Source organism: Odontesthes bonariensis, chromosome 8 (genome assembly GCF_027942865.1).
Source record: "Odontesthes bonariensis isolate fOdoBon6 chromosome 8, fOdoBon6.hap1, whole genome shotgun sequence".
NCBI lineage: Eukaryota > Metazoa > Chordata > Actinopteri > Atheriniformes > Atherinopsidae > Odontesthes > Odontesthes bonariensis.
In genome coordinates, this window is record NC_134513.1 from 23,096,825 (window position 1) to 23,230,061 (window position 133,237).

The 133,237-nt window shown below is 43.9% G+C and overlaps 1 protein-coding gene and 21 non-coding genes across 22 annotated transcripts; 17 read left to right on the top strand and 5 right to left on the bottom strand.

Moving 5' to 3' along the window:
• Positions 1-8,930: 8,930 nt before the first annotated feature.
• On the top strand, positions 8,931-31,778 carry LOC142385686 (protein NLRC3-like). The gene is made up of 13 exons (XM_075472411.1): positions 8,931-9,035; positions 11,265-11,384; positions 13,633-13,752; positions 15,954-16,073; positions 17,218-17,337; positions 18,605-18,810; positions 19,537-21,361; positions 23,038-23,211; positions 23,933-24,106; positions 26,795-26,968; positions 28,590-28,763; positions 31,435-31,608; positions 31,751-31,778. The coding sequence occupies exons 1-13, from the start codon at positions 8,968-8,970 to the stop codon at positions 31,776-31,778; spliced, it is 3,477 nt and encodes a 1,158-aa protein (XP_075328526.1). The 5' UTR covers positions 8,931-8,967.
• A 15,251-nt stretch (positions 31,779-47,029) lies between these two features.
• trnan-guu (transfer RNA asparagine (anticodon GUU)) lies at positions 47,030-47,103 on the top strand. The gene has a single exon. It is a non-coding gene; the product is annotated as a tRNA-Asn (tRNA).
• Positions 47,104-48,429: 1,326 nt separating this feature from the next.
• trnan-guu (transfer RNA asparagine (anticodon GUU)) lies at positions 48,430-48,503 on the top strand. Its single transcript has one exon. It is a non-coding gene; the product is annotated as a tRNA-Asn (tRNA).
• Positions 48,504-51,383: 2,880 nt separating this feature from the next.
• On the top strand, positions 51,384-51,456 carry trnak-cuu (transfer RNA lysine (anticodon CUU)). Its single transcript has one exon. It is a non-coding gene; the product is annotated as a tRNA-Lys (tRNA).
• Positions 51,457-55,040: 3,584 nt separating this feature from the next.
• Positions 55,041-55,113, bottom strand: trnam-cau (transfer RNA methionine (anticodon CAU)). The gene has a single exon. It is a non-coding gene; the product is annotated as a tRNA-Met (tRNA).
• A 551-nt stretch (positions 55,114-55,664) lies between these two features.
• Positions 55,665-55,737, bottom strand: trnam-cau (transfer RNA methionine (anticodon CAU)). The gene has a single exon. It is a non-coding gene; the product is annotated as a tRNA-Met (tRNA).
• A 571-nt stretch (positions 55,738-56,308) lies between these two features.
• Positions 56,309-56,381, bottom strand: trnam-cau (transfer RNA methionine (anticodon CAU)). Its single transcript has one exon. It is a non-coding gene; the product is annotated as a tRNA-Met (tRNA).
• Positions 56,382-70,017: 13,636 nt separating this feature from the next.
• On the top strand, positions 70,018-70,090 carry trnar-ccu (transfer RNA arginine (anticodon CCU)). Its single transcript has one exon. It is a non-coding gene; the product is annotated as a tRNA-Arg (tRNA).
• Positions 70,091-79,450: 9,360 nt separating this feature from the next.
• On the top strand, positions 79,451-79,523 carry trnar-ucg (transfer RNA arginine (anticodon UCG)). Its single transcript has one exon. It is a non-coding gene; the product is annotated as a tRNA-Arg (tRNA).
• Positions 79,524-80,029: 506 nt separating this feature from the next.
• trnai-aau (transfer RNA isoleucine (anticodon AAU)) lies at positions 80,030-80,103 on the top strand. Its single transcript has one exon. It is a non-coding gene; the product is annotated as a tRNA-Ile (tRNA).
• Positions 80,104-80,840: 737 nt separating this feature from the next.
• Positions 80,841-80,913, top strand: trnar-ucg (transfer RNA arginine (anticodon UCG)). The gene has a single exon. It is a non-coding gene; the product is annotated as a tRNA-Arg (tRNA).
• Positions 80,914-81,758: 845 nt separating this feature from the next.
• trnar-acg (transfer RNA arginine (anticodon ACG)) lies at positions 81,759-81,831 on the top strand. Its single transcript has one exon. It is a non-coding gene; the product is annotated as a tRNA-Arg (tRNA).
• A 1,062-nt stretch (positions 81,832-82,893) lies between these two features.
• On the top strand, positions 82,894-82,982 carry trnay-gua (transfer RNA tyrosine (anticodon GUA)). Its single transcript is given in 2 exon segments — positions 82,894-82,930; positions 82,947-82,982. It is a non-coding gene; the product is annotated as a tRNA-Tyr (tRNA).
• Positions 82,983-84,271: 1,289 nt separating this feature from the next.
• trnay-gua (transfer RNA tyrosine (anticodon GUA)) lies at positions 84,272-84,360 on the top strand. The gene is given in 2 exon segments: positions 84,272-84,308; positions 84,325-84,360. It is a non-coding gene; the product is annotated as a tRNA-Tyr (tRNA).
• A 1,289-nt stretch (positions 84,361-85,649) lies between these two features.
• On the top strand, positions 85,650-85,738 carry trnay-gua (transfer RNA tyrosine (anticodon GUA)). The gene is given in 2 exon segments: positions 85,650-85,686; positions 85,703-85,738. It is a non-coding gene; the product is annotated as a tRNA-Tyr (tRNA).
• An 11,568-nt stretch (positions 85,739-97,306) lies between these two features.
• trnan-guu (transfer RNA asparagine (anticodon GUU)) lies at positions 97,307-97,380 on the top strand. Its single transcript has one exon. It is a non-coding gene; the product is annotated as a tRNA-Asn (tRNA).
• Positions 97,381-98,219: 839 nt separating this feature from the next.
• On the top strand, positions 98,220-98,293 carry trnan-guu (transfer RNA asparagine (anticodon GUU)). Its single transcript has one exon. It is a non-coding gene; the product is annotated as a tRNA-Asn (tRNA).
• Positions 98,294-100,398: 2,105 nt separating this feature from the next.
• On the top strand, positions 100,399-100,509 carry trnal-caa (transfer RNA leucine (anticodon CAA)). The gene is made up of 2 exons: positions 100,399-100,436; positions 100,464-100,509. It is a non-coding gene; the product is annotated as a tRNA-Leu (tRNA).
• Positions 100,510-101,225: 716 nt separating this feature from the next.
• trnak-cuu (transfer RNA lysine (anticodon CUU)) lies at positions 101,226-101,298 on the top strand. Its single transcript has one exon. It is a non-coding gene; the product is annotated as a tRNA-Lys (tRNA).
• A 7,416-nt stretch (positions 101,299-108,714) lies between these two features.
• On the bottom strand, positions 108,715-108,787 carry trnam-cau (transfer RNA methionine (anticodon CAU)). Its single transcript has one exon. It is a non-coding gene; the product is annotated as a tRNA-Met (tRNA).
• A 1,607-nt stretch (positions 108,788-110,394) lies between these two features.
• On the top strand, positions 110,395-110,466 carry trnas-gcu (transfer RNA serine (anticodon GCU)). Its single transcript has one exon. It is a non-coding gene; the product is annotated as a tRNA-Ser (tRNA).
• A 10,089-nt stretch (positions 110,467-120,555) lies between these two features.
• Positions 120,556-120,629, bottom strand: trnan-auu (transfer RNA asparagine (anticodon AUU)). Its single transcript has one exon. It is a non-coding gene; the product is annotated as a tRNA-Asn (tRNA).
• Between the last annotated feature and the right edge of the window lie 12,608 nt (positions 120,630-133,237).

The window sequence follows — 133,237 nt, forward strand, 5'->3', positions numbered from 1 at the left end:
AGCCCCTTTCACACTGCCGAATAACCCGTGTTTAATCCGCGAATTTAGCGTGTCCGCTGTTGCGTTCACACTGCCGACCCGGGCTGCCGCGTCAACTCGACTCGCCTTTCGACCCGCGTCGGACCCTAGTCTTTTTGCCGAGCCGAGTTTGGTGTGAACGCAATCGACGCGGGTCAGAAGCGGGCGTGGCGTGACGTGAGGAGTTTAAAAGACAGAATGGACAGCTGATTCAGAACAACAGCGACAGGTGAGGACAAGTTTTACTCTGTTTTAGCCTACATCAAGTTGGAGACATTTTTTAAAATGGCCAACTGGGGAGACAAGGAGGTCCGCGAGCTCCTCAGCCTCCGAGCAGAGGACGTTATTTACCGCCACATGTCGGGGACTATAGTGCTCTTGTATTCTCCGCATATGTTCTTCGGCGGCATCCCCAGTGTAACCATCCACACCCCGTAAAATAACATCTCCATGAACTGCATATACAATTGCAAAAACGAGTCCTCAAGACGTATTTAACCCTACCTCTGACGCATGGCTTGTGCCTACGTCATTGTACACGCCCAGCATTTTATGTGTTTCGTGTGACGCTCTGCCACTAGGCAACGCCCCCTGAACTCGGCTTCAGGCGACACGGGTCACCAACACGCCAAGCGTTCACATTGCTCGACGCGGGTCGAAGGTGCAATTTGGACCCGCTAAGGTAGCGGATCGCAATGTGAAAGGGGCTTAAGACAGCTACATTTGAGTTATTTTAAATCTTTGAGAACGGTAGAAACTGAAAAAAGGACAAATTAATTCAGGGTTAATATCATAAATATATGAATAAAGGATTAAATCAATGAAACAAATGGAAAATTAAATGTCAGGGTAAATAAACAGGTTTTAACACAGTTAAATGAAGGCAGAAATGTCCATTTATTTCACAGTCGGTACATTAATAACAGAGTAAAAAGATCTGTACCTTTATTTCGTATCATTTATTGGTATATTCATGTTCTATGTTATCATATATATATATATTTATGTTATTTTGAAATGAGGCAGCTTCAGTTCTCCATATTAGAGATTATCAGGAGCAGAAACAGTGAAAAGCTGAGTGTATTACAGGAGTTGTAAATGTTGCCTGAAGGGAAATGATGTCACTGCGGCATCAATCATTAGCCAAGATCAGCTGTTCTTATAGATAACATAATAAAACATAAATAATCTGACAAACATGTAGCAAGTTGAAGTGGAGCAGAGAGGAAGGTGTGGTAGAAACCTTCAGAGGTCTCCATCAGTGAGTTGGGGTGTTGCTTCTGTAGCTTAGCAACAACTTAGCGGATGATGTCACACACAGCGTCAGCAGCTAACTCAGGTGAACTCTCTCAGTAGACAACATGGACAGAAACTCACAGCCAGCAGTTCAACATCTGGGGTGCAGAGACGCTGCTTCTCAGTGACATGTCCAGGATTACAGCATCTGTTGTTAACCAGCTCTGTGATCCTCCTCCTTTCCTGTTAGCGCTCTGTCTGCAGTCTCTGTCTGATATGAGTCACAACATGTTTATTTGAGCAGAGAACACCCTGACCTCAGCCTCAGCAGACAGTATGTGGTGTGGATATGATATGGATTAACTCTCACAGATGAAGAATATCTCCTGATATCTTTTTGAGTTCCTGGTCACTGCAGAGAAACTCAGAGGGTCAGAACCCTCCAGATGTTCCTGCTCTCTGTGGAAGGTTTCTGCAGAGGAAACGTGGCCTCTGGTGTCAGTCAGATAGAAAAGCTGTAATGTGATCTCAGAGGACTGTTCCACAGAGGAAAGCTTCTGATTCTCTGCAGCAGTTTGTGTGTTCACAGCTTCTTAAATGGTTTTAATGAGAGAATTTCTCAGAGATCGATGTGATATGAATAACAACATGTTTGTGTTTGCAGAGGTCAGCACCACAGACAGAGAGCAGAGTCTCCAGGATCTGACTGTCTGTCTATGAAGAGTGACTGCTCCAAGGATTTTCTACTACTCTTTAGAAATGAACCTGGACCCTCAGACAGAAAGTAAGAGAAGAGAAACAGAGATTTCAGCATCTCCCAGGATCTTCTTGTTGCATTTGGATTTTTATAAACTCAGCTTTAATGTTGAAAAGAGCAAAAATATCCAGTTAAGAAGGTTAGCACGCTGACCTTCCAGCTGCCCCATCAACAAAGGACAGAAAGTCATGTGATCTGATGTGATCAGCCACCAACTCACACCAGCCTGTCAATAGGACAGCTGTTCTGAAGTCTTTGGGAAGTGAGGTTCCAGTCACTTCTAGCTGCCTCCAGACATCCAGTAAAGTATAGCCCCTTTCACACTGCCGAATAACCCGTGTTTAATCCGCGAATTTAGCGTGTCCGCTGTTGCGTTCACACTGCCGACCCGGGCTGCCGCGTCAACTCGACTCGCCTTTCGACCCGCGTCGGACCCTAGTCTTTTTGCCGAGCCGAGTTTGGTGTGAACGCAATCGACGCGGGTCAGAAGCGGGCGTGGCGTGACGTGAGGAGTTTAAAAGACAGAATGGACAGCTGATTCAGAACAACAGCGACAGGTGAGGACAAGTTTTACTCTGTTTTAGCCTACATCAAGTTGGAGACATTTTTTAAAATGGCCAACTGGGGAGACAAGGAGGTCCGCGAGCTCCTCAGCCTCCGAGCAGAGGACGTTATTTACCGCCACATGTCGGGGACTATAGTGCTCTTGTATTCTCCGCATATGTTCTTCGGCGGCATCCCCAGTGTAACCATCCACACCCCGTAAAATAACATCTCCATGAACTGCATATACAATTGCAAAAACGAGTCCTCAAGACGTATTTAACCCTACCTCTGACGCATGGCTTTTGCCTACGTCATTGTACACGCCCAGCATTTTATGTGTTTCGTGTGACGCTCTGCCACTAGGCAACGCCCCCTGAACTCGGCTTCAGGCGACACGGGTCACCAACACGCCAAGCGTTCACATTGCTCGACGCGGGTCGAAGGTGCAATTTGGACCCGCTAAGGTAGCGGATCGCAATGTGAAAGGGGCTTAAGACAGCTACATTTGAGTTATTTTAAATCTTTGAGAACGGTAGAAACTGAAAAAAGGACAAATTAATTCAGGGTTAATATCATAAATATATGAATAAAGGATTAAATCAATGAAACAAATGGAAAATTAAATGTCAGGGTAAATAAACAGGTTTTAACACAGTTAAATGAAGGCAGAAATGTCCATTTATTTCACAGTCGGTACATTAATAACAGAGTAAAAAGATCTGTACCTTTATTTCGTATCATTTATTGGTATATTCATGTTCTATGTTATCATATATATATATATTTATGTTATTTTGAAATGAGGCAGCTTCAGTTCTCCATATTAGAGATTATCAGGAGCAGAAACAGTGAAAAGCTGAGTGTATTACAGGAGTTGTAAATGTTGCCTGAAGGGAAATGATGTCACTGCGGCATCAATCATTAGCCAAGATCAGCTGTTCTTATAGATAACATAATAAAACATAAATAATCTGACAAACATGTAGCAAGTTGAAGTGGAGCAGAGAGGAAGGTGTGGTAGAAACCTTCAGAGGTCTCCATCAGTGAGTTGGGGTGTTGCTTCTGTAGCTTAGCAACAACTTAGCGGATGATGTCACACACAGCGTCAGCAGCTAACTCAGGTGAACTCTCTCAGTAGACAACATGGACAGAAACTCACAGCCAGCAGTTCAACATCTGGGGTGCAGAGACGCTGCTTCTCAGTGACATGTCCAGGATTACAGCATCTGTTGTTAACCAGCTCTGTGATCCTCCTCCTTTCCTGTTAGCGCTCTGTCTGCAGTCTCTGTCTGATATGAGTCACAACATGTTTATTTGAGCAGAGAACACCCTGACCTCAGCCTCAGCAGACAGTATGTGGTGTGGATATGATATGGATTAACTCTCACAGATGAAGAATATCTCCTGATATCTTTTTGAGTTCCTGGTCACTGCAGAGAAACTCAGAGGGTCAGAACCCTCCAGATGTTCCTGCTCTCTGTGGAAGGTTTCTGCAGAGGAAACGTGGCCTCTGGTGTCAGTCAGATAGAAAAGCTGTAATGTGATCTCAGAGGACTGTTCCACAGAGGAAAGCTTCTGATTCTCTGCAGCAGTTTGTGTGTTCACAGCTTCTTAAATGGTTTTAATGAGAGAATTTCTCAGAGATCGATGTGATATGAATAACAACATGTTTGTGTTTGCAGAGGTCAGCACCACAGACAGAGAGCAGAGTCTCCAGGATCTGACTGTCTGTCTATGAAGAGTGACTGCTCCAAGGATTTTCTACTACTCTTTAGAAATGAACCTGGACCCTCAGACAGAAAGTAAGAGAAGAGAAACAGAGATTTCAGCATCTCCCAGGATCTTCTTGTTGCATTTGGATTTTTATAAACTCAGCTTTCATGTTGAAAAGAGCAAAAATATCCAGTTAAGAAGGTTAGCACGCTGACCTTCCAGCTGCCCCATCAACAAAGGACAGAAAGTCATGTGATCTGATGTGATCAGCCACCAACTCACACCAGCCTGTCAATAGGACAGCTGTTCTGAAGTCTTTGGGAAGTGAGGTTCCAGTCACTTCTAGCTGCCTCCAGACATCCAGTAAAGTATAGCCCCTTTCACACTGCCGAATAACCCGTGTTTAATCCGCGAATTTAGCGTGTCCGCTGTTGCGTTCACACTGCCGACCCGGGCTGCCGCGTCAACTCGACTCGCCTTTCGACCCGCGTCGGACCCTAGTCTTTTTGCCGAGCCGAGTTTGGTGTGAACGCAATCGACGCGGGTCAGAAGCGGGCGTGGCGTGACGTGAGGAGTTTAAAAGACAGAATGGACAGCTGATTCAGAACAACAGCGACAGGTGAGGACAAGTTTTACTCTGTTTTAGCCTACATCAAGTTGGAGACATTTTTTAAAATGGCCAACTGGGGAGACAAGGAGGTCCGCGAGCTCCTCAGCCTCCGAGCAGAGGACGTTATTTACCGCCACATGTCGGGGACTATAGTGCTCTTGTATTCTCCGCATATGTTCTTCGGCGGCATCCCCAGTGTAACCATCCACACCCCGTAAAATAACATCTCCATGAACTGCATATACAATTGCAAAAACGAGTCCTCAAGACGTATTTAACCCTACCTCTGACGCATGGCTTGTGCCTACGTCATTGTACACGCCCAGCATTTTATGTGTTTCGTGTGACGCTCTGCCACTATGCAACGCCCCCTGAACTCGGCTTCAGGTGACACGGGTCACCAACACGCCAAGCGTTCACATTGCTCGACGCGGGTCGAAGGTGCAATTTGGACCCGCTAAGGTAGCGGATCGCAATGTGAAAGGGGCTTAAGACAGCTACATTTGAGTTATTTTAAATCTTTGAGAACGGTAGAAACTGAAAAAAGGACAAATTAATTCAGGGTTAATATCATAAATATATGAATAAAGGATTAAATCAATGAAACAAATAGAAAATTAAATGTCAGGGTAAATAAACAGGTTTTAACACACAGTTAAATGAAGGCAGAAATGTCCATTTATTTCACAGTCGGTACATTAATAACAGAGTAAAAAGATCTGTACCTTTATTTCGTATCATTTATTGGTATATTCATGTTCTATGTTATCATATATATATATATTTATGTTATTTTGAAATGAGGCAGCTTCAGTTCTCCATATTAGAGATTATCAGGAGCAGAAACAGTGAAAAGCTGAGTGTATTACAGGAGTTGTAAATGTTGCCTGAAGGGAAATGATGTCACTGCGGCATCAATCATTAGCCAAGATCAGCTGTTCTTATAGATAACATAATAAAACATAAATAATCTGACAAACATGTAGCAAGTTGAAGTGGAGCAGAGAGGAAGGTGTGGTAGAAACCTTCAGAGGTCTCCATCAGTGAGTTGGGGTGTTGCTTCTGTAGCTTAGCAACAACTTAGCGGATGATGTCACACACAGCGTCAGCAGCTAACTCAGGTGAACTCTCTCAGTAGACAACATGGACAGAAACTCACAGCCAGCAGTTCAACATCTGGGGTGCAGAGACGCTGCTTCTCAGTGACATGTCCAGGATTACAGCATCTGTTGTTAACCAGCTCTGTGATCCTCCTCCTTTCCTGTTAGCGCTCTGTCTGCAGTCTCTGTCTGATATGAGTCACAACATGTTTATTTGAGCAGAGAACACCCTGACCTCAGCCTCAGCAGACAGTATGTGGTGTGGATATGATATGGATTAACTCTCATAGATGAAGAATATCTCCTGATATCTTTATGAGTTCCTGGTCACTGCAGAGAAACTCAGAGGGTCAGAACCCTCCAGAGGTTCCTGGTCTCTGTGGAAGGTTTCTGCAGAGGAAACGTGGCCTCTGGTGTCAGTCAGATAGAAAAGCTGTAATGTGATCCAAGAGGACTGTTCCACGGAGGAAAGCTTCTGATTCTCTGCAGCAGTTTGTGTGTTCACAGCTTCTTAAATGGTTTTAATGAGAGAATTTCTCAGAGATCGATGTGATATGAATAACAACATGTTTGTGTTTGCAGAGGTCAGCACCACAGACAGAGAGCAGAGTCTCCAGGATCTGACTGTCTGTCTATGAAGAGTGACTGGTCCAAGGATTTTCTACTAGACTTTAGAAATGAACCTGGACCCTCAGACAGAAAGTAAGACAACAGAAACAGAGATTTCAGCATCTCCCAGGATCTTCTTGTTGCATTTGGATTTTTATAAACTCAGCTTTAATGTTGAAAAGAGCAAAAATATCCAGTTAAGAAGGTTAGCACGCTGACCTTCCAGCTGCCCCATCAACAAAGGACAGAAAGTCATGTAATCTGATCTGATCAGCAACAACTCAGACCAGCCTGTCAATAGGACAGCTGTTCTGAAGTCTTTGGGAAGTGAGGTTCCAGTCACTTATAGCTGCCTCCAGACATCCAGTAAAGTATAGCCCCTTTCACACTGCCGAATAACCCGTGTTTAATCCGCGAATTTAGCGTGCCCGCTGTTGCGTTCACACTGCCGACCTGGGCTGCCGCGTCAACTCAACTCGCCTTTCGACCCGCGTCGGACCCTAGTCTTTTTGTCGAGCCGAGTTTGGTGTGAACGCAATCGACGCGGGTCGGACGTGGGCGTGGCGTGACGTGAGGAGTTTAAAAGACAGAATGGACAGCTGATTCAGAACAACAGCGACAGGTGAGGAAAAGTTTTACTCTGTTTTAGCCTACATCAAGTTGGAGACATTTTTTAAAATGGCCAACTGGGGAGACAAGGAGGTCCGCGAGCTCCTCAGCCTCCGAGCAGAGGACGTTATTTACCGCCACATGTCGGGGACTATAGTGCTCTTGTATTCTCCGCATATGTTCTTCGGCGGCATCCCCAGTATAACCATCCACACCCCGTAAAATAACATCTCCATGAACTGCATATACAATTGCAAAAACGAGTCCTCAAGACATATTTAACCCTACCTCTGACGCATGGCTTGTGCCTACGTCATTGTACACGCCCAGCATTTTATGTGTTTCGTGTGACGCTCTGCCACTAGGCAACGCCCCCTGAACTCGGCTTCAGGCGACACGGGTCACCAACACGCCAAGCGTTCACATTGCTCGACGCGGGTCGAAGGTGCAATTTAGACCCGCTAAGGTAGCGGATCGCAGTGTGAAAGGGGCTTAAGACAGCTACTTTTGAGTTATTTTAAATCTTTGAGAACAGTAGAAACTGAAAAAAGGACAAATTAATTCAGGGTTAATGTCATAAATATATGAATAAAGGATTAAATCAATGAAACAAATAGAAAATTAAATGTCAGGGTAAATAAACAGGTTTTAACACACAGTTAAATGAAGGCAGAAATATCAATTTATTTCACAGACGGTACATTAATAACAGAGTAAAAAGATCTGTACCTTTATTTCGTAGCATTTATTGGTATATTCATGTTCTATGTTATCATATATATATATATATATATATATATATATATATATATATATATATATATATATTTATGTTATTTTGAAATGAGGCAGCTTCAGTTCTCCATATTAGAGATTATCAGGAGCAGAAACAGTGAAACAGCTGAGTGTATTACAGGAGTGGTAAATGTTGCCTGAAGGGAAATGATGTCACTGCGGCATCAATCATTAGCCAAGATCAGCTGTTCTTATAGATAACATAAATAATCTGACAAACATGTAGAAAGTTGAAGTGGAGCAGAGAGGAAGGTGTGGTAGAAACCTTCAGAGGTCTCCATCAGTGGGTTGGGGTGTTGCTTCTGTAGCTTAGCAACAACTTAGCTGATGATGTCACACACAGCGTCAGCAGCTAACTCAGGTGAACTCTCTCAGTAGACAACATGGACAGAAACTCACAGCCAGCAGTTCAACATCTGGGGTGCAGAGACGCTGCTTCTCAGTGACATGTCCAGGATTACAGCATCTGTTGTTAACCAGCTCTGTGATCCTCCTCCTTTCCTGTTAGCGCTCTGTCTGCAGTCTCTGTCTGATATGAGTCACAACATGTTTATTTGAGCAGAGAACACCCTGACCTCAGCCTCAGCAGACAGTATGTGGTGTGGATATGAAATGGATTAACTCTCATAGATGAAGAATATCTCCTGATATCTTTATGAGTTCCTGGTCACTGCAGAGAAACTCAGAGGGTCAGAACCCTCCAGAGGTTCCTGGTCTCTGTGGAAGGTTTCTGCAGAGGAAACGTGGCCTCTGATGTCAGTCAGATAGAAAAGCTGTAATGTGATCCAAGAGGACTGTTCCACGGAGGAAAGCTTCTGATTCTCTGCAGCAGTTTGTGTGTTCACAGCTTCTTAAATGGTTTTAATGAAAGAATTTCTCAGAGATCGATGTGATATGAATAACAACATGTTTGTGTTTGCAGAGGTCAACATCACAGACAGAGAGCAGAGTCTCCAGGATCTGACTGTCTGTCTATGAAGAGTGACTGGTCCAAGGATTTTCTACTAGACTTTAGAAATGAACCTGGACCCTCAGACAGAAAGTAAGACAACAGAAACAGAGATTTCAGCATCTCCCAGGATCTTCTTGTTGCATTTGGATTTTTATAAACTCAGCTTTAATGTTGAAAAGAGCAAAAATATCCAGTTAAGAAGGTTAGCACGCTGACCTTCCAGCTGCCCCATCAACAAAGGACAGAAAGTCATGTAATCTGATCTGATCAGCAACAACTCAGACCAGCCTGTCAATAGGACAGCTGTTCTGAAGTCTTTGGGAAGTGAGGTTCCAGTCACTTCTAGCTGCCTCCAGACATCCAGTAAAGTATAGCCCCTTTCACACTGCCGAATAACCCGTGTTTAATCCGCGAATTTAGCGTGCCCGCTGTTGCGTTCACACTGCCGACCTGGGCTGCCGCGTCAACTCAACTCGCCTTTCGACCCGCGTCGGACCCTAGTCTTTTTGTCGAGCCGAGTTTGGTGTGAACGCAATCGACGCGGGTCGGACGTGGGCGTGGCGTGACGTGAGGAGTTTAAAAGACAGAATGGACAGCTGATTCAGAACAACAGCGACAGGTGAGGAAAAGTTTTACTCTGTTTTAGCCTACATCAAGTTGGAGACATTTTTTAAAATGGCCAACTGGGGAGACAAGGAGGTCCGCGAGCTCCTCAGCCTCCGAGCAGAGGACGTTATTTACCGCCACATGTCGGGGACTATAGTGCTCTTGTATTCTCCGCATATGTTCTTCGGCGGCATCCCCAGTATAACCATCCACACCCCGTAAAATAACATCTCCATGAACTGCATATACAATTGCAAAAACGAGTCCTCAAGACATATTTAACCCTACCTCTGACGCATGGCTTGTGCCTACGTCATTGTACACGCCCAGCATTTTATGTGTTTCGTGTGACGCTCTGCCACTATGCAACGCCCCCTGAACTCGGCTTCAGGCGACACGGGTCACCAACACGCCAAGCATTCACATTGCTCGACGCGGGTCGAAGGTGCAATTTAGACCCGCTAAGGTAGCGGATCGCAGTGTGAAAGGGGCTTAAGACAGCTACATTTGAGTTATTTTAAATCTTTGAGAACAGTAGAAACTGAAAAAAGGACAAATTAATTCAGGGTTAATGTTATAAATATATGAATAAAGGATTAAATCAATGAAACAAATAGAAAATTAAATGTCAGGGTAAATAAACAGGTTTTAACACACAGTTAAATGAAGGCAGAAATATCAATTTATTTCACAGACGGTACATTAATAACAGAGTAAAAAGATCTGTACCTTTATTTCGTAGCATTTATTGGTATATTCATGTTCTATGTTATCATATATATATATATATATATATATATATATATATATATATTTATGTTATTTTGAAATGAGGCAGCTTCAGTTCTCCATATTAGAGATTATCAGGAGCAGAAACAGTGAAACAGCTGAGTGTATTACAGGAGTGGTAAATGTTGCCTGAAGGGAAATGATGTCACTGCGGCATCAATCATTAGCCAAGATCAGCTGTTCTTATTGATAACATAATAAAACATAAATAATCTGACAAACATGTAGCAAGTTGAAGTGGAGCAGAGAGGAAGGTGTGGTAGAAACCTTCAGAGGTCTCCATCAGTGGGTTGGGGTGTTGCTTCTGTAGCTTAGCAACAACTTAGCTGATGATGTCACACACAGCGTCAGCAGCTAACTCAGGTGAACTCTCTCAGTAGACAACATGGACAGAAACTCACAGCCAGCAGTTCAACATCTGGGGTGCAGAGACGCTGCTTCTCAGTGACATGTCCAGGATTACAGCATCTGTTGTTAACCAGCTCTGTGATCCTCCTCCTTTCCTGTTAGCGCTCTGTCTGCAGTCTCTGTCTGATATGAGTCACAACATGTTTATTTGAGCAGAGAACACCCTGACCTCAGCCTCAGCAGACAGTATGTGGTGTGGATATGATATGGATTAACTCTCATAGATGAAGAATATCTCCTGATATCTTTATGAGTTCCTGGTCACTGCAGAGAAACTCAGAGGGTCAGAACCCTCCAGAGGTTCCTGGTCTCTGTGGAAGGTTTCTGCAGAGGAAACGTGGCCTCTGATGTCAGTCAGATAGAAAAGCTGTAATGTGATCCAAGAGGACTGTTCCACGGAGGAAAGCTTCTGATTCTCTGCAGCAGTTTGTGTGTTCACAGCTTCTTAAATGGTTTTAATGAGAGAATTTCTCTGAGATCGATGTGATATGAATAACAACATGTTTGTGTTTGCAGAGGTCAGCACCACAGACAGAGAGCAGAGTCTCCAGGATCTGACTGTCTGTCTATGAAGAGTGACTGGTCCAAGGATTTTCTACTAGACTTTAGAAATGAACCTGGACCCTCAGACAGAAAGTAAGACAACAGAAACAGAGATTTCAGCAGCTCCCAGGATCTTCTTGTTGCATTTGGATTTTTATAAACTCAGCTTTAATGTTGAAAAGAGCAAAAATATCCAGTTAAGAAGGTTAGCACGCTGACCTTCCAGCTGCCCCATTAACAAAGGACAGAAAGTCATGTGATCTGATGTGATCAGCAACAACTCAGACCAGCCTGTCAATAGGACAGCTGTTCTGAAGTCTTTGGGAAGTGAGGTTCCAGTCACTTCTAGCTGCCTCCAGACATCCAGTAAAGTATAGCCCCTTTCACACTGCCGAATAACCCGTGTTTAATCCGCGAATTTAGCGTGCCCGCTGTTGCGTTCACACTGCCGACCTGGGCTGCCGCGTCAACTCAACTCGCCTTTCGACCCGCGTCGGACCCTAGTCTTTTTGCCGAGCCGAGTTTGGTGTGAACGCAATCGACGCGGGTCGGACGTGGGCGTGGCGTGACGTGAGGAGTTTAAAAGACAGAATGGACAGCTGATTCAGAACAACAGCGACAGGTGAGGAAAAGTTTTACTCTGTTTTAGCCTACATCAAGTTGGAGACATTTTTTAAAATGGCCAACTGGGGAGACAAGGAGGTCCGCGAGCTCCTCAGCCTCCGAGCAGAGGACGTTATTTACCGCCACATGTCGGGGACTATAGTGCTCTTGTATTCTCCGCATATGTTCTTCGGCGGCATCCCCAGTATAATCATCCACACCCCGTAAAATAACATCTCCATGAACTGCATATACAATTGCAAAAACGAGTCCTCAAGACATATTTAACCCTACCTCTGACGCATGGCTTGTGCCTACGTCATTGTACACGCCCAGCATTTTATGTGTTTCGTGTGACGCTCTGCCACTATGCAACGCCCCCTGAACTCGGCTTCAGGCGACACGGGTCACCAACACGCCAAGCGTTCACATTGCTCGACGCGGGTCGAAGGTGCAATTTAGACCCGCTAAGGTAGCGGATCGCAGTGTGAAAGGGGCTTAAGACAGCTACATTTGAGTTATTTTAAGTCTTTGAGAACAGTAGAAACTGAAAAAAGGACAAATTAATTCAGGGTTAATGTCATAAATATATGAATAAAGGATTAAATCAATGAAACAAATAGAAAATTAAATGTTAGGGTAAATAAACAGGTTTTAACACACAGTTAAATGAAGGCAGAAATATCAATTTATTTCACAGACGGTACATTAATAACAGAGTAAAAAGATCTGTACCTTTATTTCGTAGCATTTATTGGTATATTCATGTTCTATGTTATCATATATATATATATATATATATATATATATATATATATATATATATTTATATATATATATTTATGTTACTTTGAAATGAGGCAGCTTCAGTTCTCCATATTAGAGATTATCAGGAGAAGAAACAGTGAAAAGCTGAGTGTATTACAGGAGTTGTAAATGTTGCCTGAAGGGAAATGATGTCACTGCGGCATCAATCATTAGCCAAGATCAGCTGTTCTTATAGATAACATAATAAAACATAAATAATCTGACAAACATGTAGAAAGTTGAAGTGGAGCAGAGAGGAAGGTGTGGTAGAAACCTTCAGAGGTCTCCGTCAGTGAGTTGGGGTGTTGCTTCTGTAGCTTAGCAACAACTTAGCTGATGATGTCACACACAGCGTCAGCAGCTAACTCAGGTGAACTCTCTCAGTAGACAACATGGACAGAAACTCACAGCCAGCAGTTCAACATCTGGGGTGCAGAGACGCTGCTTCTCAGTGACATGTCCAGGATTACAGCATCTGTTGTTAACCAGCTCTGTGATCCTCCTCCTTTCCTGTTAGCGCTCTGTCTGCAGTCTCTGTCTGATATGAGTCACAACATGTTTATTTGAGCAGAGAACACCCTGACCTCAGCCTCAGCAGACAGTATGTGGTGTGGATATGATATGGATTAACTCTCATAGATGAAGAATATCTCCTGATATCTTTATGAGTTCCTGGTCACTGCAGAGAAACTCAGAGGGTCAGAACCCTCCAGAGGTTCCTGGTCTCTGTGGAAGGTTTCTGCAGAGGAAACGTGGCCTCTGGTGTCAGTCAGATAGAAAAGCTGTAATGTGATCCAAGAGGACTGTTCCACGGAGGAAAGCTTCTGATTCTCTGCAGCAGTTTGTGTGTTCACAGCTTCTTAAATGGTTTTAATGAGAGAATTTCTCAGAGATCGATGTGATATGAATAACAACATGTTTGTGTTTGCAGAGGTCAGCACCACAGACAGAGAGCAGAGTCTCCAGGATCTGACTGTCTGTCTATGAAGAGTGACTGGTCCAAGGATTTTCTACTAGACTTTAGAAATGAACCTGGACCCTCAGACAGAAAGTAAGACAACAGAAACAGAGATTTCAGCAGCTCCCAGGATCTTCTTGTTGCATTTGGATTTTTATAAACTCAGCTTTAATGTTGAAAAGAGCAAAAATATCCAGTTAAGAAGGTTAGCACGCTGACCTTCCAGCTGCCCCATCAACAAAGGACAAAAAGTCATGTGATCTGATGTGATCAGCAACAACTCAGACCAGCCTGTCAATAGGACAGCTGGTCTGAAGTCTTTGGGAAGTGAGGTTCCAGTCACTTATAGCTGCCTCCAGACATCCAGTAAAGTATAGCCCCTTTCACACTGCCGAATAACCCGTGTTTAATCCGCGAATTTAGCGTGTCCGCTGTTGCGTTCACACTGCCGACCCGGGCTGCCACGTGAACTCGACTCGCCTTTCGACCCGCGTCTGACCCTAGTCTTTTTGCCGAGCCGAGTTTGGTGTGAACGCAATCGACGCGGGTCAGAAGCGGGCGTGGCGTGACGTGAGGAGTTTAAAAGACAGAATGGACAGCTGATTCAGAACAACAGCGACAGGTGAGGAAAAGTTTTACTCTGTTTTAGCCTACATCAAGTTGGAGACATTTTTTAAAATGGCCAACTGGGGAGACAAGGAGGTCCGCGAGCTCCTCAGCCTCCGAGCAGAGGACGTTATTTACCGCCACATGTCGGGGACTATAGTGCTCTTGTATTCTCCGCATATGTTCTTCGGCGGCATCCCCAGTATAACCATCCACACCCCGTAAAATAACATCTCCATGAACTGCATATACAATTGCAAAAACGAGTCCTCAAGACGTATTTAACCCTACCTCCGACGCATGGCTTGTGCCTACGTCATTGTACACGCCCAGCATTTTATGTGTTTCGTGTGACGCTCTGCCACTAGGCAACGCCCCCTGAACTCGGCTTCAGGCGACACGGGTCACCAACACGCCAAGCGTTCACATTGCTCGACACGGGTCGAAGGTGCAATTTGGACCCGCTAAGGTAGCGGATCGCAGTGTGAAAGGGGCTTAAGACAGCTACATTTGAGTTATTTTAAATCTTTGAGAACAGTAGAAACTGAAAAAAGGACAAATTAATTCAGGGTTAATGCCATAAATATATGAATAAAGGATTAAATCAATGAAACAAATAGAAAATTAAATGTCAGGGTAAATAAACAGGTTTTAACACACAGTTAAATGAAGGCAGAAATATCCATTTATTTCACAGACGGTACATTAATAACAGAGTAAAAAGATCTGTACCTTTATTTCGTAGCATTTATTGGTATATTCATGTTCTATGTTATCATATATATATATTTATGTTATTTTGAAATGAGGCAGCTTCAGTTCTCCATATTAGAGATTATCAGGAGCAGAAACAGTGAAACAGCTGAGTGTATTACAGGAGTGGTAAATGTTGCCTGAAGGGAAATGATGTCACTGCGGCATCAATCATTAGCCAAGATCAGCTGTTCTTATTGATAACATAATAAAACATAAATAATCTGACAAACATGTAGCAAGTTGAAGTGGAGCAGAGAGGAAGGTGTGGTAGAAACCTTCAGAGGTCTCCATCAGTGGGTTGGGGTGTTGCTTCTGTAGCTTAGCAACAACTTAGCTGATGATGTCACACACAGCGTCAGCAGCTAACTCAGGTGAACTCTCTCAGTAGACAACATGGACAGAAACTCACAGCCAGCAGTTCAACATCTGGGGTGCAGAGACGCTGCTTCTCAGTGACATGTCCAGGATTACAGCATCTGTTGTTAACCAGCTCTGTGATCCTCCTCCTTTCCTGTTAGCGCTCTGTCTGCAGTCTCTGTCTGATATGAGTCACAACATGTTTATTTGAGCAGAGAACACCCTGACCTCAGCCTCAGCAGACAGTATGTGGTGTGGATATGATATGGATTAACTCTCACAGATAAAGAATATCTCCTGATATCTTTTTGAGTTCCTGGTCACTGCAGAGAAACTCAGAGGGTCAGAACCCTCCAGAGGTTCCTGGTCTCTGTGGAAGGTTCCTGCAGAGGAAACGTGGCCTCTGGTGTCAGTCAGATAGAAAAGCTGTAATGTGATCCAAGAGGACTGTTCCACGGAGGAAAGCTTCTGATTCTCTGCAGCAGTTTGTGTGTTCACAGCTTCTTAAATGGTTTTAATGAGAGAATTTCTCAGAGATCGATGTGATATGAATAACAACATGTTTGTGTTTGCAGAGGTCAGCACCACAGACAGAGAGCAGAGTCTCCAGGATCTGACTGTCTGTCTATGAAGAGTGACTGGTCCAAGGATTTTCTACTAGACTTTAGAAATGAACCTGGACCCTCAGACAGAAAGTAAGACAACAGAAACAGAGATTTCAGCAGCTCCCAGGATCTTCTTGTTGCATTTGGATTTTTATAAACTCAGCTTTAATGTTGAAAAGAGCAAAAATATCCAGTTAAGAAGGTTAGCACGCTGACCTTCCAGCTGCCCCATTAACAAAGGACAGAAAGTCATGTGATCTGATGTGATCAGCAACAACTCAGACCAGCCTGTCAATAGGACAGCTGTTCTGAAGTCTTTGGGAAGTGAGGTTCCAGTCACTTCTAGCTGCCTCCAGACATCCAGTAAAGTATAGCCCCTTTCACACTGCCGAATAACCCGTGTTTAATCCGCGAATTTAGCGTGTCCGCTGTTGCGTTCACACTGCCGACCCGGGCTGCCGCGTCATCTCGACTCGCCTTTCGACCCGCGTCGGACCCGAGTCTTTTTGCCGAGCCGAGTTTGGTGTGAACGCAATCGACGCGGGTCGGAAGCGGGCGTGGCTTGACGTGAGGAGTTTAAAGGGATAGTTCGGGATATTTGACATGAATCTGTATGGCATCACCATAACCAGTGTCTTGCATTCAAACTGACTTACCCCCGACAGTGTCCTTTGAGCCGAGTTTTTGTCCAGTGTTGGTCAAGGCGAAAGTAGTCCGGCTTGTTTGCTGGGGTCAAGAAATTAGCGCGTTTATCTTCCCAAAACAGTACGTGTGCTAAAGAGTGATTTATTTCATCACAAAAACCGAAGCCGGCAAAAGTCACTCCTCGTTATCACTTGGGCCCTATACTGTCTCTCATTGTGTATCAGTGCGCACGTCATTCTGACGTACGCACTGATACACAGTATGTGGTGTGGATATGATATGGATTAACTCTCACAGATGAAGAATATCTCCTGATATCTTTATGAGTTCCTGGTCACTGCAGAGAAACTCAGAGGGTCAGAACCCTCCAGAGGTTCCTGGTCTCTGTGGAAGGTTTCTGCAGAGGAAACGTGGCCTCTGATGTCAGTCAGATAGAAAAGCTGTAATGTGATCCAAGAGGACTGTTCCACGGAGGAAAGCTTCTGATTCTCTGCAGCAGTTTGTGTGTTCACAGCTTCTTAAATGGTTTTAATGAGAGAATTTCTCAGAGATCGATGTGATATGAATAACAACATGTTTGTGTTTGCAGAGGTCAGCACCACAGACAGAGAGCCGAGTCTCCAGGATCTGACTGTCTGTCTATGAAGAGTGACCGGTCCAAGGATATTCTACTAGACTTTAGAAATGAACCCGGACCCTCAGACAGAAAGTAAGAGAAGAGTCAATAACTGACTTATGATTCATCTTAAGTAAGGTCCCAGTGAGATTATATTATCTGTTAATGAAGGTTTATTTAGTGTCTCTCTTTCTGTAGTTCATGATGGGAAATGAATAAGAAAACTCATTCCACATTTAATCATGTTGCAACAAGGGAACATCTGCATCCAGAGGCTGTGATGCAGATGTTCAAAGATACTAAGTTCTAAACAAGCTTCTATAGGGTAAACAGACGTTCACATTTTGTTCATACGAGTCATGAGACATTCCCTTCTACCCCTCTGGGGGCAGACAGTGGGGTCGATTGTGCCGAGGCTGTGGAATATCCTCTTCTCGGAGCAGACGGTGCCGCTGATGCCACCAAGGCTGTGGGACATTCCCCTCTGAGAGCACTGAGAGCAGGCAGGGGGGACCTCCGAGTGCAGCTGTTATTCTCTTGCATAGGTACAAGAGTGGCAGCATGAGCAGTTACACGGAGGTAGAAATGATTATGTGAGCATAAAGGATAAAAAGTGATTCTATCAGTTCTTCTTTGGTCCTCCTTCATGGAGTTCTGCTTGGTTCAACATGCAGCGTCCGTTACAGCCTGAAACCACCTGTCCTGTTTGGTCCAGGTGAGTCTGCAGCTGTTTCATGACTCTGAACTTGTTGATAAGTTTACAGACTTCTGAAACAGAGATTTCTTTGAAGATTTTCATATTTTAGGATTTTTCAAACTCTGCATTTAAGTCCAAACATGCAAAATGTCCTGATAAAGAGGTTAACCTGATGTCAAACCAAGATGGCTGCGCACAATCTGACGTGGCCCAAGTTTTTTACAGGAGGGTAGATGCTGCCTGCTCAGGCGCACTGGCTCTCACAGAACTTTTTCTTTTAGATTCTGATCATTTCAAGTTTAGTTGAAATTATTCTAAACTCTACTTCCAGTTCAGGAGCAACATGGACCCTGAACACGTGTTTGTCAGTGATGTCAGTACACTTATTGGCTCGTTGTGATTACTAAAGAGTTTATTTATTTCTTAATTCTAAAAATAGCAAATGTAGAAAATGATTAGAATGAATTTAAAATCTAATGAAATGTTTTCTGTAAAGCAGCAGCAGTAATATTCACACAGTGAAGTCAGCACATAAACTGAATATTGATCCCAATGTAAAATGCTGCTGCAAGAAGGGTTGAGTTTGTATTCACATAAAAACAGAGTTCATGCCAAAGGGAGTTATTTCAAAATGATTTTAGTAATGAAGACATGTGTTTACAGAGGGAGGAAGAGGAGTGGTGTTTGTGAGGAGGAGCAGCTGTCCTGCTGTGCTCTGTGTCAGGACGTCCTGAAGGATCCGGTCTCTACCAGCTGTGGACACTGGTTCTGCAGACAGTGCATCACCTCATACTGGGACCAGTCTGCTTCCTCAGGAGGCTCCTCCTGTCCCCAGTGTGGAGAAAGATCCAGAACCAGAGCTGCACCAGGTCAGATATTTCTTTTAACCCGTTACTACCTGATGCATCACGTGTGTTTTTACCTCATGAAATCAAGTTTGATTTTACACAAAGCTTTGGGTCTGATGGTTAACCTGCTGTTTTAATGCAGACACATTGTGGTGTCAAACAGAACAACAACAGTTGTTAGGACCTGACTCACATGGACACAACAGAAGAGACACACCATGAATTAAAGTTAGAGAATCATTTAAATAACTATCATCAGACTGAATTTATACGCCAAATCCAACCTTCATATCACGAGGTGTGCAAATCAGTTAAATCAGAGGTGGATCATATGAGTAGAATTAAACTAAACGAACACAATGACCAAGATGGTAGCACATTGTGTAGAAGAGCAGAGTGATTAGACTGAAATCAGGACTAAAGGAGCCAAAGTAACACAGAAGGAGCCACAGGTGTCCTAAATCACAGAAATCACCTCCCAGCAGGACAGACAGACACTGGTTAATACCACAACCAACCACAAAAGGACCCACGGGGTCATCACAAAGGTCATCAGAAACATCATTTAACATCAGCTTTGTTCTCCTGTTTACTGATCATTTTACTGAGAGGTGGGAGGAAAAGAAAAGTTTTCTGTGTGCAGCCAAAAATATGTTCAACTGGGGTCAGAAAGATAAAGAAGAACAAGTCCTGATGAATTGAATCTACTGTGTTTCTGTTTGGTCTCATTTGTTCTTTGGTCAGCAGATGCTGGTCTGCAGGAGGTTTTAGGTGAACATAAGATCATTCTGAAGAGGAGATGTGAACATGTGACTGAAGGAAGTGATGGAACAGGAGGTGGAATCCTCCTCAACAGGATCTACACTGAGCTCTACATCACAGAGGGACAGAGTGAAGAGGTTAATACCCAACATGAGGTGAGGCAGCTGGAGACAGTTTCCAAGATCCTCCATGACACTCCAATCAGGTGCCACGACATCTTTAAAGCCTTACCTGAGCAGCAGGGAGCCATCAGAGTGGTTCTGACCAACGGCGTCGCTGGTGTTGGAAAAACCTTCTCAGTGCTGAAGTTCACTCTGGACTGGGCCGAGGGCCTGGAGAACCAGGATGTCAGTGTGGTGATTCTGCTTTCCTTCAGGGAGCTGAACCTGCTCAGAGAGGAGCAGCACAGTCTTCTCACGCTGCTCCATGTTTTCCATCCAACATTACAGAAGCTCCCAGCAGAGCAGCTGGCCGGCTGCACACTTCTGTTCATCTTTGACGGCCTGGATGAAAGCAGACTGTCTCTGGAGTTCAGCAACAGGGAGGTTGTGTCTGATGTCACACAGAAGTCATCAGTCAGCGTGCTGCTGACAAACCTCATCAGGGGGAACCTGCTTCCCTCGGCTCTCGTCTGGATAACTTCCCGACCTGCAGCAGCCAATCGGATCCCTCCTACGTGTGTCGGCAGGGTAACAGAAGTACGAGGCTTCACCGATGCCCAGAAGGAGGAGTACTTCAGGAGGAGATTCAGAGATGAGGAGCAGGCCAGCAGGATCAGCTCCCACATCCAGGCATCCAGGAGCCTCCACATCATGTGTGGAATCCCAGTCTTCTGCTGGATCACTGCTACAGTTCTGGAGCACATGTTGACCACAAAGCAGAGAGTAAAGCTGCCCAAGACCACCACTGACATGTACTCCCACTTCCTGCTGGTTCAGACACAGAGGAAGAAGAACAAGTACCACCAGGGACATGAGACGAGTCCACAGGAGCTGACCAAGGCTGACAGGGACGTTCTTCTGAAGCTGGGGAGGCTGGCGTTTGAACATCTGGAGAAAGGAAACATCATGTTCTACCAAGAAGACCTGGAGCAGTGTGGCCTGGATGTCACAGAGGCATCGCTGTATTCAGGAGTTTGTACAGAGATCTTCAAAAGAGAGTGTGTGATCTTCCAGAAACCAGTTTACTGCTTTGTTCATCTGAGTGTTCAGGAGTTTCTGGCTGCAGTCTATATGATGCACTGTTACACCAACAGCAAGAAAAAAGGGCTGAAGAGCTTCCTGGGATTCACCAACAGGAACACTGAGGTGCTGAAGAGCTTCCTGGGAGAAGACTACAGTGACTCATCTCTGGATGACTTCCTGAAGAGAGTGATGGAGAAATCCCTCAACAGTAAAAATGGCCACCTGGACCTGTTTGTTCGCTTCCTTCATGGCCTCTCTGTGGAGTCCAACCAGAGACTCTTAGCAGGCCTGCTGGGTCAGACACAGAACAGTCCAGAAACCATCCAGAGAGTCATCAACAACCTGAAGAAGATGAGCATGTCCAACATTTCTCCTGACAGAAGCATCAACATCTTCCACTGTCTGATGGAGATGAACCATCTCTCAGTTTATCAGGAGATCCAAAAGTTCCTGAAGTCAGAGAACAGATCAGAGAAGGAACTCTCTGAGATCCAGTGCTCAGCTCTGGCCTACATACTGCAGATGTCACAGGAGGTTCTGGAGGAGTTGGACCTGGAGGAGTACAACACAACAGATGAAGGACGAAGGAGACTGATTCCAGCTGTGAGGAACTGCAGAAAGGCTCGGTGAGTTGATGTGTTCATTGACTTCATGAGTCAGTGTAGATTAGTAGTTTAGTTCCCTAAAAGCCGTTTCTGCACATGAACACCAGAGATGTTCTGGAGATGTTCTGGAGATGTTTCCCACAGTTGATGGTCACATGTGCTTCACAGCAGCAGACTTACTGTTGGAGGCAGGAAGCCAACATTAACCTGCTGTTTCCATTGTTTCCCATGTGGGCAGGCTTTACGCCCACATGGCCGGTCCCCAACACATCCAGAAGCTAAGAAATCTGGCCAGTTTCTGAAATCACCACATAAAGAATGTTTCCATGCCAACCTGATTTACAGGAGAGAGAATATTTGACAGATTGGGCCCAGTTCCCAGCTCACTGGAAATGATGCAACAGAAATCTGTGGGAATATGTTGAAAAAAGTATTTTGGAGGTTTAAAGTTTTACTGAACTGGATCATTAAAATAAAGGTCAAACGTTTTTGGTGGTAAAATTCTGACCATTGGATCAGCAGAAGGTTTTATAGGTGAGCTGCCTCAGTCGGGTTATTTCATCGTTGGCTGTTGGAGGTATTGATTGTGAAAGCTTTGGCTCAACAGTCTCTGCCGTCATATCTTTTACTTCATAATGTGCCGCACATTTTCAATGGGAGACAGGTGTGGACTGCAGGCGGGCCAGTTTAGTTCCTGCACTCTGTTACTATGAAGCCACGCTGCTGGCACACCTGCAGAATGTGGCCTGGCATCGTCTTGCTGAAATAAGCAGGGACGTCCCTGAAAAAGACGTTGTTTGGATGGCAGCATATGTTGCTCCTGTTTGGAGCTTTCAGCATTAATGGCGCCTTCACAGATGTGCAGGTTACCCACGCCATGGGCACAGCCCCACACTATCACAGATGCTGGCTTTGGAACTTCGCTCTGATAACAGTCTGGAAGCTCCTTTTCCTCTTTAGCCCGGAGGACACGACGTCCATGATTTCCTTTTATATATACAGATTAGATATATGAAGACATCGATCTGCAGTGAAATGTAGACGCCATCATCTAAGAAGACGGCATGAACTGTGGCCTTTGCACAGAATGTAAATGTACGAGTTGGAAGTTCAAAGCGTACAGCATACAGTGTTGGAACTGATATCTATGGAGACATAATGATGTTGCTCTGTGGCAGCTTTCAGACACACGGAGAAGCTAACTGGTGCTTAGAAGCTTCTTAGAGTGGATTCTTCCTGTATATGGCTGTGAACAGTCCCACCTGACAGTGGTTAGCAAAGAGATCGTCTTTCAGCTGTAAATGTTCACGAAGCTGAACTTTTTATAAAGATTTTGGAGTCATATAAAATATGTAAAAATGGTTTTCTGAACAAGACGTCTTTATTTTGATTTTGGGATCAGATCAAACAGGTTTTCAGTCTAAATGTGATACCGCATTTCCTTCTTTATCTGCAGATTAGAGAAAATAATGAAGAACAGTCTGTTTAAAGGTGCTCAGGTCTGAGAAGAGATTAATGGTGTGGTGTCAAACACAGGAAGATGAGATGAGATCAATCACAGATGTGAAGAACAGATGTTCATGAGCGGACATTACATTCACATCACTGTGTTTAGTCAGAATATGAGTTCAGTTGGTGTTTATAGTGCAGATTGTCTGATTTTATTAGAACTGACTTTACATTTTCTCTCATCACAGACTTGCTGGTTGTGAACTCTCAGAGTCTGACTGTGAAGTTGTGGCCTCTGCTCTAAAGTCCAACCCCTCCCATCTGAAACAACTGGACCTGAGTAACAACGAGCTGTCGGATCCAGCTGTGGAACATCTGTCTGCTGGACTGGAAAGTCCAAACTGCGGACTGGAGGCTCTGAGGTCAGTTCACTGCAGCTCTTTTACTTCTTCTGTTTTAGTTTAAAAAATTTAGTGATGTGTGGAAATATCCTAATATTCAGTGTTTCCACATGTCTGAATCAATCTTCCCTTACATCTTTTTCACCTGCCAAAGCAATTCTTTCCTCACTTTCAGAGACTGAAGCAGAGCTGTTTCCACAGAGGCTGAATGAAGGAGACATTTGTACGCTCAGCAGTTTATCAGAGAGCAGAAACTCAGATTTAAGTTGAAGAAGAACAGATCTGTAGCTTCAGCTTTGTAGCTTCCTGCTGGAGATGGGGGAGGTCTCCCAACCATCAGCCTCAAACTCCACTGATTCTGATAGTTAGTCAAAGCGTCCATCAGCATCCATTAATCAGCCAAACTGATCAATCAGTCCACCTCTGGATGCTTCCAACACTTTTCTAAGGCTCTGTAATGTTTGCACTGACTGAGATATTCAAACACAACAAGTCACAGTAACAAGTTCTGCTGCTGTCGACTCTTTAAAGAAGTTTGATTCCATGATTCCATTAAACATCACTGCACCATGTTTTTGTGCTGTTGAACTGGCAGAGTTTAAGAGCTGAAGTCACTCCGTCTTTATTGAAGCAGCAGCATGTTGTCATTAATATTAATGAGAGCTCTTTTTCACTTGTTCTGTTGGACTGTTTTAACCTGCATCCTGTTGGCTTCAGCTCACATGTTTTATTCTGTATTCAGATTGAGGGGCTGCAGTTTGTCAGAGATCAGCTGTGCTTCTGTGGTCTCTGCTCTGAAGTCCAACCCCTCCCATCTGACAGAACTGGACCTGAGCTGGAACACCATCAGTGACTCTGCAGCGAAGGAGCTGTGCAGCTTTCTGCAGAGTCCTCACTGTGGACTGAAGACTCTGAGGTCAGACACCATGTTTTAGTTGTTTGTTCAGATTAATATGATGTGAAAGTTGTGCTGGTCTTCATGGTAAAGTCTGTTTTCTTCTTCAGTGGTTTAGTTGATGAAATGATGATTCATTAAATAATGAGAAAACACAGTGAATCTGTCAGACAGAAACAAATCTAGAATCACTGGCTGATGCTTCTAGAGCTCCAGAGTTGGTGAATATTTCTGTCTGAAACAACAACAACAGTTTGGAGGAGCAAAACTCCAAAAGCCCGTTAATCAGCTGATACTAACAAACTCCCCTCCAACACTGTTGGAAATGAACAATCTTTGACTTGGTTAGAAAGCAGCTTTCATCACAGCAGCAGTTATCTTCAATCAGATTCATTCATGATGACAAAATCCAGCCAAAAACCTTCTCCCACTGATAACTGAAAGGAAATCACTTTCAGTTGAGCTTTATTTCATGAATTCTATCAATAATTCCCTCTGTTACACAATGTCAAGTCCAACTGAAAGTGATGCTGACATTTAGTGACTGTGAGGAAAACACAAAGAAGAGTTCATCAGAAGAAGAATAACATGATTGGACGATGGATGGAAGAAAAGCTGTGAGCTAACTTGTTGCTAGGTAACAGCAGATGGAAGGAGGCTGTAAGTGTGTGTGAGCAGCTTTCCATCAGGTGAGAAATGTGTGAAAACATGCAGCAGAGTCAGTGTTTGATAGCTGTGCAGCCAAAGAGAAGCTGAACAGGTGAAGTGCTGCGACTCTGTGCAGGTGAGCCCAACACAGACACAAAGGATGATCACTGAGCTGCCATGAAGGAGGGAGGCAGGGACTGCTGCATCACTGCAGATACATGCTGTTCTGTTCCCCTGCTGGCTGTGTGGGAGCTGTTCCCAGCTGTTTTATTCAGTAAGAGCTCAGAGTTGCTGTGAGCAGCATGTGAGTGAATGCAGGCTGAGAAACAGCAGATAAGAAACATGAAGCTTCATCAGTTTCTCTGAGGAACAAAAAAACAGATTCAAAGTGAAAAAAGTGCAGCAGACGTTTATTTCAGTTTAATGTAAAGTTCATTCTTCTTTCATGGTGTTTTATTTCCACTTTAGTCTCATTTCTTCATATTTGAGATGTTTTCTGTTTTCAGATTCAAACTTTCTGTCAGATTCTGAACTTTTTTCCACCTTCTGATCCGTTTTTTCACTTTCAAACTTTTGCTGCTGACCTGCTTTGAGAGCCAGGACGTCAGCTGACAGGGGGGTTAAATCCTGACTGCCAGAATACCTGACTGATTCTGATAGTTAGTCAAAGCGTCCATCAGCATCCATTAATCAGCCAAACTGATCAATCAGTCCACCTCTGGATGCTTCCAACACTTTTCTAAGGCTCTGTAATGTTTGGACTGACTGAGATATTCAAACACAACAAGTCACAGTAACAAGTTCTGCTGCTGTCGACTCTTTAAAGAAGTTTGATTCCATGATTCCATTAAACATCACTGCACCATGTTTTTGTGCCTTTAACCTTCAATAAAACAGTGAACCTGATCTCCATTTCTATCAGTTTGTTCCCATTTGCTCCAAAGTTCCTCCTGACATGTTTGTTTTCTTTGAATCTTGAATCATTTGGCTGCACAACATGAGTTTGTATGGATGGAGCCACTGGTGGAGCTGGCAGAGTTTAAGAGCTGAAGTCACTCCGTCTTTATTGAAGCAGCAGCATGTTGTCATTAAAGTGATACTCCGGAGTAGATTCAACCTGGGGTCATTTGAACCGTGATATCCAGCCAAGTAGCCCACCCGCAGTTTTTCCGATATTGGCTGAACATCAGCTGAGTTACTGAGTTATCCCGAATAGCTTTGTACAAGGGTTAATGGATCCTGGCAGTATCTCCAACATTACCACACTAAAATCACATGCCATGACACCAAACTTCTACAGTAGTACAAATATGGTCTGTACTCACAAAGCGATGCATTTGGAAGTTTGAAAATAGTCCAGGAGTTTATTATTATCAACACAAGCCTGATAGCTTTTCTGCAGCTAAAGCTGCGTCGACGTCACTTCAGGGAGCTGGGAGCTTCAAAGTAAGATGAGGGTTGATCTACTACTGTAGACAACAAAGCAAGGCTGCTCAATTTTTCCATTGATAAAATAATTTCACAACTCTACAACATAAAAATTCATAAAAAAACATGTAGAATATAGCATATACTTTGTTGTCTACAGTAGTGGATCAACCCTCATCTTACTTTGAAGCTCCCAGCTCCCTGAAGTGACGTCGACGCAGCTTTAGCTGCAGAGAAGCTATCAGGCTTGTGTTGATAATAATAAACTCCTGGACTATTTTCAAACTTCCAAATGCATCGCTTTGTGAGTACAGACCATATTTGTACTACTGTAGAAGTTTGGTGTCATGGCATGTGATTTTAGTGTGGTAATTTTGGAGATACGGACCAGGATCCATTAACCCTTGTACGAAGCTATTAGGGATAACTCAGTAACTCAGCTGATGTTCGGCCAATATCGGAAAAACTGCGGGTGGGCTACTTGGCTGGATATCACGGTTCAATTGACCCCAGGTTGAATCTACTCCGGAGTATCACTTTAATATTAATGAGAGCTCTTTTTCACTTGTTCTGTTGGACTGTTTTAACCTGCATCCTGTTGGCTTCAGCTCACATGTTTTATTCTTTATTCAGATTGAGGGACTGCAGTTTGTCAGAGATCAGCTGTGCTTCTGTGGTCTCTGCTCTGAAGTCCAACCCCTCCCATCTGACAGAACTGGACCTGAGCAGGAACACCATCAGTGACTCTGCAGAGAAGGAGCTGCGCAGCTTTCTGCAGAGTCCTCACTGTGGACTGAAGACTCTGAGGTCAGACACCATGTTTTAGTTGTTTGTTCAGATTAATATGATGTGAAAGTTGTGCTGGTCTGCATGGTAAAGTCTGTTTTCTTCTTCAGTGGTTTAGTTGATGAAATGATGATTCATTAAATAATGAGAAAAGACAGTGAATCTGTCAGACAGAAACAAATCTAGAATCACTGGCTGATGCTTCTAGAGCTCCAGAGTTGGTGAATATTTCTGGCTGAAACAATAACAACAGTTTGGAGCAGCAAAACTCAGAAAGCCAGTTAATCAGCTGATACTAACAAACTCCCCTCCAACACTGTTGGAAATGAACAATCTTTGACTTGGTTAGAAAGCAGCTTTCATCACAGCAGCAGTTATCTTCAGTCAGATTCATTCATGATGACAAAATCCAGCCAAAAAGCTTCTCCCACTAATAACTGAAAGGAAATCATTTTCAGTTGAGCTTTATTTCATGAATTCTATCAATAATTCCCTCTGTTACACAATGTCAAGTCCAACTGAAAGTGATGCTGACATTTAGTGACTGTGTGGAAAACACAAAGAAGAGTTTATCAGAAGAAGACCCTGTGCAGGTGAGCCCAACACAGACACAAAGGATGATCACTGAGCTGCCATGAAGGAGGGAGGCAGGGACTGCTTCATCACTGCAGATACATGCTGTTCTGTTCCCCTGCTGGCTGTGTGGGAGCTGTTCCCACCTGTTTTATTCAGTAAGAGCTCAGAGTTGCTGTGAGCAGCATGTGAGTGAATGCAGGCTGAGAAACAGCAGATAAGAAACATGAAGCTTCATCAGTTTCTCTGAGGAACAAAAAACCAGATTCAAAGTGAAAAAAGTGCAGCAGACGTTTATTTCAGTTTAATGTAAAGTTCATTCTTCTTTCATAGTGTTTTATTTCCACTTTAGTCTCATTTCTTCATATTTGAGATGTTTTTTTTTTTCAAATTCACAAACTTTCTGTCAGATTCTGAACTTTTTTCCACCTTCTGATCCGTTTTTTCACTTTCAAACTTTTGCTGCTGACCTGCTTTGAGAGCCAGGACGTCAGCTGACAGGGGGGTTAAATCCTGACTGCCAGAATACCTGACTGATTCTGATAGTTAGTCAAAGCGTCCATCAGCATCCATTAATCAGCCAAACTGATCAATCAGTCCACCTCTGGATGGTTCCAACACTTTTCTAAGGCTCTGTAATGTTTGGACTGACTGAGATATTCAAACACAACAAGTCACAGTAACAAGTTCTGCTGCTGTCGACTCTTTAAAGAAGTTTGATTCCATGATTCCATTAAACATCACTGCACCATGTTTTTGTGCCTTTAACCTTCAATAAAACAGTGAACCTGATCTCCATTTCTATCAGTTTGTTCCCATTTGCTCCAAAGTTCCTCCTGACATGTTTGTTTTCTTTGAAACTTGAATCATTTGGCTGCACAACATGAGTTTGTATGGATGGAGCCACTGGTGGAGCTGGCAGAGTTTAAGAGCTGAAGTCACTCCGTCTTTATTGAAGCAGCAGCATGTTGTCATTAATATTAATGAGAGCTCTTTTTCACTTGTTCTGTTGGACTGTTTTAACCTGCATCCTGTTGGCTTCAGCTCACATGTTTTATTCTTTATTCAGATTGAGGGACTGCAGGTTGTCAGAGATCAGCTGTGGTTCTGTGGTCTCTGCTCTGAAGTCCAACCCCTCCCATCTGACAGAACTGGACCTGAGTCTGAACACCATCAGAGACTCTGCAGAGAAGGAGCTGTGCAGCTTTCTGCAGAGTCCTCACTGTGGACTGAAGACTCTGAGGTCAGACACCATGTTTTAGTTGTTTGTTCAGATTAATATGATGTGAAAGTTGTGCTGGTCTTCATGGTAAAGTCTGTTTTCTTCTTCAGTGGTTTTTGTTGATGACATGATGATTCATTAAAGGGGATAGAGAATCAAAATCGTCTTTTTCACTTTTTTAGTGTTAGTTCTGAGTCTCCCCGCTGTGGGGAGTACACACGAAGTGCCAGCAAGTGTCAGAACCTCTGTTTCAAGTTCTCCCCTTTTTTGAATATCCCCAAGAACATCCCCCAATCCGTTTTTGTGAAAAAGTAATGTCACTTCTTCAGCAATCGCCCCCCCCCCCCCCCCCCTCCCCCCCGCACCCAAGTCCACAGCCACCCCGATTCAGACTCGCCCCTTCGGCGAGAAACAGGAACAGGTGTGCCTTCCAAGGCTGTGAAAGCGGACTACGATCGTTACATATTCTTCCCCCGGAAAGCAATGTTCGCGATCAATGGCTTTGATTTATTTTTAACAGCATACAACCGCCGACTTTTCCTTTGCGCTGCGCATTTCACGGGGTACAGTTTCACAAACCTTGCACGATTCCGAGCAGCTCAGTAGATGGTCAGTGCCGACAGGAACAGACACAGACTGCAGCGAGCTGTGCGCTCCGCTGAGAAGGTGATCGGCTGCACGTCTCCAGGACTATGGGGCGAGCAGGTCGGATCACAGCTGACCCTTCTCTATTTGCACCACTCCCCTCGGGCAGGAGGCTTCGGTCCCTTCGGACCAGAACCTCCCGTCACAAAAACAGTTTTTCCCCCTTGCAGTTGGACTTATGAACACTTCATAATCACCTCATAACCTGCCCCAGTCACTTTACCATCATTAAAATTACACTAATGAAGCTGCACTGTTGTTGCTCTGTATATTGGATACTGTGTATTGTTGTACACACCTTGTACATTTTATATTCATATATTTTTATTCTTTATTTTTTATTATTATATCCTATGTTACATGTTTGCACCTTACGCCGCAGCAAATTCCTAGTTAGTGAACACTGTTCACTAACAATGGCAATAAAACGAATTCTGATTCTGATGAGCTTTCTTTCCAGTCAGTGTATTACTCTATAGCTCTGTTTTATAGTTCCGTTAATCAGCTGATACTAACAAACTCCCCTCCAACACTGTTGGAAATGAACAATCTTTGACTTGGTTAGAAAGCAGCTTTCATCACAGCAGCAGTTATCTTCAGTCAGATTCATTCATGATGACAAAATCCAGCCAAAAAGCTTCTCCCACTAATAACTGAAAGGAAATCACTTTCAGTTGAGCTTTATTTCATGAATTCTATCAATAATTCCCTCTATTACACAATGTCAAGTCCAACTGAAAGTGATGCTGACATTTAGTGACTGTGAGGAAAACACAAAGAAGAGTTTATCAGAAGAAGAATAACATGATTGGACGATGGATGGAAGAAAAGCTGTGAGCTAACTTGTTGCTAGGTAACAGCAGATGGAAGGAGGCTGTGAGTGTGTGTGAGCAGCTTTCCATCAGGTGAGAAATGTGTGAAAACATGCAGCAGAGTCAGTGTTTGATAGCTGTGCAGCCAAAGAGAAGCTGAACAGGTAAAGTGCTGCGACCCTGTGCAGGTGAGCCCAACACAGACACAAAGGATGATCACTGAGCTGCCATGAAGGAGGGAGGCAGGGACTGCTGCATTACTGCAGATACATGCTGTTCTGTTCCCCTGCTGGCTGTGTGGGAGCTGTTCCCACCTGTTTTATTCAGTAAGAGCTCAGAGTTGCTGTGAGCAGCATGTGAGTGAATGCAGGCTGAGAAACAGCAGATAAGAAACATGAAGCTTCATCAGTTTCTCTGAGGAACAAAAAAACAGATTCAAAGTGAAAAAAGTGCAGCAGACGTTTATTTCAGTTTGAATGTAAAGTTCATTCTTCTTTCATGGTGTTTTATTTCCACTTTAGTCTCATTTCTTCATATTTGAGATGTTTTCTGTTTTCAGATTCAAACTTTCTGTCAGATTCTGAACTTTTTTCCACCTTCTGATCCATTTTTTCACTTTCAAACTTTTGCTGCTGACCTGCTTTGAGAGCCAGGACGTCAGCTGACAGGGGGGTTAAATCCTGACTGCCAGAATACCTGACTGATTCTGATAGTTAGTCAAAGCGTCCATCAGCATCCATTAATCAGCCAAACTGATCAATCAGTCCACCTCTGGATGGTTCCAACACTTTTCTAAGGCTCTGTAACGTTTGGACTGACTGAGATATTCAAACACAACAAGTCACAGTAACAAGTTCTGCTGCTGTCGACTCTTTAAAGAAGTTTGATTCCATGATTACATTAAACATCACTGCACCATGTTTTTGTGCCTTTAACCTTCAATAAAACAGTGAACCTGATCTCCATTTCTATCAGTTTGTTCCCATTTGCTCCAAAGTTCCTCCTGACATGTTTGTTTTCTTTGAAACTTGAATCATTTGGCTGCACAACATGAGTTTGTATGGATGGAGCCACTGGTGGAGCTGGCAGAGTTAAGAGCTGAAGTCACTCCGTCTTTATTGAAGCAGCAGCATGTTGTCATTAATATTAATGAGAGCTCTTTTTCACTTGTTCTGTTGGACTGTTTTAACCTGCATCCTGTTGGCTTCAGCTCACATGTTTTATTCTTTATTCAGATTGGAGTTCTGCGGTTTGTCAGAGATCAGCTGTGCTTCTCTGGTCTCTGCTCTGAAGTCCAACCCCTCCCATCTGACAGAACTGGACCTGAGCTGGAACAGCCTGAAGGAATCAGATGTGAAGAAGCTGTCTGATCTTGTGAAGAGTCCACACAACAAACTGCAGACTCTGAGGTCAGTAGAGGGTTGGAGGACCATGCAGCTCTCAGCTGTATTTTATTAGACTTTATTTATTATTTATTAAAGCTGATGGCAACTGACAGCTGAGGATGCTCTGAACCCCTCCTTTATCTCCTCTCTTCTTTCTTCTCTACAGGTGGAAGTCATCTCTTCAGCAGTGGTGATGAACAGGACGATGTGAGCTGAGAGGATGAAGCAGCAGCAGCTTGTGTGCAGAGAGACTCTGACTGGATGATGATGTATATCATGTTGATGTGTTTATATTCTGTGTTTTTCTTCCTTTGGAATAATAAAGTTAAAGTTGTTAGAAATGATCAGTAATGAAATGATCCATAAACCCAGCTGCCATCACTACCTGCAGTTCTACCTGAATTTAAAGAAAAGCCAGCGTGTAAAATCTGTCAGCTGTTGTATTCTATTTGCTTCCAGCTTGACCTGGTTACATCTCACTTTGTTTGATTCTGATGGATTTGATAAACATCCATCAGTGGAAATGAGAAGCTGTCAGTGTGATTGCCTTCTTTTATGATTTTATTGCCTTCCTGTGATTTTATGTAGCTGTACAGCACTTTGAATTGCCTTGTGTACGAAGTGTGCTCTAGAAATAAAATTGCCTTGATTCAGTCAGAGACGAGCAGCTTTAGAGACAACTAAGCTGAATGAAATGTGGGGACCTGGAAGGAAGATCTTTCTCTCTTTTCACTTTGGATGTTTTCATCTGAAGGTTTTTGTACAGGCTGCAGGGATCATTTCTCCCTGTGGAGACCAGACTTCCAACACCTGCAGCAGTAGGTGGCTGAATGATGGAGTTTAACTTTCTGTATCTGCAACTCACAGCTGCTCTGTTTATTCACAGCTGAGAAATCATCTTCCTGGGGATGACCATAACCTTTATAAACATCACCGCTATCTTTATTAATATCAAGAATCAGTCTGAATGTTTCTGGTTCTTTCTTCTGGTACCAGAATACATCACCATTAATGACCAACTCTCCTGGTCAGTGTTAACTGGTCCTGAATCAGCTCTGCTGCCATGGCAACCAGCGCTGTAGAGACACAGACAGACAGATGAAGTGACAGTGTTTGCTCCAGGTGGAGTTTGTTGGCTCCTGATTGGCTGGAAACACTCACCTGAACACAGACAGCACAGAGCAGCGGCTGGGAGGAAAAGCATTTTGTGCTTCTCAGCTCCTCAGAGCTCCCATCAGCCCCTGCGGCCCACAGAGAAGTCCGCTGCTGCTGGGTGACAGCTCAGCTGAAGCTGCTGCGTGGTTTCATGGTCTTCATTTGAATCTGACGGCAGATGAAAAACAAATCGGGGTCACATGATGCAGAAAGCCTAAAAAACATTTGTGTTCCCACAAACACATTCAGCTTGGTGGTGAATTTAGTAACACACTCTGTTATCTGTTGTTTAACAGCTGGGATGAAAATGCACAACTACAAATCCACACAGCTCCTCAACTCTGATTGAACTCTACAACGTGTTCGACTTCATTCAATAATGGAGCTGAATTTCTATCGACTCGTTCTTTTCCCACTCTGTCTTTTGACATGATGGATTTAGTTTGTCATGATGTTCTTCATCGTGTTTCCATCATGCAAACAAAGTGCTGTCAGTGTTCAGCTCTCAGACAGTTCACCTTCAGTTCCACTGACACACTGATGCTGGGAATTCATTTTTATCAGTGCTGCAGTCTGTCCTTCACTCACATGGTGGGAACCTGAGACTTCCTCTGACTCCCAAACACAACTACATTGCTGTCACTGTGCTGCTCATTGGGCTGTGAATGTTGTCAGAGCAGCTTTTCAGCAGCAAGCTGCAGATGTGGCTGTTGTGCTGCTTCTGATTCACAGTCAGTGTGGACAATATGGAAAGTGGAGCTCAGGAGGAGCAGCTGAAGCTTCTGCTTCTTCCATCATTACTCAGAGAGATGACACTGGAATGACACTGAGATGCTTTGGTATTCAGAGCTTTTATTAATTCTTTAAGGGTGGCAGCTTCATGACACTTTCTCCAGTCTGACCCTCACTTGGAACACAATCAGACATACTGGGACATGTGGGAAAGGATCACAGTGTTCATACTGTACATATCTGAGAACATCCACAGGAAGCCACTTTATCATTTACATGTTGATTCTGTCTTTCAAAGTTAGATTTTTACAGGAATCCATGTTATACACTGTGTGCTGACACGTAGAAATAATCCCATTCTGCTTGTAAGCGGCTCTTAATAGAAACCAGCATGACTGCACTGTTATTACTGTATTATGTTGATGCATGAAAGCAGCTGAATGATTGTGCTGTAAACACTGAGAACAAGCTGCAGATGTGGCTGTTGTGTTACTTTTGCTTCACAGTCAGTGTAGACAACATACAAAACAGCTTCAAAGATACTTCCAGGTGAGGCGTGAAGAAAGCAGCTGTGAGCACCGTAACATACAATAAATACATTATTACTGACCTGGGGGGTATTCCACGAAAGTAGCTAAAGAAAGCCAGGCTATAGCTGGAAAGCGTCCCTTGAACTAGCGCCATCTCCCAATTAAGCCTCAAGTCGTTCCTCGAAGACATTTTAGCTGCAGCTCGGTGAGCTGAGTGAAGCTGACACCCCACCCACGTGAAAAATTCAAGCAAATAGATTGATCGGTTAGTGCTCCGTTTGTGCTGGTTTGTGCCGTTAAAATTTTCGTTTGTGCTGCTTTGGTTTCTGAGATATTAAAGATAATTTTTTAGGTCATCCAAAGGTCACCATCCCCCCCATCTTGCTCCAAAACAAACCAGAGTGGTCTACTTTTTTAGTGCTCCGTTTGTGCTGGTTTGTGCCGTTAAAACTGGCATTTGTGCTGCTTTCGTCTCTGAGATATTATGAATTATAATTTCGGCCGATGACGTCACCATCCCCCCATCTTGCTCCAAAACAAACCAGAGTGATCTACTTTTGTATCTGCTGTTGTAAAATGTGTGCCTTCTTATATTGTTTACACTTTATTCCTTAATAAAAATGATGAATTTTTGTTTTTCGTCTCATTTAAAGAATTTAAAGAATGTGCTTTAGATGGCAATGTCAAGTCACAAATACATTTAGCTTTTTCCACAGTAATTTAATATTATCCTCTCACAAATGGGGGAGAAAAAACACCAGCTGCAGCCCACATACACTTAGCCCTAAATCTGACATGGTCTGCGACTGCTATGATGTAATGTTTATAACTTGTGACCTTGTGTACCTGTCATTACTTGAAAATGTTAGTTTATAACTGTGCTTTTTTGAAGGTGGTCTTAATAATCCTATTCACATCGTTGACTTTTATTTTCGGCAGATTTTGCAACAAAAAAGGTTAAAAAACCTAAATTTACATCCTTAGAATTTTTCCAACCCAAAATTTGATTTTTGTATAAGGTAAGTAAACTAATAATGGTGAGGTTTTAGATAAAACACTGACTCACTGCTGCCACTACAATCCAGCCATCAATTAGCAGAGAGGGATGCATAGTTGTATGCCTTGCATATATATTTCTGTATATCCACAATTCAATTCAATTTGGAGAGAGGGCTAGCGCATTTTGTGGCCGTGGCCGCGGCCACGACCGGTCTTGACTCTCCAAGGCCGCGGCCACGACCAGCCATAACTTTCCGAGGCCGCGGTCATTACTGAGGGAGCAGCCATTAATGACGCTGAGACAGACGTTGCGAACAGGAGTCAGGAGATTACCTTTCACAGGTAGGATTCAACATTATTATTGGTTGTATTTTGTCAATAGAATATTATTGTACTGTATTTGTGTCTGCCGAAATCGTAGCCAGCAAACGTTAAACTAGGATATGTTTATAGCCGGTGTTATGCCGAGAAGTGCACCCCCTGCTGGTCGTACTTTGAGGAGAGTCTGTGATGGAATGATATGATATAACTACATCATAATTTGTTTGCCTGATTGAATTAACGGATGCGAATCTCAACAAGTCCAAATTTGTACATAAAATTAAAATAACCAAATTTCATAGTTTCAGGTTAATTTTTATATAATTTCATCTGGGCTATAATGAGTTGAGATTGTTAATAGAAAATGTATACCGTCTTTCGTGTTGACTACAAAAGTATTAGTCACGGCCCTTAGTTTTGAATATATGTCCAATGATATAACAATAGTTAGGAATAGGAATACTCTAAACTGTACAATTGTCGGATTATCATATTTGTACACGTATTATTAATTTACATGAAGAGATGTGAAAAAAAGATGCACGAATGAAACACCATTGTCAGCTCAATATTATTTTTTTGGATAAATGTAATAATCCACACATGAAACGGTTTACGCGCGCTCCCGTGAATGGGAATGCACTTCTCGGCATAACACCTCTGTTCACACGGCTATTAGGCCAACGGAAACTTCATAAATCATATATTCCATAACACAGGCTTAGATTACAACTAACACAAGAATGCTACTTTTGAAATAATGCAAATATTACTGTTATAACATTGACCATCATATTTCAGGTTTATTAATGACGTTTATTATGCCTGTATTATTCACATGTAATTCTTTGATCCTAACAAAAGTATTTACCTCATGTCTCATACCCACCCCACAGATTGTCCGACTGAGAGTTGGTGTTATTCCCTCCATCTTCGGCTTGCAGGTTCACCTACAAAGAGTAGGTGTATCATCATAAGGCTATTAGCATTCATAAATTGAAATATTGTCAATAACAGGGCAGGGTGAAATGCTTATCCCTGTGTATGTATGTGTGTGTGTGTATTTTTATATATTTTAATAATATGCTTCTTCATTTTAGCCAGAAAAGGGCAGGACAACATGTTCTTCCAGAAAAGATGAAGAGAGCCTGTCTGTGACCACTCAGGATGACAGCAAGTGCTAGTGTTTCTCAATCCCGGTCCTCAAGTACCACTGCCCTGCATGTTTTCGAGGTATTTTGGCATTTGCCGGTTACATCTCCAGGTGTTCACACAGCTGCCATTGAGTTGCCATGGCAACTGCTACTGTTTTACCTACAGTAAAGGTGTCAAAACCTTTATGTATTTGAATTAATTAATTAATTATTTTTCAGGTTGGAGGATGTTTGTGTTGTATGTGTATTTATTTGACGATTGCCTATGGTGCCCTACGAATGAATGAGTATGTATATATACACACTGCTTGAAGATCATTCAAGCTGTTGACCAAACAAATTTTCCAATCATGTACTACAAGCTTTGTATCATTGAAGAGGAATAAAGACACTATCCAGCTGTTAAGATTTTTATGTAACATCTTTATCAAATCTGTAATAAAGTATTTCACAAGGCCAAAACAATGTAAGAAAATATCTTTGATTTTTGCTTTTTTGGCTTCACAGCATAACTTTGTTATGACCATAGCATCAAGGTACAAGGTGCAATGTTTTTTAAATTGCCAATTGTGCATGAACCGCAGTCAAAACACATGCATTTCTTGTTCAGGGATCTCTCTGAGTTAACAGTCTAGAAAAATAGAAATACTATAATAAAATATAAAAAACACTGTACAAGAAGGTAGTTGTATATACACAAGTTTTAATATTTTGAATGGTATCAACCTAAAGCAAAACAAAATAAGCTAAAAGCCCTGAAAGAGGAGTGTTTTGCAGAGCTTCTGTCTCATGCTCCCTTTTATGCAGGTCAAGAGAGCTCAGTTTGCAAATGTGGTGGAGCCTTATTTTCAGAAACACAGACACAAACAATGACAACAAGTTGGAATAATGGTTGTTGATGCCAAACTTTGTCTCCTCAATGTGTTCCCCAAGCTGAAAAACATCCTCCGTTCTCCTCCCGGATGATGTACGTGACTGTCGCCGTCTTTCCAGCTTTGCTGAAGCTTGGCGAATCACCCACTCTGCAGCTCTCAGCACCTTCACTGTGCCACATGATGGAATCACTAGTACACCGTTGTTTTTCAGGGCTAGAAAGTGGTAGCTATCATGAAATGATGAAGGTACAGCATCTCTGACCAAGCTTGCATGGCACACACCACAGGACAGCTTTTGCAGAATCTGGAGGACTACAAACCCTGCGATGTAGTACAAAGCATTGTCCACAACATCCACCAGTATAAATATTGAGAAGTAGCTATTTAACATATTTAGAACGGTAATTTTTATGATGTTTAAAAAAGAAATACTCACATCATTAAGCTGAGTTAGTGAGTTTGAGGTTGAAGCTTCTGGGTCATCCTGAGTGGTCACAGACAGGCTCTCTTCAGCTTTTCTGGAAGAACATGTAGTCCTGCCCTTTTCTGGCTAAAAGGAAGAAGCATTATATTAAAATATATAAAAATATACACACACACAGGGATAAGTATTTCACCCTGCCCTGTTGTTGAGATTTGCATCCGTTAATTCAATCAGGCAAACAAATTATTATGTAGTTATATCATATCATTCCATCACAGACTCTCCTTAAAGTACGACCAGCAGGGGGTGCACTTCTCGGCATAACACCGGCTATAAACATATCCTAGTTTAACGTTTGCTGGCTACGATTTCGGCAGACACAAATATAGTACAATAAAATTCTATTGACAAAATACAACCAATAATAATGTTGAATCCTACCTGTGAAAGGTAATCTCCTGACTCCTGTTCGCAACGTCTGTCTCAGCGTCATTAATGGCTGCTCCCTTAGTAATGGCCAAAGTCATGGCTGGTCGTGGCCGCGGCCTCGGAAAGTCATGGCCGGTCGTGGCCGCGGCCAGAGAGTCATGGCTGGTCATGGCCGCAGCCTCGGAAAGTCATGGCTGGTCGTGGCCGCGGCCAGAGAGTCATGGCCGGTCGTGGCCGCGGCCTCGGAAAGTCATGGCTGGTCGTGGCCGCGGCCAGAGAGTCATGGCCGGTCGTGGCCGCGGCCTCGGAAAGTCGTGGCTGGTCGTGGCCGCGGTTGCGGCCACAAAATGCGCTCGGCCTTGCTGTCAATTTGAAGGCCAGACATTTTAAACATGTCGAAACAAAGATTCTGCAAGACTTCATCTTGCAGCCATGGATGTTTAAGCACATCAGTAGACCCCACAGATACTACATACGATAATTGCAATCCAGCATAATTGTCACACAAGCGAGAAGACTAATTTAAACTACTTTTGAGTTGTGATAGAATGCTGGAATATCAATGTTTTTTGGCTTGTGAGATTATGGCCCAATCCCAATTCACCCCTTGGCCCTACCCCTTACCCCTTCCCCTCCGTTTTGCGAGTTCACGTGAAGAGGTAGTGTTGTCCCAATACTCTTCCAAAGCCCTTCCCCTTAGCCCTACCCCTCCGTTGTAGCCCTTCAAACGGAGGGCTTCGGCCAGGCAGACTCCGTTTGAAGGGGTATGATATATTTCCCAGAGTACAACGCGACTACCGGGAGATCGCGAGTCTTTTTAATCGTTTTAGGTTGTGATAACTGGTGTATTGTGTGAGTTTAACATGGTGGCAATGTGTAGTTGTTTTCTGCTATAAACGCACATGGGAAAAGTCGCTATTTTACATGGAGTAATCGGTCAATGCATGTGAAGGTGCTGCGAAAGAGTTGTCGTTTTTTTATATCGTAACACGAGTATTTACAAGCAATGTAGTTGGTTAACCAAAGAGAAGTTCCTTTTGAGCGTCATTTCGCTACCTATTATCACAAGTATTCATATACGTGACTGATTCACAGGGACTCAAGCACAAACAGAGCCTGATCAGGTTTAGCGCCGAAAACGAAGATCTGTTTCTAAAGTCATCCCCATCCCCAAAAAGAAGTAGGAAGTCCAATCCCATAATGGATTACCTGATACAGGAGAGCCTGAAGGAGCAGAAGCGCCATGAGCAGAAAACGGAGCGCTTTTTAGCTCTGTTTGAGCGCATGATAGACAAACTTAACGGTGAGTTGATGCGCCATGTACCTATTGTACACACAGCCACCACTACTGCATTCTGAAACACCTTTTTAAATTTTTTACAATGGATGAAAGTGCATGCTGTAATGTCATGTCGTGTCTTGTTCCCCCAGAACATCACTGAGCCCATGCAGCACCTCTGATGCGCCCTCCGCTGTTCCTGCTCCGGTCATCTCGTTCTCGATGATTGCACTGTTGCTCGTTTATGTTCATATTGTTTATATTCATACTGTTTATTGTCCATATTTTCACCACACACTTTAAGCTGTTATTTCTGAAAATGAGCTGCCTTACCAGTCTGTAATGTGAGCCTAATAAAAGAAATTAAGGACAAAAGGTTTGCAAAGGTTTGAGCATGATTATCACATCAACATCATATGAACGACTGGAACGGATATTGGTATGAAGAGATTTATTATACAAGGGATAACAAAAAAATTGGGGTACACGTTGTGGTCCAATACTTTGTAGGATGGCCAGTCTGCTAGAAAGAAAAACATGGAAAGATCAGGCTTTCATCCTCCCAAACCAACACATTGATAGCACACACAATGCAGTGCATTTATTTATGTCATCAAATCTGAACCTGGTACAAAGAAAATCGCTTCAAAAACGCATGAGCTGCATGTTTATTCAAAACGAAACGAGGCGAGTAACAAAGGCTAAACGTTAGCTTATGCTTTCAGCTAGGTTAGCCAGGTTAGGATACTACTCCAATCAGCAAATCCAACTAGACAAGCAAATTGTTTCTATATTACACGATATCACAAATGTACAGTTAGAAGCACTTTCATATACACACACACACATCATATTCACACGCCGGCTCTGGAAGCTACCAGCTGCTCACTCACAAGCGTTATTTGCATGAATTTCTTATTCTACATACCGTAACAAGATCCAGCAATGCTCCCAGATGTCGAAGACGCCTTCGCCTGATGGCACTCCGTCGATTCGACGCAGATATTTCTAAAGATATCCGAATAGCCCAGGACAGCGCGAACACCACAGCACCGGTCATGCTTGTTTACTTCTGGCTAAAGCTGTCGCTTTTGGTTACGTAACAACTGACGGCGCAGACTTATCACGTTCGTGAGTGTGAAGTGCTGTCCCAATTCGAAGGGGTGACATTCCTACCCCTTCGCCTACCCCTCCGTTTGAAGGGGCGAGGGGTAGGGGCGAGGGGTAGGCGAAGGGGTAGAAAATAGAATTGGGATTGGGCCTAAAGCTGCTGTCGGCTGTGTCTAAAGTCGGAAAATTCGAACTGATACAACTTTCAGGTCCGAATCGCCCCCCAAACCCCTCCCCCTCTGCCTATTTAATATTCTACTTCCAGAATCCCATGACAGTTCAAGCTAATATGACTAAAAAAAAGTTGCCGACCGCAGCTTTAAGACAGTTCTTCAGGGTTGATATTTCTAGAGTTGATTGTGGAATCTCCCAGACACTCGTACAGTTTGGTGGTCCCAACCCAACTGCTCCAGTGACTACTGGCACGTCTGAGGCCTTGACTTTTACACAACTTCTCTATTTTCTCTTTGAGGCCTTTCTTTTTGGAATGTTGCAATTAAAAGTGTCCTGGTCTCACAATGCTTAAATGTCTCCTTAAACCATGAATAATTCAGAGTTGTATATTTTTGTAAACAGACCTCATAAACCATCAATGGCTCCGTAAACCACCATTCTGTTCTGAGCTCATAAACCTGTGAAATGTATGTATGTTCTGAATGTAAATTGGTATTTTTGAAGTGAGATTTGTCTTTTATAGGTAATATGAAAATTGTATAAAGGGAAAGGTGTGACCTCATAAACACCCCAAAAGTCAGATGATTTCATAAACAATAAATGACAGTGTGTGTGTGTGTGTGTGTGTTGAATTCAAGATATAGTTTGACGGTTGGAGTGGAGGAATGTTAACATGTCAACATGATCCGGCGTCAGACTTGCCCTTTTTTTGGTTACAATATGTCCAGCATCTGAAAAGAGACGTTCTGATGGAGTGGAGGTTGCAGGCACAGACAAGTAGGATTTGGCTAGAACTGCCAGGTTGGGGAACCTTCCTGCATTTTCCTTCCTCCATTGAAGTGGGCTAGTATCCCTTGGAATGCAATTCTCCCCAAAATACAAAAGAACCTCATTTCTCACAGATTCACCCTCACCACTGTCCTCCTGGCCAATATCCTCAGTGCTGCCCTCCCCCTCAGAGTCCGAGCCAAGCAGAATGTCCAGCAAAGAGGTGTTCTGTTGCTGGGGACTGGCCAAGTGCTCCTGCTCAATCGTTTCCAGTTGTTGCTTGGCTCTTTTGATATAAATTATCAGAGCCTGAATTTGTACTTGTACCTTCAAAGCATCCTCGGGTGACAGGAACTTCATCCTACGAAAGCGGGGGTCAAGGGCAGCAGCAATGATGGCCACATTTTGTCCATTCTCTTTGAAAGCAGACTCAGACTCCCACCTTGCCTTCATCTCTTGGTCTGCAGCAATCTGAAAAGAGTTCACAGAAGCAGACCCGTATGTGGTTTTCTTTGTAGACTTATGGAGACCCTTCAGCAGTGGAGGTAAAACAGATATTGTGACATAGGACTCTCCACTGAGAAAAACAGTGGCCTGTTCGAAAGGCTTGAGGACCTGCTCCAGTTCCTCTAGTAAGATCCACTGATCATTCCTCAAATCCATGTATTGCTTCCCACGCTGTGTAACGTCTGGGTCAGAAAGTGTTGCGACCACCGGCCACCGTTGTTCCAAAAGGCGACTCACCATGTAGCATGAGCTGTTCCATCTTACAGACACATCCTGGAGCAGGGTATGCTCAGCTGTACCCCGCTGTTTTTGTTTCTGTTTCAGCTTGCTGCTAGCCGGCTCACTTTTCTTGAAATGCTTAACAAGAGACCGTGCAGCCCCGAGTGTCCTGTCGATCATGGGGTTGTTCTTCAAGGCATGATTTACCACCAACTGAAGCGTATGGCCGGCACAACGATGTGGTGCTACCCCATGTTTCTCCTCTAGGATGCGAAGAGCTGCAACAACATTTGCTGCGTTATCATGTACAATCGCCAGTACATCATCTCGAAGGGAGAAATCAAATTTATCTGCCACCATCTCAACCCAAGAGGCAATATTTTCAGCAGTGTGGCGCTCCTCAAGCGGCATTGTAGTTAAGCTAAACGAGGTCAGCTCCTAATTTTCATTAATGAAATGACAGGTGACACCTAAATATGCCTCAGTAGGCAGACTGGTCCAAGCATCAGTTGTTAGGGATAGTTTGGAAATGCTTTTTTTTAGTTCACTTTTCACTTTGTCCATGGTAACCATATACTTCTTCTCCATTAAGTCAGTGAAGTGGCGCCTGGATGGAAGGGTGTATCCTGAGTGGAAAGTGTTTATCATTTCACGGAAGCCTTCACCTTCAACAATCGCAAGGGGCCTCATGTCCTTCACAATCATAGAGACGATCCTGTTTGTGTACACACTAGCCTCCTGAGGTGTGCAAGGTGCCTGGTTCTTTTTATGAAAAAAGTCCGCCACACTGCTTTGCTTGGTCCTGTAAAGGCAAAAAACATAAAGTACATGAATATTCACAGCAGCAAATAAATAGCATCGTCCACATCATTGCTGTTTTTATGATACATTTAGCTAACAGTAGGCTATACTACAGCCATCTCAGAGGCTCAACTTAAAAAATGATTTATGTAATTTAAATTGTCAACTTCTAATGCGTGTTTACTGCTTGGATCTGGTTGCTACTAGATCGTGGAATTTAGACAGTCAACAGGTAGACTAGAACTACATAATGGCAGAGTATAAAATCCACCGTCCGGTGTTAGCAAATAGATAACACAGAAGAAACATGTCGGGACTGGTAGCGCTAACAGCTTTAAACTAAGCAAACATGGGACCTGTTCTAGTCATAATTAAAAGACGTAAATTTTACGCCGGGAATATAACTAGACAACAACTCAACAGTCTAAAGTAGCATTTATTCAGAGAGGATCTTGAAATTAACAGAACTTACGGTGTTTTGCTGCCATCCTGACGAGCTCCAGGGTGCTTTTGTTTTAAGTATTCGTGCATCGCTGATGTACTGCTGTGGTACGCCAAATTAAATTTGCATAGACTGCAAACAACCACATTGTTAGCAGCATTAAGGGTGAAAAATTCCCAGACTTTGGAAGACCGTGTGCGTGATTTTTTAGCTATATGCTCTTCAGTGCTCCAACTACTGCTTGCCGCCGCCATCGTTATGAATTCTTCTTCTTCCGTTTTAAACTAAGGCGTCTACACCGATTGGCGACTCTGGTGCATATTTGCTGCCACCACTGGACTGGAGTGAGAGTTCATCTAGTAGGTCGTTTGGAACGGGGACTTCAACCAAAAAAAATAAAAATTAGCGACGCATAAAACGCAAATTATTCATGTCGACGAATTTATGACGTCGAATAAGTCGAATACGTCGACTATTTGACCCAGCTCTAGTGCCAAAGCATGCTGAGCTGTTTGATGAGAGATATTACAATTGTATTGTAACTGGTAATCTTTCTGTATAGAACCTCCTACTTTTCGGTTCAAGTTTGACATAGATTTAGTCAGCAGTCAAATGTTCACTCAAGTCTCATCACGCAAAAATACAGAACTCTTGCATCTACCGCCATGAGGGGGCAGTCAAGCTCGAAGCCACGCTCACTCCCAACAAAAGCCAGGCAGAGTGTCTGTGGCGCTAGTGTTTAGCGTGTGTGCCTGTTAACCGAAAGGTTGGTGGTTCAAGCCCACCCAGCAACAATTTTTTATACCAAAAAATCCACTGGCCAGCAACCAGTTGTATGTTTGGTAGCAAATCAAAAGATTCACGGGGTAACTTGTCCCATTGAACCCACAAGTTATCCTTTAAGTCATTTGGATGATATGCTTGCAAAATTCAAAAAGGCTGAGAGACCAAATGAGGGCAGTTGGGAAAAAATTTTACATTAAATCTCTTTCTTTAAAGCTGCAGTCGGCAGGTATTCAAAATTAAGAGTCTAAAGTCGGAAAATTCGAACTGATACAACTTTCAGGTTCCTCCCCGAACCTCTAACAAGCTCCGAATCGCCCCCCTCTGTGGACGTGGTTGTGCACGTAAGTTCACACCAGTGTGAGCGCACACAAGCTGTGTGCAGACTCACGCTCAGCAGCGTGTGCACAAGCTGTGATTGACAGGTAGGATTCCTCCACCCTAACTTGATTGGTTAAAAACAGTCGGGAGCGCTCGGTTTTTGCAAGCATGGTTACAGGCTTCAGAGGAAGGTACAGATTTCGTTATTTTTCCTAAACAGACTATTTAATATTCTACTTCCAGAATCCCATGACAGTTCAAGCTAATATGACTAAAAAAAAGTTGCAGACCGCAGCTTTAACAAGTCAGAGCAGGAAGTTATTGACTACTTGTTTTGTGCTACTTTACTTGTTACCTACACAGCAGATATCAACCTTATGACAAACATAAATAAATGGAACACATACTCTAATGAAGGGATGAGAGGTGGTAATGATCGAGGCCACGCCCACAGACAGCTACAGCAAGTCTCTGTGGCGCGATTGGGCAGTGCGTTCGGCTGTTAACCGAAAGGTTGGTGGTTCAAGCCGACCCAGGGACGAGTGTGTGTACCAACAAATCCACTGGTCAGCAACCAGTTGTAGGTTTGGTAGCAAATCGATACCTGTAATGGGTAACTTGTCCCACTGAATCCACAAGTTATCCTTTAAGTCATTTGGTTGACAAGAGTTAAGGTGCCAAGGTATTCTGAGCTGTTTGATGAGAGATATTACAATTGTATTGTAACTGGTAATCTTGCTGTATAGCACCTCCTACTTTTTGGTTCAAGTTTGACATAGATAAGCAGCAGTTCACTCGAGTCTCATCACGTAAAAATACAGAACGCTTGCATCTACCGCCATGAGGGAGCAGTCAAGCTCGAAGCCACACCCACTGCCAACAAAAGCCAGGCGGAGTCTCTGTGGCGCAATCGGTTAGTGCGTTTGGCTGTTAACAGAGAGGTTAGTGGTTCAAGCCCACCCAGGGACGTTCTGGCTTATGCGTATTAAGGGAGTTAAAGCAAACATTCTGCCACCAAAAAGCTCTCCTTACGCATTATACACGCTCCTTGGCAAAATATTTCTCAAAGGGTTAACTGTTAAGTGCAGTGTAATACATGACTCAACTAGCCTGGCTGACGCGTCCACATCTCGATGAGATGGTGGTCTGGGAAGTAGGTGTGCGTTTTCTCGTATTTGAGGCGTGGTTTACGAATGCCTAGAGCCGTTTATTGGGCGCTACGAATGTCTATCAAATGACGTCAGGTTCTTCACATGCTGCTTTGCGCGCGATTCATAGCCAATTGTATCACTTATACCAGATGACGACAGAAATTCGACGAGGAAGAAGAAAAAAAATGGAAAATAAAAGTAAACTTGCGCTCTAAGCTACTTAAATTTAACAAAGTAGGCCTATATGCTATATTCTACATGAATTTTTATGTTGTAGAGTTGTGAATTTATTTTAATAATGGAGAAATTGAGCAGCCTTGCTTTGTTGTCTACAGTAGTAGATCAACCCTCATCTTACTTTGAAGCTCCGGGCTCCCAGAAGTGACATCAACGCAGCTTTAGCAGCAGAAAAGCTATCAGGCTTGTGTTGATGATAATAATAAACTCCTGGACTATGTACAAACTTCCAAATGCATCGTTTTGTGAGTACAGACCATATTTGTACAACTGTAGAAGTTTGGTGTCATGACATGTGATTCTAGTGTGGTAATTTTGGAGATACTGCCAGGGTCAGTTAGCGCTTGTACTAAGCTTTTCGGCATAACTCAGTAACTCAGCTGATGTTCAGCCAATATCGGAAAAACTTCGGGTGGGCTACTTGGCTGGATGTCACGGTTCAAATGACCCCAGGGTGAATCTACTCCGAAACACTTTCTAAGGCTGCATCGAACGGTAACGTTGTGTCCGCTGTCATGTTGGATTAACACTCTACAAGCTTCGGTGTAGCGTATAGACGTCATCGTCTTGCTGCCCCCCCCCGTTCTGTGATTGGTTCCCAAACTCTAGCAAAAATAAGGGCGGTGGTTTCCAGGCTGACTTTGCAGTGAGAATGAAATCGAGCGCAAAGCAGCATGGGAATTCCCAGGCTATGACTCAACCTGGAGGCTCCTCTGTCTTTTGTCAAAATTGCACGAGCAAAGTTAAAAAGGAACCTTTTTGTCATATTGCTATGAAAGTCACACACAAACAAGAAAAAATTCAAAAAGGCTGAGAGACCAAATGAGGGCACTTGGGAAACAATTTGACATTAAATCACTTTCTTTAACAAGTCAGACCAGGAAGTTATTGACTACTTGTTGTGTGCTACTCTACTTGTTACCTACACAGCAGATATCAACCTTATGACAAACATTAATAAATCGAACACATACTCTAATGAAGGGATGAGAGGTCGTAATGATCGAGGCCACGCCCGCAGACAACTACAGCAAGTCTCTGTGGCGCAATCGGCCAGCGCCTTCGGCTGTTAACCGAAAGGTTGGTGGTTCGAGCCCACCCAGGGACGAGTTTGTGTACCAACAAATCTACCGGTCAGCAACCAGTTGTAGGTTTGGTAGAAAATCGATAGCTGTAATGGGTGACTTGTCCCACTGAACTCACAAGTTATCCTTTAAGTCATTTGGTTGACAAGAGTTAAGGTGCCAAAGCATGCTGAGCTGTTTGATGAGAGATATTACAATTGTATTGTAACTGGTAATCTTGATGTATAGCATCTCCTACTTTTCGGTTCAAGTTTGACATAGATCAGCAGCAGTTCACTCGAGTCTCATCACATAAAAATACAGAACGCTTGCATCTACCGCCATGAGGGGGCAGTCAAGCTCGAAGCCACGCCCACTGCCAACGAAAGCTAGGCAGAGTCTCTGTGGCGCAATAGGTTAGCGAGTTTGGCTGTTAACCGAAAGGTTGGCGGTTTGAGCCCACCCAAGGAGGAGTGTGTGTACCAACAAATCTACCAGTCAACAACCAGTTGTAGGTATGGTAGCAAATTGATAGCTGTAATGGTTATCTTGTCCCTCTGAACCCACAAGTTATCCTTTAAGTCATTTGGTTGACAAGAGTTAAGGTGCCAAAGCATTCTGAGCTTTTTGATGAGAGATATTACAATTGTATTGTAACTGGTAATCTTGCTCTATAGCACCTCCTACTTTTCGGTTCAAGTTTGACATAGATAAGCAGCAGTTCACTTGAGTCTCATCACGCAAAAATACAGAACGCTTGCATCTACCGCCATGAGGGGGCAGTCAAGCTCGAAGCCACGCCCACTGCCAACAAAAGCCAGGCAGAGTCTCTGTGGCGCAATTGCTTAGCGCGTTCGGTTGTTAACCGAAAGGTTGGTGGTTCAAGCCCACCCAGGGGTGTTCTGACACATGCGTATTACGTGAGTTAAAGTAAACATTCTGCTGCCAAAATGCTCTTCTTACGCATTATACACGCTCCTTGGCAAAATATTTCTCCAAGGGTGACCTGTTAAGTGCAGTGTAATTCATGACTCAACCTGGAGGCTCCTCTGTCTTTTGTCAAAATTGCACAAGCAAAGTGAAAAAACAACCTTTTTGTCATATTGCTATGAAAGTCACACACAAACAAGAAAAAAATCAAAAAGGCTGAGAGACCAAATGAGGGCACTTGGGAAACAATTTGACATTAAATCTCTTTCTTTAACAAGTCAGACCAGGAAGTTATTGACTACTTGTTGTATGCTACTTTACTTGTTACCTACACAGCAGATATCAACCTTATGACAAACATAAATAAATCGAACACATACTCTGATGAAGGGATGAGAGGTGGTAATGATCGAGGCCACGCCCACAGACAACTACAACAAGTCTCTGTGGCGCAATCGGCCAGCGCGTTCGGCTGTTAACCGAAAGGTTGGTGGTTCGAGCCCACCCAGGGATGAGTGTGTGTACCAACAAATTTACCGGTCAGCAACCAGGGGGGTATTCCTCAAAAGTAGCTAAAGAAAGCCAGGCTATAGCTAGAAATCATCGCTTGAACTAGCACCATCTCCCAATTAAGCCTCAAGTTGCTCCACAAAGACATTTCAGCTCTCCTGTTTGTGTTATAATGTGTTTACATAAAGCATGCTGAATTATCTCTGTATGAGATGTACAGCACAAATATACTAGCCCTGCTCACTTTATTAATAACCCAATAATCGACACGCATCATCATACTTTGTGACTATATTATCGTGAGTGTGTGACCCACAAATTATTTTTTCACTGTTACATCTCAACAGGAGCTATCTTAACAGCCAAAAGCGTACCTGGCAGCAGGTGAAGGTAAAGTACAGAAAAATATTTCAGAGTGGTAAGTAGCCTTTGAAGAAATGTGTTTGTCCAATAAAGAGAGCAGCAAACTAGATATGGAACACAAGAAACTGAAAATAAAAGAGTTCAAGAAACTGGAGAGGGATGTTAGTATAAATTCAGATAAAGGAGAATTTCGTGTTGTTAACTGTATTTAATTCTGTTTTCTCTCCACAGCTTGAGAAACATCCATCCATCCATCCATCCATTATCTATACCGCTGAATCCGTCGATCGGGTCGCGGGCGGGCTGGAGCCTATCCCAGCAGTCAATGGGCGAGAGGCGGGGTACACCCTGGACAGGCCGCCAGTCCATCGCAGGGCCACATAGAGACAAACGAGACAAACAACCATGCACGCTCACACTCACTCCTAAGGACAATTTAGAGATGCCAATCAACCTAACCTGGAACCTTCTTGCTGTGAGGCGACGGTGCTAACCACCACACCACCGTGCAGCCCCGCTTGAGAAACATGTAATAATAATTAAACAATTCAACACAACTTGAACTCAAACTTGTCATTATTGTACGATTCATGCGAAATGTTAGAAATGTGTTTTTTACATTTATATTCACAGTGGGGTGCAATGAGCTAAACGTGTGGAAGGTTATGAATCATCTCTGTCCATTTAGCCTTCTTACACCTGCTCTGACTTAAACTGCTACTGTGTCAATGCTAAATTATGAAAAGAAGTTCTAACTCAAAGGTCACAACAATAAGGATCAATGGAAATATGTGTCCCTGTACAGGTCCCTCACTGTGTCAGGAGAAACTGAGTCCTTTCAGGCACTAGAACCTGCAGGGACTCAGACTTCAGCCTGAAAAGTTGTCCACAAGACAAAATGTATAAAATATGAAGTATACTATTAATTTAAGATGGCTCTGTCAGAAGTCCGCCATGGTGCTTGAGAATTTTAAGCAATGAACCTGTATTTAATTTGGCCAAAGGTCATTTCTATCCGTGCCCTTGTTGTAGCATGTGCATGTGCATGTGAATGTGCATGTGCATGTGCATGTGCATGTGTATGTGCATGTGCATGTGCATGTGCATGTGCATGTGCATGTGCATGTGCATGTGCATGTGCCCTTGTTCCTGGATCAGGATATAGCGTGAGGAGGTACGGCCAACAGAAGTTGCATCCAGCACTTAAAGTCAAAGTTCAGCTCTGTTACCACCATCACAGCGTCCTCAGTGGTGCCTCTTTGAATGATCACAAACCTCCTGAAATGCACAATATGAGTAAAAAACATTCAAACTTGTGCAAGAGCATTACATTGACCTTTCTTTGGGCTCATGTCATTTCTGTATTCCCCGTTTGCTCAAGTATGATCATTCACTTTAAAACAAAAGAAGGAAAATCTGAATAACAACCCATGGCCTCTGGCCCTCTCTGGCTTTCATTACTCATCCAGTGACATCACTCCCTGGCCAATCAGTGGCCTGCAGTCTGTAGACGTCACATTTTCGGCTGGACTCAACTCAAATCCCTGCCGTGTAGGTGCTAAAAATGTAGCTGCTACCAGCTGTTACTACCTCATGAAAAACCCTAAAACCCGAGTCGAATTTAGTCAAGTGGAGTAGGGTTTTGCATTTTGGTTCACGTTTGTCATATTTTACAAAGTCAGGGATGTAATGGTGTCAAGATCGCCGAGCGGTCTAAGGCGCCAGACTCAAGGCTTCATTCCTTCCTTGGGACAGGGACTTCTGATCTCCAAAAGGAGGCGTGGGTCATATCCCACTCCTGACACTAATTTATTGCTTAAATCTTACTTTCTTATTAGAAGATCGTGAAGAAAGCCATGTCAGGCCATGGTGAAAAAGGGCATTTATCTCTGAAGATGGGCCTTCAATTCCTCCCATTAACATACACAATTCTGATGTGCGATGAGGCAGTTCTCCTGCTACATTAAGCTCTTTTCCACTCGTACTTCCTCACAACCACCTCAATGTGGGTGGGGTCGTTATAGCAAGGAGGTCCAAAAGTCCTGTGATGTCACTTTTAATGGACACAAACATGACACAACAATTTAGGACATCAAGGCGAACGTATACCTGCTACTTGGTTTGTGTCTTTGCGTCTAGCAATCCACCTCGTTGACGATCACAGAATACATCAAATCCAACTGTTGCTGTTGCCGGGTTCTTGTTAAGGAGTGGCTTTCATGACTCATCCAGTGACATCACTCCCTGGCCAATCAGTTGCCTGCAGTCTGTAAATGTCACATTTTCGGCTGGACTCAACTCGACCCCGACCGAGTAGGTGCTAAAAATGTTCCACCTTGTGCCAGGTGGTATTACCTCTTGGAAAACCCTAACAGCTGAGTGGGATCCAGTCGAGTGGAATAGGTAGAGGTTGAAAAGGGAAGAATGTGTTCCCATGTCATTCGAAATCTCTGAAAGTTGACTTTGGCTTGTTTAATCTCTTCTTTTTTTTTCGGAAGGCATGTTTTATAACATGTGGATAGCCCGGCTAGCTCAGTCGGTAGAGCATGAGACTCTTAATCTCAGGGTCGTGGCTTCGAGCCCCATGTTGGACGTAGCAGTTTTAATAATCAACATCTGTTTGATCCAGTACTTAAAGTCAAAGTTCAACTCTGTTACCACCATCACAGCGTTCTCAGTGGTGCCTCTTTGAATGATCACAAACCTCCTGAAATGCACAATATGAATAAAAAACATTCTTTTGCTGCCTTTGTGTACCTCAAGTACTCTGGAAAAGATTTCTCTTCAGAACTGCTTTGACTCTGTAGTAGCCAATTTCCTGACAATACCAGTTAGGTCACTGTCCATGAGCTTTACTGGCCACAACCCTGGATCATTTGAAAGTAGATCCTCACTTTCAGACTGGCAAATGTCCATTAACCCTGCCCCCTCCTGCTCTTGCTCCTTGCTCTGTGCTGCGCTGTCATCTGCACTGCTGGCACTGGCCCTGTTGTCGTCACCATGGCCTGATGAGGGGCTTGGTTCTGTATCATGGATTCAAATGGAGTTTAGTTAAAGCATGCAGGTTAGTGATGCATGGATGTTAATGCATAGAAAAGTTAAATGCATGCAAGTTACAGTTATGCATGCAATCAAATTGACTCCATACTTAGCTGTAAAAATGTAACCCTTAAAAGAAGGGAAACATCTTATTGTGAATCATTTTTAAAGTGACATGGTACTCTTTGCTACTTTCTCACCATCTTCACTGCTGGTCATCCTCCTGTCCTCCTGCACTTCAGCAGTGGTGGTGTCACTGGCCGCTGCAACATTGCCTGATGTGGAGCCTGGCTCTGTATCAGTGATGAATGCAAGATAAGTTAATACAGGAAAAGGTTAAAGCATGCAGGTTTCAGTTATACATCCAAGTTAGATGTATATTGATATGTTAGCCTACCATTCGCTAACATCTAGTGTTTGAAAGCTCAAAGTCAGTGAGTGAACTTACCTTTCTTTGAGAAAAACTGAGTGACCCGTTGCCTGCCTCTACTGGCCCTCTCGTCTTTCTCCCGTCTTTCCTTCCGCTTCTGATAACCCGACTTCATTCTAGATTATTTCAGTCAGCTCACCGTCCATCATGTGTTTCAGACAGCCGCTCCAGTCCGTACACCTGCCTGCATTTCGGATGCGTTCAACTACAATTCGATCAGAACTGGACCACACCATTTTGCAAGAGGGGGAGGGCCGAGTAAATGTCAATATGCCAAAGAACTAAAGAAAAGTTATTGAAATCGAAACTGTGTTTATTTAGTTTATTTTCCATTAAAAATGTTGTAATTCATTAGAAAATTCTAAGAATGGGCAACAATATTAATGTTATATTATCACTACCTCCGAGGGCCCCCCAGGCCGCTGGGCCCTTAGAAACGTTACCACCTTTCCCCGCCTGGCGGCGCCCCTGGTGATGCCCGCCTCCACCAGGCTGTGCACCTGCTCCACCTTCACTAAAAATAAAACCACCGCACTGTTCATGCGGGCAGCGGACTTTACCGAACCTTGCCCGATCACCTGCCCCAAGGCCAGCGCCACTTCCTCCACGCTGCACGGAGAGCCGGCACCGACTCTGATGCCGTGCTTCCGGGACAGCATGGAGAAGCCGCCAGACGCCATTGCGGCCGTGAAGCGCACCAAACAAATGCGAAAAAAACCTTGAAATTAACCTCACAAGACTACACAAAGTACACAGAACTAACACAACTAATGAAACATTTAACAGAGAAAACAAGGATAGCGAATAAAGGGTAGAAAAACCACCTTTACACTTAGCCTTTTCTCTCAGCTCTTCCACTCACACTCCTCTCACCAGCAGAAGAAGAAGAAGAAGAAAAGGAGGAGTGAGGATGCGCAGTGGTGGAATAGGGGGAAGAGGCCGAGGAGCACGAAGACACCGTGCTGTCCCAGATGAAATTCGGGCCATAATTATAGATCATGTCATCATTCATAGCCACATAATTTTGCTTGTTTTTTGTTTGTGTTTATATTACAGTATATGTGTGCTATGTATATTTTTCTTTTCCTTCTACAATACTATACTGTATGGAAGTTACGTACTTCACAGTATTTGTGTGAATAAAAATGGTTGGTATGAGTGTATTGTGTGTGCTTTGAGGCTACTCTTACTGTGAAACGTTTTTCCTTCAGTTTTATACACTATTGTATTCTGTTAGGTAGTCCTATGCCATAGTGACAAAACATCTAAACATTTTGACTTGTAGTGCTCACACAATGCCAAAAGGACAATGCATTTTGGGGGCACTGACTATTTGAATGAGAAAGAAACTTCATTTTGACACATGGCTGAACTGTTTAGAGGGAGGTATGAGCTTTTGCTGGTGAACCATGGTGTTTTGCTGAACCATTCAGTTTAGTTTTGCAAAAAGTACTAAAGATTGTTGAAAACGTTCGGTCTGTTTCAAGAAATGAGCCTAGGCAACTGAGAAAGATCTTTGCAATTTGGGTGGCACTGACTCTTTTCATGGGAAAGAAATCAGGTCTGAAGCATGGGTGAACAGTTTTGGGAGAGATATGTGCTTTTGCAGGTTAGCTATGGTGTTGTGCTGAACTATAAGAGTGTTATGCCAAATGATCTTAGAGTTTTGAGAATGTAATTTCTGTTTCAAGAAATGAGCCAAACCAATAGAGAAAAACTGTAATACGACGTTTGTTTGAATGGAAGGATATATAAGAAACAATATAACTTGATACTTACTGTAAGATTGTTTTTTTAAGTCGGCAGAGACAACGGCTCGATGAAAAATCCCTCTTCTGTAACGGCTAACTTTTATAATCCTCTAACCTAACGAAAACAAAATCTTTAATTTGTTTTTTTGTTGGTTTTGTTGGAGGAGGGGGAGCGGGAGGGGAGGGAGGTTAACTCCAAGTTAGGGCTTCACCTTGGCCGAGTTCCATTGTGAGCTCGGGCGTTGTAGGCTCGGTTCATTGCGAGTCGGTGCGACATTGGCTAAACCGTTCAATGTGAGAATGGAGAAGTGCGAAGCCTATTGGAGGTGAGATTTAGACTAACGTGAGCAAGGTAGCGCCAACGAGGCTTAAAAATCATAAACATGCATGTATTGTCAGCCTAGGCTCACTTTCTCACACCCATTCATTGGTCCTACAGACTTTGCAAAAGGTATGTGATAGCCACTTGCCCAGCTCACATGGATTGCATGGCAATCAAATAAGTGGATGGTAGGAAATAAGATCTTCTAACCTATGGGGGGAGAGAACGGCAAAGCCGAAGAAAAATGTGTCCCATGTCAGTCTATGTCAAGAGAAGGAGAGTCTGCAAAGGTGCTTTTGTCACACAGCGTATTCTATTATGTTAGCGTGATGAACTTCCTATCCTTTGTCATGGGTCTTGGCCAGGGTGCAACTTGCTTTTCTGAAAGAGACATGGTTCGAATCCCCATAACTTGGGTTTGACACAAGGCGACAAAGATCTGATTGCAATGCTTTAAAAAAAAAAAAGAGATGGTTCGAAACCCCATAAGTTGCGTTTGACACCTTCCACACTTTGGAGTGACTGAGCTTCCGAGTGGGCTTTCTGCAGCTCCAACAGAGAATAATCGGAGACACCTGTGCCCAGCAAGTTTCCAGCTGTAACTGAGGTGAAGTGCTATAAACACATCAAAACACCTGCCCCGTGTGAGGATCAAACTCACGACCTTCAGATTATGAGACTGACGCGCTGCCTACTGCGCCAACGAGGCTTGCAAAACAGAAATATGCATGTATTGTCAGCCTAGGCTCACTTTCCCACACCCATTCATTGGTCCTGCAGACTTTGCTAAAGGTATGTGATGCCCACTTGCCCAGCTCACATGGATTGCATGGCAATCAAATAAGTGGATGGTAGGAAATAAGATATTCTAATCTGCAGCCACCTGTGACATCTATGGGGGGCGAGAACGGGAAAACCGAAGAAAAATGTGTCTGACATGACAAGTTTAAGTAGATAATAAAGGAAGGAGAAACTGAAAGGCGACAGAGATCTGATTGCAAGTAATCTCTAAATGAGCGATGGTTCGAATCCCCATAACTTGGGTTTGACACAAGGCGACAAAGATCTGATTGCAATGCTTTTAAAAAAAAGAGATGGTTCGAAACCCCATAAGTTGTGTTTGACACCTTCCACACTTTGGAGTGACTGAGCTTCCGAGTGGGCTTTCTGCAGCTCCAACAGAGAGCAATCGGAGCCACCTGTGCCCAGCAAGTTTCCAGCTGTTACTGAGGTGAAGTGCTATAAACACATCAAAACACCTGCCCCGTGTGAGGGTCGAACTCACGACCTTCAGATTATGAGACTGACGCGCTGCCTACTGCGCCAACGAGGCCTGCAAAACACAAATATGCATGTATAGTCAGACTAGGCTCACTTTCCCACACCCATTCATTGGTCCTGCAGACTTTGCTAAAATATGTGATGACATGGCTTGTTGAGCACGTAGCTACTTGTTCAAAAGACCTGTTGTCTGGACTAGAGGTTAAACAATCAACTCACAAGTTTCTTTATCTGGCTTTCATTCTCATTTTGAAAGTTTATGGAAAGTTGCAAAAGAGGTAGTTTCACGTGGGATAAACTTGACTGAATTGTCCCATGTCAGTCTATGTCAAGAGAAGGAGAGTCTGCAAAGGTGCTTTTGTCACACAGTGTATTCTATTATGTCAGCGTGATGAACTTCCTATCCTTTGTCATGGGTCTTGGCCAGGGTGCAACTTGCTTTTCTAAAAGAGAGATGGTTCGAATGCCCATAAGTTGTGTTTGACACCTTCCACACTTTGTAGTGAGTGAGCTTCCGAGTGGGCTTTCTGCAGCTCCAACAGAGAATAATCGGAGCCACTTGTGCCCAGCAAGTTTCGAGCTGTAACTGAGGTGAAGTGCTATAAACACCACATCAAAACAACTACCCCGTGTGAGGGTTGAACTCTCAACCTTCAGATTATGAGACTGACGCGCTGCCTACTGCGCCAACGGGGCCTGCGAAACAGAAATATGCATGTATTGTCAGCCTAGGCTCACTTTCACACACCCATTCATTGGTCCTGCAGACTTTGCTAAAGGTATGTGATGCCCACTTGCCCAGCTCACATGGATTGCATGGCAATCAAATAAGTGGATGGGAGGAAATAAGATCTTCTAATCTGCAGCCCCCTGTGACATCTATGGGGGGCGAGAACGGCTAAACCGAAGAAAAATGTGTCTGACATGACAAGTTTAAGTAGATAATAAAGGAAGGAGAAACTGAAAGACGACAAATATCTGATTGCAAGGCATCTCTAACGCTAGTCGTCCATTGTTCCGTCACGTCAACTTAACTCGCCGGATTGGATGCCTAGTGTCACCGTGTTGCTACTACAGTGGGCGTGTATACGAAGTTGTAGATAGAACATACGGTAGAACGGCTCCGGGGTAAAGTAAATAACTTGTGATTTTAATCAACCACAGTTTCGGAGTTTCGGAGGGAAATTAATGTGTATAAATCGTCAGCAATGGAACATTATTTCATATTGCACCATGGATGTGGATCTGCGAGCGAGGAGAGCTGCTATTGTGCTGCTGATGCGACACAGGAGATCTCCTTCTCGCTGCATCACCTGTCCCTGCACCTTTTCTCTGATTTGAAAATGAAACATGAACAAGACATGTTGTGAAAACATGGCCATGGGTGTGATTTGGTTCTTTTGTTGAAATGAATGCCTACCACAATTATTGATAACGTTAAATCCACTACTCCACCTCTGCCCATGAAAGAATTTGATGCACTGGATTGAACCTCTATTCCTTGATGGTCATTACTTTACTGCAAAAGTGGAGATGCTCACAATTGCCTGATGTTTTAGGTGTGTTTATTTGCCTACAATAGTTTTAGCACAGCCATTCTGGCCACTGCTGCTGTTCATTTTGCCCACAATAGCAATGACATGAGCAATACCCGAAATGTTCAGTGGTGAATAAACAAAGGGAAAAAAAAATACATGATCTACTGTCATTGGGTAACGCACTACGTCTGCCGTGGCAAATTTGCATAAACTTCGAGCGAGCCCAACTTTTTGTCGTGCCGCAGGTCTCCAGCTCGCCGTGTCAGAATCCCAGCATGCTTTGCGAGCACGGCGACAACGATCGGCCGGATTTCATTGAAAATTAACTGAATGCGTTGGATACGGCTTGCGTTGAGGGAACAATGGACGACTAGCGTAAGAGAGCGATGGTATTGACCACTACATCTTTTGATTTGCTACCCAACCTATAGCTCACCGGTAGATTTATTGGTGCACACACTCGCCCCTGGGTGGGCTCGAACCACCAACCTTTCAGTTAACAGCCGAACCCTCTGGCCGATTGCGCCACAGAGACTTGCTGTAGCTGTCTGTGGGCGTGGTCTTGATCATTACCACCTCTCACCCCCTCATCAGAGTGTGTGTTCGATTTCTTTATGTTTGTCATAAGGTTGATATCTGCTGAGTAGGTAACAAGTAAAGTAGCACACAACAAGTAGTCAATAACTTCCTGCTCTGACTTGTTAAAGAAAGAGGTTTGATGTTAAATTTTTTCCCAGGTTCCCTCATTAGGTCTCTCAGGCTTTTTGAATTTTTTTTGTTTTGTGTGTGACTTTCATAGCAATATGACAAAAAGGTTCTTTTTTAACTTTGCTTGTGCAATTTTGACAAAAGACAGAGGAGCCTCCAGGTTGAGTCATCCATTACACTGCACTTAAAGGGGAACTCCGGGGCATTTGAAGCGCAATCGCATTATTAGAGGTTGTCAAATACTGATAGTAGGACACAGACAGGTGCAAATCGGCGTTCCCTGTGCGGAGATTGCGCTGTTTGCGCAGCCTGTCATGTGAGGCTAATACGTGGTGGCTAAGGGGTAAGTGCTAACCCTTCCACATAAAACAACAATTTGCACACTGCAGAAACGTCACACCACTGTATAAACCATCCGACAATAAAGTCACAAGCCTTACCATCAAAACCATATGCATGGTTCTCACATTACTGGCATGGGGACGTTACAAAACAACTTTATAAACAGCATGTCACTTACCTGTTGTTTGTATGCTCACGCATGTGAAAGCCCAAAAGAGTCAATGGACGATACTCCCAAATACAAAGCAATTATCTTCTCTAGAAAAACTGCGTTCAAGCATTTAAAACGTTACAACAATACATGCCCAGTAATGTTGTTGTCACCCTTGGAAAAATATTTTGCCAAGGAGCGTGTATAATGCGTAAGGAAAGATTTTTTTATATTTATATTAATTATATATACATTTATAAATTCGTTCATATTTATATACATTTTTTTACCCAAAATTTCCCCCATGCCAGATCGCCAAATGCTCCAAGTCCGCGGACAAAAACATTTTGTCCGACAATAGACCATGAAATTTCTCTTTTTCCGTATCATTCGTGGATGCTCATGTCATTTAATGACAAATAGCATTTGTCTTTGCTGCTCAAAATGTTATTAAGCAACATGTTACACATCAAAGTATCAGAAAAACTTGATCATTCTTTTAGTTTTTAAAAGCCACAATGGTCCTAGAGCTGCTGGAAGGAGTTAAGCGAGCCCTTCTCTAAAGAGAAGTAGTAAATCTGCTGGCTGTAAAGTGTTATTTCTAATCAAGTGGTGCGCATAGGATGACTCCTTACAAACCAACGTCCTATTGAATTTGTGACAGGGCTTGATTAAATTCTATTCTTGTCATGTCATTGGAAAACAACATTATAAATGTCTTTGGTTTACGCTACTAACAGTGCAAAACCCTGGTTTCCTCATTCCTTGACCAGGAATCGAACCCGGGCCACAGTGGTGAGAGCGCCAAATCCTAGCCACTAGACCATCAGGGACCCGAAAGCAGTGCACACGGTACAGGTTGCAACACTGTGGTGAACTCTTCCTAACTGGCAAATTAATTGCCATAGTGCATTGTACTGAAGTTGTGAACATTTTAGCCTTAGATGAAAGCAGTTGTGCGCATCAGGAGAATGAATCCAAGCAAGCACAAGTTTCACACTTTAGACTTCTCTCTTATTTGTAGAGTGCAAAATAAGTTTTCCAGGAGAAGAGTCTTTTTCTTATCTTCTTAGTTTTATTTATTATTAAACTTCACAATTTCAAAATGCGCGGGGAATGGCTACGGGAACAATGGCAAAAAACAAGTCTCTGATGTGTGCGCGCTACCGCGCTGCGCGTCCACGGCTTCTTTATCTGGGGAATCCCAATTGGGCCACGCCCACTTCAGCAGGTAGGTCCGTATTTGGACATGTGCGTCATACGGGAGAATAAATCAAACTGGAATGAGAACAGCATTAGTGACATGTAATTGGACACAACATACTCCGGCCCGATGAACTTGCTGAAAGTCAATGTTCAGCCACTTCTAGAGGGAAAAGCAATTGTACAGGTCTTCTAATCACAATTCCCGAAGGTATCCGAATAGCACATGATCTTATTTTTCCGTCTCTTCCCCTGAATGTCTCCTCAATCCGTCCCATTTTCCACATGTGCTTGGGTTGAATAGAATCATGGATTAGTACAACATCTCCACTTTTAAATTGTATAGATGGATTTACTGCAGTACTCACATGGTGTGCAGAACGAAGTTCCATCAAATACTCCTTTTTCCATCGATTCCAAAATTGAATGCTCAATCTCTGTCGGTACCGAAGTCTTTTGTTGAGTTGCGTTGCTGTCGTGTTTCTTAAACTGGAATCGCTTAGGGGATAGGAAGGAATGGTAGTAATCCTCTGTCCAGTTAGAAAGTGAGCAGGTGTGAGGGGCGAAGGTTCACTGATATCCGTGTGCAGGTAAGAGAGAGGGCGAGAGTTAATCACAGCCTCAACTTCACATATCAGTGTTTGGAGTTCCTCGAATTGAAGATAAGACCTCCCCAATACTTTTCGTAGACAAGTTTTAACGGATCTCACTAAACGCTCCCACATGCCACCCCACCAAGCGGCTCGCTCGACGATGTATTTCCAAGTGATTCTCTTGTCAGTAAACAATTCCTGTAATTTTTTGTCTTTCATCATTGTCCACATTAGTTTCAAGTCCTTTTCAGCCCTTTTAAAGGTTTTGGCATTGTCAGAATAAATTACACTACAAATGCCGCGTCTGGCAATAAACCTCTTAAAGGCAAGCATGAATGTATCAGTAGTCAAATCGGAAACAAGTTCTAAATGTACCGCTCGAGTTACAGCGCATGTGAATAAAGCAATATATGCTTTTTTGTTATCTGGTTTCACATAAACTGGACCTGCAAAGTCCACGCCAGTAATTTCAAATGCTGGGGCCTCATTGATGCGTTCTTTTGGTAACGGTGCACTGACCTGTTCTCCTGGTTTTACTCGTGCGCGTCTGCAGATCAAACAGCTCGTGACGCAGCTCTTGGTCATCTGTCGGGATTTCAGTATCCAATACGTTTCTCTCAGTTGGTTCAGTGTTGCTTGTAAACTTGAATGCATCACGTCTTCATGTGCCTTAATGATCAACAGTTCTGAAAACTTGTTGTTACTTGGCAGTATGTATGGATGTTTCTGATTGAAAGACCAGGTTGTTTCCTGTAATCTTCCTCCCACACGCAGAATTCCACATTCATCCAGAAATGGTTTCAACGAGATGATTTTTGAATGTCTGTCCATTTCCGTATTTTTCAACAGGCTGGCGATTTCCTGTGTGAAGTTGTCACTTTGAGTTTGTTTGATCCAGTACTGTTCTGCTCGTTGAATCTCCTCCGTGCGTAATGGTCCATTTCGTTTGTTTTGTGCCCGTGCGTTATGTACAAAGCGTTGTATCCATGCAGTGATCCTCAAAACTCTATTGAGTCTGCTATACTTATTTAAACCGAACAGCAGTGTCACTTTACAATCTGGGTCAATCTTTTTGTCATTTTTTATGTTATGCACGACATACTCCATCACTTTATTTTCATTTGTCACCTGTGATTGGGATTCCTGTTCATGTGTGCAGTCTTTCAGCCACTCCGGCCCGTGCCACCAGAGCGCATCCTCTTGGAGCGCTTTTGCGCTCATTCCACGCGTTCCGTGGTCAGCTCGATTCTCCTTTCTGACGCAGTGTTTCCAGTTTTCCGGTGATGTCAGACTTTGAATTTCACTGACTCGATTCTCCACAAATGGCTTCCACTGTTTGGAGCTACTCTGTATCCAATGGTATGTTATCATTGAGTCTGTCCAGTAATGAATTTCATTGTCACTCACGTTCAGGTTGTTTGATATGAATTTTCCAAGTCTAGCTCCAATGAGTGCTGCCATTAAAGCGGAACTCCGGGGCATTTGAAGCGTGTTTCCATTGCTAGAGGTTGTCAAATACTGCCAGTAGGACACAGAGAGGTGCGTATCTGCGCTCCCTGTGTGGAGATCGCTCTGTCCGCACACCCTGTCATGCGAGGCTAATACGTGGTGGCTAAGGGGCAAGCGCTAACCCTTCCACGTAAAACAACAACTTGCACACTGCAGAAACGTCACACCACTTTATAACCCATCCGACAATAAAGTCACAAGCCTTACCATCAAAACCATATGCATGGTTCTCACATTACTGGCATGGGGACGTTACAAAACAACTTTATAAACAGCATATAACTCACCGGCTGGTTGTAGGCTCGCGCATGTGAAAGCCCAAAAGAGTCGATGGAGAATAATCCCATATACAAAACAATTATATTCTCTAGAAAAACTGCGTTCAAGTATTTAAAACGTTACAACAATACATGCCCAGTAATATTGTTGTAATGTTTTAAATACTTGAACGCAGTTTTTCTAGAGAATATAATTGTTTTGTATATGGGAGTATCGTCCATCGACTCTTTTGGGCTTTCACATGCGCGAGCCTACAACCAGCCGGTGAGTTACATGCTGTTTATAAAGTTGTTTTGTAACGTCCCCATGCCAGTAATGTGAGAACCATGCATATGGTTTTGATGGTAAGGCTTGTGACTTTATTGTCGGATGGTTTATAAAGTGGTGTGACGTTTCTGCAGTGTGCAAGTTGTTGTTTTACGTGGAAGGGTTAGCACTTACCCCTTAGCCACCACGTATTAGCCTCGCATGACAGGGTGTGCGGACAGAGCGATCTCCACACAGGGAGCGCAGATCTGGACCTCTCTGTGTCCTACTAGCAGTATTTGACAACCTCTAGCAATGGAAACACGCTTCAAATGCCCCGGAGTTCCCCTTTAACTCCAGCCTGGGAATTGTCATTTTCTTTAGTGGAGCAACTTTTGTTTTGGAAGCGATTAAGCTGGTTGTGCACTCTCCGTGTTGTTTTACGCATCGCAAGTAAGCTGCAGCACAGTAGGCCTTTTCACTTGCATCTGTGAATACATGAACTTCACACTGAACTGATTTGTTTTCACGCATTTCATCGGCTTTGTCATCACTGTCGTAACGACGTGGTACAGTTATTCTTTTCAAATGAGGAATTTCTACGCACCATTGATGCCAGATTTGCGTGATACCGAAGGGAAGCTCTTCATCCCATGATATTCCTCTCTCCCACATTTCCTGAAAAAGGCATTTGACTCGAATGGTAAATGGTGACAAAAATCCAACAGGATCAAAGATTCGTGCAGCTGCCAGTAGCACCCCTCGCTTCGTGTCTTTTTTGTTCTGCAAGAATTCAATCAGTTCGTTAGTTTCAAACCTGAATTCGTCGGTATCTCTGTTCCATGTTAGTCCAAGTACTTTGAGTGGGTTTGGGCCTTTGATTTCGACCGTTTCCTCGTCATTTCGTTGTTTCCATTCGTTTCTTAATTCAGATGAATTTGTATTCCATTTACATAATTTCATGTTTGCGCTTGACATTATTTCTTTGGCTGTCTGAGACAATTTGAGTGTCTTTTCCATATTATCCGCTCCAGTAATTAGGTCATCTACATACATGCATTGATCCAGCATTTTGATTTCCTCAGGGTATTTCTTTTCGTATTTCGTCAGATGGTGTCTAATAGTTGCGGCTAACAGAAAGGGGCTTGATGACGCACCAAATGGCACGCGTTTCATTCTCATTGTCACCAACTTGGGCTCTGTATAGGGAGTAGGTTTCTCTCTGAACCAAAGGAATCTGAGCACATCGCGGTCAGGCCAATTTGTAGGAAGGCTTTCGTTATGTCCGCCATCATGGCAACTCTGTGCTTCCTGAATTTAATCAGGACACTGAGTAAATCTGGGTTCAGATTTGGTCCCGTAAGGAGACATTCATTAAGCGAGAGACTGTCTTTCTCATGAGATGACGCGTCAAACACAATGCGCAACTTTGTCGTGGTCCTGTTTTCTTTAATTACTGGATGATGTGGCAAATAGTAAACTGGATTTTCTGTTTCTACATTTGGCACCTCTTCGACTATTCCCTCAGCCGAATATTCTTGAATTACTTCATCATATTGCTCGTACAAGTCATCATTGTTATAGAAACGTTTTTTAAGGCCTTTCAAACGATTTCTAGCAATGCAATCATTATTTTCGAAATGATTTTTTTCATTACGCCAAGGTAAACTGACTTCATATCTACCTTCTTGTTGTTTCACAGACTGTTCGAACTTCCACAGTGCGTCGGTCTCTGGGTTCTGTTTGATGTCCGTAATTCCCAACGATTCTGTTTCCCAGAAACTGCGTAGTTGGTCACTCAGCGCTTGTCCCTCATCAACGCTGAGATGTAGTGTGTTCACGTCCAAGGGAGGAACTTTGATTTTGACATTGGTGGGGACACAAAAGTGCTCCACGACAGTTTTTTTTTTTTTTTTGCATTACCAATCATAAGTTATTGGCATGCAGATGCTGTTAATGAGCCATCCTAATGTTTAGGGAGTTGGTCTTTAAATCACAGGGTTGCAAGCTCAAATCCCACGATTAGGCTACCTCTGTTTACACCTGGAGTGACCTTGAGCAAAACAACTAACCCAACATTGCTCCAGAGACTGTAACCAATAATGTGTTCTTATAAGTCGCTTTGGATAAAAAAAAGTCAGCCAAGTGTTATGCAATGTAACTCATATAATGCAGGGTATCTGCACATTTTTTAATCAACACATTTAATGACTTTTAAGACCTTTTTAAGGCCTCTAAGAATAAAAATTAATACCATTACCACGGCAAAAATATATATGAAAACTACACTCTAGGCTGTTCGGTGTTGAAAAAAAGTCCAGTGTAAAATGTGTGCTTCAGTGACACTGAATCAGTGTGTCAACATGATCGCATAAGATTTGAACGCACAAGGGAACACCACACACTACAGCACAATCGTGCCCGATTGTCACACCTCTGCGAAGAAGCGTCGTTTTCGCTGCCATTTGTCTGTCTGTTTGTCTGAGGCTCTGAGCAAAATAAATCCATAATTGAACCTAATTTTCGAGTTATGTCTACTGTGCTTTTACAGCTAGCAAAACGATTTTACTACCTAAGTTAACTTAAACCAGAACTTTGGACAACTCACGTGAAGCACAGACTGGTTTATGCAATAGTCAGCTGTCCATATATGGACCCCCCCCCCCCCGTTTGTGACATGCTGCGTCGGAGAGCTGCGACCTTCTTTTTTAGCCAATTTCATATCGGACCACTTCTTCCTGATCTTACTGGAGAAAGATTTAATTTAATCTGGAGTTTATCACATTTTATTGACCATCACAGTAGGGGAAAATACATAACTTGTCCGGTCTGCGATTTACATCGCCAACAGCGTTGACAGCCGTCCCAACAGCGTTTCTCTGCCGCCTTTCGTCTATCCATGTCGCAAATTCTAGAGGTGCGGCCTCTCAACCCCCTTTTGTAGAAGGTGTGGTTAGGATCATTACGATGGATTTCAGCCACCGGATTTATCAACAGCCGCTCGGTTTTACGATGGGATTGGTGTGGTACGCATGTTCTGTAAATCTCACTTGAGTCTCTGCGTACGACGAGTTCTCCGCTCATATCAACGATGCTTTCTACGACGGCTTGATAAATGAGGGCCAATGTGTCTGGGCCCAAGACATACAAAACACCTGCCTAATCGTTTCAATTTATCTCTTCTGACATCCACTGTGGATTCATTACAGTCAGAAGATCTGTGGTCAGGCTTGCCACAAAACAAACCGTCACTATCATTCAGACTAGTGTAGAATGCTGCGGCTGACGAGGCCATATTTCCTAAGTTGGGCTTCTTTGTTCTCCGCTCTGACGTACTGCCTGTATTCCTCCAATCATTCTGAGACACGTCCTTCATCTGAGTGAGATTCACTGTTCTTTCTCAACTCTCCACTTCCAATTTCAGAAATTCCATCAGTTCTTTTGCTTTTAGAACATTGTCCGCTTCAGATCTGGTAAATTCCAGCACAATTTCTTCTGGGATTATTTTTAACAAGATTGGACATAGTAAACTGCCATAAGTGTCGGATGCCACGCCAAGTGTGTCAAGGCTTCGCACCTGTATCTCACAGTCATCATATAGTTTGCGCAAAGCGATTACATCATTGGCTCGTTTTACGGGAGTCATATTTAGCAATTTATTCATGTGGGCATTAATTACTAAATCTTTACAACCAAATCGTTTTTTAAGCAGATCAATGGCAGTGTCATAATTCGCATCAGACAAAGCGAGGCCTGCTACTCCCCTCGCTGCGGTGCCAGACAAAAAGGATTTTAAATAACTAAATTTGTCAGTCTTGCTCAAATGTTCTGTTGTATGAATTGTTGTTTCGTACTGACTCCAAAAGCTTTGCCACTCACAAATCTCCCCAAAAAACTTCTGCATGACTAATTTTGGAAGTTTGACCGTGTTCACTCTTGGCCTATTTGCAGTTTCAGCCCCATTTGCATTTCGCTGTGCATTTTGCCTGTACTGTATACTTTCCTCTTCAGCGCGTAAGGCGCGGTTCAATCCTGTTTTACGCACACTAATTGCCTCCATATACTCCATTGCCGTAGCCATTTCTTGTACCAGATCATCTTCTCTTGCTTCGGCTTCGACATCTTTGTCACAATCTTTTAGGAGTTGTTCTTTATCCCTCACCTGTTCGAGCAGTTCTTCCAATCTTCCAAAGTCCAATTCTTCTTCTCTCAACTCTGCATCAATTTTCTGATTCAGTTTGGTTGTCGCTGTTCGAATCACTCCACGCTTCTGTTTCAATCGTTTCATCTTCTCCGGATCCATGACTTCAAACTTTTACAGCAGCTTCTCGCAAACAATTCTTCAATCCACTTTCCTTCATGGATTGGATCCTTTCCTCCCGGGTTTCGGCACCAGTTTGTAGCGTGCAAAATAAGTTTTCCAGGACAAGAGTTTTTTTCTTATCTTCTTAGTTTTATTTATTATTAAACTTCACAATTTCAAAATGCGCAGGGGATGGCTTTGGGAACAATGTCAAAGAAAGAGTCTCTGATGTGTGCGCGCTCCTGCGCTGCGCGTCCACGGCTTCTTTATCTGGGGAATCCCAATTGGGCCACGCCCACTTCAGCAGGTAGGTCCATATTTGGACATGTGCGTCATACGGGAGAATAAATCAAACTGGAATGAGAACAGCATTAGTGACATGTAATTGGACACAACACACAGCAACATTATTATATTATATATATTAGTCGGTGGTTAAAGTTAGTTTCTTGCTGTTTTTTGCTGGTTAAACTTCAGTTTAAGATATTTCTAACAATGCCCTGATCGTCTCTGTGGGCATATATTAATAACCCTGTGCGTAAAGTGTGAAATGTCTCAATCAGCCTCACCTTTTCCCCGGCGCACTTCTGCACGTTACTGTATGAACACGTTGTTGTGAGTTACACAAAAACATGGGTATTTACCTTGGGGGTAATCAGAGTCACCCACATGAGCTCCCACCACCCCAGAGAGAGCAGTGTCACACATAGTTGTGCGCACTCTCTGTTCAAACAGAGTCGGTCACCCCCCCACCCGACTGTTTTGGCCACACTGCAGCGGTGGGCAGCCAGTCTCCGCTTCACATCCACCTTAATGTTGGACCACTTCTTCTTCACCTCTGGTCTGCTTGTGAGGCTTCTCAGACCCCACAGCATTGACAGCATTGAAAGCCTCAGGCTCTCCCACCCACTCCTCTTAGTTTGCTGCTTAAGCCGGAGGACAGCGTGTCAAAGAACAAATTTTTTTGGGCCTCCACTTCAGAAAGTAGCACCGACATATCGCTTTCCGTGAAGTTCTTCTTTTTTCCCGTCTTATTCAGTCTTTTTTCTTTATTTTCTGAACGTACACAGAAGGGAATTGCAGGTGCAGGGCTCATTTAAATATGATTTGCGTATTTAAGTAGGGGCGTGGACAGGGAGGAGTCGGCTGCTCCGACATGTGCGCTCAATTCCACGTTGATTGGGATGTACAAACGATATATGCTTGGATTGATGCGTGCGCACAGATTCGTACATCCGACCTTGGGGGTCATTTGGGTTTGAGCGTATGCCATGTTTCAGTAGGAAATCCACGCAAGTCTTTGTACATGAGGCCCCTGGAAAAGATGATGTAACATTCAGCAACATCACAGTTGACACTTGACCAACTCTGAAACCCTTTCTACACACTCTTAATTCAAACTCGTTTGGTGTGCATATGAGTGTCCTCTAATGTCCACTTTTCTGATATAAGTGAGAAAAAAGAATTATTGTGTCAAAAGACTGAAATCTTTCACTTTTGTTAAATGGATTAGAGGATTGTTTACCCGATTTCTTAAAGTTGTGTTTTTTATTTTGAATAGTCACGTGGATAAGGCACTGGCCTCCTAAGCCAGGGATTGTGGGTTAGAGTCCTAACTGAGGTGTGTAGCAGAGTGGCGCAGCGGAAGCGTGCTGGGCCCATAACCCAGAGGTCGATGGACCGAAACCATCCTCTGCTATGTATAACTTTTCAAATCAAACTCATCATCTTTCACTAAAAACACCTGGAAAAGATGATGTAACATTTATCAACATCACAATTGACAGTTGACCAACTCTGAAAGCCTTTCTACACACTCCTAATTTAAACTCGTTTGGTGTGCACACGAGTGTCCTCCAATGTCCACTTTTCTGATATAAGTAAGAAAAAAGAATTATTGTGTCAAAAGACTGAAATCTTTCACTTTTGTTAAATAGATTAGAGGATCGTTTACCCGATTTCTTTAAAGGAATAATCCGGAGTAAAATACACTTTAGGTCAATTTACGGGATGTTGGGAGTACATACGTTGAGTTGACATCAAAATCATTTAATTCTGATGTGTTTTGAGAATTTTGATTTGACCGTTTTCAGCCAAAAGTCGTTAGCCTGGAGGAGAGTGGGGCATATGGTATCGCCGCTACAAAACGCTATTTTTACACCTCTTCTACAGCTCCAAACAACATAACACTTACGTGGTAGTGAGTAGAGGGTCCCTAAAGCCAAACAGAAGTGTCCCGAGGTCTTCATGTGGTCGGATAGAGAGTCCAGAATTAATTTAATCAAGCCAGTATCTTTCCGGAAATGCTCCTGCTGCAGCTGGCATCTTCAGCGTAAAGTCCGTATAGTAGAGTATAGTGTGGAGTAGCACGCTCTGGAAATTCACAATTTTGTTGCCTTTTTTTTTCCAAACATAGTCAAGTATTTCTTTCGAAAGTGAAATGAAGTTGTATGCAACAGCAAAGCCTAGCTTACTAACAGGTTGGAATTTTATAAAACGTCTCGCGGGACATAGCCTCCTGTTTACGGAAGACATCTTTTGCGTGACTGGACTGTGTTTTTTTTGTTTTTTTTTAAATAAAATTTATTAAAGCTCTTCAAAAGTATACAAAACAAGTGAAGACGTATTCTTGACAGTGTTTGTGACTGGACTGACCATCACAGAAGAAGGACAGGTGTGTGAGCAGATTGTTGAACAAACAGCGGAGCAAACTTTTGGAGTTATGGTGCGTGTTTATTCCTATCCTGGCTGCGGGACGCGGATGAAATGGTATAATCCTGCGAGTTTCCACAGGCTGCCTTTTCACGACTCACAACTTTTGAAACAATGGCTGCTGATTTTAAAAATTTATATGAACACGCCGGTCGACACATTGAAGCAGAGAGACTCACGAGTTTGCAGTGCACATTTTGACCGGGATGAATTGTGAATTTCCAGAGCGTGTTACTCCACACGCGGCTCTCTACTATACGGACTTTACGCTGAAGATGCCAGCTGGAGCAGGAGCATTTCCGGAAAGATACTGGCTCGATTAAATTAATTCTGGACTCTCTATCCGACCACATGAAGACCTCGGGACACTTCTGTTTGGCTTTAGGGACCCTCTACTCACTACCACGTAAGTGTTATGTTGTTTGGAGCTGTAGAAGAGGTGTAAAAATAGCGTTTTGTAGCGGCGATACCATATGCCCCACTCTCCTCCAGGCTAACGACTTTTAGCTGAAAACGGTCAAATCAAAATTCTCAAAACACATCAGAATTAAATGATTTTGATGTCAACTCAACGTATGTACTCCCAACTTCCCGTAAATTGACCTAAAGTGCATTTTACTCCGGATAATTCCTTTAAGTTGTGTTTTTTATTTTGAATAGTCACGTGGATAAGGCACTGGCCTCCTAAGCCAGGGATTGTGGGTTCGAGTCCCTTCTGAGGTGTATAGCAGAGTGGCGCAGCAGAAGTGCCTCAGTGGCCTAATGGATAAGGCACTGGCCTCCTAAGCCAGGGATTGTGGGTTCGAGTCCCATCTGAGGTGTGTAGCAGAGTGGCGCAGCGGAAGCGTGCTGGGCCCATAACCCAGAGGTCGATGAACCGAAGCCATCCTCTGCTATGTATAAATTTTCAAATCAAACTCAACATCTCTCATTAAAAAACCTGTTAAATATGATGTAACATTCATTATCATCACAATTGACACTTGACCAACTCTGAAACCCTTTCTACACGCTCTTAACTTAAACTGGTTTGCTGTGCACATGAGTGTCCTCCAATGTCCACTTTTCTGATATAAGTAAGAAAAAAGAATTATTGTGTCAAAAGACTGAAATCTTTCACTTTTGTTAAATAGATTAGAGGATCATTTACCCGATTTCTTTAAGTTGTGTTTTTTACTTTGAACAGTCACGTGGATAAGGTACTGGCCTCCTAAGCCAGGGATCGTGGGTTCGAGTCCCATCAGAAGTGTGTAGCAGAGTGGGGCAGCGGAAGCGTGCTGGGCCCATAACCCAGAGATCAATGGACCGAAGCCATCCTCTGCTATGTAAAAAGTTTCAAATCAAACTCATCATCTCTCACTAAAAAAGAACCTGGAAAACATTATGTGACATTCATAGCATCAAAATTGACACTTGACAGACTAAGAAACCCTTTCTACACACTCTTAATTCAAACTCGTTTGGTGTGGACATGAGTGTCCTCCAATGTCCACTTTTCTGATATAAGTAAGAAAAAAGAATTATTGTGTCAAAAGACTGAAATCCTTCACTTTTGTTAAATGGATTAGAGGATCATTTACCCGATTTCTTTAAGTTGTGTTTTTTATTTTGAATACTCACGTGTATCTATTTGATACATTCAACCACTCTGAAAGACAATCTGAGAAAAACAAACAAGCTTCAGTTGTGAGATCTATTTCTTTTTGATGTATCAAGGAATGGATCGTTTGGTCAGAAATGGTTGTTAATTTGGAAGCGCTAAGAATGTAGCAAACAAAGGGGAATTAGCTCAAATGGTAGAGCGCTCGCTTTGAATGTGAGAAGTAGTGGGATCGATGCCTGCGTTCTCCAGTCATCTTTCCTTTGTTCTTTTGCTCTGTGGAGGAAATGATTAACAGCTGGATGTGGCAAACGTGGGTGTAAACTGAAAGAAAGACAGCTCTTTCACATTAGCCTGAAGTCAGACTCAAAATTCTTCATTATAGATTCAATCGCCCAAATGAACTTAGTGTAAGCAAATAAAAATATTGCGACAAAAGCATTGTTTTAAAAGCCTGCTTGTAAAAAGTCGAATCAGAAATATTAACAAACTAACAATTTAACATTCAAAGCCAACGAGAATGGGATTTGACCCCATGCGTGCAAAGCACAATGGATTAGCAGTCCATCGCCTTAACCGCTCGGCCAAAGATGGGGCGGAAGGGACTGCTACAGAGGAGGAAAAGGGGAAAAGAGGGGGGAGAAAAGACGAAAGGAAAAATAGATAATTATCACACTTCTACACCAATTAAACATGTTTCAACCACATTATTGTCTTTGTGGTAATATCTTTTAATTTTTAATTAAACTGATTTATCCTTTACTTAATACTTTTTACATTTTAAATTTATGTTAAATTTAGAAGAGAATCAGAATTATGACTATTTTGGTTGTTTTCTGTTTATACTATTACTATTGAGGTCCAACAGAATTTATATGATACAACACAAACAAATTATGATCAGTGAAATTTATTTAGTCTTACACAGCTGCATACACTGATCTGTCATTTCTTCTGGACATGTGTAAAGGCTGACTAAAACAAAACAACTGGGAGAATATTCCAGATCAAACGTTTTTCTTCAGACTGATCACATCAAGTGCAAACCAGTGTTAAATCAAAACACAGTGTCAATCATATTCTTCAAAAAAGTTTTACATTAAAACAACACAGTAACAAACAAACTGTAACAAAGAAAATCTGTCAAACTTTCATTTCTTTGCAAGAGACTGATCACATCAAGTACAAACCAGTGTTAAATCAAAACACAGTGTCAATCATATTCTTAAAAAAAGTTTTACATTAAAACAACAGAGTCACAAACAAACTGTAACAAAGAAAATCATTTCTTTGCAAGAGATTCTCTCCATTCCAAAATGGTCTCTCCAGAGGCTGGACAATACCATTTCCCTTTAGTCTGTGTATGGCCAGTGCTGTTATTTTTGGCCTGACCACAAACTGAACATTGATAGTGGTAGTCCGGTTTCCACTGCCGCTTTTTGGGAGGTTCCCCTCTTGCCAGGCGTTCCTGCTCTTCTTGTTCTGCCCTATTCTGTCTCCACCTCCTGTAGCGATTCGTGTTTGCTGAAAGCAGATCTGATGATGATGCAGCTGCAGCTGCAGCTGCTGAAGCTGATGCATGAAGTGGTGGTGTATGGTGCTGATACCATGGAGCCAGAGGAGATGGCAGGGGTGGGAACTGTCCTTGTCTAAATGGGGGCAAGACTGGGGCTGATGGACTGTAGCAGAAACCCGAAGAAGTGGGCAGAGTTTGTGGCATCTGATTCTGCTCATAGTAGGACCAAGCAGGTGATGGTGGCTGCTGATTCTGTGCATACAAAGAGCAGTCAGGAGCTGGGGCTTGAAAAAAGTGGCCTGACTGGTGTGAGGATGATGAAACAGTGTTAGAATAAGGAGGATAATGCTGTGCAGAGCCAGTTCTACCACCAACGCGTGGACGGATCAGTGCCTCGCCTTCTCTGTTCTCAGGTTCCTGAAACTCCATGCGTTTATGTCCATGTTCCACAGGAATGGAGGGAAGATGTCTTGCTTCTGGCAGGAAAGATTCAGCCACGGAGACCTTCTGAGGAAGCTGCACACCTTGGAGTAGAGTGTCCCGGTCTGTTCTTTTCTGTCGCTGATGTAATCTGAAAAATAGTACAATAGAAACGGTTTACTTTTCAAAGTGAAGTGAAGTGTAAAGTGCAAAATCTATTCAAAATAAAAAAGGCATCTTACCAAGCACACACAGTGGTGTTGTTGATGGTGACTATCAACAAGTTGGTCTGGTCTTGTATGGGCTGGGAGTCTTCAAGCAGCTGTTTGACATGACAGTAAGTTTGCACGATTGACTGTGGAATGGGCAGAACTTTTCCCTTGCAGTCTTTTGGTCGGTTTCTCGCTTGTTGGTATTCTTTTAACAGCTTGAGGCAAATGCACTCAGAGATTCTGTTGGTGTCAGGTCTCTGGGCAGCCTGGCCATGGGTCATAAACAGTCTGTGTGAAAAACAGGTCATTAAAATTGCAGAAAAATGCAAGTTCCTTTAAACTAATTTGAATGGAGCAGCCATGAAATGCAATAGTATTAATTATTATTACTGTATTAATCTCCTAATCTTAAAACTTTAAAATGCTAAGACATAAAAATAGAAATTGCAAAACTTGACTTGGCTTTTACTAGTCAGTAGGCAAACAAATTATGCATTGTGTCAAATATCAGACAGGTTACCTTTCAGCTGCTTGCTGACCAGGTGCAGACCCACTGCGTTTCCGAGAAGCTCTCCATGGTCCTGGCAACGTGCTCTTCTTACTTTTTAGGGTGTATTTGGAGGGTTGCTTGTCCATGTTGTGTAAAGCAGAATACAGCTGCATCATTTCTTCTACCTCTGTGGTTGACAGCGCAGTTATTGTGCGATTGAGGTTCAAAAGATACTCTGCCAAGTTGTCAACAGCCTCCCATCCAGGAAAACCTCTGGAGTCACACCGGGTCTCCTTTAAGGAAAATTAATTTATATACAGATACACATGCACACACTAAATGTATAAAAATACTGATTTTTAATGTTACCTGAAACAATTTCCTGGGACTGCTGAACGAGTCATCTTCTGTGAATGCACCACTGGTATCGGACTGGATAATCCATATTTGTAGCAAAGAAAAAAAAGAGAAATATCTTGTTCAATAAAAATAAAGTAAATCAAAGCGTAACATCAAGTGCTGTCCGTGGTGTGCATGAATGAAGTATGCAGGTGTAGGTGCTGAGAATAGCAAGCAAGCCAACCAACACTAACCCAAATAATAAAAGTGGAAAAGAACCTGTAGATCAAGCTGAGCCAAAGCCTGATTTCAAAACAAGACTAACTACGTCCCCAAATTGTCCATATAACATAAACCAGCTACGAAACAAAGTGGTTCATACTCTAACCAAACACAATGGACACATAAGGGTCTCACTATACCTGGGATGAACTGCTGCTTGGTCCACAAAAGGAGTTGTCATCAGTAAGCAGATCTCTGACTGGATCAACAGTGCGAGTGGGAGAAGCAGGGCTTGCATCGAGACTAGTTTCCTGAAAACATACAGAAAAGACAGCAAAGATTCCTTATATCCTTGGACTGCAAAAAAAAACCCATTTTCTCTGTATTCATGATATCCATTTCAGATTTTCAGATTTTCAGATTTTCAGCATGCAACACGTCATGCTTATTGGTTCTGTTAATGAGACAAATTATTCACAATACATGCAAGTGAATATTTGTAATTAAAAATAAATCAAATCATTCTAATGAAATGATCACATTACCTGAGATGACATGGGAGATGACCCTTCCTGGAGAAAAGGAATATTAGGGGCTGATATCTCCAACTGCTCACACTGCAGCACCCTGGAGGGGCTCTCCAAGACGATGTCAGTGACGTCACTGATGGTACCATCAGCACTGTCCTCCTCCTGAACATCGGCTTGCATCTCTGGCAAAACAACTCCCAGTTCGCTGTCCTGCTGGGGACCTAACAGGTCTCCCCTGTCTGACTGAGCAAGAAGATACTCCACAGCAATCCGCTCACCTACAAAGTCAATCATAGTACACAAACAACCATATTTTAAGTTTACAAATTTGCTGTACGAAAATTAGTATTTTTGTGGAATTTGTGAGGTAAAGGTCCAATACCAGTTGGACAGCCTGGGGGAATGAACTCTGGCAAGAGGGCATGACCCAGCACTCTGATGCTCAGGGTGTTGATGTTGGACATCAGACGAACATCGTAGAGTTTAGTGTGAGATCTGCGACTCGCATCTAAAGCTTCTTGGGCTCTTTTCATGTTCCATCTGGATCCACCCTCAAGCATATACATCTGAGTGTGCATGGCATTGCTTCTCCATCCTTAAAAAAAACAATGTGGCAAAGATTAGCTGCATTTATGAAATGACAAATATTCTTTGCATTTTCTTTTCAGAAATTATGCTGATTTAACAATTTTAGATGTACACATAAAAATCTGGAAGGTGTGACAGCAATGAATGACATCAAATATAGTAATTTACTGTTTACCTGGGATGAAGGAGCACTGATGTCGATGAAAGCTTTCAACTGAAGACGACCCCTGCCACATCTGAAGGTTTGAACTTCTTTGTCTCCCTTTTGTGTTGAGCCAAGCTTAGTATATAGTTCAACACCAGGTGGGTCTTGGATGCATGGTAGGTGCTTCTGCTGCACTTGCCACACACGAGTCATGCTCTCAGGGTTGATTAGGCGTAAACCTGTGGTGTCAGTCAGTTCCCACATGGACTTTAATAATCCCTGAATGAGTTTCCGGGTTTCTTCTACTCCTCTGGTTCTTCTTCTACAATGTTTAGCAAGCTCACTGGAGCTAATGTTGGCCAAAACTTGTGCTTCTGTGGGAGGTTGACCAGGATGCTTTTTCCTCAGCTCTGAGCTCTTTGCTTCTTTAAGGCGGCTGACATCATCTTGATCCCATTCGAAAATGCAGGAGGACAACTTGGAGCAGAATGTGCCATAAAGAGGATGATGCTCTGTGGTGAGACCGGTTGGGAATCGTCTCATGTAGTGAAAGATGTCCAGTCTCACTGTAGTCTTCCACGGCCGAAACCACTCAAGCACTGGAGGCGCACCTGCTTAGACAAAAAATAAGCAAAATAAAACACAAATACATTCTACAGTATTTCTTTATTTCCTTTTTCATGACTCAGGGCTTATGGTATTAATGTTGTGACATAAAACATAACTGTTGCCAGATTATACCTTGTTAAAAACACATTTCTTTCTTTTGAATCAGGTTTTCAATTTAAAGTTTAAAATGTTTTAAACTTTGAACTGTAAACTAATGTTACAATGAAGTGCAACAAAGTCTGAAGATCACAAACCTGATGCACTACAGCAGTCTCTGTCAACATAAAGGATCTTTGGCTCTGGTTCTCCAGCATTCTGGTAGCGCAGGACAATCCCTTGGCACAGTTCCTCCAAACCTGCTCCCTCACCTGTGGTCAGCACACAGTTCAGAGCTTGGCCATGTTCGTTGGTGATGTTCGTCATCCACGTAGCCGTCTCAGAAATGCCACCAGCAAGCTTTTTGGTGATCTGTTTGGTGTAAAGAAAATGAAAAGCAAGAACATCAGAATGCAAATAATAATTAGAATTGAAAAAATTTTAGAGGTGTTTTACTGTACCTTTTTGGTAGAGTCAAGCTTTAAAATCCTGCCGTATGTTGAGGTGATGACACCCTTCATCTCAGACAAGTGACTCAGTATTTCGTTGGCATGCACAGTCTGAAACCACTGTCCAAGAGGAAGAGGGCAAAACCGTGGCGGATTCTGGTAGGCAACTTTATGGCTCCTGGCTAAGACACTCTTCTTTTTGTGACGCTCACAGTCAGACATATACTTAATGGTGCGCTTTGCCCACTCCTCACTGTGCAGCTCTTCTAAAGCTTGCTGCACATAACTGGAGCTATTTCCAACAGTCCGCGGTTTCAGCAAAGTCACGCACCTTTTGTCAAGAGCCAGCTGTGTGGTGAGAGTAGCTGGAAACTTGTTTCTGTTGGCTGGATCTAATTGGCTTAAAACCTCAGTGCTCCACGGACAGACAGGAATCATGCATTTACTGCATCGTGGATAATCTCCTCCAATCAAATAGTACCTTGAATCCAGGTCAACGACTTCTCTGACCTTTGTGTAGATCCCAGAGTGGTGCATCTTGGTGTTGCACTGTTGACATTTCAGTGAAATAATCCACATCCGCATAGGTGCCCACAGAAACATCCGCTGCCTGAAGTAGACCAGGGGATCCGGAGGTGCAGTCACTACCTTTGGTGGACTGGGTGGATGAAACCAGTTTTGGGAGAACCGTTGTCTAAACTGGCCTGTGGGGTGGTAAAGGCACTGTGCAATCCACTCCTGGTCTGCCGGCTTGATGACCCGCAAAAACTGCTTGGGAAGAAAACTCACCCAATTCACCTCTGGAGGCCTAAGGTGGACAACAGGAGAAGAAGCAGCTGTAGGAATTGGCTGCGGGCGTTGCACTGGTGGAAGGCACTGCTGTGGCTGAAGTGGTGGTTGTTGGGGTGGTGTTGCTGGTTTCCCATGTTGTGGTGGTTTGAATGCTGGTAGTCGGTGTGGTTGAGATGCTGATGTTTGGTGTGGTGGGTCATGACCTTCTTCAATATGTTGAAGCAGCCCAACTGCACCCTTGACCTTTTTCCCACATTGCTCACAACATCGCTCTGCATGAAAGTCAGACAAGTGTTCATTAAAATGTTCCACGTTGATGTTTGCACTACATAATGCACACTGTATCTGCTCTGGGGTTTGACTGACTGAGATGCTTTGAGGTTGACATCTTCCTGAATTTGAGCTCCTCTGGGCTGTGGGGTCAGCTGGAACTTTGCCTACATTTGAACTGCTCTGTGCGGCTGGATCTGCTGCAGCTGCGGCTACACTTGAGCTCCTGTGCATGGTCGGGTTTACATTTGAACTGCTCTGTGCGGCTGGATCTGCTGCAGCTGCGGCTACACTTGAGCTCCTGTGCATGGTCGGGTTTACATTTGAAATGCTCTGTGCAGCTGGATCTGCTGGGGCCCTAGGTACACCTTGGCTGCTCTGGTTGGCCTGGAAATCTGACGCTGTTCCTGCACCTGACACGTTTTCGGATTGAACCCTTGTTGAACCTGCCTGCTCACCTGACTGTGGAAAAACAACATTGAATTTGTTGCTAAAGCTTGAAAAACTTTTGTAGTAAAACATTAAATTCTTTCCAGTGTTTTAGAACAATCAATTTTAGAACAATTTCTAATTAGATTTTGTGGCTTATATATTCAGAAAGGTAAAAATCTGTGAAACACTCACAACTTTTAACAGTCGCATATTGCAGTGTGAAACATAGCTTTTTTTTCCATCTATTGTAAATAAATAAAAAAGTTTAACTCACCTTATGATAACCACAATTGCAGGGGATTTCTTTTCCAAATATGTCGGTTGTCCGGACTTTCTGGTTGAAGACAGGAGTCAGTGGACAAGCGTCTATCCGCTCAATGACAGCCCTCCATCTTCTGGTTCCAGGTCTCTTCCCAGTGGAAAACTTGAACTTTCCCTGAGCATACAGCTGCATAACACCAGCCCAATACGAATCGGGCTTCCCTGTCTTCGTCATCCCAAAAAACTAAAATTTTAGCCGAATGATAGTAAAAAAAAAAAACGCCAGGAAGGAGCGTTAAAATAAGACAATAACGCTTGAAAGGATATTTTAAACCAACAGAACGACGCACAGATACGGACAGAGTCAGGTTAAACTATATTAAACGGATTAAATAATCTATTCACCACACATACCAATTTTATCTCGATTTTAAATGGGAGTCAAAAGTTGGGAGACAGTAGCGGGAAACTTGTTTTTGTTTTTCCCATCGACCACCACTGCGCATGACTTACGTGATGACGAAACACGTCAAATGTTAGGACTTGTTAGGATTTGTTAGGACTTTGTTAGGACTGTTAGGAATGTGTTAGGAATTTGTTAGGACTGTTAGGAATTTGTTAGGAACTTGTTTGACGGCCAGTTGGCAGAGGGTACGGCCACCTCGTCCTCTCGCTTGTAAGTTTGACCATAAAAATTTCCGTCTTAAACTACAGCTGGTATAATTTCGATCTCAAATTGAAGCCTCATTAGATACACTGGCCTTGCGTGCAGAGGGTATGAATTCATCCCCCTTTCACAAAAATAGAATCATTATTATCTAAATGTGGTTTCATGTAGGGATGTTTGATTTAAAATTGGGCGAAACAAAAGCAATTACACTTAGGACAAGTCAAATTTAGGGTTGGGGTTATTACAATCTCTTCAGTATATACCCAAATCCATTCATTTAGTCACCACTCATAAGGAGTGACCAGAGGTGAGCGTTGGAAGGAAGATCGACTGGTAGAACGAGCTCCTCCAGTCGTGGTCAAAATGGTCTGATCCCTAAACTCTTCCACTTGAGGCAGCAACTGGTTCTAAGCAAGGAGAGGGCCCTCAACCCTTTTCCAACTAAGGATCAGAGCCTCAGACTTGGAGGTACAATTTTATTCCTGGCTGTTTCAGACTTGGCAGCAGACCACCCCTGTACCAGCCGGATGACTCAGGTGAGACCATGTGGCCTAACGGACAAGGCGTCTGACTTCGGATCAGAAGATTGAGGGTTCGAGTCCCTTCGTGGTTGTCTTGTTTAGTTGTATGCTGTCATATATGTACAGAAATCAAGAGCACTGTACTGAGTACTAACCAAATAAACACATGGTGAAAGCTGGTAAGTACTTTGCTAGTTATACTCCATGTCAGAAATCCTCTGAATGGCATGCCATTAAAGTCGGAGGATTTTACCAGTCTGTTACTGGTAAAAAAAAAATCCAAAGTTAAGCTGATGTTGCGCAATGATCTTGGCTTCCCCATACTGCCTATACTCAAGCTATAAAAAAAGATGAGAGACTTGAATGAGTAAGTTCTATCACGTCGAGTCATTGGAGCTTATAACAAATGATAAAATAATTGCATTCAAAGCATTTTTTGAAGAACTAAAAGTCTTTCAACTCACCTGCTGATAACATCCAAATCCGCAATACCAAAGGCAAGCTGTATAGAATGTTTGTGTGACTTAAATAGGTAACAGAGAAAATACTGAGAGCACTTATTCTCACACAAATTTGCTCATAGGGCAACTCAAAATCAGGCCAGTTAGCTCAGCTGATCAGAGCGTGGTGCTAATAATGCCAAGGTCATGTGTTCAATCCCCATACTGGCCACGAACATCAGCAACAACAGCACATGTGTAGGCGCCCTTCCATAACACATAACTTTTAAAGATATATCAATATATTTGATGCTGCTTGTCCTGGAACGGATCACAGGGGAAGCAATGTGAGCAGACATCCCTTGCCCCGATTCTCACAGGACATAATCTACACCTCTTCTCGGGTGGACACACAGAAATACCAATGCAAGACCAGCATGGTTTATTTCTTGTGAGTCCTGGACCTTCCCTCAGGCCTCCTCACCGTGCAACTGATCCAAAATATCTCCCCTGGGGGGAATCTACATGATATTCTGACCAGATGCCCATACCGCCTGATCTGGCTTCATTCAAAGAAGAGCGGCAGAGACTGTATTCTCAGCGCATTCCAGATGACTACGCCTATCACCCTGATCCAAGAGGGTGAGCCTAATCACCACAGAGTGGAAGATGATTTCAGCCCTAATGCATTCGCAATCTCATTCATTTAGTCACCACTCATAAGGAGTGACCAGAGGTGAGGGTTGGAAGGAAGATCGACTGGTAGAACGAGATCCTCCAGTCGTGGTCAAAATGGTCTGATCCCTAAACTCTTCCACTTGAGGCAGCAACTGGTTCTAAGCAAGAAGAGGGCCCTCAACCCTTTTCCAACTAAGGATCAGAGCCTCAGACTTGGAGGCACAATTTTATTCCTGGCTGTTTCAGACTTGGCAGCAGACCACCCCTGTACCGGCCAGATGACTCAGGTGAGACCATGTGGCCTAACGGACAAGGCGTCTGACTTCGGATCAGAAGATTGAGGGTTCGAGTCCCTTCGTGGTTGTCTTGTTTAGTTGTATGCTGTCACATATGTACAGAAATCAAGAGAACTGTACTGAGTACTAACCAAATAAACACATGGTGAAAGCTGGTAAGTACTTTGCTAGTTGTACTCCGTGTCAGAAATCCTCTGAATGGCATGCCATTAAAGTCGGAGGATTTGACCAGTCTGTTACTGGTAAAAAAATCCAAAGTTAAGCTGATGTTGCGCAATGATCTTGGCTTCCCCATACTGCCTACACTCAAGTTATACAAAAAGACGAGAGACTTGAATGAGTAAGTTCTATCACGTCGAGTCATTGTAGCATATAACAAATGATAAAATAATTGCTTTGAAAGCAATTTTTTGAAGAACTAAAAGTCTTTCATCTCACCTGCTGATAACATCCAAATCCCCAATACCAAAGGCAAGCTGTATAGAATGTTTGTGTGACTTAAATAGGTAACAGAGAAAACACTGAGAGCACTTATTCTCACAAAAATTCAGAACGAGGTGCTAATAACGCCAAGATCATGGGTTCAATCCCCATACTGGCCACGAACATCAGCAACAACAGCACATGTGTAGGTGCCCTTCCATAACACATGGCTTTTAAAGATATATCAATATATTTGATGCTGCTTGTTCTGGAACGGATCACAGGGGAAGCAATGTGAGCAGTTGGTAGAGCGGAGGACTGTAGGTGCCCAACAACAGTTATCCTTAGGTCGCTGGTTCAATTCTGGCTCGAAGGATATGCCAAGCTTTTGTATACAGAGGCTCTTTTGGCCAACTCCGTCAATCCTTTCAAAGCTTTTGGAATATGCTGTTTTACGAAAGACTGTTCCACTCTCTATCGAACTTGCTAAGGGCTAGTGGCGCAATAGATAACGCGTCTGACTACGGATCAGAAGATTCTAGGTTCAACTCCTGGCTAGCTCGGCATGCTGGTTTTAGTCTCTCACTTCTCCCACTTCTATAGAACAGGATCGCTTTAAACCTTCTACTCCCTGGGTATCCCAGCTCACTTACGCCCCAAAGATACCTCACAGTGTGTCGTCTTGCAACGCATGTGGCTGACCCCACACCGTAATGGAAGCTCATCTTCCTCTTTATCTCTGCTGTCAATGATTTTGCTCCAAACACAAAAAAAAAAACATGGCTGCCAGCCACATGACGCAGAGCTACATATGCTATCCTTGGGATACAAAGGTGTTTCGGATCACATCAAAGCCACACACGACAAAAACCCACAACCGGCCATGATTGTATAGTGGTTAGTACTCTGAGTTGTGGTCGCAGCAACCCCGGTTCGAATCCGAGTCACGGCAACCCCCAGACCGAATTTGTTTGCATCGCTGAAAAAAGATCCCACTTTCAACTTAGATTTCTTAAACTTTAAAAAAAATGATTTTGTCTACAGGCCTCTGTCCCGTATCAAAGGTCTGAAAGAATCAAACAGCACAAATGCAGAAGGTCTGCCCATTTAAAGAGCATAAAAAGGGTCAAAGTATCAAACAGGCCCCAATGAGAAATAGTGCCTTTTTAATGAGTCGCCAAGGCCGCATATGTTCTGTGTTTTTTAGCTCTTCTAAAGGGAGGGTTTTCACACACCGCCACACCCAAAGTATAAACATCCTAACAACAGCAGATGAAAATCATGTGCCAAAAGAATGGATGGATAGACCTGACAAAAAAGAACCAAAACAAAAAGGCTGGACTTTTGCGCTGGACAATGTTAGGGTATATTGAGGATCAACATCTGTGTTGGACGATGTGGAGACTTTCCCAGATAGATGCCAGATATGTTTTTGTAAGGACTAAATGCATGATAGAAACTGAGGCTGATTTGATCTGAAACACATCTGAAACTGATGGATTCTCCTGGCTCCCTTCCATAACTCATTCGGTACAGCAGAGAACTGCAGGTGTCCCATGATACGCATCTTAAGCCTGGTTACATGCATTCATACAGGATTCATGAAAAGGATGTGGGCCTTGCTCCCTTCGATAGCTCAGTTGGTAGAGCGGAGGACTGTAGGTGCACAACAACAGTTATCCTTAGGTCGCTGGTTCAATTCCGGCTCGAAGGATGTGCCAAGCTTTTGTATACAGAGGCTCTTTTGGCCAACTCCGTCAATCCTTTCAAAGCTTTTGGAATATGCTGTTTTACGAAAGACTGTTCCACTCTCTATCGAACTTGCTAAGGGCTAGTGGCGCAAAGGATAAAGCGTCTGACTGCGGATCAGAAGATTCTAGGTTCAACTCCTGGCTTGCTCGGCACGCTGGTTTTAGTCTCTCACTTCTCCCACTGCTATAGAACAGGATCGCTTTAAACCTTCTACTCCCTGGGTATCCCAGCTCACTCACGCCCCAAAGATACCTCACAGTGTGTCGTCTTGCAACACGTGGCTGACTCCACACCGTAAGGAAAGCTCGTCTTCCTCTTTATCTCTGCTGTCAATGATTTTGCTCCAAACACAAAAAAAAAACATGCCTGCCAGCCACATGCCGCAGAGCTACATATGCTATCCTTGGGATACGAAGGTGTTTCGGATCACATCAAAGCCACACACGACAAAAACCCACAACCAGCCGTGATCGTATAGTGGTTAGTACTCTGCGTTGTGGTCGCAGCAACCCTGGTTCGAATTCGGGTCACGGTAACCCCCCGACTGAACTTGTTTGCATCGCTGAAAAAAGATCCCACTTTCAACTTAGATTTCTTAAACTTTTAAAATAATGATTTTGTCTACAGGCCTCTGTCCCGTATAAAAGGTCTGAAAGAATCAAACAGCACAAATGCAGAAGGTCTGCCCATTTAAAGAGCATAAAAAGGGTCAAAGTATCAAACAGGCCCCAATGAGAAATAGTGCCTTTTTAATGAGTCGCCAAGGCCGCATATGTTCTGTGTTTTTTAGCTCTTCTAAAGGGAGGGTTTTCACACACCGCCACACCCAAAGTATAAACATCCTAACAACAGAAGATGAAAATCGTGTGCCAAATGAATGGATGGATAGACCTGACAAAAAAGAACCAAAACAAAAAGGCTGGACTTTTGCGCTGGACAATGTGAGGGTATATTGAGCATCAACATCTGTGTTGGACGATGTGGAGACTTTCCCAGATAGATGCCAGATATGTTTTTGTAAGGACTAAATGCATGATAGAAACTGAGGCTGATTTGATCTGAAACACATCTGAAACTGATGGTTTCTCATCACTTTTTGTGTTTATTTAACTGATAAACAGGCCCAAGCCCCTGGCTCCCTTCCATAACTCATTTGGTACAGCAGAGAACTGCAGGTGTCCCATGATACGCATCTTAAGCCTGGTTACATGCATTCATACAGGATTCATGAAAAGGATGTGGGCCTTGCTCCCTTCGATAGCTCAGTTGGTAGAGCGGAGGACTGTAGGTGCACAACAACAGTTATCCTTAGGTCGCTGGTTCAATTCCGGCTCGAAGGATGTGCCAAGCTTTTGTATACAGAGGCTCTTTTGGCCAACTCCGTCAATCCTTTCAAAGCTTTTGGAATATGCTGTTTTACGAAAGACTGTTCCACTCTCTATCGAACTTGCTAAGGGCTAGTGGCGCAAAGGATAAAGCGTCTGACTGCGGATCAGAAGATTCTAGGTTCAACTCCTGGCTTGCTCGGCACGCTGGTTTTAGTCTCTCACTTCTCCCACTGCTATAGAACAGGATCGCTTTAAACCTTCTACTCCCTGGGTATCCCAGCTCACTCACGCCCCAAAGATACCTCACAGTGTGTCGTCTTGCAACACGTGGCTGACTCCACACCGTAAGGAAAGCTCGTCTTCCTCTTTATCTCTGCTGTCAATGATTTTGCTCCAAACACAAAAAAAAAACATGCCTGCCAGCCACATGCCGCAGAGCTACATATGCTATCCTTGGGATACGAAGGTGTTTCGGATCACATCAAAGCCACACACGACAAAAACCCACAACCAGCCGTGATCGTATAGTGGTTAGTACTCTGCGTTGTGGTCGCAGCAACCCTGGTTCGAATTCGGGTCACGGTAACCCCCCGACTGAACTTGTTTGCATCGCTGAAAAAAGATCCCACTTTCAACTTAGATTTCTTAAACTTTTAAAATAATGATTTTGTCTACAGGCCTCTGTCCCGTATAAAAGGTCTGAAAGAATCAAACAGCACAAATGCAGAAGGTCTGCCCATTTAAAGAGCATAAAAAGGGTCAAAGTATCAAACAGGCCCCAATGAGAAATAGTGCCTTTTTAATGAGTCGCCAAGGCCGCATATGTTCTGTGTTTTTTAGCTCTTCTAAAGGGAGGGTTTTCACACACCGCCACACCCAAAGTATAAACATCCTAACAACAGAAGATGAAAATCGTGTGCCAAATGAATGGATGGATAGACCTGACAAAAAAGAACCAAAACAAAAAGGCTGGACTTTTGCGCTGGACAATGTGAGGGTATATTGAGCATCAACATCTGTGTTGGACGATGTGGAGACTTTCCCAGATAGATGCCAGATATGTTTTTGTAAGGACTAAATGCATGATAGAAACTGAGGCTGATTTGATCTGAAACACATCTGAAACTGATGGTTTCTCATCACTTTTTGTGTTTATTTAACTGATAAACAGGCCCAAGCCCCTGGCTCCCTTCCATAACTCATTCGGTACAGCAGAGAACTGCAGGTGTCCCATGATACGCATCTTAAGCCTGGTTACATGCATTCATATGGGATTCATGAAAAGGATGTGGGCTTTGCTCCCTTCGATAGCTCAGTTGGTAGAGCGGAGGACTGTAGGTGCCCATCAACAGTTATCCTTAGGTCGCTGGTTCAATTCCGGCTCGAAGGATTTGCCAAGCTTTCGTATACAGAGGCTCTTTTGGCCAACTCCGTCAATCCTTTCAAAGCTTTTGGAATATGCTGTTTTATGAAAGACTGTTCCACTCTCTATCGAACTTGCTAAGGGCTAGTGGCGCATTGGATAATGCGTCTGACTACAGATCAGAAGATTCTAGGTTCAACTCCTGGCTAGCTCGGCACGCTGGTTTTAGTCTCTCACTTCTCCCACTGCTTTAGAACAGGATCGCTTTAAACCTTCTACTCCCTGGGTATCCCAGCTCACTTACGCCCCAAAGATACCTCACAGTGTGTCGTCTTGCAACACGTGGCTGACCCTACACCGTAAGGAAAGCTCGTCTTCCTCTTTATCTCTGCTGTCAATGATTTTGCTCCAAACACAAAAAAAAAACATGCCTGCCAGCCACATGCCGCAGAGCTACATATGCTATCCTTGGGATACGAAGGTGTTTCGGATCACATCAAAGCCACACACGACAAAAACCCACAACCGGCAGTGATAGTAAAGTGGTTGGTACTCTGCGGTGTGGTCGCAGCCTCCCTGGTTCGAAGCCGGGTCACGGCAACCACCCGACCGAACTTGTTTGCATCGCTGAAAAAAGATTCCACTTTCAACTTAGATTTCTTAAACTTTTAAAAAAAAAATTTGTCTACAGGCCTCTGTCCCGTATCAAAGGTCTGAAAGAATCAAACAGCACAAATGCAGAAGGTCTGCCCATTTAAAGAGCATAAAAGGGGTCAAAGTATCAAACAGGCCCCAATGAGAAATAGTGCCTTTTTAATGAGTCGCCAAGGCCGCATATGTTCTGTGTTTTTTAGCTCTTCTAAAGGGAGGGTTTTCACACACCGCCACACCCAAAGTATAAACATCCTAACAACAGCAGATGAAAATCATGTGCCAAAAGAATGGATGGATAGACCTGACAAAAAAGAACCAAAAAAAAAAGGCTGGACTTTTGCGCTGGACAATGTGAGGATATATTGAGGATCAACATCTGTGTTGGACGATGTGGAGACTTTCCCAGATAGATGCCAGATATGTTTTTGTAAGGACTAAATGCATGATAGAAACTGAGGCCTATTTGATCTGAAATGCATCTGAAACTGATGGTTTCTCATCACTTTTTGTGTTTATTTAACTGATAAACAGGCTCAAGCCCAAGGCAGCTGTTCCCTGCTGATCCCGATGATACCTGTTGTCCACAACCCCAGTCCTGCATGTCCCACCATGGTCCAAACACCTTCACACCTTTCTGCTCCTTCACCTGTCATCCCCAACCCCAGTCCTTCCTCTGCCCCATTTGTTTTTGTGTGTCCAACTCCAGTTCCTGCTGTCCATCAGATTGCTCCTGCTGGACCCATTCCCTCTCCACCACTTGCTCGTAAGCCCTATGTCCGCACTGTGGAGAAAAACAAGTGTAGTCTGTGCCACCAGCCCCTGGCCACAGCCAGTATTATGGCCACATTTACTGCCCACAGACAGCTGTTGTGCTACTTGACCAGTGGATGGAGGAGATGAAGAGGAAGAGGGCAGAAAAAAAAAATGTACTCATTCTTTTCATTGACTGTTATTGTGTGTGTGTGTGTTTGTGTGTGTGTGTGTGTGTGTGTGTGTGTGTGTGTGTGTGCGTGTGTGCATGCGTGTCTGTGTGTGTGTGTATGTTTGTCAGTGTTTTTGTAAATATAAATAAAAATAACTTTATTTCCACAGCAGTATCCTTTGTTTTTTCCTAGCACACCTATGGAAAACCTTTGTAAACTTACACAAATTTACAAGAAAGGGAAATAATGGTATTGCTGATAGATCCACAGGCTGTGAGAACTGAATCTCAGAAACATTTCTTTGATATGTGGCACTCGTGTTTCCCTGTTCCAACAGATATCCTTTGAATGGTGTCACCCCCCCCCCCCCTTTCTGTCTTCTCAAACCCCAGGCCCACCCTTCCTGAGTCTGGTTCTGCCAGAGGTTTCTTCCTGTTAAAAGGGAGTCGTTTCTCTCCACAGTCGCCTCAGGCACCTTCAGGACGGTAGATTGGACCGAAAACAAAGTTTCAGTCCAATCTGTTGGTTTCCTTAGCTAGGGAAATGATTTTTGAATTGGCTCTATATGAACGAATTGGATTATTTTTTGAATAATTATGATTACAATTAATTGAATTCTAATTGGCTTGAATTGGACTTTATTATCTAAGTGCCTTGAGATGACATTTGTTGTATTTGGAGCTATATAAATAAAAATTAATTGAATTGAATTGAAGAGTCAGAGGAGGATGAATAGAGAGAGTCGCTGTGCCCTGGTCCACGGCTTGGGCAACACTGAATTTTTGTGCCATGCCTTCCAACCTTCCTTCTCTGAGGTGAATCAGGAGAATGAGAAATGTGCTCAGCTTTTTATGTACTCTCATGCTGGTGCTGTCATTGACAAACGAGGGTGCTTTCATGTTACCTCAAAGACACCTAAATTATTTTATTATGTTACATCAAATACACCCAAACCATTTCTCAGTCTAACGACCTCATAACATGACTGGCGTCACACAGGTGTCCGTGTGTGTGTGCGTGTTTGTCTGTGTGTGTGTGTGTGTGCGTGTGTGTGCGTGTGTGTGTGTGTGTGTGTGCGTGTTTGTCTGTGTGTGCGCGTGTGTGTGCGTGTGTGTGTGTGTGTGTGTGTGTGTGTTTTGAATTCAAGATATATAGTTTGACGGTTGGAGTGGAGGAATGTTAACATGTCAACATGATCCGGCGTCAGACTTGCCCTTTTTTTGGTTACAATATGTCCAGCATCTGAAAAGAGACGTTCTGATGGAGTGGAGGTTGCAGGCACAGACAAGTAGGATTTGGCTAGAACTGCCAGGTTGGGGAACCTTCCTGCATTTTCCTTCCACCATTGAAGTGGGCTAGGATCCCTTGGAATGCAATTCTCCCCAAAATACAAAAGAACCTCATTTCTCACAGATTCACCCTCACCACTGTCCTCCTGGCCAATATCCTCAGTGCTGCCCTCCCCCTCAGAGTCCGAGCCAAGCAGAATGTCCAGCAAAGAGGTGTTCTTTTGCTGGGGACTGGCCGAGTGCTCCTGCTCAATCGTTTCCAGTTGTTGCTTGGCTCTTTTGATATAAATTATCAGAGCCTGAATTTGTACTTGTACCTTCAAAGCATCCTCGGGTGACAGGAACTTCATCCTACGAAAGCGGGGGTCAAGGGCAGCAGCAATGATGGCCATATTTTGTCCATTCTCTTTGAAAGCAGACTCAGACTCCCACCTTGCCTTCATCTCTTGGTCTGCAGCAATCTGAAAAGAGTTCACAGAAGCAGACTTGTATGTGGTTTTCTTTGTAGACTTATCAGAATCAGAATCAGAATCGCTTTTTATTGCCAGGTATGTGGACACACACGAGGAATTTGACTCCGGTTACACCTCACTCTCTTTAGTGCAACAATTACAAAAAAAATAGACAAAAAATAGACATAGAACAAGATTAAATCAGAAGTGCAAATTGGTGCATGGTGCAAGGATGAAACACTGAAGTCCGGTTTTAGCTGTTTAACACAGAGACAGCCTGAGGGAAGAAACTGTTCCTGTGTCTTGTTGTTTTGGCGTACAGAGTTCTGTAGCGCCTTGCAGAAGGGAGGAGTTTAAACAGTTTGTGTCCAGGGTGTGATGGGTCTGCAGAGATGTAACCTGCCCGTTTCCTGACTCTGGACAGGTACAGATCCTGGATGGAGGGCAGGCTGACACCAATAATCTTCTCTGCAGACCTTATTGTCCGTTGCAGTCTGTTTTTTTCCTGTTTGGTGGTTGATCCGAACCAAACGGTGATGGATGAACAGAGAACAGACTGAACAATGGCGGTGTAAAACTGGATCAGCAGCTCCTTAGGTAGGTTGAGCTTCCTGAGCTGCTGCAGGAAGTACAACCTCTGCTGGGCCTTTTTGATGGTAGTGACTGTGTTGGTCTCCCACTTCAGGTCCTGAGAGATTGTGTGGCCCAGAAACCTGAAGGATTCCACAGCAGACACTGCGTTGTTGGTGATGGTGATGGGTGGCAGAGTGGGGGGGCTTCTCCTAAAGTCCACTGTCATCTCCACTGTTTTTAGCGTGTTCAGCTCCAGATTGTTCTGACCACACCAGCAGACCAGCCGTTCAACCTCCCGTCTGTATGCAGACTCATCACCGTCCCGGATGAGGCCGATGACTGTTGTGTCATCTGCAAACTTCAGGAGTTTAACAGACGGATCTCTTAAGGTGCAGTCGTTGGTGTAAAGGGAGAAGAGCAGTGGGGAGAGTACACACCCCTGGGGGGCACCTGTGCTGATGGTCCGGGTGCTGGATGTGATGCTCCTCAGCCTCACCTGCTGCTTCCTGTCAGTCAGGAAGTTTGTAATCCACTGACAGGTGGAGGAGGGCACAGTGAGCTGGGTGAGTTTGGTGCTGAGGATGGCTGGGACGATGGTGTTGAACGCCGAACTGAAGTCGTCAAACAGGATCCTGGCGTACGTCCCTGCAGAGTCGAGGTGTTGCAGGATGTAGTGCAGTCCCATGTTAACGGCATCATCCGCTGACCTGTTCGCTCGGTAGGCGAACTGCAGGGGGTCCAGCAGGGGGTCTGTAATGTCCTTCAGGTACCCCAACACCAGTCTCTCGAAGGACTTCATGACTACAGATGTGAGGGTAACAGGCCTGTAGTCGTTCAGTCTTGTGATGGTGGGTTTCTTGGGGACCGGGATTATTGTGGAGAGTTTGAAGCATGAGGGGACTTCGCACAGCTCCAGGGATCTGTTGAAGATCCGGGTGAAGATGGGGGCCAGTTGGTCAGCGCAGACCTTCAGGCAGGAAGGTGACACACCGTCTGGGCCGGGTGCCTTCCTGATCTTTTGTCTGTGAAAGACTGACAGAACATCCTCTTCACAGATCGTGAGTGCTGGTGGGGGGTCAGAGGGGAGAGGTGGCAGAGTGGCAGGTGATGTCAATGGGGGGGGGGGGGGGGGGGGTGTAGAGGTGTGAATGTGTCAAACCTGCAGTAGAACACATTCAGCTCGTCAGCCAGTTGATGATTCGCTGCAGTGTTTGGGGATGGTCTCCTGTAGTTGGTGATGGACTGCAGGCCTCTCCACACCAGGGTTGGGGAAAAACGGATTACATGTAACGCCGTTACGGTAAAAGGATACAAAATAAAAGTAACTGTAATCCGTTACAGTACAACCAAAAACGATGTACTCAGATTACAGCTACATTCAGTGAGAATGGGGGTTACTTAACAGGATTACAATTTGTGCAAGGTTGCAGTGACAGAAGTACAGAGCGGCAGGGTCGGACTGGGGGAAAAAAAAAATCGGCCCTGGCAATTTTCCCCGGGACCAGCCCCCCCTCAGTATTAATTAGTATCTCCAATCTAATTAAATAAAAATAAAAAAAACGAGCACAGACCGCTCATACAGTGAATGGCATGTACCCATAGAAAAAATACACACCCACACACACATCACACAACCTGACTATCGACTGCTAACAACCATGATCAGTAACCTACACAAACCCAGACACATAATGGCTCGGCGGCCAGCAATCGGATAAACCAATGAAGTGAATCAATCCTGTGAAAGAATGAAAACAAGTGAATAAAACCTGCACTCACCCATTATGAAGTTAACTCTGCCAGCCCCCATAATCTTGCCCCTGCTCAGCCAACTCCTTGACGTCGGGTATGGTTGTAACGTTACGGCGGCTAGCATTAGCAACGAGGCTGCTAGGCTTGCTAAATCGGTAAGTATTAAGCATCAAGGCTACTGAAGAAAGCTAGTCTTTTTAGCTACGTTATATTATCATCTTTCTTCTCGGCTATAAGTTAACCTTTGTTTACGGCCACTGGCCCTAACCTGACGCGCTAGCTGTCAAATCACCAGAAGTTTTCACCGGAAGTACTGGCGCACACACACAAGCAAGGGTGTGCAAAGAAAAATAAAATGTGATGTAAAAGTCTTACTTTGCTTATTTATTACTAAAGTAGAGCACTTCATTGTCATTGCACATGTATTAATGAAATGCAGTTTGGCATCTTATCAAGTGTAACGCGTGCAGATTGTATAGCATGCAGTATTTAGAGATAAAATGCAGTTATTTACAGCTAGTGTAAGGAAAGATGGTTAATAGATATGTGCAGAATAGATCAATTACCTAGGGAAATGCATGTATGTGCAGAGAATGTATAATGTAATTATGGCAGTACAATGAAAAGAAAAATAGCATGGTATAAATAAATGTGATAAATACAGATGGAATCATACAGATAATATACAGATTATCCTATACCATAAATAGGTAAAAGTAATCCAAAAGTAATCCAAAAGTAATTAGTTACATTACTTTTTTAAAGTAATCCAAAAAGTTACATTACAATTACATTTTAAACAAGGTAACTTGTAACTGTAACGGATTACATTTTTAAAGTAACTTACCCAACACTGCTCCACACTGACGCTGGATCGTTGGCTGAAAGGCTGTTTTTAAACTTTTCAGCGTAGCTCCTCTTGGCTGCTTTCACCTCCATTGTCAGCGTGTTTCTGGCCTGGTTGTACAGGACTCTGTCCCCACTTCTGTAGGCCTCCTCCTTGGCCTGACGAAGTTGCCTGAGTTTTGCAGTGAACCAGGGTTTGTTGTTGCTGTATGTGCGGAAGGTTTTGGTGGGCACCCACATGTCCTCACAAAAGCTGATGTAAGATGTCACGGTATCAGTCAGTTCATGCAGGTCTGAGGCTGCAGTCTCAAAAACACTCCAATCAGTGCAGTCAAAGCAGGCTTGTAATTCCACTTTGGCGTTGTTGGTCCATCTCCTCACCGTCTTGACCACAGGCTTAGCAGATTTCAGCTTCTGCCTGTAGGTCGGGATAAGATGAACCATGCAGTGGTCAGAGAGTCCCAGGGCTGCACGGGGGACAGAGTTATATGAGTTCTTAAAAACAGTGTAACAGTGGTCCAGAGTGTTTGTGTCCCTGGTGGGACACTTAATATGCTGTTTATATTTTGGCAGTTCGTGGCTGAGGTTTGCTCTGTTAAAGTCCCCCAAAACAATGAGCAGAGAGTTCGGGTGTTTTTTCTCCACGTTATTAATCTGGTCGGCCAGGTGTTGTAACGCCTCAGTAACACAGGCCTGAGGAGGGATGTAGACTCCGACCAGAACAAACGAGGAAAACTCCCGCGGCGAATAGAACGGTTTACAGTTGATGAAGAGTGTTTCTAGTTGAGGACTGCATGATTTGTTTAGGACCGTGACATCAGTACACCAACCTTCGTTAATGTAAAAGCAGATTCCGCCTCCCCTCGTTTTCCCCGTAAGCTCCGTTATCCGGTCCGCTCGGTGCAGGTGAAATCTAGGCAGGTAGAGAGCAGTATCCGGGATGTGCTCACCGAGCCAGGTTTCGGTGAAGCACAAGGCAGCAGATCTGTTGAAGTCCGTGTTGGTTGTATTGAGGAGCTGCAGTTCGTCCACCTTGTTCGCCAGAGAGCGGACGTTGGCCAGGTGAATAGACGGGAGCGCAGTGCGAAACCTTATGACTTATGGAGACCCTTCAGCAGTGGAGGTAAAACAGATATTGTGACATAGGACTCTCCACTGAGAAAAACAGTGGCCTGTTCGAAAGGCTTGAGGACCTGCTCCAGTTCCTCTAGTAAGATCCACTGATCATTCCTCAAATCCATGTATTGCTTCCCACGCTGTGTAACGTCTGGGTCAGAAAGTGTTGCGACCACCGGCCACCGTTGTTCCAAAAGGCGACTTACCATGTAGTATGAGCTGTTCCATCTTACAGACACATCCTGGAGCAGGGTATGCTCAGCTGTACCCCACTGTTTTTGTTTCTGTTTCAGCTTGCTGCTAGCCGGCTCACTTTTCTTGAAATGCTTCACAAGAGACCATGCAGCCCCGAGTGTCCTGTCGATCATGGGGTTGTTCTTCAAGGCATGATTTACCACCAACTGAAGCGTATGGCCGGCACAACGATGTGATGCTACCCCATGTTTCTCCTCTAGGATGCGAAGAGCTGCAACAACATTTGCTGCGTTATCATGTACAATCGCCAGTACATCATCTCAAAGGGAGAAATCAAATTTATCTGCCACCATCTCAACCCAAGAGGCAATATTTTCAGCAGTGTGGCGCTCCTCAAGCGGCATTGTAGTTAAGCTAAACGAGGTCAGCTCCCAATTTTCATTAATGAAATGACAGGTGACACCTAAATATGCCTCAGTGGCCAGACTGGTCCAAGCATCAGTTGTTAGGGATAGTTTGGAAATGCTTTTTTTTAGTTCACTTTTCACTTTGTCCATGGTAACCATATACTTCTTCTCCATTAAGTCAGGAAGTGGGGCCTGGATGGAAGGGTGTATCCTGAGTGGAAAGTGTTTATCATTTCACGGAAGCCTTCACCTTCAACAATCGCAAGGGGCCTCATGTCCTTCACAATCATAGAGACGATCCTGTTTGTGTACACACTAGCCTCCTGGGGTGTGCAAGGTGCCTGGTTCTTTTTATGAAAAAAGGTCCGCCACACTGCTTTGCTTACTCCTGTAAAGGCAAAAAACATAAAGTACATGAATATTCACAGCAGCAAATCAAAAATATAGCATCGTCCACATCATTGCTGTTATTATGATACATTTAGCTAACAGTAGGCTATACTACAGCCATCTCAGAGGCTCAACTTAAAAAATGATTTATGTAATTGAAATTGTCAACTTGTAATGCGTGTTTACTACTTGGATCTGGTTGCTACTAGATCATGGAATTTCGACAGTCAACAGGTAGACTAGAACTACATAATGGCAGAGTATAAAATCCACCGTCCGGTGTTAGCAAATAGATAACACAGAAGAAACATGTCGGGACTGGTAGCGCTAACAGCTTTAAACTAGGCAAACATGGGACCTGTTCTAGTCGTAATTAAAAGACGTAAATTTTACGCCGGGAATATAACTAGAGAACAACTCAACAGTCTAACGTAGCGTTTATTCAGAGAGGATCTTGAAATTAACAGAACTTACGGTGTTTTGCTGCCATCCTGACGAGCTCCAGGGTGCTTTCGTTTTAAGTGTTCGTGCATCGCTGATGTACTGCTGTGGTACGCCAAATTAAATTTGCATAGTCTGCAAACAACCACATTGTTAGCAGCATTAAGGGTGAAAAATTCCCAGACTTTGGAACACCGTGTGCGTGATTTTTTAGCTATATGCTCTTCAGTGCTCCAACTACTGCTTGCCGCCGCCATCGTTATGAATTCTTCTTCTTCCGTTTTAAACTAAGGCGTCTACACCGATTGGCGACTCTGGTGCATATTTGCTGCCACCACTGGACTGGAGTGAGAGTTCATCTAGTAGGTCGTTTGGAACGGGGACTTCAACCAAAAAAAATAAAAAATTAGCGACGCATAAAACGCAAATTATTCATGTCGACGAATTTATGACGTCGAATAAGTCGAATACGTCGACTATTTGACCCAGCTCTAGTGCCAAAGCATGCTGAGCTGTTTGATGAGAGATATTACAATTGTATTGTATCTGGTAATCTTGCTGTATAGCACCTCCTACTTTTCGGTTCAAGTTTGACATAGATTTAGTCAGCAGTCAAATGTTCACTCAAGTCTCATCACGCAAAAATACAGAACTCTTGCATCTACCGCCATGAGGGGGCAGCTCGAAGCCACGGTCACTGCCAACAAAAGACAGGCAGAGTGTCTGTGGCGCAATTGTTTAGCGTGTGTGGCTGTTAACCGAAAGGTTGGTGATTCAAGCCCACCCAGCGACAATTTTTTATACCAAAAAATCCACTGGCCAGCAACCAGTTGTATGTTTGGTAGCAAATCAAAAGATTCACGGGGTAACTTGTCCTACTGAACCCACAAGTTATCCTTTAAGTCATTTGGTTGACATGCTTGCAAAATTCAAAAAGGCTGAGAGACCAAATGAGGGCAGTTGGGAAAAAATTTGACATTAAATCTCTTTCTTTAAAGCTGCAGTCGGCAGGTTTTCAAAATTAAGAGTCTAAAGTCGGAAAATTCGAACTGATACAACTTTCAGGTCCCTCCCCGAACCTCTAACAAGCTCCGAATCGCCCCCCAAACCCCTCCCCCTCTGTGGACGAGGTTGAGCACGTAAGTTCACACCAGTGTGAGCGCACAAAGGCTGTGTGCAGACTCACGCTCAGCAGCGTGTGCACAAGCTGTGATTGACAGGTAGGATTCCTCCACCCTAACTTGATTGGTTAAAAACAGTCGGGAGCGCTCGGTTTTTGCAAGCATGATTACAGGCTTCAGAGGGAGGTACAGATTTCGTTATTTTTCCTAAACAGACTATTTAATATTCTACTTCCAGAATCCCATGACAGTTCAAGCTAATATGACTAAAAAAAAGTTGCAGACCGCAGCTTTCTTTAATAAGTCGCACCAGTAAGTTATTGACTACTTGTTTTGTGCTACTTTACTTGTTACCTACACAGCAGATATCAACCTTATGACAAACATTAATAAATCGAACACATACTCTAATGAAGGGATGAGAGGTGGTAATGATCGATGCCACGCCCACAGACAGCTACAGCAAGACTCTGTGGCGCAATCGGCCAGCGCGTTCTGCTGTTAACCAAAAGGTTGGTGGTTCAAGCCCACCCAGGGACGAGTGTGTGTACCAATAAATCTACCGGTCAGCAACCAGTTGTAGGTTTGGTAGCAAATCGATAGCTGTAATGGGTGACTTGTCCCACTGAACACACAAGTTATCCTTTAAGTCATTTGGTTGACAAGAGTTAAGGTGCCAAAGCCTGCTGAGCTGTTTGATGAGAGATATTACAATTGTATTGTAACTGGTAATCTTGCTGTATAGCACCTCCACTTTTTGGTTCAAGTTTGACATAGATAAGCAGCAGTTCACTCGAGTCTCATCACGTAAAAATACAGAACGCTTGCATCTACCGCCATGAGGGAGCAGTCAAGCTCGAAGCCACACCCACTGCCAACAAAAGCCAGGCAGAGTCTCTGTGGAGCAATAGGTTAGTGCGTTCGGCTGTTAACCGAAAGGTTGGTGGGTCAAGCCCACCCAGGGGTGTTCTGACACATGCGTATTACGTGAGTTAAAGCAAACATTCTGCTGCCAAAACGCTCTCCTTACGTATTATACACGCTCCTTGACAAATATTTCTCCAAGGGTGACCTGTTAAGTGCAGTGTAATGCATGACTCAACCTTGAGGCTCCTCTATCTTTTGTCAAAATTGCACAAGCAAAGTGAAAAAACAACCTTTTTGTCATATTGCTATGAAAGTCACACACAAACAAGAAAAAATTCAAAAAGGTTGAGAGACCAAATGAGGGCACTTGGGAAACAATTTGACATTAAATCTCTTTCTTTAACAAGTCGGACCAGGAAGTTATTGACTACTTGTTGTGTGCTACTTTACTTGTTACCTACACAGCAGATATCAACCTTATGAAAACCATAAATAAATCGAACACATACTCTAATGAAGGGATGAGAGGTGGTAATGATCGAGGCCACGCCCACAGACAACTACAGCAAGTCTCTGTGGCGCAATCGGCCAGCGCGTTCGGCTGTTCACCGAAAGGTTGGTGGTTCGAGCCCACCCAGGGACGAGTGTGTGTACCAACAAATCTACCAGTCAGCAACCAGTTATAGGTATGGTAGCAAATTGATAGCTGTTATGGTTAACTTGTCCCTCTGAACCCACAAGTTGTCCTTTAAGTCATTTGGTTGACAAGAGTTAAGGTGCCAAAGCATTATGAGCTTTTTGATGAGAGACATTACAATTGTATTGTAACTGGTAATCTTGCTGTATAGCACCTCCTACTTTTCGGTTCAAGTTTGACATAGATAAGCAGCAGTTCACTCGAGTCTCATCACGTAAAAATACAGAAAGCTTGCATCTACTGCCATGAGGGGGCAGTCAAGCTCGAAGCCACACCCACTGCCAACAAAAGCCAGGCAGAGTCTCTGTGGCGCAATAGGTTAGCGCGTTCGGCTGTTAACTGAAAGGTTGGTGGTTCAAGCCCACCCAGTGACGTTCAGACTTATGCGTATTATGTGAGGCAAAATATTTCTCCAAGGGTGACCTGTTAAGTGCAGTGTAATGCATGACTCAACCTGGAGGCTCCTCTGTCTTTTGTCAAAATTGCACATGCAAAGTGAAAAAACAACCTTTTTGTCATATTGCTATGAAAGTCACACAAACAAGAAAAAATTCAAAAAGGCTGAGAGACCAAATGAGGGCACTTGGGAAACAATTTGACATTAAATCTCTTTCTTTAACAAGTCGGACCAGGAAGTTATTGACTACTTGTAGTGTGCTACTTTACTTGTTACCTACACAGCAGATATCAACCTTATGAAAAACATAAATAAATCGAACACATACTCTAATGAAGGGATGAGAGGTGGTAATGATCGAGGCCACGCCCACAGACAACTACAGCAAGTCTCTGTGGCGCAATCGGCCAGCGCGTTCGGCTGTTAACCGAAAGGTTGGTGGTTCGAGCCCACCCAGGGAAGAGTGTGTATACCAACAACTCCACTGGTAAGCAACCAGGGGGGTATTCCTCGAAAGTAGCTAAAGAAAGCCAGGCTATAGCCAGAAATCGTCGCTTGAACTAGCACCATCTCCCAATTAAGCCTCAAGTTGCTCCACAAAGACATTTCAGCTGCATCTCAGCAAGGCTAATCCAAGCAAGGCTTACATAGCCTAGCTAAGTGTGAGTGCTCGAGGAACGTAAGAAGCCCTGACGAGTGGATGGTGGAAAAATGGAGATGGCAGAAAAGGAGAGCAAGACAAGAGCTGTAATTTTTTCGGCAGCTGAATAAATAATGCTGTATGAGGATTTTAAAAGTGTCATCACCAGAAATGGTAATACAGCTGCGATCAAAAAAGCGAAGAAACGGCATGGCTAACAACTGCAGACAGACTAAACGCCTAAGTTCTGAAAGTTTCAATTGTTAGACATTTATTTTACTGTCCTCATGTATTTATGCTCTCCTCTTTGTGTTATAATCTGTTTACATAAAGCATGCTGAATTATCTCTGGATGAGATGTACAGCACAAATATACTGGCCCTGCTCAGTTTATTAATAACCCAATAATCGACACGCATCATCATACTTTGTGACTATATTATCGTGAGTGTGTGACCCACAAATTATTTTTTCACTGTTACATCTCAACAGGAGCTATCTTAACAGCCAAAAGCGTACCTGGCAGCAGGTGAAGGTAAAGCACAGGAAAATATTTCAGAGTGGTAAGTAGCCTTTGAAGAAATGTGTTTGTCCAATAAAGAGAGCAGCAAACTAGATATGGAACACAAGAAACTGAAAATAAAAGAGATCAAGAAACTGGAGAGGGATGTTAGTATAAATTCAGATAAAGGAGAATTTCGTGTTGTGAACTGTATTTAATTCTGTTTTCTCTCCACAGCTTGAGAAACATGTAATAATAATTAAACAATTCAACACAACTTGAACTCAAACTTGTCATTATTGTACGATTCATGCAAAGTGTTAGAAATGTGTTTTTTACATTTATATTCACAGTGGGGTGCAATGAGCTAAACGTGTGGAAAGTTATAAATCATCTCTGTCCATTTAGCCTTCTTACACTTGCTCTGACTTAAACTGCTACTGTGTCAATGCTAAATTATGAAAAGAAGTTCTAACTCAAAAGTCACAACAATAAGGATCAAAGGAAATATGTGTCCCTGTATAGGTCCCTCACTGTGTCAGGAGAAACTGAGACCTTTCAGGCACTGGAACTCAACGAAGAAAAGACTTGAGCCTGAAAAGTTGTCCACAAGACAAAATGTATGAAATATGAAGTATACTATAAAATTTAAGATGGCTCTGTCAGAAGTCAGCTATGGTGCTTGAGAATTTTAAGCAATGAACCTGTATTTAATTTGGCCAAAGGTCATTTCTATCCGTGCCCTTGTTTTAGCATGTGCATGTGCATGTGCATGTGCATGTGCATGTGCATGTGCATGTGCATGTGCATGTGCATGTGCATGTGCATGTGCATGTGCATGTGCATGTGCATGTGCATGTGCATGTGCATGTGCACATGCCCTTGTTCCTGGATCAGGATATGGCGTGAGGAGGTACGGCCAACAGAAGTTTGATCCAGCACTTAAAGTCAAAGTTCAGCCCTGTTACCACCATCACAGCGTCCTCAGTGGTGCCTCTTTGAATGATCACAAACCTCCTGAAATGCACAATATGAGTAAAAAACATTCAAACTTGTGCAAGAGCATTACTTTGACCTTTCTTTGGGCTCATGTCATTTCTGTATTCCCCGTTTGCTCAAGTATGATCATCACTTTAAAACAAAAGAAGGAAAATCTGAATAATAACCCATGGCCTCTGGCCCTCTCTTGCTTTCATTACTCATCCAGTGACATCACTCCCTGGCCAATCAGTGGTCTGTAGACGTCACATTTTTGGCTGGACTCAACTCGAATCCCTGCCGTGTAGGTGCTAAAAATGTAGCTGCTACCAGCTGTTACTACCTCATGAAAAACCCTAAAACCTGAGTCGAATATAGTCAAGTGGAGTAGCGTTTTGCATTTTGGTTCACTTTTGTCATATTTTACACAGGCAGGGAAGTAATGGTGTCAAGATGGCCGAGCGGTCTAAGGCGCCAGACTCAAGGCTTCATTCCTTCCTTGGGACAGTGACTTCTGGTCTCCAAAAGGAGGTGTGGGTTCAAATCCCATTCCTGACACTAATTTCTTGCTTAAATCTTACTTTCTTATTAGAAGACCGTGAAGAAAGCCATGTCAGGCCATGGTGAAAAAGGGAATTTATCTCTGAAGACGGGCCTTCAGTTCCTCCCATCAACATACACAATTCTGATGTGCGATGAGGCAGTTCTCCTGCTACATTAAGCTCTTTTCCACTCGTGCTTACTCATAACCACCTCAAGGTGGGTGGGGTCGTTATAGCAAGGAGGTCCAAAAGTCCTGTGATGTCACTTTTATTGGACAAAACATGACACAACAATTTAGGACATCAAGGCGAAGGTATACCTGCTACTTGGTCTGTGTCTTTGCGTCTAGTAATCCACCTCGTTGACGATCACAGAATACATCAAATCCAACTGTTGCTGTTGCCGGGTTCTTGTTAAGGAGTGGCTTTCATGACTCATCCAGTGACATCACTCCCTGGCCAATCAGTTGCCTGCAGTCTGTAAATGTCACATTTTCGGCTGGACTCAACTCGACCCCGACCGAGTAGGTGCTAAAAATGTTCCACCTTGTGCCAGGTGGTATTACCTCTTGGAAAACCCTAACAGCTGAGTGGGATCCAGTCGAGTGGAGTAGGTAGAGGTTGAAAAGGGAGGAATGTGTTCCCATGTCATTCGAAATCTCTGAAAGTTGACTTTGGCTTGTTTTATCTCTTCTTTTTTTTTCGGAAGGCATGTTTTATAAAATGTGAATAGCCCGGCTAGCTCAGTCGGTAGAGCATGAGACTCTTAATCTCAGGCGCGTGGGTTCGAGCCCCACGTTGGACGTAGTAGTTTTAATAATCAACAGATGTTTGATCCAGCACTTAAAGTCAAAGTTCAGCTCTGTTACCACCATCACAGCGTCCTCAGTGGTGCCTCTTTGAATGATCACAAACCTCCTGAAATGCACAATATGAATAAAAAACATTCTTTCCCTGCCATTTGCTGCCTTTGTGTACCTCAAGTACTCTGGAAAAGATTTCCCTTCAGAATTGCTTTGACTCTGTAGTAGCCAATTTCCTGACAATACCAGTTATGTCACTGTCCATGAGCTTTACTGGCCACAACCCTGGATAATTTGAAAGTAGATCCTCACTTTCAGACTGGCAAATGTCCATTAACCCTGCCCCCTCCTGCTCTTGCTCCTTTCTCTGTGCTGCGCTGTCATCTGCACTGCTGGCACTGGCCCTGTTGTCGTCACCATGGCCTGATGAGGGGCTTGGTTCTGTATCATGGATTCAAATGGAGTTTAGTTAAAGCATGCAGGTTAGTGATGCATGGATGTTAATGCATAGAAAAGTTAAATGCATGCAAGTTACAGTTATTCAATTCAATTCATTTTTATTTATATAGCGCCAAATACAACAAATGTCATCTCAAGGCACTTAGATAGTAAGTCCAATTCAAGCCAATTGGAATTCAATTAATTAATAATAATCATAATTCATAAAATAATCCAATTCGTTCATATAGAGCCAATTCAAAAACAATTTCCTAGCTAAGAAAACCAACAGATTGCACTGAAAACTTTTTGTTTTTCGGTCCAATCTCCCGGCCTGAGCGGCGTGCCTGAGGCGACTGTGGAGAGAAACGACTCCCTTTTAACAGGAAGAAACCTCTGGCAGAACCAGACTCAGGAAGGGTGGCCATCCGCCTCCACCAGCTGGGGTTTGAGAAGACAGAAAAAAAGGGGGGGGGGGGGGGCCACCGCGACGGCGGCACTGTAACACCATTCAAAGGATATCTGTTGGAACAGGGAAACACGAGTTAATGACCACAATAATATCACATATACATAAAGAGAGTAAAGTGAGGAAAGGTGTGTCAGATGAGGCCCCCCAGCAGTCTAGGCCTATAGCAGCTTAACTATGGGATGTTTCAGGATCACATGAGCCATCCCTATTCAAGGTAAACACAAGAAACTTGTGCTAACGAAAAAATAAATAATAAAATAAAGTAAAGGACCAGACTCAGTGAGTAATTCCCTATACTCCCTATATAGATCTGCTCCTCACACCACAACAACCATCTTTTTACAGCCACAAGCTACCTCAGCCTCTCACCAACTGCACACCAGTCACAGCGGGGTGGGGATGCAAACCCTGGTTCGGGTAGGGGGAGAAATAAAAGAGGTAAGAGAAGCGGGAATGGGATTCAAACCCTGGTTCGGGTAGGGGGTAATGAAAGTAAAGAGGGTGCCAGAGGTGGAGGCAGAACAAGACACACTTGCAGACACACTATCAGATTCAACAGACCTAACTATAAGCTTTATAAAAAAGGAAAGTTTTAAGCCTGGTCTTAAAAGTGGAAAGGGTGTCTGCTTCCCGGACATTTACTGGCAGCTTATTCCACAAGAGAGGGGCCTGATAACTGAAGGCTCTGCCTCCCATTCTACTTTTAGAAACTCTGGGAACCTCAAGGAAACCTGCAGTTTGGGAACGAAGTGCTCTGTTAGGAAAATATCTTACAATGAGATCTTTAAGATATGATGGAGCTCGGTCATTAAGAGTTTTATATGTAAGGAGAAGAATCTTAAATTCTATTCTGAATTTAACAGGGAGCCAATGAAGAGAAGCTAAAACTGGAGAAATATGATCTCTCCTGTTAGTTCTCATCAGAACTCTGGCTGCAGCATTTTGGATCAACTGAAGGCTTTTCAGAGAATATGTAGGACAGCCCAATAATAAAGAATTACAGTAGTCCAATCTTGAAGTAACAAATGCATGAATTAGTTTTTCTGCATCACTCTGAGACAAGATGTTCCTGATTTTAACAATATTACGAAGGTGAAAGAAGGCAGTCCTAGAAACCTGTTTTATATGCGAGTCAAATGATAAGTTCTGGTCAAAAATAACTCCAAGGTTCCTCACTGTAGAACTAGAAGCCAAGGAAATACCATCTAGAGTAACTATATAGCTAGACAATTTCTCCCTGAAACGCTCAGGTCCAAAGATAACGACTTCAGTTTTGTCTGAATTTAGCAGCAGACAGTTCTGAGTCATCCAGGTCTTTATGTCTTTAAGACATGCTTGTAGTCTGACCAACCTATTGGTTTCATCTGGTTTTATAGATAAGTACAGCTGAGTATCATCAGCATAGCAATGGAAATTTATGCCATGCTGTCTAATAATGTTACCTAATGGAAGCATGTATAAAGTAAAAAGAATCGGTCCAAGCACAGAACCCTGGGGAACTCCATGAATTACTCTGGTGTGTGAGGAAGATTCTTCATTTACAAGAACAAACTGAAATCTATCAGATAAATATGATTTAAACCAGCCTAATGCAGTTCCTTTAATCCCAATAACATGTTCAAGTCTGTGTAATAAGATACTGTGATCGACCGTATCAAATGCAGCACTGAGATCCAACAGGACAAGCACAGACACATGTCCGCTATCAGAGGCTAAGAGGAGATCATTGGTAACTTTCAGCAGTGCAGTTTCTGTGCTATGATGCACTCTGAATCCTGACTGAAACTCTTCAAACAAATTATTTCTGTGTAAATGATCACAAAGCTGAGCTGCAACTATTTTTTCAAGAACTTTAGACATAAAAGGGAGATTGGATATAGGTCTATAATGAGCCAACACTTCTGAATCAAGAGTAGGTTTTTTAAGTAAAGGTTTAATTACAGCAACCTTAAAAGTCTGAGGTACATATCCTGTCAACAAAGACAGATTGATCAAATCCAATATGGAAGTGTCAATTAATGGGAAAACCTCCTTGAACAGTCTGGTTGGGATTGGGTCTAAAACACAAGTTGATGGTTTAGAAGAGACTATTGCTGTTGTTAGTTCAGAGAGATCAACTGGACAGAAGCCGTCTAAATACAAATCAGGTTCTAAAGATACTTCTAAAGCTGCTGTACTTGATGATACATCACTAATAATAGTGGGAAGGACTCCATCAATCTTCTCTCTGATAGAAACAATTTTATTAATTTATTAATTTTATTAAGAAGCTCATGAAATCATCACTGCTGAGAGTTAAAGGAATAACTGGCTCAGCAGAGCTCAGACTCTTTGTCAGACTGGCTACAGCGCTGAAGAGAAACCTGGGATTGTTCTTATTCTCTTCTATCAATGATGAATAATAAGCAGTTCTAGCTTTACGAAGGGCTTTCTTATACGTTATTAAACTATCTTTCCAGACTAATTGAGACTCTTCTAAATTAGAGGAACGCCACTGTCTCTCCAGCTTTCTTGCAGTCTGCTTTAAAGCACGCAGCTGTGAATTATACCAAGGAGCCAACCTCTTCTGACTGATTACCTTCCTTTTCAGAGGGGCAACATTGTCCAGTGCTGTACGCATTGAAACTATAGTGCTGTCAACAAGAGAGTCAAGTGCTGCTGGAGTAAAGTTTATGTAGTCGTCCTCTGTCATATCTGCACATGGCAGTGAAGAAAAGGATGATGGAATTAATTCTTTAAATCTGGTTACAGCATCCTCTGATAGACACCTTCTATATGTAAATTTCTTCTCAGAAACTGTATAGTCAAGTAATGTAAACTCAAAGGTTATCAGAAAATGGTCAGATAAGACAGGGTTATGAGGGAACACTGTTAACTGTTCACTCTCAATGCCATAAGTCAGAACAAGATCAAGGGTGTGATTAAGGCAGTGAGTCGGTCTGTGAACACTCTGAGAAAATCCAATAGAGTCTAATATAGAATTAAAGTTCATATTCAGGCAGTCATTTTCAACATCTACATGAATATTAAAGTCACCCACTACAATGACTTTATCTGTACTCAGCACTAACTGGGATAAAAACTCTGAGAATTCAGACAGAAACTCAGAATAAGGGCCAGGTGGACGATACACAACAACAAACACAAGAGGTTTCTGGGATTTCCACTTTGCGTGGGAAAAACTGAGAATCAGAGATTCAAAAGAGCTCAAACTAATCTTGGGTCTGGGACTGATGAGTAACCCTGATCTGAAGATAGCTGCCACTCCTCCTCCTCTGCCTGTGGTTCCAGGAACGTGAACATTTAAAGAGTCAGAGGGAGTTGCTTCATTAATGCTAACATGATCCTCCTGCTGCAGCCAGGTTTCTGTAAGACAAAATATATCAATATGATGATCACAAATCAACTCATTCACTAACAGAGACTTCGAAAGGAGAGATCTGATATTCAGCAAACCACATTTAATAGTTTGATGTTATGCATGCAATCAAATTGACTCCATACTTAGCTGTAAAAGTGTAACCCTTAAAAGAAGGGAAACATCTTATTGTGAATCAATTTTAAAGTGACATGGTACTCTTTGCTACTTTCTCATCATCTTCACTGCTGGTCCTCGTCCTGTCCTCCTGCACTTCAGCAGTGGTGGTGTAACTGGCCGCTGCAACATTGCCTGATGTGGAGCCTGGCTCTGTATCAGTGATGAATGCAAGATAAGTTAATACAGGAAAAGGTTAAAGCATGCAGGTTTCAGTTATACATCCAAGTTAGATGTATATTAATATGTTAGCCTACCATTCGCTAACATCTAGTGTTTGAAAGCTCAAAGTCAGTGAGTGAACTTACCTTTCTTTGAGAAAAACTGAGTGATCAGTTGCCTGCCTCTACTGGCCCTCTCGTCTTTCTCCCGTCTTTCCTTCCGCTTCTGATAACCCGACTTCATTCTAGATTATTTCAGTCAGCTCACCGTCCATCATGTGTTTCAGACAGCCGTTCCATACACCTGCCTGCATTTCGGATGCGTTCAACTACAATTCCATCAGAACTGGACCGCACCATTTTGCAAGAGGGGGAGGGCCGAGTAAATGTCAATATGCCAAAGAACAAAAGAAAAGTTATTGAAATCGAAAACTGTGTTTAATTAGTTTATTTTCCATTAAAAATGTTGTAATTCATTAGAAAATTCTAAGAACGGGCAACAATATTAATGTTATATTATCACTACCTCCGAGGGCCCCCCAGGCTGCACTGGGCCCTTAGAAACGTTACCACCTTTCCCCGCCTAGCGGCGCCCCTGGTGATGCCCGCCTCCACCAGGCTGTGCACCTGCTCCACCTTCGCTAGAAATAAAACCACCGCACTGTTCATGCGGGCAGCGGACTTTACCGAACCGTGCCCGATCACCTGCCCCACGGCCAGCGCCACTTCCTCCACGCTGCACGGAGAGCCGGCACCAACTCTGATGCCGTGCTTCCGGGACAGCATGGAGAAGCCGCCAGACGCCATTGCGGCCGGGAAGCGCACCAAACAAATGCGAAAAAAACCTCGAAATTAACCTCACAAGACTACACAAAGTACACAGAACTAACACAACTAATGAAACATTTAACAGAGAAAACAAGGATAGCGAATAATGGGTAGAAAAACCACCTTTACACTTAGCCTTTCTCTCAGCTCTTCCACTCACACTCTTCTCACCAGCAGAAGAAGAAGAAGAAGAAAAGGAGGAGTGAGGATGCGCAGTGGTGGAATAGGGGGAAGAGGCCGAGGAGCACGAAGACACCGTGCTGTCCCAGATGAAATTCGGGCCATAATTATAGATCATGTCATCATTCATAGCCACATAATTTTGCTTGTTTTTTGTTTGTGTTTATATTACAGTATATGTGTGCTATGTATATTTTTCTTTTCCTTCTACAATACTATACTGTATGGAAGTTACGTACTTCACAGTATTTGTGTGAATAAAAATGGTTGGTATGAGTGTATTGTGTGTGCTTTGAGGCTACTCTTACTGTGAAACTTTTTTCCTTCAGTTTTATACACTATTGTATTCTGTTAGGTAGTCCTATGCCATAGTGACAAAACATCTAAACATTTTGACTTGTAGTGCTCACACAATGCCAAAAGAACAATGCATTTTGGGGGCACTGACTATTTGAATGAGAAAGAAACTTCATTTTGACACATGACTGAACTGTTTAGGGGGAGATATGAGCTTTTGCTGGTGAACCATGGTGTTTTGCTGAACCATTCAGTTTAGTTTTGCAAAAAGTACTAAAGAGTGTTGAAAACTTCCGGTCTGTTTCAAGAAATGAGCCTAGGCAACTGAGAAAGATCTTTGCAATTTGGGTGGCACTGACTCTTTTCATGGGAAAGAAATCAGGTCTGAAGCATGGGTGAACAGTTTTGGGAGAGATATGTGCTTTTGCAGGTTAGCTATGGTGTTGTGCTGAACTATAAGAGTGTTATGCCAAATGATCTTAGAGTTTTGAGAATGTAATTTCTGTTTCAAGAAATGAGCCAAACCAATAGAGAAAAACTGTAATAGGACGTTTGTTTGAATGGAAGGATATACAAGAAACAATATAACTTGATACTTACTGTAAGATTGTTTTTTTAAGTTGGCAGAGACAACGGCTCGATGAAAAATCCCTCTTCTGCAACGGCTAACTTTTATAATCCTCTAACCTAACGAAAACAAAATCTTTAATTTGTTTTTTTGTTGGTTTTGTTGGAGGAGGGAGAGCGGGAGCGGGAGGGGAGGTTAACTCCAAGTTAGGGCTTCACCTTGATTGGCCGAGTTCCATTGTGAGCTCGGGCGTTGATAGGCTCGGTTCATTGTGAGTCGGTGCGACATTGGCTAAACCGTTCAATGTGAGAATGGAGAAGAGCGAAGCCTAGGTAGCGCCAACGAGGCTTAAAAATCATAAACATGCATGTATTGTCAGCCTAGGCTCACTTTCCCACACCCATTCATTGGTCCTGCAGACTTTGCTAAAGGTATGTGATAGCCACTTGCCCAGCTCACATGGATTGCATGGCAATCAAATAAGTGGATGGTAGGAAATAAGATCTTCTAACCTATGGGGGGAGAGAACGGCAAAGCCGAAGAAAAATGTGTCCCATGTCAGTCTATGTCAAGAGAAGGAGAGTCTGCAAAGGTGCTTTTGTCACACAGCGTATTCTATTATGTTAGCATGATGAACTTCCTATCCTTTGTCATGGGTCTTGGCCAGGGTGCAACTTGCTTTTCTAAAAGAGAGATGGTTCGAATCCCCATAAGTTGCGTTTGACACAAGGCGACAAAGATCTGATTGCAATGCTTTAAAAAAAAAAAAAAAGATGGTTCGAAACCCCATAAGTTGTGTTTGACACCTTCCACACTTTGGAGTGACTGAGCTTCCGAGTGGGCTTTCTGCAGCTCCAACAGAGAATAATCGGAGCCACCTGTGCCCAGCAAGTTTCCAGCTGTAACTGAGGTGAAGTGCTATAAACACATCAAAACAACTGCCCCGTGTGAGGGTCGAACTCACGACCTTCAGATTATGAGACTGACGCGCTGCCTACTGCGCCAACGAGGCCTGCAAAACAGAAATATGCATGTATTGTCAGCCTAGGCTCACTTTCCCACACCCATTCATTGGTCCTGCAGACTTTGCTAAAGGTATGTGATGCCCACTTGCCCAGCTCACATGGATTGCATGGCAATCAAAAAAATGGATGGTAGGAAATAAGATCTTCTAATCTGCAGCCCCCTGTGACATCTATGGGGGGCGAGAACGGCAAAACCCAAGAAAAATGTGTCTGACATGACAAGTTTAAGTAGATAATAAAGGAAGGAGAAACTGAAAGACGACAAATATCTGATTGCAAGGCATCTCTAACGCTAGGCGTCCATTGTTCCGTCACGTCAACTTAACTCGCCGGATTGGATGCCTAGTGTCGCCGTGTTGCTACTACAGTGGGCGTGTATACGAAGTTGTAGATGGAACATACGGTAGAACGGCTCCGGGGGAAAGTAAATAACTTGTGATTTTAATCAACCGAAGTTTCGGAGTTTCGGAGGGAAATTAATGTGTATAAATCGTCAGCAATGGAACATTATTTCATATTGCACCATGGATGTGGATCTGCGAGTGAGGAGAGCTGCTATTGTGCTGCTGCAGCGACACAGGAGATCTCCTTCTCGCTGCATCACCTGTCCCTGCACCTTTTTTCTGATTTGAAAATGAAACATGAACAAGACATGTTGTGAAAACATGGCCATGGGTGTGATTTGGTTCTTTTGTTGAAATGAATGCCTATCACAATTATTGATAACGTTTAATCCACTACTCCACCTCTGCCCATGAAAGAATTTGATGCACTGGATTGAACCTCTATTCCTTGATGGTCATTACTTTACTGCAAAAGTGGAGATGCTCACAATTGCCTGATGTTTTAGGTGTGTTTATTCGGCCCCTGCTGCTGTTCATTTTGCCCGCAATAGCAATGACATGAGCAATACCCGAAACGTTTAGGGGTGAATAAACCAAGGGAAAAAAAATACATGATCTACTGTCATTGGGTAACGCACTACGTCTGCCGTGGCAAATTTGCATAAACTTCGAGCGAGCCCAACTTTTTGACGTGCCGCAGGTCCCCCGCTCGCCGTGCCAGAATCCCAGCATGCTTTGCGAGCACGGCGACAACGATCGGCCGGATTTCATGGAAAATTAACTGAATGCGTTGGATACGGCTTGCGTTGACGGAACAATGGACGACTAGCGTAAAAGAGCGATGGAATTACCCAGTACATCTTTTGATTTGCTACCCAACCTACAACCTGTAGCTCACCGGTAGATTTGTTTGTGCACACACTCGCCCCTGGGTGGGCTCGAACCACCAACCTTTCGGTTAACAGCCTAACACGCTGGCCGATTGCGCCACAGAGACTTGTTGTAGTTGTCTGTGGGCGTGGCCTCGATTATTACCACCTCTCACCCAATCATCAGAGAGTGTGTTCGATTTCTTTATGTTTGTCATAAGGTTGATATCTGCTGAGTAGGTAATAATTAAAGTAGCACACAACAAGTAGTCAATAACTTCCTGGTCTGACTTGTTAAGTCAGACCAGCAAGAAAAATAGTTGCAAGAAATAGACCAGCAAGAAAAATAGTTGATAGTTGACTAACTAAGGGTCCATCAGGGCATTGGTGGTATAGTGGAGAGAATAGCTGCTTGCTAAGCAGTTGACCCGGGTTCGATTCCCGGCCAATGCATTCTCTGCTCCTTGAATAATCAGCTTTCAAATGTACCTTGCTGTCTCTACCTGTGCTCAGATTATGGGTGGCTTGTAGGGAAAACACACTCTCAAGCTAATGCACTCTAGCAACTCTTCACCCAAGGAAGCATTTTTTGCTATGACTCTTCAGTTAAAGTGATGGCCTGTTTTCTCATGTGCATTCTTAGTTCCTCCTCTACAAAGCAAGTGGGGAAGATTAGATTCCACAGTGCCGTACGACACAAAAAACGGTCCTCCCTCAAACTCGATCCAAGACGGACGGACGGATGGACGGCCAGCACCTGCCAGATCACCAAATGGTCCAAGTCCGCGGACAAAAACATTTTGTCCGACAATAGACCATGAAATTTCTCTTTTTCCGTATCATTCGTGGATGCCCATGTCATTTAATGACAAATAGCATTTGTCTTTGCTGCTCAAAATGTTATTAAGCACCATGTTACACATCAAAGTATCAGAAAAACTTGATCATTCTTTTAGTTTTTAAAAGCCACAATGGTCCTAGAGCTGCTGGAAAGAGTTAAGCGAGCCCTTCTCTAAAGAGAAGTAGTAAATCTGCTGGCTGTAAAGTGTTATTTCAAATCAAGTGGTGCGCATAGGATGACTCCTTACAAACCAACGTCCTATTGAATTTGTGACAGGGCTCGATCAAATTGACATTCTTGTCATGTCATTGGAAAACAACAGCAGAAATGTCTTTGGTTTACGCTACACACAGTGCCAACACCTGGTTCCCTCATTCCCTGACCGGGAATCGAACCCGGGCCGCGGCGGTGAGAGCGCCGAATCCTAGCCACTAGTAGGTCGTTTGGAACGGGGACAACCAAAAAAAATAATAAAAATTAGCGACGCATAAAACGCAAATTATTCATGTCGACGAATTTATGACGTCGAATAAGTTGAATACGTCGACTATTTGACCCAGCTCTAGTGCCAAAGCATGCTGAGCTGTTTGATGAGAGATATTACAATTGTATTGTAACTGGTAATCTTGCTGTATAGCACCTGCTACTTTTCGGTTCAAGTTTGACATAGATTTAGTCAGCAGTCAAATGTTCACTCAAGTCTCATCACGCAAAAATACCGAACTCTTGCATCTACCGCCATGAGGGGGCAGTCAAGCTCGAAGCCACACTCACTGCCAACAAAAGCCAGGCAGAGTCTCTGTGGCGCAATCACTTAGCGTGTGTGGCTGTTAAGCGAAAGGTTGGTGGTTCGAGCCCACCCAGCGACGATTGTCTATACCAAAAAATCCACTGGCCAGCAACCAGTTGTATGTTTGGTAGCAAATCATGCTACACCTTACTTCAAAATGTACACTCCTTCAGGTTAGGTTCTTGCGCCTTGTGCAAACCTCTGTGCCAGTGAGGATGCTCAGAAGATCCTAGAATCATGAACTGATCCTGGCCATTTAGCCTCAATGTTGGAAATGAAATGACCTCCATCACAGATCATCTGTATGCACGGAGGATAGGAGTCAATGATGAGGTTTCACAGGGCATAAATGTAACATTGCTCAGCATTACTCAAAGGGGTTGATGTGGTATTTTTCAAAATGAGAAATCCAGTTCAGAGTCTATGGACAATTATCCCCAAGTGTACCTGTACATTTAGGATATGGAAAAATGTTTGGTTTACATAGTCAGCCTCCACGGGTCCAGCAGGGGCCTGGACAATGTGACAATGTTTAAATCCAGACTGAAAACAGTTCTATTTAGATGTGCATATGACACCTGAAAGTATTTTATCTGCACTCTTCACTTAAATAAATTAATTAATGATTTCTTTGTTTTTTGGAATAATTTTATTGCCTTCTTGTGATTTTATGTAGCTGTAAAGCACTTTGAATTGCCTTGTGTACGAATTGTGCTCTACAAATGGCCTTGCCTTGGATGTGTACATGGGTACAGTGTAGTGCACCGATAACATTAGGGAAGCCTGAGGGAGATGATGAACTTAATGCAAATACTTCAGCCAGTAGTCTGTTTTACATTATCGGCTACTGTAAATGTGGAGCAGCAGCCTGAAAGGACAGAGGTCCCCCCCCCCCCCCGACATTCGCAATACTGACACTCTCCCTCTGTTCAAGTCTTAACTCAAAACCCATCCGTTTAACTTTGCTTACCTCCATTTATTGCTCCATTCTGTTTATGTTTAATATGGTATGATGTTTTAATTCCTAAGTTTTATCTAATATCTTATTTGTACAGTGTCCTTGACTGTTTTGAAAGGAGCTGTCAATAATTTGTATCATTAACATTATTACCTGTCCCCATTTTTCTGAGTCTGGTCCTACGTGGGTGTAGATCGGACGTTTGTTAGGTATTGATTAGTTTTAATGAATACCATGTTCTCTCTCATTTAATTTCATGCTCAATACGTGTGTATAGTTGCGTTTCTTTAGTTGCACTGGCACCGACTGATTGATTTTTCGAGACAGTGAAAGTGTTGATATGATAACTACAGTTTTTGTTTCGTTTTTTAGACAAGACATGAGTTGCGGGAGCGCAGAATTCTAGGTGAACATTTCTTTCGGGAGTCCGTTTCAGCCGGTCGGACATTTTTTGAGTTGCAGCTAAGCTTCAACTTTAGCCTGCCCGAGACCAGGCTAGTTCAGCAGCATAAATTACCATGGTTACTCAGCGGGCGTTCAAATAAGCCACCTTTATGGAACGGATCTCTCGCTAAATTTAGCCAGAAGTAGCGAGATAAGCCAGGCTTTCCACTAAGCCAGCTTCTAGGAATACCCCCTAGGTTTTTTTAATGAGAGATGTTGAGTTTGATTTGAAAATTAATACATAGCAGAGGATGGTTTCGGTCCATCGACCTCTGGGTTATGGGCCCAGCACGCTTCCGCCACTCTGCTATCCATCCATTCATTTGGCACACGATTTTCATCTTCTGTTGTTAGGTTGTTTATACTATGAGCGTGGCGGTATGCGAAAACCCTCCCTTTAGAAGAGCTAAAAAACACAGAGCATATGCGACCTTGGCGACACATTAAAAAGGCACTATTTCTCATTGGGGCCTGTTTGATACTTTGACCCCTTTTATGCTCTTTAAATGGGCAGACCTTCTGCATTTGTGCTGTTTGATTCTTTCAGACCTTTGATACGGGACAGAGGCCTGTAGACAAAAAATTTTTTTTTAAAGCTTAAACAATCTAAGTTGAAAGTGGGATCTTTTTTCAGCAATGCAAACAATTTGGGTCAGGGGGTTGCCGTGACCCGGATTCAAACCTGGGTTGCTGCGACCACAACGCAGAGTACTAACCACTATACGATCACGGCCGGTTGTGGGTTGTTGTCGTGTGTGGCTTTGATGTGATCCGAAACACCTTCGTATCCCAAGGATAGCATATGTAGCTCTGCGGCATATGGCTGGCAGGCATGTTTTTTTTGTTTGGAGCAAAATCATTGACAGCAGAGATAAAGAGGAAGATGAGCTTTCCTTACGGTGTGGGGTCAGCCACATGTGTTGCAAGACGACACACTGTGAGGTATCTTTGGGGCGTAAGTGAGCTGGGATACCCAGGGAGTAGAAGGTTTAAAGCGATCCTGTTCTAAAGCAGTGGGAGAAGTGAGAGACTAAAACCAGCCTGCCGAGCTAGCCAGGAGTTGAACTTAGAATCTTGTGATCCGTAGTCAGATGCCTTACCCATTGCGCCAAAGCTGGGGAAGAAGAGTCTGTTAAGGTGGGGGGAAGAAAGAGGAATAAGTAAGCAGCTTATCCCAGAGTAGCGAGTTCGATCCCACCAGTCGCATACTATGTTTTAAAGAAACGGCTCAAACTATAGTATTGTTTTAAAGTATGTATAAAGTATATAAAGTATGTAAATTTCCTGAAGCATTTTCTGAGTGAAGTGAGTGATAAATTGTTCCTAGTTTATGCATAAAATTATTACTAATATTTCAGAATCAATAGCAGCTCATATTTATTCACAGTGAAAGATCATAGACCTTATCTGTTTTTAAAGAACCAAATATTTATTTGTCAACAACAAAAAGAGTGAATTAAACCATTTTTTAACATAAAAAAAACTAAAAACTGTAAACAATCTTAGCATTTCCTTTACAAATTTACAAATTTGAAACAGTTGGACTTTGTACACAATCACAATAACAAAAAACATGTAGTATCATCACTAAATAAAAGAAATAACCCTCTGTGAAATCAATTAAAATATTGAGAGGTCTAAAACAGCTGTAACTATATGCAATAAAAAAAGTTTGTAAATGCTAAAAAAGTATAAATGAGTACACACTTATGTCTTCTTTTTAATTTCTTCCAGCCACTGCTCTTTAGTTAGAGTTTCACCAGAGGGACAGTAAATCTGCCCTCTATATTGGCTGTGTCCTGTTTCAGCAATTCTGAACTGCCCGCATTTTTTGCACGTGTTGAGCAAAACTTTGCGGGTCAGTTTTCGGGGTGCTCTATTAGGGTGAGTGGAGCCTGCTATGGGAGCCAGAGCAGGGGCCAGAGGAGGGACCAAAACAGGAGCCAGAGCAGGAGCATGTGGAGGAGTGGCAGAGAACGTCCAAAAACTCTGTGTCTGTAGAGTAGAGGGGATAACACAAACCTGTGAGGTCACTGGAGCAATTGTCATTGCCTGAGGCCTTTTGGGTGGAGCAGGGAGAAGCTGTCCTGGTGGATTTGTATCATCATTCCTGCCTTTTCACCCATTGATTATGCCACTGAACCAGGGTGGTGTAGCCCACATCCACCAGCTGCAAGGTAGTCTGCTGCATGATAGCTCCGTTTGCTAATATGAGCTGCCTGATCTTTCTGTAGTCCTGAAGGATCAGATCCCATCTTGAGAATGTGCCTGTCCCTCTTTTTTTTGGACTATGATGGATACTGCAGAGGCGAACAAAGATGGTCTCCACTAGGCGGCAGCAGTCTGGCCATTGGGCAGATGGGGCTGTGGTGGTTAAGGCATTACGCTTCACACTTTCCACCCCAGGGACTCATTTAACCTTATTCCTGCCTCTTTTTGGGGGACCTAAATAGGGATGGGAATTGATAAGATTTTTACGATTCCAATTTCATTTTCGATTCTGCTTAGCGATTCGGTTCTTTGTCGGTTCCGTTATCGATTCTCATTTGGAGAAAAAGGGTAACAAACCCGTCGATCAGCATCAACTTTGTTGAGTTTAGAAGTAACACGAATCATGACCTTACAAACCCAACAATGGTGAGGTCCATTGGTCTATCATGGCCTGGGTAATTTAACTCTTCCCTGCTCTGGTGAAAGGAGAAGCTGGAGGTAGACGTGAACTGGAGGTAGTACCACCAGTCTCTGGCTCTGAGCCAGTCAGCCTCTGTCTCTCATGATTTCATCTAAATGTAATGCCTGAGAAGGCTTTCATTTAACCTTAACCGTTACTAACAGCAGGTTTTACAATGAGGCAAATGGCAAACATGATAGGCAGTGTTTGTTAGTTAGTTACCTGCAGTGTTAGCCAAGGACATGCTAACATTGCTAACGTTGCTGGGTTCAGATTCACCAACGTTAGTCATTCATTCATGGTTATTGCATGTTGGTAGTATTTCCTCGCTTTGGTGAAATATTCACTTTGCAAGTTACCCTGTTGTCGTCTTTTTTAGGGATGTGTAATCAAACTTTCGAGCGTTTGTACCACTTGGGCGCCATGTTTACTGTTGACTGCTGGCTGCACTGGACTCGCCACGCAACGTTGCGTGGTGATGTCATTCGCGCCCACTGGAATCGATAAGGGAATCGTTTGCAAAATGGCCAAACGATTCCAAGGAATTGAAACACTGTGAACCGGTTCTCAACAAGAACTGGTTTTCGATTCCCATCCCTAGACCTAAACCTCCCAGTGTTCAGTTTGTCTTGGTGCCTTGCAGCAAATACCACCCTCTGCTTGTCAAAGTCCAGCAGGCTCTGCCACAGAGAAACAATGCTGCTCACCTAAACAGGGAAATAACACAACTGTACATGAGGACACAGCAATGTTCAAGTGAGCTGAGGCGTGTGCATAGTGCATGTATGCAGCAAGCAACAACACGTTACTGACCTCCTGGTTGCTCAGCATCAGAGAGGTTTTGTTCCTCAGCTCCACCAGATACTCAGCCAAGCTGTCCACTTTGTCCAGGCCTGGTACGCCTGCCTCATCTAAACCCTAAGACAACACAACCAACAGAACAGATATTAGTTAAAGGACATTTTGTTCAAGTTTTCTTTTATCTATCTACTATTCTACAGTTTACTATATATTTCACACCTCAGACATACGGCCAGCTATGGCAGGCTGGGTGGAGGGAGCAGGCTGGGGGGAGGGAGCAGGTTGGGTGGATGGAGCAGGCTGGGTGGAGGGAGCAGGTTGGGTGGAGGGAGCAGGCTGGGTGGAGGGATCAGGCTGGGTGGAGAAAGCAGGCTGGGTGGAGGGAGCAGGCTGGGTAGAGAAAGCAGGCTGGGTGGAGGGAGCAGGCTGGGTAGAGAAAGCAGGCTGGGTGGAGGCAGCAGGCTGGGTGGAGGGACCAGGCTGGGTGGAGGCTTCGAGCTGTGAGGTTGCAGAGGAAAGCGTCTCACCTTGAAGTCCTGACACCAGTAAGTCCAGAGCATCTTCATCATGAAGCCTTCATCTTCCTCTCCTTCACTCGCGGCCACATCTTCCAGAAGCCCGTCAGTCTCTTCCGAGTCAGGCTGTGCTTTCAGAGGCTCGCCCGTTTGACTTAACAGGTAGTCAGCAGCCAGCAGCTCACCTATGGAAACATAACAAACACACACACAGATAGTAAAACAGTTCTTTACTCTTCATACATATTAGTGACTCAGTCATACAATAGTTTAACTAAACAGTTGTTTTACCTTCACAGATAGCATTTTGTAATACCTGTGTATTTAGCTGGAGGTGTGAAGTTGGGGACGTATTCTCGGCCGAGCACCTTCAGGCTGTTGTTGATGCATCGTGTCGTGTCTCCAGCATATGTGAGAAGACACGACGGCTTGCCACTCACTGCTGCAGAGCCCCGATCCTGATTCCATCTGTTAAGGCCTTCCAGGAGATAGAGCTGGAAATTCAGCAGATTTGCACTGGTTCCTGAAAAAAAACAAGCAAAAAAACAAAACAACATATTTATGCCTTAGAAAAATTGCTTGGTGATCCAGTTTTGATATGAAATCCAGCTAAGAGGTGTAATCATGTAGAGAGGGACTTACCAGAAATAAAGCTGTTCAAATGGCAGTGAAATGACTCGAGCGATGTTGATCCTCTGGCACAACGGCAGCTGGTGAGCTTGATGCCACTCTTGTTCCTGCTGCCTACTTCAGTGTACAACTGAATCCCTGGAACATCCTGGATGCATTTTATGTGCCGTTTTTGCACACGCCAGATGTGATCCATCCTCACTTCATCCAGCAGAGGAACACCCATCAGGTCTCTCCCTTTTGGACCCCTTAGCTCCTCCAGCAGCCGTTCTAGTTGTACAAGAGTTGCTTCCTCTCCCCGAGTCCTCCTACGGCAGAAAGTACTCAACTCTTTTTTTGTTATATGGCTGTCCACCATGGATCTGGTTATACCAGGTCTCTGTTCTTGCTGGAGCTGGTTTGTTTTTGATCTCTGGAGGAGGTCGAGGTCCCCTGCATCCCACTCAAAGATGCACGAGGACAGGGCCCTCATGAAAGCAGGATACAGGGGATGAGCATCTGTCGTACATCCCACAGCCAGCCGCCGCATGAAATGCCAAATGTCAAGTCGTATGTGGAGAACTGGCCACTCCCCAAACCTGGCCTGCAGCTTGCTCAGCCCCTCAGTTATACAGCAGCCACAGTCAACATAAAGCACCTTGGGAGGTGCAACCCCAGCCTGGCGGTACCGCTCCATCAGGCCAGCAGCCATCCTGTCCAGTCCTGGACCCTCCTGCACAGTCAGGACACTATTTAAGATCTGGCCCAGCTCGTTGCCCACAGAAGACTCCCACAGGGCCGTTCCTTTGCTGTGTCCTGCCAGCTTCTTTGTGATCTACAATTAAAAATGTGATGTTAAATCTCACATTTTGTCTTGTCATTAGAAACCACTGTATGCCATAGATTTCATTGCATTTTTTTATGCACTTTATACAATAAACATTTCACAAATAATTAGAATTAAACAAGTTTAGTTGTTTGTGAAATTAGAAAAAATGAGTGTGATCTACCAAACCTTTTTAAATTAGTGTATTTAATACTCTCACATTACAAAGTGGTTTTTCTAGGAGCATATGATAATAATAATGATGATGATAATTATAATTGTTATTATCATTACATTAGTACTCACCTTTTTGGTGGAGTCCAACTTTAAGATGGTGCCCAAGGTGGATGTGAGGCTGGCCTTGATGTGGCCTATGCGTGACAGGATGTCTCTGCCATACACAGACAGCAACCAGTGATCAGTGGGGACGTCAGTGGGCTCTGGGGGCTCCTGGCACACAACTGGGAACGGGCTGGGCCCATTAACAAAGTTAGAGCACTCTTCAAAATAGTGCCCCAACCTATCCAGCCATTCCTCCCCGTGATTTTCTTTCAGCTGTTTTAACAGCCGTGCAGAGCTGTTGCCCTGAGTCCGATCCCGCATCAGGCGGATGACACGTATGTCACAGGCATACCTGGAATTCAGATTATAAAGTATTTAGTTTACAGTTACATTTACAGATCAATTTATTTTCTATGCCTCAAGTTACCATTTTACAAAATGTTTTACTCACTTCTGGGTCAGGATAAGCCGGAACAGCTTTTGGTGCGGCAAGTCCAGCTGATCCCGGATGGTCTGGGACGTTGATAGGTATGTGAGATTGCACCCACTGCACTTGAGTGTCTCCGTCACCAGCAGGTAAAACCTATCAATATCCAGGACCTTCCAAGCCCTTTTGTGGATACCAGCACCTGTAAGATGCTTCCCACAGGCTTGGCAGAACACCCTGACCTTCCACTGGTGATAGGGCATCCACACCAGAAGCCGATGGGAAAAGAAACGGTCGGGTATTGGTACCTGGTGGTAGATCAGGGCTGGCACAGGAGGCTCATACCAGAGCTTCAAATCAGGGTGCAGTTTGCCAGAGCGAAAGAGGGTATTTGAAATCCATCTTTGGTCCTGCACAGGGATGGTTTTCCTCATTTCACTCGGCAACCAGAAAGAAGCTGCATCCCCGGCTGCTGCTGACTGTAACAGTGACGTTCCAGGCTCCCCCTGAAAACAGCACAAGAGATTTGGAAATCTGCATAAATATGTCTCATTAAAGAAGACCTAGAACTACATTACTTTAATGAAGACATACTACTGCACTCACAGATGAAACAGTCTCGCAGGTGTGTGCCGGGGTCCGGGAAGATGGAGCAATGCTAGGGGTCCTCACAGAGGACGGAGAAGGGCTGGAGGTCCTCACAGAGGATGGAGATGGGATAGGGGTCCTCACAGAGGACGGAGATGGGATAGGGGTCCTCACAGAGGACGGAGATGGGCTGGAGGTCCTCACAGAGGATGGAGATGGGCTGGAGGTCCTCACAGAGGATGGAGATGGGATAGGGGTCCTCACAGTGGACGGAGATGGGATAGGGGTCCTCACAGAGGACGGAAATGGGCTGGAGGTCCTCACAGAGGATAGAGATGGGCTGGAGGTCCTCACAGAGGATGGAGATGGGCTAGGTGTTTTCCGGGCTACCAAGGGGAGATGCAGACTAACGTGAGCGAGGTAGCCCCACAGAGACTCTGCCTGGCTTTTGTTGGCAGTGAGCGTGGCTTTGAGCTTGACTGACCCCTCATGGCGGTAGATGCAAGCGTTCTGTATTTTTACGTGATGGGACTCGAGTGAACTGCTGCTGATCTATGTCAAACTTGAACCGAAAAGTAGGAGGTGCTATACAGAAAGATTACCAGTTACAATACAATTGTAATATCTCTCATCAAACAGCTCAGCATGCTTTGGCACCTTAACTCTTGTCAACCAAATGACTTAAAGGATAACTTGTGGGTTCAGTGGGACAAGTTACGCATTACAGCTATCGATTTGCTACCAAACCTACAACTGGTTGCTGACCGTTAGATTTGTTGATACACACACTCGTCCCTGGGTGGGCTCGAACCACCAACTTTTCGGTTAATAGCCGAACACGCTAACCGATTGCACCACAGAGACTCTGCCTGGCTTTTGTTGGCAGTGAGCGTGGCTTCGAGCTTGACTGCCCCCTCATGGCGGTAGATGCAAGCGTTCTGTATTTTTGCATGATGAGACTCGAGTGAACTGCTGCTGATCCATGTCAAACTTGAACCGAAAATTAGGAGGTGCTATAGAGCAAGATTACTAGTTACAATACAATTGTAATATCTCTCATCAAACAGCTCAGCATGCTTTGGCACCTTAACTCTTGTCATCCAAATGACAACTTGTGGGTTCAGTGGGACAAGTCACCCATTACAGCTATCGATTTGCTACCAAACATACAACTGGTTGCTGACCTGTTGATTTGTTGGTACACACACTCCTCCCTGGGTGGGCTCGAACCACCAACCTTTCGGTTAACAGCCGAACGCGCTGGCCAATTGTGCCACAGAGACTTGCTGTAGCTGTCTGTGGGCGTGGCCTCGATCATTACGACCTCTCATCCCTTCAATTACAGTGTGTGTTCGATTTCTTTATGTTTGTCATAAGGTTGATATCTGCTGTGTAGGTGACAAGTAAAGTAGCACAAAACAAGTAGTCAATAACTTTCTGGTCCGACTTATTAAGAAAGAGATTTAATGTCAATTTTTTTCCCAAGTGCCCTCATTTGGTCTCTCAGCCTTTTTGAATTTTTCTTGTTTGTGTGTGACTTTCATAGCAATATGACAAAAAGGTTGTTTTTTCACTTTGCTTGTGCAATTTTGACAAAAGACAGAGGAGCCTCCAGATTGAGTCATGTATTACACTGCACTTAACAGGTCACCCTTGGAGAAATATTTTGCCAAAGAGCGTGTATAATGCGTAAGGAGAGCGTTTTGGCAGCAGAATGTTTGCTTTAACTCACGTAATACGCATAAGTCAGAAAGTCCCTGGGTGGGCTTGAACCACCAACCTTTCGATTAACAGCCGAACTCACTAACCGATTGCGCCACAGAAACTCTGCCTGGCTTTTGTTGGCAGTGGGCGTGGCTTCAAGCTTGACTGCCCCCTCATGGCGGTAGATGCAAGCTTTCTGTATTTTTGCGTGATGAGACTTGAGTGAACTGATGCTGATCTGTGTCAAACTTGAACCGAAAAGTAGGAGGTGCTATACAGCAAGATTACCAGTTACAATACAATTGTAATATCTCTCATCAAACAGCTCAGAATTTTTTGGCACCTTAACTCTTGTCAACCAAATGACAACTTGTGGGTTCAGTGGGACAAGTCACACATTACAGCTATCGATTTGCTACCAAACCTACAACTGGTTGCTGACCGGTAGATTTGTTGGTACACACACTCGTCCCTGGGTGGGCTCAAACCACCAACCTTTCGGTTAACAGCCGAACTCGCTGGTCGATTGCGCCACAGAGACTTGCTGTAGCTGTCTGTGGGCGTGGCCTCGATCATTACCACCTCTCATCCCTTCATTAGAGTATGTGTTCCATTTATTTATGTTTGTCATAAGGTTGATATCTGCTGTGTAGGTAACAAGTAAAGTAGCACAAAACAAGTAGTCAATAACTTCCTGCTCTGACTTGTTAAAGAAAGAGATTTAATGTCAATTTTTTTCCCAAGTGTCCTCATTTGGTCTCTCAGCCTTTTTGAATTTTTTCTTATTTGTGTGTGACTTTCATAGCAATATGACAAAAAGGTTGTTTTTTCACTTTGCTTGTGCAATTTTGACAAAAGACAGAAGAGCCTCAAGGTTGAGTCATTCATTACATTGCACTTAACAGGTTACCCATCCATCCATCCATCATCTTCCGCTGGTCCGGGGATCGGGTCGCGGGGGCAGCAGCTTGAGCAAAGAGACCCAGACGTCCCTGTCCCCGGCCACTTCCTCCAGCTCTTCTGGGGGGACCCCGAGGCGTTCCCAGGCCAGCCGAGAGACATAGTCTCTCCAACGTGTCCTGGGTCTTCCCCGGGGCCTCCTCCCAGTGGGACGGGCCCGGAACACCTCACCGGGGAGGCGTCCAGGAGGCATTCTCACCAGATGCCCGAGCCACCTCATCTGGCTCCTCTCGATGCGGAGGAGCAGCGGTTTTACTCCGAGCCCCTCCCGGATGACCGAGCTTCTCACCCTATCTCTAAGGGAGAGCCCAGCCACCCTGCGGAGGAAACTCATTTCGGCCGCTTGTATTCGCGATCTCGTTCTTTCGGTCACTACCCACAGCTCGTGACCATAGGTGAGGGTAGGAACATAGATTGACCGGTAAATCGAGAGCTTCGCCTTCTGGCTCAGCTCCTTCTTCACCACGACGGGCCGGTGCAGAGCCCGCATCACTGCAGACGCCGCACCGATCCGTCTGTCAATCTCCTGTTCCATTCGTCCCTCACTCGTGAACAAGACCCCGAGATACTTGAACTCCTCCACTTGGGGAAGGATCTCATTCCCGACCCGGAGAGAGCATTCCACCCTTTTCCGGCCGAAGACCATGGTCTCAGATTTGGAGGTGCTGATGGTCATCCCAGCCGCTTCACACTCGGCTGCGAACCGCTCCAGTGAGAGCTGAAGGTCACGGCCTGACGACGCCAACAGAACCAAATCGTCCGCAAAAAGCAGAGACCCGATTCTGAGGTCGCCAAACCGGACCCCCTCAACGCCCTGGCTGCGCCTAGAAATTCTGTCCATAAAAATTATGAACAGAATCGGTGACAAAGGGCAGCCCTGACGGAGTCCAACCCTCACAGGAAACATGTCCGACTTACTGCCGGCAATGCGGACCAAACTCTGACACCGGTCATACAGGGACCGAACAGCCCATATCAAGGAGTCCGGCACTCCATACTCCCGGAGCACCCCCCACAAGAGTCCCCGAGGGACACGGTCGAACGCCTTCTCCAAGTCCACAAAACACATGTAGACCGGTTGGGCGAACTCCCATGCTCCCTCCAGGATCCTGCGGAGGGTATAGAGCTGGTCCACTGTTCCACGGCCAGGACGAAAACCACACTGCACCTCCTGAATCCGAGATTCGACTATCCGGCGGATCCTCCTCTCCAGTACCCCCGAAAAGACCTTACCAGGGAGGCTGAGGAGTGTGATCCCCCTATAGTTGGAACACACCCTCCGGTCCCCCTTTTTAAAGAGGGGGACCACCACCCCGATCTGCCAGTCCAGAGGCACTGCCCCCGATGTCCACGCGATGCTGCAGAGACGTGTCAACCAAGACAGCCCCACAACATCCAGAGCCTTGAGGAACTCAGGACGGACCTCATCCACCCCCGGGGCCTTGCCACCGAGGAGTTTTTTGACCACCTCGGCAACCTCAGCCCCAGAAATGGGAGGTCCCACGTCCGAGCTCCCCAACTCTGCTTCCTCATCGGAAGGCGTGTCGGTAGGATTGAGGAGGCCCTCGAAGTATTCCCCCCACCGACTCACGACGTCCCTAGTTGAAGTCAGCAGGGCCCCGCCCTCACCATACACGGTGTTGACGGTGCACCGCTTCCCCCCCCTGAGCCGCCGGATGGTGGACCAGAATCTCCTCGAGGCCGTCCGGAAATCGTTCTCCATGGCCTCCCCGAACTCCTCCCAAGCCCGAGTTTTTGCCTCAGCAACCGCCGAGGCTGCGTTCCGCTTGGCCTGTCGGTACCCATCAGCTGCTTCCAGAGTCCCACTGGCCAAAAAGGCCCGATAGGACTCCTTCTTCAGCTTGACGGCCTCCCTCACCACTGGGGTCCACCAGCGGGTTCGGGGATTGCCGCCACGACAGGCACCGACCACCTTGCGGCCACAGCTCCGGTCGGCCGCCTCAACAATGGAGGCACGGAACATGGCCCATTCGGGCTCAATGTCCCCCACCTCCCCCGGGACATGGTTGAAGCTCTGCCGGAGGTGGGAGTTGAAACTCCTCCTTACAGGGGATTCCGCCAGCCGTTCCCAACAGACCCTCACAATACGTTTGGGCCTGCCAGGTCTGACCGGCTTCTTCCCCCACCAGCGGAGCCAACTCACCACCAGGTGGTGATCAGTTGACAGCTCCGCCCCTCTCTTCACCCGAGTGTCCAGGACATACGGCCGCAAGTCCGACGATACGACTACAAAGTCGATCATCGAGCTGCGGCCTAGGGTGTCCTGGTGCCAAGTGCACATATGGACACCCTTATGCCTGAACATGGTGTTCGTTATGGACAATCCGTGACGAGCACAGAAGTCCAACAACAAAACACCACTCTGATTCAGATCGGGGGGGCCGTTCCTCCCAATCACGCCCCTCCAGGTCTCACTGTCATTGCCCACGTGAGCATTGAAGTCCCCCAGCAGGACGAGGGAGTCTCCCGGAGGAGCACTCTCCAGTGCCTCCTCCAGGGACTCCAAAAAGGGTGGGTACTCTGAACTGCCGTTCGGTGCATAAGCACAAACAACAGTCAGGACCCGTCCCCCCACCCTAAGGCGGAGGGAGGCTACCCTCTCGTCTACCGGGGTGAACCCCAATGTACAGGCGCACAGCCGGGGGGCAATAAGTATGCCCACACCTGCTCTACGCCTCTCACCGCGGGCAACTCCAGAGTGGAAGAGAGTCCAACCCCTCTCGAGGAGGCTGGTTCCGGAGCCCAAGCCATGCATCGAGGTGAGTCCGACTATATCTAGCCGGAACCGCTCAGCCTCGCGCACCAGCTCAGGCTCCTTCCCCAGCAGAGAGGTGACGTTCCACGTCCCAAGAGCCAGCTTCAGTAGCCGAGGATCAGACCGCCAAGGTCCCTGCCTTCGGCTGCCGCCCAGCTCACACTGCACCCGACCCCCATGGCCCCTCCCACGGGTGGTGAGCCTGTCGGAAGGGGGATCCGTGTCCTTTCTTCGGGCTGTGCCCGACCGAGCCCCACGGGCACAGACCCGGCCACCAGGCGCTCGCCGGCGGGCCCCACCCCTGGGCCTGGCTCCAGGGGGAGGCCCCGGTAACCCACGTCCGGGCAAGGGTACACGGTGTCCAAAAATATTCATCATCATAGGGGTTTTATGAGCTTTGCTTTTACTTACAACCTAATATACGGAACCTGTTACATTTGAAAAAATACTGTTTATCTGTCATTCTGTCACAGAAATGAGGCTGTATAAGGCCTAAAATCCAAGGTTCAAGGGAGAGAACAAGAAAACAACACGCTACAATATATCGGGAGAAAGCAAGAATGCACATGTTCCTCGGAACAAGTCTGGTACTGCTACAGAAAATGAACCGTGACATGAAGGTTATTTCTAAACGTTAACAAACTGTTTTTATTTTTATTTTTTATTTTCCTGTTTCTCACTGTTACCCCAGACCATTCTTAATTCTGTGTAAACATGGATAATCGAACAGTTCGAGTTATCCCAGATGAAATATTAAACGCTGTAATCGACCTGCAAAACATCCCCATAGTGGTTCATCCATCAGATTACTTTAGAGAGCTTATCATTGCACTCCGTAATATAAATCGTGCTAGGTTTGACAGTGAGCAAGAAGATGAAATTGTTGAAAATAATCAAACCGCTTTCTTACGCGAATTAGAACAAGCAGTCCTTCATTTAAATAGACTGTTGTCTCTCACCACTCAGTCAGAGTCAGAGTCAGAGTCAGAGTCAGAGTCAGAGTCAGAAGACATACCCCCGCAAAGTCCTGCTCCTGTGCCCTCATCATCACTATCAAACGAGTCCCCGCAAAGTCCTGCTCCTGTAACCTCATCATCACTATCAAACAAGTCTCCAGATAGTATCTCGAGAGATCACGCTTCTCCAACCTCGTCAGGTGCATCAGAACAGAGTTCACAGCAGCAGCAGCAGCAGCAGCAACATGGAGGGGGTTTGAATCAGGAGATTGTAGACTATGCTGATCAAATTCAGAGAGATACACCTCCGTCAATTGTACGGGAACGTTTCAACACTTTTGAAACAAGGCGCTCCCTCACAATACCGCGACCAAGTTCCGGTACTTTGCCTGATATCACAACCTTCTCCGTAACAGTCATGAGCGTGCTCGTTGAACTGGCTGAAACAGCACGATCACAGGCCAGACGTAATGATATTGTCCAGCTGGAGTTAGTCTGTGAAAATTTCTCTCAGCACACCATTGTTAACGTCACTGCTGAGGATAATGTAATTCTAGATGCATTTCTAGACTTTTTAGATGACTTAACTCAATCTAACGTAGAAATACCTTCAGATACCAACTTGGAGTTAATCCTTCAGGTGGTAAAAAAATCCTCAGGGGGAGGAAAACGTAAGGCTGTAAAAACTTTAGACTGTGAATTGATCCAAAAGAAAAAACGTCACCTGTACATTACAGATAACTGTGACAATCAGCTCTGCTTTGCCATTAGTCTCGCTCACCTCTCAGATCCAGACTTTACTGATAATCAGACCTTAGCACAAGGAGTAGAATGGCATCATCTCGCGGGTCTTACTGATCAGACACCTGTGTCTTTCAGCGATGTAGGAAAATTTGAAAACATCCTACAGAGAAAAATTGTGGTGTTTCACAGAGCCTCAGGGGAGCGAGCTCTGTTTAAATTTGAGACTGATTTCAGAGATCGATCGAGGCCTCTCTTTCTGTTGTTACTCCAGAATCATTACTACGGAATAAAAAATCTCAAAGGATTTATCGGGTCAAGACACGTCTGTGATTATTGCTACAGCAGTTACAGCATGCCACACTTACATTATTGCTCTGGTTACTGCTCGACCTGTTACGACAGGTCTTGTACAAGCCAGGAGTTCAACCCTGTATTATGTGGTGATTGTAATAGAACCTGTCGAAATTCATTATGCTTCACCAGACACAAAGAACCCCGGGAGAGACTCCGTGCTGGAATGCATGTGAGTGATTGTGATCTGATTAAACTTTGTCCAACGTTTAAGAGGTTTTATAAAGTTGCAATGACTAAAGAGAAAACTCCACATGTCTGTGAAGGGTTAAAGTGCACAGTCTGTGGTGAGAAGCTAGCTCATGGCTCTGCAGCTACTCTCGGTGAACATCAGTGCTACATTCAACCCGGCGTCGCTGACAAACAACTTGGTGAGAAACTAATCTTTTATGATTTCGAGTGCTTAGTTGGTCAGAACGATGTACACGTCCCCTTTCTGATCTGTACAAAAACGTTGAAAGGCGAGAAATTTTATGCTTATGGTTTAGACTGTGTACAGCGATTTCTCCTCCATTTCAGGAAGCCTCAATACAAGGGGTATACGTTCATAGCACACAATGCCCGAGGATATGATAGCTATCTCATCCTCAACGTTATGGTGCAGCTAGGGAATAAGCCCTTTCTCATTACGCAGGGGAGCAAAATTCTCTGTTTTACAGACAGGGATTATGGTTTGAAATTCATCGATAGTCTGTCCTTCCTGAGTATGAAACTGAGTGCGATGCCAAAAGCACTAGGTTTCAGTGATCACAGCAAGGGTTTCTTTCCCCACAGATTCTCTTCAGTGCAGAATTTGAATTATGTGGGACCCTTTCCTTCACCGAGTTACTACTCTGTGGAACTCATGAACCCGAACAGGAAGAGTTTTACAGCTGGTACGGAGAAGCAAGCAGTGCTAACTTTAACTTTGAAAAAGAAGCTCTTCATTACTGTGAAAATGGGGTTGACATACTTTACAGAGGCTGCGTTAAATTCAGGGAGCAGTTTTTCAGCGAGACACGTGTGGACCCCTTCAAATGCATCACTATTGCGTCGGCATGTATGAAGGTATTTATTGGCAATTTTCTCGAGCCAAAAACCCTGGTTATACCTTCACCCGTTGATTACCGACATCAGTGTAAAACATTCTCTCATGCAGCCATCCAGTGGCTGGAACGCGAAGCCTGTAGCAGAAACATTTACATCCAACACGCGCTAAACACTGGGGAAAGGAAAATCGGGCCTTGTCATGTAGATGGTTATGCTGAAATTGAGGGTGTGGGGCACGTTTTTGAGTTTTACGGTTGCTTCTTTCACGGCTGCCCCATCTGCTTTCAGCCTCAGGACATTTGTACAGTGAGGAGTGTATCATTTGAACAGTTCCACGCTGCAACCATTGAGAGAGAACGGGTGCTTCAGTCAGTGTACGGTCTTCGTTTGCTTGCCATGTGGGGGCATGAATGGACCGAGTTGAAGAAATCTCACCCGGAGGTGATTGAATTTCTCAGGAAATTTAACGCCCCCGAACCTCTTAGTCCCCGACAGGCTCTGTACGTTGGTCGGACCTGTGCACTCAGGTTGAGATACACTGCAGGGGTGGGTGAAACTGTGCACTATGCCGACTTCACATCTCTGTACCCTTATGTGAACTGCAGCTTTCCCTACCCTCTTGGTCAGCCCACGATTATTTGCAAAGATTTTGATGACCCTGACATCTACTTTGGTCTCATTAGAGCCGTCGTTTACCCCCCGCGTGGTCTGTTTTTCCCTGTTTTACCTTACAGGTCATCTCACGGTAAACTATTGTTCACTCTCTGTCGCACTTGTGCTGAAATAAATAACCAGACAGATGCATGCAGCCACAGTGACGAGGAGAGGGCACTAACAGGAGTGTGGGTGAGTGTGGAGTTTAGCAAGGCGCTAAAGCTTGGTTACCGCATTGCTAAAATCACCGAGGTGTGGCACTTTGACAGAAGCAGTAGCACAATCTTTCAAGGTTACATACATACATTCCTTAAGGGTAAGCAGGAGGCTTCCGGTTACCCCTCTGATGCACGTGATGAGGAGAGCAAGTTGAGATATGTCAGAGATTACAAACTCCATCAAGGTATCCAGCTGGATGCTGACAAAATAGAGGTGAATTCTGCAAAAAGACATGTGGCTAAACTCTGTCTGAACAGTTTCTGGGGGAAATTTGCGCAGAGGAACAATCTGGCTCAGACCGTCATCATCAGTGACCCGAATGAATTTTTTAACTACGCGTTCTCGGGTAAATATAAGATCACTTATTTCCACTTTCTCACCCCGGATACGTGGATGTTGCAATGGACCTACCGTAAACGATGTATAATTCCCCCCAACAAGGTGAACAACGTATTCATTGCTGCATTTACCACCGCTTATGCACATTTAAAACTGTACAGCTGTCTAGAACTCATCCAGGACAAAATTCTCTACATAGACACAGACAGTCTGATCTATGTGGTGAAGCAGGGTGAGACCCCCCTGAAATTGGGAAACTATCTGGGAGATTTGACCGACGAGCTGGGGGGTGATACAATCCAGGAGTTTGTTGCAGCCGGACCCAAGAGTTACGCCTACCAGACCAAAAACCAGAAAAAGGTTTCGATGCGAGTTAAAGACATCACTCAGACGCATGAATGCAGCGAGAAGGTCAACTTTGACAGCGTCAAAGAGTTGGTGGAGGGTTACTTGGCTGACTCCAGAGACGGGGTGATTGAGACACCTCAGCGCACGATCAGAAGGGATAAAAAGGCGTTTCTCTTAAAAAACGCAACATTCCTCAAAAAGTTCCGAGTGGTGTATGACAAGAGACGTCTCTTTCCCGACGGAACAACTCTCCCTTTCGGTTATTAAGATTGGTTAAGAGGTAAAAACAGGAAAGTTGAAACAGAAAAAATGTCACAGTCCTCTGTTAAAGAGGTAGATTTTGACCCCAGACTAAAGACCCCCTTTTCATGTCTGATTGTAGGACCAAGTGGGTGTGGGAAATCTTTCTTTGTTAAAACTATTTTACAAAATTGTAACCATGTGATGGATGTTGTACCTGAAAATATTGTATGGATTTACACTTCATTCCAACCTTTGTATGCTGAACTGCAGCGGATCAATAAAAAGATTTAGTTTGTGGAAGGATTGCCTCTTTCTTTTGAAGATGAAAACCTGTTTCCTCCTGATCTAAAGCACTTGGTTATTTTGGACGATGTTATTTTTCAAGCTTCGGACCATCCTGAAGTGGTGAAAATTTTCACACAGTACAGACATCATAGAAATATGAGCGTTATGATGTTGACTCAGAACGTGTTTCATCAGGGGAAGTACAGTCGTACCATTAGTCTGAACAGTAATTATCTGATGTTGTTTAAGAACCCCAGAGACAGATTGCAGGTGAATATACTAGCCCGTCAAATCTCCTCCTCACAGAAGGCTCTCTTCCTGGAATGTTACGAAGACGCTACCAGAGAAACGCACGGGTACTTAATCGTCGATCTAACCCACTCATGCCCAGATCAATACAGACTGAGGACGGGTCTACTTCCTGGTCAGTGGCCGGTTGTCTACAACCCCAAAGCAAAGTAATTCATCATGTCTACGCGTATAAAAAGGAATGCTCCTTTACTCAGAGCTCTGTACTACGCCACACCTCAGAAACGTAAAGACATTCTTAGTCATTGTTCACCAGATTTTCTTAAGACTTTGTGTGAGATTGCTCTAAATATTTTAAAGGGTAACAGTAAGCTGTCACCTTCTCAATATCGGAAATTGAAAAAGCAGAAGAAAGTTATCAGACTGCTGGCTGATAGGAGAAGCGGTTTAAAACGTAAACAGCTGGCTCTCAAAAGTCAAGGAGGCGGGTTTATTCTACCCATCCTAACGGCTCTAGCACCTATAATTGGGGACCTAGTGGGCGGACTCGTCAGAAGATAAAAATCATGTCTCTCAGAACGGCGCAAAAAATGTTTCTCATTTCACCCCATCAGTTCAGACATTTGACTCAACCAGAGACTTCCATTAGACAAACGGCGGAGGAAGAACTAGATGGTAAAATGAGAGCTATACTCGATGAGTCAGGAATGAGCTCTTATGAAAAAATTAAGAAATATAACGCTCTGTTGCAAAGATATCTCACCCTAATCAAGCAGGGTCAAATAGAGGAACCTCAAGTGACTGTGACTCTACAACGTAAAAGCGTTAATGATCCAATACCTGAATCAGATTCCACTGAGACGGATCGTGTTCACGATCCCGATCAGATAGAACTGGATGCAACAGCGAATGAGGTGTTAAAAATCCTCCCCAAGCGTGATCGTCGAAATGGAGAATACATTCTGAGAAAATTATCTGAGCGAAACGGGTGGACCGCTAAGGGAGAATTTATTTACCAGGGGCAGGCTGTGAGAGGGTCTCATTTGATTGATTTGCTTAAAAATCTTTTACTCCCTTTTAAAAGAAAAACCAGTGCCCTGCAACCGATAGGCTGGATGAGTTTTCTTAATACCCTGAATGAACTGAACATACCCATATCGTCTGTGAATAACCCGCAAGCCCGTGAACAGTTCCAACGCCTCAGAACGGATCCGAGTGGTTTGGAGAAAAGGCCAATCGTAAAAACCAGAAAGAAAATAACCCTTTCCCCGCATTTTTTAAGACTGGTAGAGCAAGATGAGGCTGCAGGTGGACAAAGTCTGCGTAAAAGGACAAAACCTCCCCGCTGGGATACCTTTTCCCCTTAAACCTCTTTAAGAAATCAATTAAAAAGACCGTTATTTGTTCTCAATAAAGTGTTTATTGATCCCAGTTTTTTCAGAGCGTACAGTTTTTTTTTTTTTCATGCATTCACAATTTGTAACAATCTTTGAACATCTGTAAAGAGCAGTCTCTGTGATGAAAATAGGTGCTATTCTGCTTTCTGATGCATCTGTGGTATTTTTTCATAAAGTTGGACACCATCACATCGTTTTTAAGAACATCACCACCGTAGGAAGTTAATACTTGCTGCAGAGATAGACCGCAGGCACGTCTGCAGAGGTAATAAATACAGTGTTGACCGCATACGATGGACAGGGTGTTCTGAAGTTGACGGTTGTGGTACAATATTTCCGAGGATCGATCTTTCAGAAATGAAACAATGTCTGACGGGTAGTGAGTAAAATCTGGAGGTAATCCATAAGAATCAAAAAAGGAGGCTTGACCATTCTCCTCCAAAGTCATAGCTAGCCAGTGTTCTCCAGGCATGTGAGAAGGATGAGTGTTCACGACAAAGTAGGATGGTTTTGTAAACGCTTGTGTGAGTAAGGGGAGCTGGTCACAGGCCCACACGCCGCAAAACAGATCTCCCAGTAGGTGATGCAGCAGGCTCTCGATCTCGTAGTTATTCATTCTCGCTCTTTTTTTAATAATAGTCCACCAGCACCTGTCTTCTTGAGTTGATATCCAAACTGGAATCGTAACACGCGTAGACAATCAGAGTAGTGGTAGTAGTGGTAGCGGTAGTCTAAACCTCATTTCCAATCTTAAATTCCCGTTGAATACAGGTTATAACGCCTCAGTATCCTCACCAGGATTTAGATTAAAGACAAAAAGCGAATACCCATTGTTAAATTCTTCACGGTTGATACTCAGAGGGAGGTCTTTTAAATGACGACCGGTAGCGATGAACATGTTGTAAAATTCTCTGACTGAAATGCCTTGGTTGAACTGCGGTTGGAATGCCTTGGCGGGGACTTGTCTGCCATCTTGGCAGAGGGCCAGATATTCTATATCCATGTGTTTAAAATTAAAAGGTGAGAGGTCGCGTCTTCCCGTGAATGCCTCATGATGCACCATGCCCAAAACAATATATTTAGGCATCGCGCCCAAAAAGAGATTCTCCTGATTACATATCCTCGAGTTTTCAGGAATGGAGTATGTTTTCACATTCACACGTGACAGAGGATAGAGGGCATTTCCTCTCATTAAGGCGGATGTATGGCCTAAACGAA

Bases quoted from the DNA above. Each gene is read 5' to 3' on its own strand.
- LOC142385686 (XM_075472411.1), top strand. From the start codon at position 8,968: ATGAAGAGTGACTGGTCCAAGGATTTTCTACTAGACTTTAGAAATGAA. The intron at 18,811-19,536 runs GTCAGATATTTC...TTTGGTCAGCAG, and splicing joins CAGAACCAGAGCTGCACCAG to ATGCTGGTCTGCAGGAGGTT. The intron at 21,362-23,037 runs GTGAGTTGATGT...CTCTCATCACAG, and splicing joins AGGAACTGCAGAAAGGCTCG to ACTTGCTGGTTGTGAACTCT.